The sequence below is a fragment of the Helicoverpa armigera genome, chromosome 17 (genome assembly GCF_030705265.1).
Source record: "Helicoverpa armigera isolate CAAS_96S chromosome 17, ASM3070526v1, whole genome shotgun sequence".
Lineage (NCBI taxonomy): Eukaryota > Metazoa > Arthropoda > Insecta > Lepidoptera > Noctuidae > Helicoverpa > Helicoverpa armigera.
The window spans coordinates 2,178,699-2,322,877 of NC_087136.1; the positions used below are offsets into that span (position 1 = coordinate 2,178,699).

At 35.7% G+C, this 144,179-nt stretch overlaps 7 protein-coding genes and 1 long non-coding RNA gene across 21 annotated transcripts; 2 read left to right on the forward strand and 6 right to left on the reverse strand.

Moving 5' to 3' along the window:
• The first annotated feature begins 707 nt into the window (after positions 1 to 707).
• Positions 708 to 13,995, forward strand: LOC126055738 (protein groucho). Of its 12 annotated transcripts, none has more exons than XM_064038821.1 (18): positions 708 to 1,128; positions 1,270 to 1,367; positions 1,491 to 1,554; positions 2,271 to 2,315; positions 2,406 to 2,543; positions 3,575 to 3,607; positions 5,566 to 5,700; positions 6,160 to 6,288; positions 6,696 to 6,833; positions 7,346 to 7,399; positions 7,893 to 8,012; positions 8,212 to 8,492; positions 8,738 to 8,999; positions 9,423 to 9,602; positions 10,075 to 10,153; positions 10,894 to 11,058; positions 11,412 to 11,611; positions 12,014 to 13,995. In XM_064038821.1, the coding sequence occupies exons 1-18, from the start codon at positions 1,087 to 1,089 to the stop codon at positions 12,119 to 12,121; spliced, it is 2,271 nt and encodes a 756-aa protein (XP_063894891.1). In that variant the 5' UTR covers positions 708 to 1,086; the 3' UTR covers positions 12,122 to 13,995. The 12 variants fall into 12 exon arrangements, with proteins under 12 accessions (XP_063894891.1, XP_063894895.1, XP_063894896.1 ...); XM_064038825.1 differs by having other exon boundaries at positions 6,696 to 6,818; XM_064038826.1 differs by having other exon boundaries at positions 6,696 to 6,806.
• Positions 13,996 to 17,146: 3,151 nt separating this feature from the next.
• LOC126055880 (uncharacterized) lies at positions 17,147 to 21,425 on the reverse strand. Of its 2 annotated transcripts, none has more exons than XM_049846726.2 (2): positions 20,861 to 21,425; positions 17,147 to 18,699 (listed from the first exon to the last, which is right to left on the reverse strand). In XM_049846726.2, the coding sequence occupies exons 1-2, from the start codon at positions 21,323 to 21,325 to the stop codon at positions 17,695 to 17,697; spliced, it is 1,470 nt and encodes a 489-aa protein (XP_049702683.2). In that variant the 5' UTR covers positions 21,326 to 21,425; the 3' UTR covers positions 17,147 to 17,694. The 2 variants fall into 2 exon arrangements, with proteins under 2 accessions (XP_049702683.2, XP_049702684.2); XM_049846727.2 differs by lacking the exon at positions 20,861 to 21,425 and adding an exon at positions 19,647 to 20,247.
• A 474-nt stretch (positions 21,426 to 21,899) lies between these two features.
• On the forward strand, positions 21,900 to 30,832 carry LOC110370381 (conserved oligomeric Golgi complex subunit 1). Its single transcript, XM_064038909.1, has 13 exons — positions 21,900 to 22,226; positions 22,445 to 22,612; positions 22,924 to 23,072; positions 23,373 to 23,527; positions 23,964 to 24,192; positions 24,585 to 24,717; positions 24,891 to 25,063; positions 25,194 to 25,493; positions 27,763 to 28,006; positions 28,309 to 28,654; positions 28,730 to 29,170; positions 29,394 to 29,576; positions 30,440 to 30,832. Exons 1-13 carry the CDS (start codon positions 22,090 to 22,092, stop codon positions 30,593 to 30,595), a joined length of 2,814 nt encoding a protein of 937 aa, XP_063894979.1. The 5' UTR covers positions 21,900 to 22,089; the 3' UTR covers positions 30,596 to 30,832.
• Positions 30,833 to 31,638: 806 nt separating this feature from the next.
• LOC110370421 (acanthoscurrin-2) lies at positions 31,639 to 77,571 on the reverse strand. Of its 2 annotated transcripts, none has more exons than XM_064038911.1 (4): positions 77,079 to 77,571; positions 35,266 to 35,629; positions 34,819 to 34,902; positions 31,639 to 32,006 (listed from the first exon to the last, which is right to left on the reverse strand). In XM_064038911.1, the coding sequence occupies exons 1-4, from the start codon at positions 77,541 to 77,543 to the stop codon at positions 31,732 to 31,734; spliced, it is 1,188 nt and encodes a 395-aa protein (XP_063894981.1). In that variant the 5' UTR covers positions 77,544 to 77,571; the 3' UTR covers positions 31,639 to 31,731. The 2 variants fall into 2 exon arrangements, with proteins under 2 accessions (XP_063894981.1, XP_021181884.3); XM_021326209.3 differs by lacking the exon at positions 77,079 to 77,571 and adding an exon at positions 38,348 to 38,490.
• LOC110370419 (soluble scavenger receptor cysteine-rich domain-containing protein SSC5D) lies at positions 63,840 to 65,787 on the reverse strand. The gene is made up of 2 exons (XM_049846607.2): positions 65,251 to 65,787; positions 63,840 to 64,403 (listed from the first exon to the last, which is right to left on the reverse strand). The coding sequence occupies exons 1-2, from the start codon at positions 65,704 to 65,706 to the stop codon at positions 63,840 to 63,842; spliced, it is 1,020 nt and encodes a 339-aa protein (XP_049702564.2). The 5' UTR covers positions 65,707 to 65,787.
• Positions 77,572 to 84,886: 7,315 nt separating the features above from the next.
• On the reverse strand, positions 84,887 to 88,679 carry LOC110370346 (mucin-2). The gene is made up of 2 exons (XM_064038910.1): positions 88,178 to 88,679; positions 84,887 to 87,702 (listed from the first exon to the last, which is right to left on the reverse strand). The coding sequence occupies exons 1-2, from the start codon at positions 88,583 to 88,585 to the stop codon at positions 85,168 to 85,170; spliced, it is 2,943 nt and encodes a 980-aa protein (XP_063894980.1). The 5' UTR covers positions 88,586 to 88,679; the 3' UTR covers positions 84,887 to 85,167.
• An 11,072-nt stretch (positions 88,680 to 99,751) lies between these two features.
• LOC110370405 (uncharacterized) lies at positions 99,752 to 103,767 on the reverse strand. The gene is made up of 4 exons (XM_021326194.3): positions 103,236 to 103,767; positions 101,896 to 102,450; positions 100,947 to 101,513; positions 99,752 to 100,181 (listed from the first exon to the last, which is right to left on the reverse strand). The coding sequence occupies exons 1-4, from the start codon at positions 103,698 to 103,700 to the stop codon at positions 100,083 to 100,085; spliced, it is 1,686 nt and encodes a 561-aa protein (XP_021181869.3). The 5' UTR covers positions 103,701 to 103,767; the 3' UTR covers positions 99,752 to 100,082.
• A 32,398-nt stretch (positions 103,768 to 136,165) lies between these two features.
• On the reverse strand, positions 136,166 to 136,870 carry LOC135118006 (uncharacterized). Its single transcript, XR_010277298.1, has 2 exons — positions 136,801 to 136,870; positions 136,166 to 136,445 (listed from the first exon to the last, which is right to left on the reverse strand). It is a non-coding gene; the product is annotated as an uncharacterized LOC135118006 (long non-coding RNA).
• Between the last annotated feature and the right edge of the window lie 7,309 nt (positions 136,871 to 144,179).

The following is a 144,179-nucleotide window of genomic DNA, read 5'->3' on the forward strand; positions in this document are numbered from 1 at the left end:
AATACATGGAAGACGAATTATAGATTTTAGTTTTTTTATAAATCAATTACTTATAATTGATAAACATGGTGAAAAGTTTGGTTGTCGATTAAATAATTTAAAAATTGTAAACGATTACTTGTTTATTGTAACTCAATCGATCTATTCTAGGTTATAAAATTCATCGGTACAAATAATATTTCATAAACTATAAAAACAATAAATTATTTCGGAAAAAAGTGGCAAAGTCTCAAGTTTGTTTGTGCCGCGTGGCGGTCCGCAGGTGTGCGTTGCGTATTTCACTAGACGCACACATGCGCAAGTGCTGCCGGCTATCGTCTAATTTACCTACAACTGAGCAATTCGATTTTGTAATAGCGCTCTTAAGATATTATATAAATGTGCATTGTACACTGTATATTTCGTGACAAAGTATTATTTTAGTGCATTGATGAATATTCTATTTATTAAGCATTGAATAATATTATTTGTCAAGTATAGTTTTAAAATTCAATACTCTTGCCTCCGTCCTCCGTGGAATCCATTTTGTAATCTATTTTAGATCCGTGGTTACGGATGTGAGAGTTGCCAGCCTTAAAATGGCTCATTATGAATTAACAACTGATATTCTCGGTGTACTGATCAGCTTACAGAAGTTTTGGATTCATAAACCAGCAATGTATATCGTACAATATGACGATGTATAGCCTTATCGAGAATGCCATTCTTGTGATGAATGATGATGGATGACATGACAGCCGAACAAAAATTACGGCGTGGATTTATGGTTAAAAATTTGCGAAAATCTGTTGACTGTTTCTCGAAATAAATGTTAGATTACAGATAGCTGCGTTATTTGCATGGTGATTGATAATTGTACTTAAAAGTTTTTAATGTCAATATAATGACCGATAATTCAAAAGTTTCGAGGCAAAGTTTGTGCATATCATTGTCGTTAGCGCGTAAGTCGGGCTCTTCGGTGTTTGGTGTGTTATAGCAGTGGTGGACGGTGTTATAGGAGATGGTGCCGATGGTGTTAGCAAACGGATCGAAAGAGAACTATATTTGATTGTGTATACTGAGGTTTTGCAGTAGATTATTGTTAAGATGTATCCAACTGCTACGCGGCACCCGGCGGCCGCGGTAAGGGTTTGTATTGTTTTTCTATCTTTCGCTGGCTATCAACTGTCACTTCTTCTATCATTGAAGAAACAGAAATCATTATTTACAAGTTGCTTTTTGGAGTAGATTCTGCTTAGACCCCTTTATTGTTTGTTACTGTTTGTTCAGGGACCTCAGCCACCTGCAGGACCTATAAAATTTACAATAGCTGACACACTAGAGAGAATTAAAGAGGAATTCAACTTTTTACAAGCCCAATATCACACGTAAGTACTAATACACACAGTTGTTCCTTATTTATCCTATCCTTCTATTCTAATTTGATCTGTTTTGGTACAAATATAATCATTATCTTATCTTAAGATTAAGTTACAATTGCTTGTTTACAGTTTGAAATTGGAATGTGAGAAACTGGCCAGTGAGAAGACGGAAATGCAGAGGCATTATGTTATGGTAATTAAACTTTTATGTAGCCAAAGATAAAGAAAGTTTATTTGTTAACAAATATCAGTGTTAAATCAGAAATAAACAGTGATAGGAGAGTAACCAAGATAATGATTAAACAAATATTGAATGTTTGGTCTAGATAACAATGTAGGCTAACTTTAGTTGTTCACAAACAGCAATTATTGAACATGTTGCGAAATTAATGTCAATATAAAAACTTTGTCACTGATAAACATTATTACTTTATTGTTATAACCCAAAGTATTTTGTTAGCTTGGATTATTTTACAACTTTAGACTTGACCTTTATTTTGGCTGCAATACAAACTCTTAGACTTTCCAATATGCAAATGGATGCCTTTATTTAGCACATTACTGCCAACTTTTAAGTCCTGTCTACAATTCACTATCCTTTTTGGTTATAACCATTTATTTATATCATTTTTGCATCTTTTGTGGTTTGACCTGAATTCCTTAATAACACTTTATTATGAAATGGATATGCTGTGTTACTTTACATATTTAAAAAAAAAACAATTTGCATGAATAACACAAACACAGGTGTCAAAATGTGTGTCAATTTCAAATGTTTTTTGTCTTACATGTTTTATTAAAAAAAAATTAAGTCTAGTTTTATGTTTGATCTTTTAATAATTATAGCTAATCTTACTATTTATATTCTTATTTAAATTATATTCAGTAATCATTTATCCTTTCTTACAGTATTATGAAATGTCATATGGTCTTAATGTGGAGATGCATAAACAGGTAAATATTCTAATAAAGAAAAAAGCAAAACATATAACCTTTTTAATGAACAACCTTTTTAATATTTTAAACAAATATTAATATTTACAGACAGAAATAGCAAAGAGACTGAGTGCTATAATAGGGCAGGTGCTCCCGTTCTTGGCACAGGAGCATCAGCAACAAGTGGCTTCTGCCGTGGAGAGAGCTAAGCAAGTCACCATGTCAGAACTCAACGCTATCATTGGGGTAAGTTACCTCATGCGCAACCGTAGACACTTTTACAAAATAAAAATGCAATTTATTTACAATTATTTATTCATCTAAAAGCTTGTATAGTGTTATGAATAATGTCATTAATTTAGCCCATTAATTATTTTGCTTATTTATTTTATTTTTTACTTTTAATGAAACTCGGATTAAGTTGTTATCCACACATAAAAATATATTTATCAATCTGAATATATGCTATGGATCCGTTTTTAATTATGCCAACATGTGATAACTATGTCAATAACAATGATTTTTAGGTAAACAGCTTGATTTTACTTATCACTATTACTAGTAAACAAGAAAGTGTTGGTTACTGATATAAGATATAAGTGACCTCTTGGATAAATAAGTCATTTATTTAATATTACCTGGGATAAGCACTACTTATAGAAGATGACTGCAGTAGGTATCTGTGAAATGAATAGATAATAGGATTCGGCTATGCTTATAACCTGTTAGCAAATGAGTGCAAAAGTGATTTGCATCTGTTAAGATGAATCTGATGTTAGAACTGCAAATCTATTTGTTTCCGGCAGATTTAATTACCATAGAAAACCGTGTCTATTGCTATCTTGTTTAAATGCTATAGGCATAGGTGATGACACTTATTTTGTTTTTAAATGTTGATTTGCTATGCAGACATAAAACATTTACATTGATGCAATTGAATGAGCCTCTAAGACCTAATAACTACCTTCACCACATTATGCAGAGTTATCAGCGTTACACAACTTCTATAAAGTTAATAAAATATAATATCTTTATTTGCATCAAACATGGTATAAAATGATTGTCATGGTGTAATATCAGTTAAGCGCCAAGGAATAAGAACAAAGATTTTAGGTCAGTTTCATTTCTATGAAAATAAAAATAGGTACTTTATAGGTAGTCAATATTTTACTGGTAGAATTAAAAATAGTTTTATCAACATAGTGAAGAAATGTAGCAGGAAACTAAGCAAGATTAGGTTGTTATGACAGCATATATATTGTGAACGTTGTCCGCAGCAACAACAACAGCAGGGTCTGCAGCAACTGCTTGTAAGTCCAGACATACCGTGCTTGGTTCATTGATATATGTTGTGATTAACATTTTGCATTACTTTATGTTGCCACTTTGATTTCATTTTGTCGATCACTTCACGTTAGCTTTTGCATTCTCATCTCATTCTCACCTGTTGCGCTGTAGTTTGTAGTTGTATTTATTGCCATTTGGATCACGTGTTTTTAGTAGAAGTTAGTTTTTATAGTTTAGTTAAAAATAATATCATAATATGAATATCATGCATATTGATTTTTAAAGAAGTTATCATTTTTTATACTTTTCAATTTTGTCTGAATATTCTAGGCTGTTCATTGAAAATGTTCTCATACTTGACATTCTAATTGTAACTAATACAGGATACATGGGAGGATGCATGGTTTATATAAATGGTTACAAATCACACTCAGCAATTGCATTTGTCGATGATCTGGTGGTTTCCATATGGTCCACATCCTTTAATAAACCTTGAATTAATTGAAGGAGAAAAAAGCGATTTACCTCAAACAATTTCGAAACATGATATCGCTATATTTTTTATAAAAAAAAAAGTAATAACAAAAAAAACAATTGCCATTGCAATTGTTTTATACCAGTTTAGAGAATGCACAAGCAAGCAGAAGTAGTAGCAGACATTTAACACAAAATTTATAAAAAATAAAAACTAATTGGATATTAATGTTATATATTAAGTATTAATCACACTCCTAACTTCACGTTTTCATTGTATGCAAGCACAAGTTGTAGCTGTTGCATCTAACTGCAAATAATTAGTGCTTTATATTGTGTACGCCATATTGTTATTATGTCTCATTAAAATGACCAATGAGACTTACGTATCGCTAGTAAATCATTCCAGTTATTTTGTTATCAATATTATTTAATGAATCTGCATTATTTTAGTAACAAACCAAGCTACATTTTGTTATATACCTATCTTATTAATCTCCTAATTTGACCATTAAAATTATACCCTTGAGGGAGTTTGCAAATTAAAATTAGCGCATTCAAGTATAATTACTGTGTACTAAATTAATCAATTAGCTAGCATTAATTATTTTATTGGTAGTTTTTAATTAATTTCATGCGCACGCTTGTATTAATTAATTGGAAATACTTGTGTCTAAAATAAAATTTTAGATAATGTGTTCTACTAGATTCTTGCTTCATGTTTGTGTTAACATATCTATTTTTAGTGTTCTGCATAATTATACGATTATTTTACAGTCGTTTGCGTTCGTAACATAATTAATTATAGCTGCAAATTAGACAATGTAGATACCTATGTACGTCAGGAAATTCAGGCAAAAACTAAAGACATACATAGATAGGAAAGTAGAAACATTCTGTTTCGGCTCAAATTTCTTAATTCTCGAACTAGTAAAGAACGATCGCGGAGTCATTAATCATTTTAATATTTAACAAATAGTTGAGATATGAATCACAGAAACGTCATGGGTATCATTTGTTTATACATCACATATTATCTTAACGCATGATATCATTGGGGAAATTTTAATGACATGAGACTTGACTTTTATAAGGCTAGTCTCTTATAAGTCTCACTCCTATAGGTTAAGTTCAAAATATATTCCAAACATTATTCTTAATTGTTCGTAGCAGTAATTACCAAAGGAAGACTTAATTAATTTCCAACCATCAAGAGTAGTTGGTACTTATAAGTACCAGCTATAAAAAAATCGCCCCCCCAAATACTTATTGTTGCTACCAAAGTACCATCTCATAAGACTTAACAACACAATAAAATATAGCAATAATAATAGATAAGTAATATTCAAGTCCCACTTTAAATTAAGGTGTATAAAAGAATCGGTTAATGCTTTTGATTTGATCTGATGACTAATTAAGTTACGAAAATAACATTGCGACCAAATTGGTCATGTGTCCCACTGAATACATAGACATACCGCATGCTAATACAAACGCGTTGGTGTAGCAGCAGATCCACGCGAGCGCGGGCCTGTCGCACGGCGTGGGCGGCGCGCAGGCGCTGCTGGGCGCCGGCGGCCTGCTGTTCGCGCCCGGCGCCGCGCCCCCGCCGCCGCCGCATCTACCTCCCCCCGCACACAAGGTAATATTACCACGACTACAAAATACTTAGTTACCCGATATTGTCATGACCATACACCTACTTAGGTCTCCCGACTTTACTTAATATATTTATTTGGCATCAAATTAAATGATCCCATAATGCAATAGCATCATCTCCCGAGCCTTTTCCCAACTATGCTGGGGACGGCTTCCAATCTAACCAGATGCAGCTGTGTGCCAGTGTTAAACAAGGAGCGACTGCCTTATCTGACCTCCTCAACCCAGTAATCCGGGTAATCCAATAACCCTTGGTTAAACTGGTGTCGGATTACTGGCTTCTAACTACCCGTAACGACTGCAAAGGATGTTCAATGACAGCCGGGGCCTACAGGTTAACGTGCCCTCCGAAACATAGTGACAGAAAACACAAAAATTTACAATCCCTAGTCTTTAAAATTAGGGCTGTTGCTGTAATTGTAATGTAAATGGTTCCTCTCAGGTGGAGCTCCCCCCTCCCGCGGACATAAAGCCCCCCGTGCTGCCGGGCGGGCCGGCGCCGCCGCCGCTGCTGCCGGGGCAGCCGCCGCCTAGAGACGACGACCGGCTCGGTCCTAGGGGGCATCCACAGGTACACAGCATTAATTAATGTATTAGCGTAGTTGTATGTTCTTCTTCTTAAAAGTACTTAGAAGTGTTCCTTACATTTTGAAGACTCAGATTGATTTTCTTACAGCTATACATATTATTGTTCCGATTTGCATCAGTATTTTGTTTTATATTCTTCATAAAAGATTTGCAATCACCTTTAAAGACCCGATTAACATATAAGATTTCAAATTGCTTCGAGAAAGTTATATTTAAAACAAACTTATACAACGTACCTAAATGTTTTATAAAAATAACAAACATCTCATCACATCTTCTAACTAAAAAATATGAGGATTGCTTAAGGTTTAGGGGTTAAGCCCGACTATTCTGTAGAAGGGCCTTTATGTAGCATTTATTACCAATATTGACATAAACTGTCAACCCCAGTTTTCCCCCAAGCCGCGTCGCTCGGTGTCCCCGCACGAGCGCGAGCAGAAGTACCGGCCGCGCTCGCCCGAGCCCGAGGCCCTCGACGTCAAGCGCAGGAAGGAGGAGAAGGTACTGGGCCATGTGAGTCTATGTAGTGTATGTGTCGCTTCTGTTATCGTAAGCTTTTTGTATTAGTTCACTTTACGTGTGTTAGATTGAGGCGGGTTTTGCTGGACTGACAAAATTTAGGAAGGACTTCTTGAATTGGCGTGTGGTTAAATAAAAAAAAAATATAGCGGTGAAACTAGTTAAAGCAATACATGGCCATTTCTATTCTAATGGCCGCAAATAGCAATGCCAAGTCATTTATTTATCTAACCAACCACAAGAAATATTTTTCTTATTATAGGCATTATGACTTACGCAATGTTTAATGTAAGGTTTTCCTCAATAAAATATGAATTTTAGAATAAAAAATAATTTACAAACAACTTATCGTAATAATTCAGCAAAGCCCGCCTGTTCGGACCGCTTGTTTGTTCAGATGCTTTGTTCATACATTGCTGATAATAATGGCTGTGACAATACTTGTAAATTAATATCATTGCTGGTTTCTCAACGCTAACTCTAATTAATATTCGTATTAATTGTTTTAATTACATTTCTAGGACAGCGACGCCGAAAAAAGTGATCAAGATCTTGTTGTTGATGTGGCAAACGAGGTAAGGTGGTACCAATCGTGTATTCTGTTACTGTACGGAGGAATTCAAGGATATTTTTATTTTTTAGATGTTTTTTCCTGTTTTCGTGTGCAGTGCATTGTGGCTAATGATACGTTATTTAATTACGAGGCACGTTTGTTACGTTGAGAGTTGTACTTTTATGTCTGAAATGTAGGTTGTTTAATATAAAACATTACATTTGGATTTGGAGATTTATCACGCCAATATTTTGAGTCATAATGTAACTGCGACTACAGTAGTCGGTAGACTACAAACCGGAAATTGAACCCTGTATAGGACAGTGGTTTGTAAATCTCGTCGAGCCAATTCTTTTCAAGTTCATTTTTACATGAAACTTATCAGTAACACTTCAATTTAAGCTTTGCAAAAAAGGGATATTAGGGTCTTCTAACGGTATCTTATGATTGAGTTAGATTAAATTTAATACTTACATATTTTAAAATCAATTCCTTATGAAATATCCTTACATCAGGAGGAGAGAGGGTCACCCAGTGTCCGCACGGAGGGAGGAGAGAGGACAGAGAACGGGCCGCGACCTCCTTCGAGATCAGGCTCGTCCTCCAGTCGGTCCACGCCCAAGAGTTCCAAAGACGTGAGTTGGTTACTTTTGTTCTCTTGTCATTTCTTTTTTCATTATAAGTTTTAGAATCAGAATTTTCCTCATCAGACTTTTTGATCTCTTGGACTTGATATCAGTGTTTTATTTTTCTCTGAAAACAAATCGATCACCGATTATCGGATGCATCGCACATGTACCTATATTAACCCCCATAAATATTGTTATTTACCAGGAAAAGCCAGGCACACCGGGCAGCACAGCGGGCTGCACGGGTGGAACGGGCGGGAAGCCTCGAGCCGGGACGCCGACCGGGCGCTACGCCCTCCCCTACGCCTACCGCGCCCCGCACGCGCCGCTCTACGACCCGCGCGCCAACGGCATCGCGCCTGCCAAGCCGTTAGTATTACACGTACACTGTGTCTTACTGCACTACCCACCTGCTGCCTACGCCTACCGCGCCCCGCACGCGCCGCTCTACGACCCGCGCGCCAACGGCATCGCGCCTGCCAAGCCGTTAGTATTACACGTACACTGTGTCTTACTGCACTACCCACCTGCTGCCTACGCCTACCGAGCTATTAGGGAACAGAATGATTAGCGGGATCAAAAGCTGTCGTGTTCCATCGTAGGCCTTTTATGTACCAGGGCCGCGGTAACTCTTTCGAACAATCCCGCAGCCCCGGCAGGAACATACATTAGCTGACAGATTGTTTTGGTTTCTTTCCCAACTTAACTGAAACATTTTTTTATATCCACAGAGCATATTCATACCACTCATGCGGCGGTCCCCTGCAGCCGGTGGGCTTCCCGGCGGACGCGCTGGGCGGCGCGGGCGTGCCGCGGGCTGCTCGCGCCGTGGCCGCCTTACCGCACGGCGAGGTCGTCTGCGCAGTCGCGCTGTCACTGTCGGGGGCCTCGCGACACGCCTACACCGGCGGCAAGGGATGCGTCAAACTATGGGATATATCCAATCCAGGCTCACCTGCGGCGTTAGAACCCTTGTCGCAGCTTGATTGTTTGGTAAGTTATATCATGCATAGGTTGGCTGAAAAATGTTATTTTACAAGTAAATTTTTTTTTTAATAGGTAATTAGAATGACCTATGTCATAAATAATATCAAAACTTCTACATTAAATAATAATTTGTAATTTATAATTTTGTAATTATTAATAAAGTGGCTACTCGACTGAGCCTTAATTATTGAATCAACCCAAAAAAGATTACTAACGTATATAATATTTTCTTCTTCTTCGTATATAATATGTCCGGATTGGTGGACACGGTCGAAGGATCGGGAAGAGTGGAAGCGAGATGGGGAGGCCTTTGCCCAGCAGTGGGACACTACAGGCTAGATATAATATAATATAATAATAATATTTTCTAAAATCCTCCACCTGGGGGGAGACGGAATTTAATTAATTTACCTTATTTTGTTCTTCCAGCAACGCGACAACTACATTCGTTCGGTGAAGCTGCTGCCGGACGGGCGGACGCTGATCGTGGGCGGCGAGGCGTCCAACCTGTCCATCTGGGACCTGGCGTCGCCCACACCCCGCATGCGGGCCGAGCTCACCTCCTCCGCGCCCGCCTGCTACGCGCTCGCCATCAGCCCCGACTCTAAGGTAACGTGTAGTAGACCACGCTATAATAAGCCGGTAAATCCCCTCTTTGGGGAGTGACTCGGGAGGAGTCATGGCACTCTCACTTTCCGCGTAACGCAAGCCTTTGGGAGGAACTTGCATCGAATCGGACGAGAAGTGACGCCTGTCACAACTCTGTGGGTAGTCCGGAGGACACGGTGGAGTACACATTCCAGGTGTGCCCTGCCTGAGAGGGGTACACGCCGTGTCCTCGTAGTCGCAATTGAAGGTGGCGACCTCTCCCGCCCGGCCCTAGTTTAAGACATGGTCCGGAGCGAAAAAGAATAGGATGCCGTTTCCAAATCCATCCTAACGTTGTATTGTTTTGTATATTGCGTCATGCAACTTTATTCGTTTGTATTTTTTATTCTGCCATAATCTACTTATCATTCCAAGTTTGCATGAAATGGAAAGGTTTCAACAGGTGATATTTAAGATGAAATTAATTCAACAGGTGTGCTTCAGCTGTTGTTCAGACGGCAACATAGCGGTGTGGGATCTTCAGAACCAAACATTAGTTAGGCAATTCCAAGGTATGATACATATTTTTTTATAAGAGTTTAATTTTTTGTGTAATATAAGTAATTTCTCATTTTAAGATTTATTTTGAATTTACGTTAATATTTGTACGCCTTCACGGCAAAACAATGCACTTCGTTTAATGATAAGATCCTCATGAAATATAAGTAGCGGCATATAAGTTTAGCGCTGAGCGATACGTGGAGGGGATTACTGCGCATGTGTACTGTCGCGCACACAATACATTTATTAGCAAAATAACGTTTATGACATTATTTTAATGTAAAGCCTAAAAAAAGGTCTAGTTCTAAACGAAATGCTTACAGTTAACCTAACCTAAAAAGAGTTTAACAAGTTTTGTGGAAAACAAAGTCAATTGACGTTGGAAACCATTTTCTTTGCTTGTCTTTTCAAAACAGGATCACTTTTAAGTCACTACACAACAGAAACAAATTTATTTTTAACAAACAAAATTCAAACTTTAACAAACAAAAAACAACAACAACAAAAATTAACAGCAATAACAAAACACTTTATGACGCGATTGTACACGAGAAGTGCGCGGCGATGAGCCGACTGCGAGCGGAGAGCCAAGCGGCGCTCCGCACGCTCGCCCTTCATACGCGAGCCCCCTGAGAGTACCTTAATTTTTACTTCTGCGCAATAACGGTCAGCGTTAAAGTTACGTGCCGCTAGATATACAAACATAAGAATACTTACTGCCATAGCTGTAATCTGAGTGTACATATTGCAGGTCACACGGACGGCGCGTCGTGCATCGACATCAGCGGCGACGGCACGCGGCTGTGGACGGGCGGGCTGGACAACACCGTCCGCTCGTGGGACCTGCGCGAGGGCCGCCAGCTGCACCAGCACGACTTCTCCAGCCAGATCTTCTCGCTCGGATACTGTCCCACGGGTACACTAGATATATAAGACCTTCTTGATACAACCACAACTATAACGATGCTTTGACAACTGTTTAGGACCGATGTCAATGGAGAGATACACCGACTGTTCTGTTATGCGCAACTCAAGAGGCTGCGTCAAACGATCATGTATTAATATTTTCTAGAAGTAAAAGTTTAACCTATAATCGCCTCGTATCTAGTCCGCTCTCACAAATGATTGGCACGTGAATTAGCTACTCATTACCTGCTCATTGGACACAAGTATAAAAACTGACAACTGTACACATACCTCATTACATAAAGTTCATGTAATGTCGTAAACCAATAGGTACCTAAAACATTTCCACCATTTCTCCCCCAGGTTCGTGGCTAGCAGTGGGCATGGAGAACTCTCACGTGGAGGTGCTACACGCGGGCAAGCCGGACCGCTACCAGCTGCTGCTGCACGAGTCCTGCGTGCTCTCGCTGAAGTTCGCGGCCGCCGGCAAGTGGTTCGTGTCCACGGGGAAGGACAACCTGCTCAATGCTTGGCGTACGCCTTATGGAGCTAGTATATTCCAGGTTTGTATTCTTTGACCGTATACATCCTATACTTTGTTAGAAAATATTACATAAAGACTAAAGGACTTGGCACTCAAAGAGTGAAGACAAATTCGCACTCACTCAAAGACGCACTACTTTGCTCCACAACTCTTTAGATTAGATGATATATAATCCCTAAAAACGTGCGCTGTAGAGGCGTCACTGTTTAATAATATAGAAAGCAGAATAGCGTGAACATTTTTTGAATGTTCATACTTAGTATGTCTTCTTTATATTTAGAGCGAAATTAAACATAGACTCGATAAGTTGATGTTCAGCTCATGATTCGACAGAGCATTAAACAATCTTGATACTTTCAACCAGATTAAATTCTATGAATCTTAGTGTGATTATAAACTAATATGCTTCGTTTTATTCCAGTCTAAGGAGTCATCATCGGTGCTCAGTTGTGATATATCAGCGGACGATAAGTTCATAGTGACGGGTTCAGGTGACAAGAAGGCGACAGTCTACGAAGTGATGTACTGAAGTGTCAGTGTCGGTAATCTCATAAGTTATAGGCAATAATGAACGTTGTTCGAGGTCCAGTGCGAAGTGACTGTGGTTTTATATCAAACTTTAGTTGCCTGTATTCATTGTTACGGATTTTTTTATTAAAGAAGTCATCAAATTATGGGTGTCTTATAAGGAATACGGCGAGTGACAAGATTTTTTATAGAAGGAAAAGATTTTAGTAATCTTTTGTGGTCAATAGAAACATCCTTTTATATTAGAGGTGACATTTTTTCCAAAATGTGTTATTACTACTAAAATGTGCTATAGCTATAAACTTTTGAAAAATACAGAGCAAGGCTTCAAAATAAACTCACAGACTCCGTAATGTTAGGTTAGAGTAGTAGTACTTCATGAGCCTGAGTGCTTAAATGTCGATCTGTGGCGATCTGGACAATATAACCAGTCCAGTAGTGACGGTTCCATAGCAATCAGACTGTTATCGTGAGTTCCTTGCTAAATGAATGTTCCTCTTTATAATACATGGCTGAATAAATTCGTATTATCCTTTTAGTGGAAAGCTAAAGAAAATATAACAAGTATTTGTCTATCCACGAGTCTTTTTGGAGGCGAGAAGGTTTACGAACCTTTGAATTGTCGCGAAGTAATCGATGTTATTATAAATATTATGGCAATTTTAAAATTTTGATTTAAATTAAAATTTGGATTGGAACAGCCATGTCGATCTCAAAATTTTTCACGTATTATAATTTTAATGTTACGCTGCAATGTTATTAGTATTAAAAAATCAGCGATATCGAGACTTCCAAGCATTTTATTATGTTATGTTGTTAACAATGAGTACAGCCAACTAAAGATGGTTGAATTAAGTGTAATTTTAATGTAACAAATAGATCAATGTTGCACCGTTAAACATGGATATTTTTAGTGTTATTATATATTTTTATAATGAAATAAGAAAATCATTTTATTAATTTTTCAAGTTGAATCTTGTTTCAAGAATGGTCCATTTATTACGAGTATTTATTTACTTTTCAGATTTTTAAGTTCTTTCAGACTGATATTCTGGGTATTGTGAATAGTAGTTCGTCATTTGCGTATGGTATTGTCAATTTCCAACATTATTTTAATTTGATAATAACTCGTCTAAATACGCACACGTCGGCTTTGCATTTCGTCTCTACGTGGGGTCTGTGTTGACCCCAGTCATGTTCCTAAGGTATGATAGTTAGGGCGTCAACAATGTACGAACAGTACTGACGGCCCTAACATTGGCTCCTGAATGGAGTGTTGTGTATAAATAAAAGATAGTGCCTGTTCAAACATTTCATATTGAGTAGAAAATCGTGCTTTACAACTTTAGGTGAACAAGTTTTAATCATCAAACAAAAGTTTCTATAATAATTGTTGACAATTTTAAGTGGTGATTAATGGATAAAAAGCGGTATTTGGAAGTATTTTTAAGCATTCTGTTATTATCGACGAGTTCAAAGATATTTCCATACTTTAATGCCACTGTGAACATGGAAAGGAAAATTGGGGAAATGTTTGTTAAAAATTCAGAGTTCAGACTGTTCTATAGGTTAATATGAACATTTTATTTCCAGTTTATTTTTTGCAATAATGTATTTAAAATTTTGTTTTCTATAATCTGACTGAAATTTTTATATCAAAGTATATTTTATTGTACTTAAAGTTTATACACAAATCGAATCTTTAAATATGAATTTCATTATTATAATGATCTGCAAATTGTGATATTATTTCTTCAATGACGTTTTAGTATACCGAGTATGCAAAACCAGATTGACTACAAACATTTGATTGTTATTTTTCTGCAAAATTGAATCGTATTATGTACTTTGATTATATTTATTATTTCGATAAAAGCTCATAGTTTTATTTTTTACAACCTCTCCGTGCTCGGTTCAGTCCTTCAGTCATGGACAACAGGAACTTCTATAGGTCAGGTCAGTATTGCCAGATACCTAAATTCAAACCGAAAATAAGAGGCTTATTTCAAAATCCTAAATATTATATTACATTATATAAATATACATAGGCTATCAGGGCTTTTTATTTATGTAGGCCATTTTCACGCTGATCACGCTGCTATGTAAATAATAAAAAAGCATCCACCTGGAAATTGACTAATGATTTGTAGGTGCCTAACCTAATTTGAACTCATAATATTAACAGCTGCTGGTTTTAATCGCGTTCATAGCAGATGACCTCGTGGGTAAACCCTTTAGCAAGAAAATCGATAACTCGTTATCTGACACAGATCTGTCAATATCACATTTTCAAATAATTTCAGGGGTTCTGGCGATAATATCAATGGTTCTGATGACTTGTTTTCTGTGGAGAAGGGAGTGGGTGTTAAAGCTGATTGACTCCACGTCACTTTTAATCCCGATTTCTTATTGACGCTTTGTCATTGAAAAACAATGTAGGTAAGTATGTTTATCGGGAAAACTAAATATTTGATTTCAGCAGATAACGTAGCAATCAGCCAATCGGTCGTATTGTGTTCTACCGGAATTGCGTATACGCATGGGATTGGTCATTTTCTAATTGGATTGGTATTAGCGTAATTAGCAGCCCAGCCTTATCAGGTAATATACATGTCCCGACATTATTTAAACGTGATTATTTACCTACATACCAAAAGGTAGTTAGGTACCTAGGTACTTAATTTTTATTTGAAGATCAATAGTTAACTGTTAAATCTGCTGGTACCTAAGAACAGTCCAGGGAAAAACATGCTTTTTATACCTTAATATAAATAAGGATCTTTCGATTTAGTCAAGTGTTTAATTTATTTTAACTAAGTTAAGTTTAAGTACATGGGTGTTGTGGAAAAGCTCTGCATACATCTTATCTAGATATATTTCGTAGAGAAAATACATATATATAAAAACAGGTAGATTTTATAAGCTTGCGAAACTCTAATTCGATATGCAACAATCATTAAATAACAAATATATGTACCTACTTATCAAAAACACGTTCGTATTTACAACGTTAAGTTGGGATTATTATAGTTCGGCCGCTCAGAGAATGCGTTTCTGACACATCGCGATTGAACTGACGACGTAACTTTGTAATGGCGTTGCAGTACGATAAAAATATTTTTGCTGGTTGTTTACCGTTTTAACAATTGTTGAGCATTAAAACAACATTATTATAACAATAATAATCAATGAATGTTGTAATTTTGTGCCAAATTGAGTGTCAAATAACTTGGTAAACAATATTTTTCTAAATCTATACTGCGCTATTACAAGGTTATGTCAGCGCTTTATATTTGTAGTGCTGTGCTAAAAATAACAGGCAAGTATCGTAATCTGTTCTGGTTGATGGTTCTTATACAGTTATACTTATAATATAAAATAATACGTTTTGTTTTTCTTTTTAAGAATTTGAAAATAATGGACTAGGTATAGGATAACTATTATGAAATATAAAAATAAAACTATGATCAAACTGAACGCGCGAAAGAAAGTAGCATTTTTATATTTAGGTTGAAAATGTAACCCCAAATGGCATCATGGGCCGTCATTTTGTGACGCTAAATAGTCGTTTGTTGTCGTTTCGTGCGCTAAGACTAAGTGCCCTGCCTCATTAGGACGCCAATGGCGACGTCGCCGGCTACGTATCCAAGCAGTTAGTATTGAAATGTATGGAACCTAACTCACTTGGCGACGGTTTGGCAACGTCGCCAAATTGGAGGCGTGGCCACGAGCTACAGTTCCCTAAGTGGCTTCTGGCTACCGTGGCAACTTGGCGACGTGGCCACAGTAGCCACTATAATGTACACGGTAAAGCGCACCTCCCTCACACAGTCGCCAATGTGGTCGCCAGTCAGCTTGCAATTTCTTGAGCGACGACGTAAACAATCGACTGTCGAGACGCCATGGCCACTCGACTTGGCGACATTTGGATGCCAGAAGTAGCCAGACCTGTGCCGCTGGCGACGTCGCCATGGCGTCCCAGTGAGGTAGAGCTCTAAAAACCTGATTTTGGAAGATTTTGACCGAGATATCAGGATTGATTCTGTTATTGATAATACCTAATATAATTATACACGTAGGCGAAGATGATGATGAAGACTATTCTGTACGCACATTCAATTCAATGCACTTACTTTATTGCATAGAAATACAGATTGTAACTTTGTAACAAAGAATAAATAAAACGATTTTATTATATGAATATTACCTTTTTTGGTTTCCACTTAAATAACTAAAATATAAATTTTAAATGATTCCGCCAATTTAAAACGAAAATAATCTTAAAATAATGCGGCGGTTTATTTTGGGGGAACGGTAACGAACTCAGTGTTATGTTGTGCCCATCACTAGTCCTGACTAACTGATAGGTGTCAGGAACGCATTCTCTGAACGGCCGAACTATAACTCTCTGTTTCTAGGAATCGTTAATAAGCTTTACGTAAGTAATGAAAATCGGCGATATTATATTGCGATTACATATACCTACAATGATAACATTGAACACCCGGCTTCTGCTTAGTTTCTTATATTAGGGGTCATTTATCGCACCAGGCTGGTTTTTCCTACAGAGTACTAGACATCATAAAATATGTAAGTATTTGCATGTACGAAACAATTAGTAGGCAAGTTTGTTCTTCATAAGATGGGAGGAGGATGTAAGTATTCCTAAGTATATTTTACTTATCCACTTGTCGGTTCAGAATTACGCCAACTCTTAACACTCCGGGACCACGCAACACCTTCTCGGAGCGCTGGGTCACTTCGCAATGGAAGAAGCAATTTTTTAACATGTGGAGCCACTGCATTGCCTCATACATTAGTGCATTACTGCACTGCATTACACTCCATTGCCATTGCCTCATGATAATTAGAAAAGATTGTGACAACAGGGTACCTAATTTGATTGATTTGATGGAAGTGGAACGGATGGATGATGGAAGTAAAAGGGACTGTAGGGATACTGCGTTTGCAGTGTAGGTATCAACTTCCTAATGTAGAATGAAAAACTAATAAAAAAACAAGTGTAGTCTGTAGAATTTGCTTATATTTTTACAAGAGTGCGATTGTTTTCTGGATAATTTGGCTGCAGCAATTATGTACTTAAATTATATCAATGGGCTGCCGCTTCAGACCAATTCATTACTCCATATTCTTGCAGATAGGAGGCCTTCTTCTTCTTGTCGCGTGCGTTGCTGATGCTTCTTAGCGAGTGAGCTGATGGTTTTAACTACCTAAAAAGCCTTAGTGTCAGAGTTTCCTCAATTCCAACTGACGGTCTCTAACGTAGAATTATTACAAAGACTACAAATGTACCAAGTAGCATTCGGGGATCCGGCTTTAGGTGTCCTCCTAGGCATCGGTGTTGAAACACCGCCAACTTCCCGAAATCCAGACTCCGGGCTGCTTCGTGAAAGTTAGGTGAGTAGGTAGTTAGGTACCTTTTTTTCCTAATTCTGCATAACTTACATCTATGTCAATGTCGACAAAAACTTAATTCGCTAAAACTCAGGTACTTTGTAGGAAAGTTTATGGAATAGACAAGTTTTAAAACCGATTCCCATATATTTAAGTGGATTAGGGAAGAGTGAATTTTGGTTCGGTGATTATATTTTTAACTCTTGGTACTTTGAGAGTGGGGGGCAGATCATCGTAAGTGACATCGTCAATAATAACAATAGGTTTCGCTCGTCTTCGCCCGCATTCGTAAAACAGGTAACATATAATACCTGCGACTATGAGACTAAGCGCAGCCACCATGGCTATGGTAAACGGGTTCCAAAAACCATTCTGCACCGGGCTATTATCTGGGTTTTCAGTAGAAGCTTCTGTTGTTGTTGTGGTCTCTTCTGTAGTCGATGTAGTCTTTTCTGTTGTTGTTGTTGTTGATGTCGGTTTTGTGGGCTCAGGTTCAGGTTCCGGTTCAGGTTCAGGCTCAGGTTCAGGTTCAGGTTCAGGTTCAGGTTCAGGCTCAGGCTCAGGCTCAGGTTCAGGCTCAGGTTCAGGTTCAGGCTCTGGTTCAGGCTCAGGTTCAGGTTCAGGCTCTGGTTCAGGCTCAGGTTCAGGTTCCGGTTCAGGCTCTGGTTCAGGTTCAGGCTCTGGTTCCGGTTCAGGCTCTGGTTCAGGTTCAGGCTCTGGTTCAGGTTCAGGCTCTGGTTCAGGTTCAGGCTCTGGTTCGGGCTCAGGCTCTGGTTCCGGTTCAGGCTCTGGTTCAGGCTCAGGTTCAGGTTCCGGTTCAGGCTCTGGTTCAGGTTCAGGCTCTGGTTCCGGTTCAGGCTCTGGTTCAGGTTCAGGCTCTGGTTCGGGCTCAGGTTCAGGTTCCGGTTCTGGTTCAGGTTCAGGTTCAGGCTCAGGTTCAGGCTCAGGTTCAGGCTCAGGTTCAGGCTCAGGTTCTGGTTCAGGCTCAGGTACGGGTTCAGGCTCAGGTTCAGGTTCAGGCTCTGGTTCAGGTTTAGGCTCTGGTTCAGGTTCAGATACATCGTCATAAAAAGGACATAAACTCTCATCCATATCTGGAGGTATGTAGCGGAATGAATCCACTAATACAATAGAATCTTCATGCGCCATGCCCATGATGGATACCTGTAACAAAGGAAATAGAGGTTAATTCTAATCTACTAGGTTTTGTTAACTTGTCTGAGTGGCTAGAAACCAATTTAAAGGTGTCCTCCAGATGGCCTAAAAAATAGCACTGTGGATGTATCAGAAATTTTCGGAAATTTATCATGTAGGTACCTGTGTCTATACAAAACATTTTAATATTGTTAGGTACATTACATAGATTCATACAACAGAATTTAAAAGTTAGCTCTCGAAATGATGACTTGAACTTTTTGGCGAGACCTAACTGTAGTCGATTTTATTAAAACTAGGTCACATATTTATTAGCTATGGTGCAGTGCCCAGAAAAACCGAGGTAAGTATACCGAATGTAAATTCCTTGTGATGGTACCTAGCTAATGCGATTGGTGTTAGGCCTCATTTACGGAGACGCGGGGCGTCTCGCGTCGGTTGTGGCGTGGCGTCTCGCGGCGCGTCGGACGTTTTTCCTGTTTACGGTGGGGTGGCGCGTGAAGCGGCATCATCGCACGCGTAAACACAAACTTATAGCAATATACGACCATGTTCATCGAGACGGGAAGCGTAGCGCCCGCCGCGGCGCCCGCGGCGAATCCTCTAGCTGGCGTGTAGCGATCAAATCGACTAGTTCAGATTCCGCCTCGGACATAGCTTCATCGAGAATTTCCGCTGCGTGCGCCGCCGCGATAGGCGCTGCATGGCACCGCTCAACGCAACGCGCTACGCCCCGCGTCTCCGTAAATGAGGCCTAATGTACTCAAACATTAATTCATCACTAAATAGCCAGTTTAATAACACCGTTGAACGCAGGCACTATGGATATTTACCTACTGGCAAAACTCGTAATTATCACCGTAGAACAAATGATTACTACTTTAGCTATTTAGGTATTATGGGAAGAGAGGTAATTGTTACGCGCGCTAAACTCTACAAATGTTAATAATACTCACATATCCTTCAAAAGGAGTTAAACCAGATACAGTGATCGGCATTATACTCCACTCGGTCTGAAAACCAGGCTCCTGAGGCGAATTCGAAATGAAACCTACTACTTTATCTTCAGTATCTTCATCTATTTCATTAGCGAACACCATAATCATGTCGTTGTTGTCCATTACCTTCATATGAATCTTTATTTCAATCCTACCTCCGGGGACCATGGGAAACGCAAATGAAGACACACAACTCATAGATGTTTGAGGGGTTATAAAAGAGGCACTGTGCGGATTTTGTACTGGCAATGTTAAATCTTCGTATCGTCCAATATGCCAGAACAACATGTTGTCACATTGTCCTCTGCTATTAGTAAATACATCGTTGAAATCGTCTTCTTCAAAATTGTATCTTACACAAGAATCACTGAAGGCGTAAGCCACTAAAACTAATATTATAAAAACTTTGTCTATCATTTTCTTACACAACACTTAGGACTTATAGCGAATGGTCACCAAATCTGATGTCAAGATACTCAATTATTCATTACGGATATGGATAAGATATCGTTTATTATAATAATATTAATTATACGGATATTTTCAACTGGTACCTATCTTATCTTTTTATTCCTGCTCTGCTGGAATTTACGACGGCTCTACATATTTGTCTGTAGGTAACTAGCTAGCCGCCCCGGATTCGCATGGGAGAATTTTATTTTTCTTTACTTTTTGCTACAAATAGGTATAAACCTGACAAATAAGTAGATAAACCAAGTCGGAAAGAATTGAAACAAATCCATGCGATTTTCAATTAAGTACATGCCTATGCATAAATTATGACTTGCATATTAATACTCCGTCAAGATAAAAATCGTTTCTGCAGTTATAGGTAGGTACCTAAGTAACTTTAACGCATCGATATTTTAAACTACTTGAAAGTTTTCCTTGAACAAAGACTACAAGTTTTTCTCTCACAAAATCGAACATAGCAAAATTATAAAAAAAAACGATCGTCTCATCTCGATGAGATTGCTGGATATTGTGTTATCCTGCCTACATGCCCTAACCCGCCGCTCTATGACTTTGATTTTATGTGAATTTTCTCAGCAAAGTCGATTTTCCAAGATTTTTTTCCGCAATGGGAACTAAGTCGCCGTTATTTTTCCCATTTAATATTTATAAAAAAATCTGTTAGCATTTTGTCTTTAAATTATAAAAATTGCACTTACGTAGCACAAAGAGGTTCCCGAGCTGGTCAAAGGCACTACTAATGTATGCCATCCGCTTACAAAGTCATCGGATTGTGGTGAGTTCCAAGAGGTTCCTAGTGTTGTATCAGCACCGTTTACCACGTACTGGTTCGCCAACACCGTTATTTGGTCAGAGTTGACAGCCGAGTCCATATAAATGAGCACTTCTAGTCTACCTCCATTGGTCATGGGGAACATAAATGACGATGCACATGATAAAGTTTCTGCTGGTGAAACAAACGTAGTACTGCCTTTCTCATCGGGACTGGGCAAACCAAGAGAGTCGTATGCACCAATTTTCCATGGCACATGATTCGTTGTTTCACAAAACCATGGGTTCATAAAAGATTCCTCTAAATCGCTTTCAAATGTGTATCTAACGCAAGATTCACAAAAAGCGTGCGACACTACTAAAGTAATAATTAAAAAATGTTCCCGCCTCATAATAGGTAATATTGTTTGGCATCAGAAAAGTGTTTCAAACATGTGTATGTATGCCAATAGATACAAAATCTCTATGAATTAAGCTTTAACAACTACCTACCTATCTTAATTATTTACAAGATTATCTTGGATAAGATAATATTCTTTGTAAACGAGAATGATATTTTGATAAAAGCGTAAGTTATCAATCGTGTTAGCCGTTGAAAATTTCTTTAAATTTCGTTTAATAATTGTAGAGCTCTACATAATTAGCTATATATACTCTCCCTCTCTTAACTCCTTTATAAATTCATGAAAAAAATGTTGTTGGGGGAACTTCTAAAATATGTTACTAGGGTCTCATCTAGCTTATTCACCAGTGAAAGATTTTGTTAAATCGGTTCAGTAGTTTCGGAGTCTTCAGGGTACAAACAAACAAACAAATGATTCGTTTTCATTATATCAGTATAAATTAGATTAGATTAGTAGAGATTAATCAGAACGAATTGAATGTTTTCACTTTTTTCAAATATTTTCTATATTTCCGCTAACTTGTTAACGTTTCAGAACGCAGAAACGATACGTCAAGTTTTGACAGTAGTCAATATTGACATTTGACAATAATGACAGCCGATGTGCTGGCATTTGCAAATTCTTGATTTGTTTATTGTTTACATTTTAAACACAATTATTTGCAAATTAGTTTAACTTGTGTTTTTTAAGAAAAGTTTAAGTACATTCGCTATGTATAAGAAATTGTAAGAAGGGATAAACTTCTAGTAAAAATGTCGCAACCTAACCTATTGGAGATAGTTCCTGATCAGCTCTTTCAAGCCCATTCCATCAGTGATATAGATCAGGTGCAGAAGAAACTGCAATATGAAATCGAAAGGAAGAGAGAGGAACTGCGGGCTATGGTCGGGTAAGTTCAGATAGCTTGGCATTTAATATGCCATTCCATCATTTTTTCTGTTTTGTTTTTGTTAAGGTAAACTTACAAATGCTTTTATGATTCAATAGTATTATAAACTCAGTCCAGTGATCTCGTCTCAATAAAATTTACCTTTTTTCACCACATGAGTACCTACAGATTACAACATTTCTAAACACTCATTTTATATATTTTATGTAATTTTTCAGTGAGAGATACCGAGACCTGATCCATGCCGCTGACACCATTGAGGAGATGAAGGAGACCACTGGTAGTACTCTGAACCACATCAGTGAAATGATGGCGGCCTGCAAGAATTTACATAACACACATTTGGTTGGCTTCAAGATTGATGAGAAACCTGCAAAACCTACAAGGTAAGTTATTTTGAAGATAAGAATATTAAATTACTTGCCCTAAAACCTGGATTATATCCAAATGGATGGTCAGAAATTGTAATTACGAAGGAACTTGGTGTTTTGGGCGAAAGAAATGTGTCAGTAGGCAAGTTGTTTATCATACAGAGAAACCTGTTAGGGATTAGATTTAAAAGGATTCAGGGAACAGAGTAGAGTAGGGAAGGGTTTGCAATTTATAATAGAGGTGCTACAAAAAGTTTATCCGAAAACTATTTTATGTAATTTGCAATGTTAAATAAACTTTTACAATATATTATTGTTTTGAATAGTTTTCAGTTCAACACAAACCCAGTGCACAGTTTATCAGTCCAAGTGAAGCTGTTGATGGAAATACCGGAGAAGATATGGACCAGCATTGAGTCTGAGGACTATGTGAAAGCTACACAGCTGTTTATTTTGGCTAGGCATATAAATACTGGTATGATTATATCCCATTTTACCAAAATTTACATATTACCCTATACAAACCAAATTCTTCACAGAGCTGACCAAAAGGAGCTATTTTCTAAATAACTTATAGTAGATCTAAGCTCTGGTCAATAGCTAGTTGGCTGATATGTAATCTATACTTACTAATATTATAGTGCTGAAAACTTGGTTTGTTTTCTTGAAGGCACTTGTCTCAGAAACTACTGCTCCAATCTGGAAAATTCTTTCACTTTAAAAATAAAATTATTCATTGAAGGAGGCAATTTTTATATATCTTCTTCCTCAACAGGCTTGCAGCTGCAGATCGGAGGCAAGAACGTAAAGCCCGGTATGCAGTCATTGCAGAGGCTGGTTCAACAACAGTGGAACTCCATCACTAACTTTAACCAGACCATAATAGATGTGTGCCGTCAGAAGCTGCAGGATGTTGAGATCAGTGTTGAGGTACAAATATATAAAATAATAATAGGCATTAGCCATCTTCTGGCACAGAGAAATAAAGATTGATAATCACCATACCTGCATACTTGATACTACACCATATTTGAGATGAAATTGCCTTGATGAAACTACTCGATCCCATATCGTTCATTCGTATTTGCAAATGTAACACTGCTATAAATTGGCTTAGTTTGTTTTGTTCATGCACTTGTTGAGCACACAGTTCTCAGTTCTAAACTTTGATTCCTCTAGTAAACTTCGGAGCATTAAAGTTATCTAGTAAGAACAATAGTGTTTTAGAAGTAGACTTTAAACACTTAGATAATTGCAATTAAATTGCTTAAACTTTAATCAAGTGAGGTCCCCTTTTCCTAGGCTTCATTATTCTACAATATTGATTCTACGTTAAGACAATTTAAAACCTTTCCGTAACCTCCAGGTGGCATGTTCCTGTCTGGTAAGCCTGTACCTCCTGGACTCCCAGTCCATGGTGGAACTGCTGAACACATTGATAGACCTCCACAGTAACAGCAGCCTGAAGTCCACACTACAGTTTGACTTAGCACTAATACTGGATGGCGACATCAAAGCTCAGATTAAAGACAAAATTGTGAACGGAGTCAAAATAGTTTTGAAGACTGTGGTGTTGGTGTATTCTTGTTTTGTTGGTAAGCTAATATCTGCATGTAGATGAAATTAATGTCACTAGTGGTTATTTAAAATAAATGTACCTATAGTTATAATAACATTATATGAATATGTAAAGCCCGAAGTGCGCATACACTTAGGCTTTAACCGGCTTCAGCAAGGCGTAACTGGCCATATAATACAGCTATACTTAGTTAACTTAGGTGTGTGGCTTCACTTAGGCATAGCTGCTATGATGAAGCCCACACCTACATAGTTCTTACTGAAGATAAGAGGATATAAGTAAGTTTAGCCGCGTATGGCCCGTTACATCTAGCTATAGCCGGTTAAACCTAAGTGTAAGAGTCACACTTCGTGGTTTAGCCGTAATAGATGTATCGTAATACAATTTTAATATTGCGTGTGTTTGCAGATAATGATGGTGGCGCTGTTCTGGCGAAACTACAGGACTTGTTTAGAAGAGATTCACAGCCTTTAATTGAATTAGTGAAGTTCAGTGACCCTTCGTCTTTGAAACTATTGCCACCAGCTATTTCTAATTACAGGTAATATTATACTTTATTCCGATTTGGGGCTGTGTATGTCCAGTAACACAATTCAGTTTATTTTCAGTAAAAAAAGTGAATTTTGGCAACATAGTTCCTATTGTTTTAGCTACCTATTAGATTATGACTCTAATCTAAATAAATAAACAAATAATATCCTATTGAATTACCAGGCTCTCATCAAATAAAGAAGTACAGCCACTAGCCAAGCAGGAGATAACGAAAGGAGTTCAAAATTGGAATGTGTGGGTGAAGTCGTTCATAGACACCAATGTGCAGGTTTTATTGCAAAACATCACTAGGGTCAAAGTGTTGCATGAGATTAGAGAGGAGGCTTTTAAGATTGGTAAGAGTTATCAATAAAGTTAAAAGAAAAAATTACGAAATATATGACTATAATTATGCACATCGCATGTAATAAATACCACTGATTTATTTAAAATCCATACTTAGATGACTCCATTTTCCTTTTACAGAAACCCCAGAAAATTGGTCCACAATTTGTACTTCTTTAGACATACCCGAAGTGCATGTATGGTGTCACTATTACCAGCCATTATTGACCTCTCGCGTCAAAGCAATCATAGACGGACGATGGGTCAAAGTATACGATGCTTTCAAAACACAATTGCTCATAGACTTGACAAAGGTATCTTCAGAAAGCGAGGTGGAAAAGGAGGCTGATATCAACTGGTTTGTGTGGAAGGACCTTATTGGGGAAACAGTGATTGAGTCCAGAGCTGATGTCATCAAAGTAATGAACTCGCTTATGAAAGGTCAGTATTAGATAAATTAAGATATCTAGCAAAGGCGCTATCATTATCATCTGTCTGGCCTTTTACAAAATATTTTGGGGACACCTCTAGTTTAACTCAACGTAAAAAATATTTATTCCTTTAATTCAGGCCATTAGAAAACACAATACATAAATAATGATTAACGTTAAAAAAGTGTAAACTAATACATACAAAATAAAAACAATTAAAATGTAAGTAAAATATGTTGGTCCTGGTCTCTGATCTCTCTACCATCGTGTATGAGAGTAAGGGAGTAGGGCACCTGCTTGCAAATGCTTAGGCACTACAATATGCCCTGACGACCTGGACGCCATTATTGGTATACGTTATATATAATATCCCAATTTAATTGAAGGCTATTATTATTAATAGCTATTAAAGCCCTGGCTCTATATCACTCTTGGGACATTGACCTCTTTACTGTTGCACCATTGTATACAGCAATCTCAATAATCTGAAATCTTATATAGCCAATACAGATTTTAGATATAATGTTAATTGTTTTAAGTGTCGCAATGGTATGCAATTATTGTGATGACGCATTTGTCGGTAGCCGTATCTATGTGTCAGGTATCATGCATGATATATCAGGTTGTTTTTCAATGAAACCTAATTAATTATGTTAATTAGTTTGGTTTTTCTGAATTACAGTGTTAATTAGTTTGGTTTTTCTAAAATATTTTGTAATAACTTCAATTTTCTAGAACAATAAAGTTCTATGTGTATGTTCTGGAATCTTTTGTTATTCTATGTTATTAGTAAATTAATTATCAGTTAACATCAACAAAATTATAGTTTAACTGCAGATTTCTAAAACGAATCTATCCGTTTCATTTCTATTGATGATTGATATTAACTTTATATGAATTATGTCAAGCAGCAGTCCCTAATCGCAAATCAACGGATAATCCGCAGTTAGTGGCATTATTTCTTAGAAACAACAATTGGTATTTCGTAATGGTAAATGGTGTTTGACATTAGGTATTACAACTATCCGCTATCGAATTATAAACTTTCATACAGTTCAAACAAATACGTGATAACCGACCATTTCTAAGTATAGATAAGTTCTCGCGTAAGCTGCGCAAGCGACACCGATCCATTTAACTTTATCTTGTCTATGATACGTGTAACACCAGTAGTCTAGTAATTGTTTGTCAAAAATTATCGAACAATTGTTCTACATATTTACAGGTCTTAGAGCCTGATTGTGGAATGATTTCTTGGAATTTTAAATTATCGTGTACATATCGTTTGTTTTATTGAATTACGGAATTTTCGGTCGGTTTGGTATTAAGACTCAGGGTCGTGGCCTCAGTACTTACATAACGTACAATTGGAAGACAAGAACCAATATTTTTTTTTCTAACATAAAAAAAATTACGAACTAGGCGACAATGGTAGAAAGCGAAAGAAAGAAAGGCTGGTTACACCAGCCACCACCCTAGGTTTTACCTATAATGTAGCCATTTAAAAATACCTGTCTAAAGCTACCTCTGAATAAAACATCGACATAGAAAAAGCTGGATAGGTGACGAGAGAAACATTGGGTCGGTAAATCAAAATTTTAAGTACTTTATTTGCGAAAGAAGCGATTCCGCAGTCGTGCTTTATCTGATAAGAAATCTGTGGTGTTGACGTTAGCGGTCTAAGTTAAAGGCTATATTTATCACGGAAGGAAACGTGACGCATTTGCCTGATCGAATCTCAATACTTACAGTGTCCGTCATTTCCGCTAACAATCAAAACATTCCTATTAAAAATAACCTAAACTTGAAGACCGGTATCACAATCGTGACTGATGTTAACTCGATAAAATTATAATAAAGATGATATCTGTGTTCTATCGCTGGTGTTTCATCGACATCAATGGATACGCTGGCCGCCATTCATCATGACAAGAATCTATGATCGGCGCCATCTGTGTACCTTGCTTGCCTATCGGTAATCGAGTAGATATGGATCTAGCCCTGATTATGTGGGAATGTCGGTCTACCTAAAAATGTGTATCAAGGACCAATGTTCGTGCTGTACGCATGCCATGAATGACTGACTTCTTACGCATATAAGGAAAATGAAATAGGAAAAATGACGTGATCAATAAATTGATTAGAGTTCAAATAATTATGAGATAGTATTACATTTTACTTTCGAATATCGCCAATAAATTACTGCTGACAATACACCTCGATCCCCGCTTTTTTTTCAAATTTAGAAATGTTTGCAACAAATGTCTGTCTTCTTCTAGGAATGGCTCGCCAAGACCGCGGCTACACGCCGACCCTAGAAAAGCTATGCCAAAGCTTGGACGACGAGCTTCAGAAACTTCTGGAAGACTTGCGAGTATATCTGTACAAAGATAAGAAAACTACAGCTAATAAAGATAAGCTCCTGTTTGCGTATGACGACGACGACGATATCGATCAAATCTATAGTGATAAGCATCTCATCGAGATGTATTTGAGGGATGTGTCCGATAGCAATATACAAAGGTATGTTATACGTATGTTAGGTGTAATTAGATGACGTGTTTGTAGCTTGCGGAATGTGGAAATTTTGGGTTCCTTGACTGATTAGTTGGACATGAAAATGTGGTGAAATATTTCTTGGTCATAAAAATATTCAATGTTCAACAAATAACGAATTCTGTTAATGTTACCATGCGGGGTCAAGCCTTAACCCAATACACATCTTGAAAACTATAGAACCGCTTTAGTGCTTTGAGTTCTCAGTTTCACTTGAATGAAAAGGTTTCGGTAACTCCTTTATGATGTTAAAATATTCCTATTTACAGCATGCTACAGTACATAAAGGCTTGCTTCGAAGAACCAACACTGCAATCTACAGAACTGCAAAAGAAAACAACTGCAATATACACCGCTCGCTTCACGCAAGCGATTTCCAACCTTATGCCACATTTACGCAAGTGCTATATTCCCGAAGAACGCGACTGTTTGGGGGTTATAAACGTAGATGATAATGCTTTGAAGAGATGGAATGATCTGTGCGTAGTATTGAAGGATCATTGTCAGTTCTGTTGGGGCAAATGGGTGGATTTGGTGATGGAGAAAGTCGAGGAATTGACCAAAGGTTTGCCGCAAGCGTTTACTCTGGAAGCTAATATCGACTACTTGATGATGGTAAGATGAATTCTATACTAAGTTATCTCCTGTTTTTTAGTAGTTTAACAATTGATCTTGATTTTTTTTTCATAGCAATGGGACGTAATAAAAATCACAGAAAAAGATGAAGAAGGTAATCCAATAGAGTCTACAATTAAGGTGCCAGCAGGGCCGTCACTCAAACTGCAAGAGTACTTGTACGCCATCAGCCGAATACTCGACGAAGTCGCCCCACACACCTTACCCATAGAAACACACACGTTATTCATTGAGAGAGTTACAGCTATCACTTTCGCACATTACGACAAAGTCATAAGAGAGAACGAGGCAGATATAAATCAGAGGTGTGCGCTTCAACTGTTGATGGATGTTAGACATGTGACCCTGTTGTTAGTTCCGAGAGAGAACAAGATATTTACGGAGCAGTCGACGAAGATTTGCGAGTTTGTGCGGCAGAAGATTGATCCCTTTGATTATGATGTATTCTATAAGTATATACAGACTAGTTTGAAGAGGTCTGTGCAAAGAGTTCAGGTGAGAACTATGTTTACTTCTAATCTTAATGCCGTATTATCTTGCTTTTAAGCACCATATTCTAACAATTGAACGAATTTAGAATTATATCTTCAGGAAATAATCCAGGCAATATCACTATAGAACTATGAATTAAGTTATTAATTTCTTCACTGCTTTAGGTGCTGTAAAAATGATAGTTAAATACAAGGATTAAGTCAGTAATTCAATCCTCCCTCCACAGACTCTCCTAGGCAGTTTAATCCTTCACCATGGTCAGCTAACAGCCTTCATCGGCACTAAGCCAGTGCTGTCAGGAGGTACTGGTGACAAGGCGGCCGCACTCCTGGCCTCTGGAGAGTCCCACTGGTTCTCTCTGTTACCAGTGGCGGCGCCGCCCAGCCATTTGAAGAAGCAGGATAAACCGGTGGGTAGTTTTTGTATGGTAGTGGTTAAGTTTGAGAAGTTGTAACGTTGCAAATGTCTTTATAAGTATTTATTATGGGAGCTTTGGGATAGGCAATTTATGTATGCAGCGACACCATTTTTTATTTGAGGAACGCTACCACGGTCTTTCCTGTCTGGCAATCTTGCGGCGGTTTTAAAAGGAAATTCATTATGTTTATTAAATACCTATTATGGTAGGAAAAGGCCGTCTATTCATGGTTAAATTAAAGACTAGCGTTTCATTTTAAGTTTTTCGGTTAGGAGCGTCTGCAAGCTATAAATTAAAGAAGCTTAGTTTTCAATTGTTTTAGTATAATTAATGCTTTTATCTTCTTTTTTAACTTAAATGGGTACTTAATTTTTATTATTAATTTATTGTTCAGAATGAAGATTTCTTCATACTGTGAACTGGTATGAGTGTTTTGATTTCCTTGTGATCATTCTAATTTTAGATTTTAAACTGTTAACAATTGGTCTTAGTTTCCTAGTATTTCGCATGCGTTTACTAATTTATTTAAATCAGTTATTATCTAACACTAATGATGTATTTAAACATTTGTTTAATTGTTAATGTGTTTGTGCAAATTAGGATGTTTCCGTGTTACTGTACCTAAATGTTATTTTCACACAGAGTTTTGTTTTTAGCTACATAACAATTTAATTCAGTCATCACAAGCATTAAAAAAATATTTCATCAATTTATTAACAGCATTATCCAGCAAACAAAATGATTTTAAACTACTTAAAACAATTTTTTTTACCTGTCTGTAGGAAGGTAATGTTTTTGTGTATTCTATTTTCAAAATAGGCCTGAAAATGTTTGACATATATTTTTTTTCGCAGGTTAAAAAGAAGCCGGTATCGTCAAGCCCCAACAAGTCACGTTCTGACATATCAGAACTGATGTCGAGCTCCTTGCCTATAAACTTCGCGAACGCTCGCTCAGGCGCCGCGTCATTCTTCAATTCTATATCCTCTGATTGGTTCAGTGGCTCTTAGTGTTATTTAATTCATTAATTATTTGGTTATTTATTGATTGTAATTAATTTGAATTTATTTGTAACGGTCAAAAAATATAAGGCTTCTAAATGAAAATCGAAAGTTATAGAACATGAATTGCGGTAGTTATAATTATCGTAAACCTTGACCGTTGATTAATTTAATAACAAATGTATGTATTTTCCCGAATATAAAATGATTATTCTAATACAATACAATATTACATATAAGTTATAATCTTGTCTTTCATTTCCACCATGGATATGGATATATTGCGGTGCAAGCGATTAAAGTACCTGCGTAATGACGCAAGTCACTGATTCATAAAAGGAGAATGCAACGAGCAATCAATATCATGATAATCTACGTAGATACCAAACCTGAGTATCAAGATGTACTTTGATATCTAGACTTGGGATTTTGCAGTGCAGTTGCGATAACGGTACCAGTAATAGCCAGATGCAATCAGAAATTAAAGCTACTGAATACGTAAATTATATTCTGAGATTCTAATCGCAGGGAGCCCTTAGAAGGTGGTAAAATGAGTCATATGTCATGAATTAATAGCTTAATAACTGCCTGTAGGGCTTTTATCACAACGCAATATTAAGCCCTGGCTGTAAGTAAGTTTTGAACACCCGTGTACGCAATTGGTATGTCGTCTTAAACAATATAAAGAACAACATCGCATTGCCAGGCGTTATGTTGTGTTAGAATACAGTGTAATAATATATTTTTAACTGATTTGAATGACATATAATTTGCAGTAATTAGCATAATGTTCGTATTTAGAGGCAGTGCGTGTCTTAAGCGACACAAAGTATTGCCACATTTGAGGCTCATTTGCGTTAACACTATTCAGATAACGTACCTAGCAGTTCTGGTTGTGACTGTATCTGTAGGTTGGACAGGGTTCATTTGTGGATTCTTGCTGTAATTCTTATGTTCCACAGGTTTGGAATAGGCATAGGATAGGCAAGTAATAACTGCGGCTGCAATTAGGTAGTTACAGCAAATTACAATCGCTTAATGAAGAACCAAAGTCAACTATAAATATTTTTATTAATAGACAATCAGTGCAACAATATAAATCAGATCTTAAATGTTAAATTACTTCTAAAATCTTAACTAATCAACTACGACTTCTCGTCATTCTCCTTGATTTCCCCAACTTTTCTGCCTAAGAACCTAAAGTTCTCACTGTAGCCATCGCCGTAACCGCCGAAGTAGTTACCGGCAGTGCCTGAATAAGGGCGGTCTAAGCCAGGCCGGTATTGGTTGCTGTAACCGGGTCTGTAGCTGGCCTGGTAACCACCCTGGTAGCCGCCTTGGTAGCCTGTGTTACTGCCGGAGTATCCCGGGTAGCCGGGACGCGAGTTGTAGTCAAATCCTGGCCTGTTTGGGCGGTAACCTGGTAACAAATCAGAAGATACATTGTTAGTCGGTTATAAATAACGTAAGTAACGTGTTTGCTATAATCATAGTTCCGTTATTATAAACAATTATTTCAATAAATAACAGAACAGGCTGTTATTGTCAGTTGGTAAATATAGGCTATCGATGACCGCTAAATTAATGAACATGGGGAACAGATCATAATCACCCAGATCAGATTCCTAACAACGTACAATTTATTGTTAATTGGCAATTGTATGGACGGACTTAATCGTTGTCCTATAATAATTACATAATTTGCGAAACCCCTTAATGTAAAGGGGTAGTTGTCATTATAAGTAGTTGCAAACGGGCAAGATATCATGACAACGTGCATTACTGCAGATATTCTTGAATGGGATGATGATGATGAATATTTGATTGCTACAGAAAACTTTTGTTGTATGTAGTAATAAAATCGAAGTCTCATCTCAATTGATCAGTATTTCACGAAGTATTTTGCAGATAGATATCATGTATCAAAGACCGTTGTCATTCGTCCACTTGGAAGGGGATAAGGACAGGGATCGCGTGTAGGTAGCCATTTGAGCTGCTCATTAAATCATAGGATGTTAAACTATCTACCTGATTTGTTTCATGTTATCACATAGATTTAACTAACTGTAGAGCCCATTATTTCAAATTCATGTTTTTTTAATAATTTAACCACTGAAGTGCAAACCTAAAATAGGTATAACTGAACATAATCAGGCCATCCTACTCTGACTCATACCTTTTTTTTTTTTGTCGCTGGGCTAAAAATGCTATTACGCATCCCCTTCCCGTCGGGGGACGGGAGAGGGGTATGTGGGACTCCCCGGTTAAATCGTTTCCGGTATACCCACTAAAAAGGCCCAGCGGCACTCCGACCTCGCCTGAGTGGAGGGGGTCTGGGAATCTATGGCGTCCAGTCCCCCACCGGCGATTGCCCGCCTTACGGCAGGCCCCTCATACCTCCCCCTAGTAGGGAAGGGTCCTTATAATGGCCGGAGCGCAGGGGTTGATCCTTGTGATGCAGGCGGTGGCGCCCCCGTGCCTGTCGCCCGCTGATCACCCCCCGGGGCGGATGGGGACGGACATCGTGTTTGTCGTCTTCTGCCCCTTCGTCTGCGAAGCGGCACCGCGAGAGGGTCGTTCTCCCGCATGCGCTCCGCCGCTTCCTTCTGTGACATAATGTCCTCACAGAAGGAGGCTACCGCTTCCCATGCCTTCTCACTTCCCAGCATGGCGGCAATCACGCTGGGAAGCGAGAGGTCGTTCCCGACCACTGTCATCAGGGCGCGGCGGGGTTCAGCCCACGATGAGCACACCTGAAGTGTGTGCTCTGCTGTATCCACCGTGGCTTCGCAGTGGTGACACTGTGGAGTCTCCTCCCTCCCAATCCGGTGCAGGTACGATCCGAAGCAGCCATGCCCGGACAGTACCTGCACCAGTCGCATCGAAAGGCACCCATGCCGCCGATCGAGCCATCCGTTCAGGACAGGCCCAACGGCAACCAGCGTCCAGCGCCCGTACGTTGCCGAGGCAAGGTCTTCGGCCCAGTGCAGAGTTATTGCCTCCCTTGCCTCCACCTCACGCACCTCTTCCTTTTCTATCGGGTCTGGGCGCCGGTTTAGCGCCTTCTGCGCCACCGTCCAGTCGTACACTCTGGCGAGCACCCATGCCTCGAGCTCCCAGGGAGGGGTTCCCGCCAGAACGCACGCCGCCGCGAAGCTCACCGTGCGATACGCTCTCGCCACCCGCTGTGCAATGGCCCTTTGTGGCCTGCGGATGGCAGCGGCGTTCACTCGACTGGACAATGAGTCTGCCCAGATTGGGGCCCCGTACAGTGCCATACTTTTGAGTATGCCGGCGTATAGACGCCGGCATTGGTCGCCGGGCCTCCCGATGTTTGGGAGGAGCCATGAGAGGGCGCCCGCGGTCCTCATCAGGCGCGTCGACAAGCCGCTGAAGTGTGCTCTGAAGCGCCACCTACTGTCTAGGACTATGCCCAGATATTTCATCTGAGGCTGTACCTCAATGCGGACACCCTCCACATGGATATGAGCGTCGGGCGGTTGGTGCTGCCGAGACCCATGGAAGAACACTCTGACTCATACCTACTAAAACGTTAGCACCTAACAAAGAAATGTAATTCCCACCGTCTAAAAGCCGATTGCCTTTTTTTGACGTCAAATCTCGCTGCTACAATAGAGCGTGCGAATAATTGAGTTTTTACAAGATTCACGTAAATTATTTTATTTATGTGTAAAGAGCGATGGCCGTAGTGGCCACTGACTCCTTGTATACGTGATCGTTTTCCACGAATACCTCATTAATGTTTAATATAAATGTCTTTTGTCAGTGGCATTGATGGGAATGCAAGTGCGTCCAGATTTATGTATTGATAAACCGTAACACTATAAGACGGCCATTGTTGTCTACTTATAAATGGATTCTTTTGCATTGCATATTTTATTTTTGGTATTTTCTCACGGGCATTTGGTAACTCCGAATATCTACCTATAGCAACAGCATTTGAAGGACTTGAGGCTTCACCAATCTTCACCAGCTAATTTCATATTCTTTCATAATAATGATAGGCACTTTGGACTATAGATAAGTGTCATTGGACATCATCTTCCTCAAACAGAAAGGAGACGTTTCTCAATTTGACCGTGTGTATTTTTTCTTATCTATTAAAAAACTTTTCAGCTAATCAACGATTTATCGTAACTAAACACCTTTATTTCCTACCCCTGTACTTATAGATACTGTCTATATAATAATAATCAGTAAGCCATGCGTACCACTGCCGCCGTATCCCGGATATCCTTGTCCGTAGCCGCCGAAGCTGCCCGGGTAACCGCCGCCGGCACCGTAGCCGCCTGAACCTGTCAATATATATTAGCTTGTGAGTATAAATTAATGGTTTATGGCATATCCATGAGCATATTTTGCAGAGTTTTTGTAAGTATTATACCTCCCCACTCAGAGACATTTCCTTAAGTCACTCCAAAAGGAATGTCATACAAATCCTTCAATAAGGAATGGCTTAAGTAACCATTAAATGTCTCTGAGTGGGGAGGATAGAGTATTTAATTTCAGATGCTAATTATTGTAGATTGAGGAAAGTACCTAGCTACCAATGAAATATTTAATCAATTTTTATAGTTTGCTACTTTTTATCAAAAACCACTTTAAATCTTCAAGTACCTATCTACTTATGTTAAAATATAACTTTAAAAAAAACTGACCTCCAATTCCGCCAGGGTATCCTCCCTGTCCTGGATACGATCCAAATCCAGGTGCACCAAAGCCTTGATTACCCCCATATCCTCCTCCGTAGCCAGGACTGCCTCCGTAACCACCTAAACCACCTCCGTAGCCGCCAATCCCACCTCCGTAGCTCCCTAGTCCACCGCCGTAACCCCCTGTAGAACCCCCGTAGCCATTGTTGTAGCCCCCGTACCCACCCGGGTTATACCCGGACGAGTACCCGGGTCTCAACAGTCCGTAGCCACCGGTACTCCGTCTCTGACCATCAATGATATCATTGCTTGTGTCCCCCACTTTTTGAGCGACGGTCACGGCCAAAGAACATGACAGCAAAATTATATTCTGTAAAAAATGAACAAAAAATCTCTAATTAACGTTGCGTTTAATGATCTTGATTTTTATCGGAATTATTAAGGTACTGAGTAAAAAGTTATAAAGTAATAAGTTTGGATTCGGGAAAGAGGTGTGTAGTTTAAACGTTTTTCAATCTGTAGAGGTAATCTTTGAGCACGCAGAAGCTTTGTGAGAACTATGAGTAGGTAAGTAACAACAAGTTGGAAATATTTCCCTAGGTATGTTACAACGTCATTACAAAAATAGATATTAACCCTATAATTAGCCATAGGTATACTCAATAGCTTCAGTATTGCAAACGTAACATTGCAACACAAGTTAATTCATCAGTAACAGAACAAAGGCTCATTGCTCAATGCTCGTAGCAATTTAAACTAAGCTCAACAATGCATGTCCTCACTCTCCTCTTCCTTAAGTCTTCGTGTAACTGAGGCTAAGTTTGTTTACAGATGTTCTTTGTTTTCTGCACAACATAATTGGCTCAGCTCTTTAATGGTTTTCGATGTTCCTAACTAGTAGACAATAGTTCAAACAATAGTTCCTGCTAAAGATTTGGTAACTAATGGTGCACTTAAAACGTATCGGGAGACAGACGGCTGTCTAAATTCGACTAATTTTGAGAATAACGCAAAATAGTAAGACCTACATCAAGGTACTAGTTTTACTTCTATTAATAAAAAATGCAACTGGGTTCAATAAAGTAATATTTCTTTTCATTTGAATCTTGTCCACCACGTAGATAAAGAGCATGAAAAGAATTTCCTAAAAACAAAAACGGAAATCAAGTGATTTAAACTTAAACAGACCTCTACAAAAACTAGACTCCATTTAGTTTTGTGGTCGTTGACCTTTAGTGAAGTTCATCAAAACATGAACCTGTAGGGCCTTACTACAAAAACTTTAAACCCTGTTTTACACTTGTCTAATAAAATTTTGGCTGCAAAATGAACCATATGTCAACGTCATAATTTGTCATTTTTTTAGACAGGGCATAAACTGACGTTTAAAAGTTTTTGTGGTAAGACGGGTAGTGTTCTCGCCAGAGGAAAATTGTTTATTTACTTCTCTTTTACAGTCATGGAAGCCGTTTATACCTGTACCATTGTATGAAGGGTTGTTTTCTTAGTATTTTTTAGACGAGATGATTTTTCAATGCTTAGAAAAGGCAATGTCAAAGAAAAGCTGCATTTTAAGTTTACATCAAGTGAAGAAGATTTTTTTCAAGAGGAAAATATTTTTCGTAAGTTTTCTTTTTAATTTGACTAAGAACATTTCCATTTTTCAGTTATAGCTGATAAATGGCTGATTTATCAGTAATAAGTAGATAATCTATGGATACCATTTTCCTCATTCATTGTCAATTAGAAAACTTTTTTTAACCTTCACCTATGTTTAAAGTTGATAACATTATGTGTAGGCTTTTTATCGTAAGATAAATATTCTACCTATTGACACAGTTCTGTTTTCCTTAGATAGGCGATAGCTACCTCATTGTTTCTATAGGTAGGTATGTGGTAACTACTTACACAGCTAAAGCAAATTGCTAACTCACGTTGCATTTACTAGTTAAATATCTAAGGACAATATGTAACGTAATATTTGTTGCAGAATTCATTATTTTGTTTGACATTCTCTTTAACTAGACATGCTATTTCGATTTCTAGAGCTCTGATACTCTGATTTTCATAGGGCCTTTTAAGGAGTTACCAACCATAAACATAATAATAATTATGAACATTTATTTCAGAATAAATTCCATATTTGTGTGGTGAGATTGTTTTTTTGGAAGGCAATAACCTCACATCCTTTTATTTTAATTTTTTGCTGATGTTTTCTACCTACCTACTTAACATAATTTTCACAGCTTGCCTTGTACCTTTATCGTCCAAATGGTCTAATCAGGTCGGTATATTTATTCGGGAAATAATATCCATGATATTATCATTGTTATTTAATCAAACAACAAAACTCTGAAGGTTGCTTAAATGCAAAATCGAGTCTAATAATAGAAAGATACAATCGTACAGAACTTTTCTATTAAAATTAAAAAGGCTTATCTGATGATCTTTACAAATATGCTTAGCGCCCCTTAGCGATAGGTAGGCGCCAAATAAATAGGTTGCGAGATAATAGTGTTGTAACTAGTTATCAGGAATATTTGTACCATAATAGCTTATAAGGCTCATAATAATTTAAATAACTTCAAATCAAGGAAATTCATGTTTTCAATGCCTACGTGTTATTTTGTAAAAAAACAATTGTCGGCAGATTTATCACAATCAAAAGCCTGTCCCAAACTGTGATGTATTACAATTTAATTACCAGATATTTAAAAAAGATAGCAATATCAAGATCAAACGGCCAATTCGATGGTTGATAGCATCTTAACAATCCGTTAGATTAGTTATCGTGAAAATCTAATCATTGTGATAATGGTTATCAGTGAACTGAATTAGAAACCGCTCCAATTTTGTACACGTTTTAATCGTCTAATTTGTAATTTAAATAAATAAATGTACGAAAGAGGTGTAATAAGCGAATTAAAAACTTTTTATGTATGAAAACAATTTTGAATTTGGAATGCATTTCTTTTTTTTCACTTTTTACACGAAACTTTTTTCTATTTCCCCGAGAATTAGATTTAAGTATGATAAATAATACGCTAACGATATATATTCACTTCACAATTTATAAAATATCGCTCACCAAGATATTCATGATCACTGCGGTCCACACTACACTGTGATCTGTTTAACAATGATCATGATCTGTTGATCTCAGCATTTATATTCTCACTAGTGTGTGAGGGTTTTTGTCTGATACAATGATAGATCGTCAGTCTTAATTAATGCGGTTGTAAAATTGTTTGTACACATTGTTTGGGTTCGATCTAACGGATATTACGTGCGAAATTGATAGGTTAAAGCTGCGTCTATATTTATACATACAGTATGATGGGATGCTATGTATATCGTTCTAAACAAATCAGTATTACTAACATAAATTATACTGGACAATTTATAGAATGTGACTTGTTATAAAAAAAATAACGGTGTTGAGATTCAGGTGCAGCATTGATACCAAAAAAAAATATCTATAGTTCCGCCAATGTTAAAAAAAAAACAGGCAACATTAATAAAAACTTTGCATATCACTAAGCAAACAAGAAGCTCTTGAAATAGATTATCCACGGATTAACTAAAGGTACTTCTTAATTTAATCGCATTAGATAAAGCCACTATATCAATATTTTGTTAACAAAACTAAGTATATCATTTTTCACTGGAAGCGGAATACCTTGACCGAAACAAATTCTGAGAAAACGATGCAATAAAAAATCACCTTCTGGACTTTTGAGAATAATTGTGTGATAAAAGTAACTGGCTATAAAATAATAATAGTATTTTTATATCTAATTAATCGTAGCCAATAAATAATGATAAAAAATAAACATGGACGACAACCTTTATGTTAGTTTGAGTTTATAGACACTACATATTTATGGGAGAAGTTTGAAAATAATCATCTGTTATGTAGACTATGCCTTAGTATCTTTCGCTAAAATTATTATTGAAATACGATACGAGGAAATATACAGAAAGAGTTAGGAAATTATTGGATAATTATTGGGGAAGTTATATTGTATTGTTATAGTAACATGTACGGACTAGTTAAGTATGGAATAACTGTCATTTCTGCTCTATTTTTTATAACAGATTAGATTTTGATTGTCATCGCGATACAATTTATACATGGGTTGAGATTAAGATTTTCGTATCGTGTATAGCTTTTAAATAAATAGATTTACAATAATGTTGAGGAATTATTACATCTTCCACATGTCTTTTTTTAATTTAGACACTTTTGGTTAAGGTATCACAACCTCTTTTCAAACAAATAAAATGGGAACATACTGGCAGATAAAAAAAAAAACAGCGGAACGCTATTTCGAAATTTAAAATTTTTGACAGCGCGGGCCAAAGGACGCATGATTTTCAATTGTTCAATTTGCAAATACATACAGAGGTTATTAATATTAATTTTAAATTGTTTTTTAGTGTATAATTATGTGACTTAATTATTTTACTGAAATACAAGAATGTGGAAGTTTCAATTTTATCATTTCTTTTTTTGGTAAGTGTGTTATTTTCTTCTTTACATCAGACATGGAACAATAGACTGCTTGAGGACTTACATTTCTTTCTACAGAAAGTTTTGAATACGTACGAAATAGCATTGTACAGAATATTATATGTCAGGATTATTTTGTTTGTCTATATTGTCCTGCGGATGGCCAAAGGCGGGAGGCATTTGGCAAAGTCATCCATTTTTCTCTGTCTGAAGCATGCTGACTAGAAGAAAAATGTTCAGTTGTACTTTGCACTTATAAAGATACATTGACGCATTCATATTATCGCATAGATTGTTATCACCATCTACTGATTATAATTTGTTTCAATATGGCCCATAGTACATGGCAATATGTTTAACCTAGTTATTGATATACTTGTAGGTGATGCAATGGTCACTTTTAAGGAAGCGAAAGTTAAAATGAAGATCCTTAAGGAATATAAACGGAGGACCAATAATTAAGTATCATCACGACTTATGTCCTTGAGGAATTAAACGCTGCATAGAATTTCAAATCGAATGAACCGAGGTAAGTTTTATTTATTGTCTTATCACAGGCTTCGTTAAATCAGGGATTACATTGATCCTTTGTATAAATAGGCATTTATTCACTTCTTCGCAAATGTTGAAAAATAATCCTAGGTTAGTAAGAAACTTGAAACTTGTATTTCCTCATTGTAGTTCAGCTATCGAGATAAGCATTAAGTTATATTCGACAAAATAGATGGCGTTACCTGCTACAAAGATATTAATTTCCTTGTTTTCCTAATCGAGAGATCGTCAAATAAGATTTGTTTGAATGTAATTAGGTACCTCAAAATATTCGCAACTATAACAATGGTGATTATTAAAACTACTTAAAACATGGTACTAAATAAATACTGCTACGGAAAAGCCGCTATATCTTACCCATTAAGCCCAGAGTATAGATAGACAGTCGATCAAGTAAATGCAAGGCAATAAATTCCTCTTGATTTGTATGTATCTCTTTACTGCGTCGATTTTACAGAAATATAATGTTATCTAGTATATGCTTATCTGATCGCAGACTGCAAGCAAGCTCGAGATTACCAAGCAGTCTGCCATACTCGACAAACATACTCAATATATTATTAACCCATTATGTTAATGCATTATGAGACAATGACATAATAAAATTGTGAATATCTTATTCGTCCCTTGCGCCACCAATTATCCTTGGCCGTAATGGTCACAATACTTAGACAGCTATTCATTCTGCCTTAAGCGTAACATGGGTGTTGAGTCATTTTTATTATATCCTAACATTGTCTTCCGGATTGTCTTTATATATTCGTGTATGTAACAATTAACAGTTTGTTTGAGGCCGTATGCAGATTGTCGCCAGATTGGTTACCGAATTCAGCCCAATAGGGTGCTTTGTGAATTTATCACTTGTTTTTTCTGAAGTTCTTCAGTTGGGATTAGAAAGGGATAGTCATGTAAACTGAGACAACGATAAAGCTGAAAATGTCTAAAACAGCATGATAAAGTCTAATAATTGATTTAAACTAATACACAATTGCATACATAATACCTATATTTTTCGATGATTTATTTTCATTGTTGTCACGTCAAGTGGTAAATAATTACGATGCTCTTGTCATTTCGTGAATAGATAATTTTTATTTTATTTGTTTGAATACTTAATTTGGCGTTCAAACAAAGCAATGAATAACAAAGGGTGATTTATTAAAATTTATGACAAAAACGGCGTTGATACCAAAATGTGTTTGTTTAGCATGATATTTAATTAATTATTAACAATATGGCTGTATCGTATCAAGATTATCGGTATGCTGTTAACTAAAAATAAAATGTTATTTATCATATTGCATCAGGTTACAAATAGCTATTTATAAATTTTGCCGTCAATGGTTTGATTCTTTTATTAATTGGGATGATTGGTAATAGTAAATTCAGTAATTTATGTTCGCTATTGTAGGTGAAGTATAGAGCGTGTAGCTAGCATAAGTATTTGGCTAAATTGAGTCAAGAAGTCTAGACCTGTTTTGTTATCTACGAATGTAATTTGAATCGCGGACATAATACCTACAAAAATTATGAAGTCATTTTTACAATTACGAATTTGTGTTAGGGGTTTTTACAAAAGTTATCTACATTTTATATAGCCACCTATAAAATTCAGCTTTCTCTTTAGGCACTATAAATACACTGAATAAAACTATTATTTCTTCAGTATTTAATCAAACATATTTATTGGACTTTGAAATCATGAAGGTTGTTTTTCTTTACTATTTGCGGATATTATGATAAGCTCGTGATTCGTATCTCATTATGAATAAAGGTATTGGAATTTCTACAATTAATGACGCCTATATCGTTGTACGTGGTTCCGAAGAATAAGAATAAGTATACAACAAAAAATATATTATATTTATTATCCTATTTGAATGAATACTCGGCCTACATAGTCCTAAAAATAAAGCAAGCATGATGTTATGGTGTTCTGTCACGGTTCAGAAGGTTTTGTGAGAAAAAAATGTTTCACCTTACTTGCCTCAATTGAGCCAGTCAAGGTATTTTATTACAACGAAAAAATATGTTAAAGATTTGAATACAATGTGAGCAGTTGCCAATGAGGGTTTTCGATACTTTTTCTGCCGCCAGGCGGCGCTTCGTATGCGTCAGGTCCAAACAGCTGTCAAATAGTAGGTATGGAATTGTAGGGTCCGAACTTATTGTTTATTGAAATTCTGTTATATTGGAAGTGTTATTGATTTTATTATGGACTACGGTCAGAATAAGGTTTCCGAACTAAAAATTGAGCTAAGAGAGAGGGTGCAAAAGTCACTGGTACTAAGGAAAAGCTTGTTAAAAAATTTGTTAACACAATATGATTTAGTAGTAAAACAATAATGCAGTGCTTTAATTATAAAATAAAAAAAACACTAAAATCGTTCACTATTCATAGTAAAGATAAGCACTTTGACAGTTACCTGGACCTGACGACTCGGTGCTGCCACCTCGTGGACGCCATTTTAGAAAACCCTCATTGTAAGAATTCGGGTACGTGTAGGGACGTGGAACTCAATATTAGGTTCTTACATAGCGTATACGATTTACAACCGCGAATGATATTGGTTTTAAATCATCAGGTAATAGGTACTCAATCAAAATATTCACCAAAATAAATTATTAACTTTTTTAAACCTACATAATTTAATCATAACGGGTTAAAATTAGGTCTAATTGTACAGCTGGTATCGCGTCATTCATTCATTTACAACATTTCGCGTCATTATCTTCATAATACGGCAGTTGCAGATGACCTCGTGGGTAAACCCTTTACCGAGAAAAACGATAACTCGCTATCTGACACAGATCTGGTCAATACCATTTTTAAATTACAACAAGGATTCTGGCGATAATTTAAATAATATTATGGATTACGGTCATATTTAGATTCCTTCTAAAAAATATTCACTTACATGCTTTATGCCTATTTTCCGATATGGAGCGAGCTGTAAATGAAGCTATTTCTCGTACTTTCTTAGATATTGTCAACCCAATGTTCCATAAAGGATTCTTCCAGGCATTGCCATCTCCTTGGGGGCTATTCACGACGTAATTTCTATTTTATGACATCCATTCGAAAGCTATTTTGGCTCAACGACCGCCTGACATTCTCTTATTGACTTGAAGGACCACTTTTAATCCCAACTTCCTATCAATATTACATGCTCCTTCATGAAATAAATACCTTGTACCCACACTGGACGCTAAACGTGTTTGTATTTTACTAACAAAAGCCTTTGTTTTAAGAAGAAACTTAAAATAAATCAACTTTAAAATGTACAAATGATTTTTTTCTTAAAATGTGCGATAGAGATGTCTTTAAAAGAGTAAAACAATACTGTATATCACAGAGAACGTAAGACGTGATTAACTTAAAGCAGATAACGGAACGGACAGCCAATCCGTCGTATCGTGACGTATTGTAGGCGCACGGGATTGGCCGCTGGAGCCGGGCTCCGGCCACCGGATTAGTTAGCGCAATTAGCAGCTTAGTGTTCTTATCAGGTAAAGTACCTATTCAATATTCATAGTTACTACAAACACACACCATGTTTAAATTGCACACTCCAATTTACTAAATAAGATGAATTGACTTTTACATCACTTGCAGATTAATACTAGTCGGATTTTAAGTTTCCTAAATCAATTATGAGATAGGGAAACTATCGTGAAAACAAACTGCATTGAAAACTCAGTTACAGGGAACATATTTTTTATTGTCATTAGCCATCTTTGTAAATGTATGTTTTTTGTGGTATAATAAAAAAAACTACGGATATTTTCTTAGCTCGTGGGCCCAAAGTAAAAATGCTGTTGCAATCTGTCCCCATTGTGCTTGTAAATCACTCTCTTCCTGTCGTTGCTGTAAAATAAAATAGTTTATTGCTCTCTACCCTTACCCTTTACAATTGCACAGGGAGTTTTCTTTCATCTTTAGAGGCGGAAAAATGATTCCTGTGTTCTTACCAATACATTTATTTATATTTAGCAAGTAAGACAAGAAAAAGCACAGCGTACGAACAGCTGATTATTTACATTTACGTTATCATGAAAGTTTAAATTTATTTGTACCAGAAGTTACACTAATAGAATGCGTGAATAATTTTGAATATGGCCGGCTGCAAAATATTTCTTGTTATAAAGAGGACGATAGTAAATACGTCTTGTTAAATTTCCCTTTGATATAAAAAAATGACGATTTTACAAAAATGCGGAACTCTAATTCGATAGGCCATAATTAAATAACAAACATATCAAAGACACGTTCGTATTTACAACGTTAAGTTGGGATTATTCGCATTAACTCTCTGTTTCTAGGAATCGTTAATAAGCTGTTATGGATATCGCGATTACAATTACCTATCGATGATAACATTGGATACAGGACAGTAAAATCTAGCTGTGTACACTCAAAAGTACCAATAAAACAAGTACCTACATTATAAATATATTAAAGATACCTGATACCAGTGTTGTTTCAGAACTAAGTACCGGCTTCCTAAAATAATTACTTAGATTTAGAAGTCATTAACCGCATTAATGTATCCTTTAAGGTGAAGGCCTAATAGGAGATAAGGAAAAATATCTACAATGCATCGAATTGCCTAAAACACGTAAAAATGGTCATACGACCTTGTCGATACTTTTGCGTATGTTTGATTAAAGTAGTTATTGCATAGTAACATTAAAAGTGCTCGGGTACATCTTGATAAATTATTTTTGAGAATTTTGTAATTAATTCTATTTATTTATTTGATAGATAGGAAGGATACATTTATATCTTAGATATTGGTAGATGCAAATCTGAAAGCTGTGATAGGCAAATCGAGAGGATAGATTATGTCGTGTTTGTGGATAAAGATATACTTAGTAGAGTAAACCCTATCTTCAGAAAGGTTTATCAAGAACATTGTCAACTTACTGTAGGTATAAGCGTACATATCAATAAAGAAGAGGACGAATGAAGAGAGAAAGAAAGAGAGACTTAACTAGATATGGATGGTGTTGTATGTAAGCTTGTGTAGAAGTATTTCTAGTCCACTCAGCTGCTGGTTGAGGGATGGAATGGAAGGACGAGGTGGGTATGTCACCCACCACCCACCCACCACTACAAACAAAGCATTGTTTGGCGTAGGAACTTATGAGGATTGCATAATGTATAATGTGACTGACTTGTACCTATCACTATTTCTTAAGATAATCAAATGATTCAATGTGTATCTAATAAAAAAACAAAGCCACGTGTGACATTATTTTCAACAGTCATAAAATACAGTAGGCATATTTAGTAGCTTTTTCCTTTATTTTTCACACCTAATCTATGACAGATAGATTGTATCATAATTTATTAAATTAACGTCATTATATTTTATCTCTAACTCCGCCTGACTAGTTTAGGAATCTAGTAATCACGCAAGCATGATTGGCACAGCTGACTCAAGAAATACACGTACTTTGCTGAATCACTTGCATGAACCCATTTAGTGGTACCAAATAGGTTTAAAGGCCAAACATTAGGTGCACAAGGCAGCTTTTATTGCAAGCCAATTACGTAATATACTTACAAATGTTACGTTTGTAATCGGCTTCGTTGGAGCCTTTGGAAATTGTTCTGGAGATAGGTATTTGTTGCTGTAGTTAAATTGTAGCGTCTTTTGTTATTATGAATTAATTGCTTTGTAAACAAAATTACTTTAGTTTTGTACTTTACTTTACCTCTACATTTGTTTAACTGGAAAAGTAGAGTTACTTTTTGTTAAAGAAGAAAAATACAGGAATTCTTATTTGTAGCAAAAGTGCAGTCCTTAAAGATAGGACACAATACACAGGTACAATTAATGTTTTAGTTTGACCCTGTAAATAATAATGGTTTGTTGCGCGCGCGCCACCTACCGCAGTCTGCTTGAATTGATTACGTGACGCTAGACAGGACGTGATGTTGTGGACAATATCGACTGCAAATGTTCAAAGAAAATAAACTTATTTTGCTATCGTCACGACCATTTTTCTCCACTGTTGGGCACAGGCTTCCTCTCACACTGAGAAGGATTGAGCTGTAATCACCACGCTTGCTCAATGCGGGTGATTTCAGACTTTATAGCCTAGGTTTATTCAAGACTAGCCTCTGCCCGCGACTTCGTACGCGGATCCTGTCCCTTATGCCAGCGACGGGGTTAGCAAAATCAAAGATCTGAATCGTCTGATATTGAATTTTAAGGGCCGGTGACTTGTAAACAACGGAATACGCATAGCCATTAGAAACGTTCCATATATTTAATTTTTGTACTTCAACGGCAAAAGCACAGCAGACTAAACAAAACGCTGAGAACTGAAGCGCAATAGGCGTGACCATAGGGATAAAAGTAGTGATTCTAATTAGTCCGCATTTATGTTGTGTGTGGCAAAAATATTACACGTATTATTACGTAAAAAAACATTAAATGTTACTGAGACGACAAAGTCGTGATGACTTAGTGGAAGTTGTGGTGGTTTAGTGGGTAGAGAACCAATCTCTCAAGTATGAGCGTGCGTCTTTGATTCCAGGTCTGGCAAGTACCTGCCAATGCAACTTTTCTAAGTTCGTATGTACTTTCTATGTATGTATATTTTGGATACCAATGACCGTTATTTGGAGGGGATGTTAAACTGTAGGTTCCGGCTGTCATTGAACATTCTTGGCAGTCATTATGGGTAGTCAGAAGCCAGTAAATCTGACCAGTTTTACCAAGGGGCGTAGGGTTGAGCGGTTAACCGGTTTGTGGAGGTCAGATAGGCAGTCGCTCCTTGTAAAACACTGGTACTCAGTTGCATCGTGACTGGAAGTCGACCCTAACATAATTGGGACAAAGGCACTTGAGATAATAACGACAATAATAATGAGATATAAGCACCGCAGGGCATTTGAGGCTGATGACGGGGAGTAGCGACCCCGCGAGGAATATATACTGAATTCTCCAGGAGAGTATACTGTCCCCATCTCTGGCCGGTCGGAGTGAACCATGACGGGGTAGGTCTCACGCCTCTGGCTTGGCTTGACCGTCCAGAGTGGAATCGCTAGAGCAGGGTTAGTAGCCCTGCTCGGAGGATAGGTGCCTCGTGGTAAGTGACCCACAGGGAGCGCGTAATCTGCGTTTGAAATCCGCCGAGTTATCCTCACACTTCAGCCGCTCATGTCCCTGTTGCCCTCCTAGTCTCCACCTGCCATTTTTACATGTATCTAATACATTGTCATCGGCAGGTGCCATAGTTCCCGTAGTTTCCCCATTCCTAGTCCATTAGCATCCCATCACAATAGCCCCAGTAGTATTCATCCACAGTTAGCAATGGTATAGCACAGAACCGGGGATTGACTTTTTTTTTTAACGACGTCCACCGGGGATTGTCCTTGGGTTCATTTCTATAGTGTATAAAGGGATAATCGTCGGTTTTGTGTCACCATTTCATTAAAGTTGTCTCGAAAGGGCTTCAGCATGTTGGCTTCGGCGTCACGTTTGCCTCCCGAAAATTCGGAATTCTGTAGTCCCGAGGTCTGGAAGAGACATACAAAATAATAATGATATATATATGTCACCGTAAGATTACAAACATCGTTAGATTACAATCTATCTCGAGAGATTGTAAACTGTCGAATTATTGTGAACCGTAACATCTGATTGCAATTTAACGCATTATTTTTCGCTATATTACAATCTATCGATGAGAAATTGTCAAATTGTCAACTGTCCGAAAGCTCTCCCTGATTGGTCAGTCTTTTTGTAAGATCGACCAATCACGACCAGCCGTTCTGTTGCCATGGAGTTCCCGTAGAGTTAGGAATGAATTTGTGTTTGAAGACAAACTACCTAATTGTTTTGTTTTTTTTTTTTTTATAAAAGTTTCTTATAATTTTCCAGTTTCATTTAAATAAAACTACTTTTACGGATTTTATCGCGGTCGGTTTTAAACGTCGGGATTAAATAATATAATATAACCGCGATAAAATCCGTAAAGGTAGTTTTATTTAAATGTCTAATATTCGCGTAAGTGTCAGAAATCAATATGTTTCCAATTTCAATTTGTGTTTGAAGAATAAATATTTCGTTACAATTTGTTCTCTCCATATGTCAGGAATATTAATAACATACTCGTACTAAATAATAAATCCTTGAAGAATTTTTGAAGAGCATTTATTTTATTTAACTGACACCTCTATTTCATTCCTAACTCTACGGGAACTCAATGGGAACAGAACGGATTATTGGTCGATCTTACAAAAAGACTGACTAATCAGGGAGAGCTTTCGGACAGTTGACAATTTGACAATTTCTCATCGATAGATTATAATATAGCGAAAAGTAATGCGTTAAATTGCAATCAGATGTTACGGTTCACAATAATTCGACAGTTTACAATCTCTCGAGATAGATTGTAATCTAACGATGTTTGTAATCTTACGGTGGCATATATAATGCAACAAATTCGGAGAGTGGGGGCTCGTGACGCCACGTCTAGGTATGTAAAATTTGTACTAAGGAGTGACTTAACACAAAATTCAAGCGTGTTATATCTTCGTTATTGTCTTGTTTGTGTGAGAGAGAAATGACAAAATACGTGTCCATTATTTTAGGGTTATCTAAAAGACGGACTAATTACTTTTTTTGATTCACCATACCTATTTCATATCATTCATTTCTATACATTTCAAGTGTAGTATTGCTCTTGAAGTTCCACATCAGGTGTTCCAGATCTTCGATGTTTATACGTCAACAGAGAGTGCTTATCAGATTGAACAACTTTTGCTAAAACGTCATACCTCTATATGCTATAGTCTAGCTGGGCCCCTGGAGTTCCACATCAGGTGTTTTAGATCTTCAATTTGTATAAGTCAATAGAAAGTGCTTATCAAATTGAACAACTTTTGCTAAAACGTCATACCTGTATATGGTATAGAGAAGCTGGGCTCTTGGGGTTCCACATCAGGTGTTCCAGATCTTCAAATTTATTATCTCAGCTGAAAATGCTCATCATATGAAACAATTTTTGCCATGGCACCATTTTTGTATCTCTTATAGTTTTGTTGGTCTGTTGGTGTTCTGCATCAGGTCTTCAAGTTTCGAAGATAAATTATAGCCTATTTGTTGACCAGGATTAATACTGACACAACAAAGAAAAAATCATTGAAATCGGTTCAGTAGTTCCGAAGATTAGCGTGTACAAACAAACAGACATACAGACATACAGACATACAGACAGATTTTTTTTTTTGGATTTGTGCTCCATTACTGTTTCTAAACCCCACCCAATTATTATTTTTTTAATATATTCAATGTACAGACACAGTTTTTTTACAGATTTATTATATGTATGTATGTATGTATAGATGTTTTCCTGTTTAAGATATCCTTAGAAAGTACACACAAAATTGTATATACTATCTGTACTGAAAATTTAAATCTATCTAGTCACTTGGTACCTAGATCATGGCTATAATACACATCATTATACTTACAGGTACTGTATCCGTCACTATATCTACTTAATACTACGCAAATCATGTGACATTGTGTTTAAAGGACAAAAATATCATAAATATTAATTCAATCATTTCAATACTGACGCAACAATGCCTTAATTAGGTACCTACGCAAAGATATTGACGTGCATATGAAGAAAATTCTCGGAAAATCGGATTAGATTTTTTAGGACAAACTGATTATATTTTAACCAACCAATCGCATGAATGAATTGAAATACATATTACTAAAAATAGTTTTATTATCTTTTTAACATTCCAGTATGGTAAATATGTTAATTATGATATTGTAACAGGGGATTTTTTTAATTCAAGCCTGATTAAGGTATAATAGCCTGGATTTTTCTGTATTTCAATATCAGTTATGAACTGATCTTTAACTTGTCCCATTCAAAAAGTGGGATTGGATATGAATCTCTCTTTTCATTTATAACATTTACATTGAATTTACACTAAATGCATCGCGTTGCACAACCCTCCAGCAAAGCAAACATCATTTTAGGCTTTATCATATATTCTAAACATATTGCTCAATACGCAGTTATTTTCTGAGGTCATAATAAAGTGATTTAACCGCATTGTGGTAATAAAATGCCGTAATCGGCTCTACGAGACCTCAATGTAAACTGGTAAAGCGTAGGTGGCACCGAGCGCGGTCCTTTGGGGATTCCGGACCTTTGCTCTGATATCTTTATTGGTGTTAAAAGTCGATAATAGGATAAACATACTTATAATAATTTTATACGAAGCAAGTCTTTCAAAATAATGTATTAGGTAAATTTCTTTTGGTCAATTTCAATCGCCAGATAATTTTTGGCTGAAGAATATGTTTGATGTTTTTGACAGTTTTTGTGTAGAAAAAGCTAGAACACCATATTTTTTCCTCAGATAGAAATTAACTGATGATTGAAAAATTGGGCCGTTATTGAAACAAAATTTCTAGAAACCTGCTTCAATGAGGGTTTTCTAAAATGGCAATCCACGAGGTGGCAGCACCGAGTCGTCAGGTCCAATAACTGTCAAAGTGCTTATCTTTACTATGAATAGTGAACGATTTTAGTGTTTTTTTTATTTTATAATTAAAGCACTGCATTATTGTTTTACTATTGCGGTTGAGTAAATAAAAAAAACTAAATCATATTGTGTTAACAAATTTTTCAACAAGCTTTTCCTTAGTACCAGTGACTTTTGCACCTTCTCTCTTAGCTCAATTTTTAGTTCGGAAACCTTATTCTGACCGTAGTCCATAATAAAATCAATAACACTTCCAATATAACAGAATTTCAATAAACAATAAGTTCGGCACCTACAATTCCATACTATTTGACAGCTGTTTGGACCAGACGCATACGTGGCGCCACCTGGTGGCAGAAAAAAATTCAAAAACCCTCATTATTTAAAACAAAACTGATTAGATCATTGTGTCGTATTTACGCAATTGTCACGGTGCGGTAGGTTAAACAACAATTTTGATATTCTTTGATCTTTATCAGTCAAGATCCTGATGATAACGATTTTCGATCGATGATAAAGTATTTAATGATTTAATCGTTATGATATTGCCTCAATAAACCACTTGTAATATCTAACAAGCCGTCCAGACAACAATAAAATAATGTCTCATAGTTATGGTACAAAAATCCCCGATACCCGAGGTCTTTTGCATACCTAGATGCAAAGTTTCCAATTCAATAAAATGATTAGGAGTGTGAGTATACTGTTTGTCATAGGTACAATGATAATTTTGATTTCCTTATCACGTTGCCCGCTGAACAAAATAAAATGGCTGACATTGACTTCTTCTGAGTCAATGGTTACGTATACGAATGGTCTTCAGTCTGCCTTAGGAAAGTAATGATTTTAAATTAATTTAATTTCGGTATTATTTGTCCTCTTTCTTGTGGTCAATTGATGGAAACAGTTTCAATAGTTGCGTACTTATCGGCAGGTAATTAAATTCGTTTCTATTCGTTTTTTAAATTACTCTTATTTACATGCCACTGGACCACAGTAGGTGGCAACAAAATGTTCATTCTACGATATTATTAACGACTGATTTGCCTTAGAAATAGGTAACAAAGTTGAATGGAACAGTGAGTACTGACTATAGAAAACGGAACTATTACCTGAATAGAATCCACTTAATTAGTTCCCGCGGAGGAAATGCGCCATCTACGAGCCCATTGTTCGTTTGCTCCCGTGATTTTTGCCCGGGACACTCCATGGTAGGGTTAACAAAAGTTTGGGTGAAATTTTAAGGATTTAATGGGTGCTTTGCCCCTTGTTAGACGGATTACCATTAGAGGTATGCTTTGAGTTTGGAAAATAAGTACGATTTATGATTTAGTGCGACAGCCAACGTACAAGTATTACTTTTTTTATTTAATTAGATACATAATGTATGTCCAAGAAAGATTTAGTGTGAAACTACTCTTATGAAAATGTATAAAGTGATGACGAACTGGACCCTCTATCACTTCGGGTGACGCATTGATTCTGCATCAATATGCCTATTTATAAACATTTGATATTAAAATACATTATTCATTTGTACGATGAAAAATCATAAAATAATTTGAGACTTTTCCTAAACCACATTTTACATAGTCACTAGCGTGCCAGTCTAGGTCCGGGTAGACAAAAGACGCATTTAGGTTCATCCGGGCGCTCCCGGATAAGTAAAGCAAAAAACCCGGTAATTCTGTACGTTATTACGTATTGTTCTATTTTATGAGCTAATAGTTCTTTGAAGCAAGCTTTGAAACTCGTGGCGGTGGATGTTGTTATTTTTTGCACACATTAATGCATCTTTTTCCGTTTTTTGTAGTTATTTTGGTCTATTACTTAAAGGAAAGTTCTTTCTTGTTTGTTTTACCTTGTTGATCTAAATGCGACTGGAATACCTTTGGGATTAGAGACCCTCATCTCGAACACGATGATGTGGGTTTATTTAAGTGTTTTTGAGTTATATTTAGATACTTTCCAAAAGAGGAAAACAATGAGGAATGGACGTGCAAACCAAAGTTTGTTACCTTAGAAACAATCCTTTGCCGACAATAGTTTGCAGTATATATATGGAGAGGTCCTCAATTGCTCATTTTTAAGCAACTGGATATAAGTCACAGGAAATTTTGATAAAAATAAGAAATTAGTACCTATTTCCGATGTGTGGATTGGATAGTTGCTCTTGGTAGTGAGGATAAAACAGTTATTTTTCGTTTTCCTGTTTACACATGTTTGTTTAAAAAATTGAAACTTACGCAAGTACCTACTTTGTAATCATGATTAATTAAAATATTTCGGGATTTAAATAAGAAGGTTTATCATTTTTCCAAGTAAACGTCTCATTAATCGTATAATCCATAGATATAACTATTAAATATTATTGTAATCATGTGCCTAGGCTCAGTAGGTCGATATTGTCTAGGTATGTGTTTTAAAGCTAGTACTACGTAAACTTTCCTACCTACTATCCTATGCTAAGCTCCATAGATTCAAAGAAATTCATAAAGATTATGAAGACTTTCCAAGATACATATTAAATCCCTAACATATTCAATTCCCCTGTTATTTTTGAACTTTTTAATTTGAACATATTCCTGGTAGTACCAATGTTTTGTTTTATGGCTGTCAATATTGCACTTTCACAGCGGAGTAGGTGCATAAATAGATGCCATTTTCTGGTGAAGCTGATCTCGTCAGAGGCAATGGCATTGGGGCAGGTTACGATGTGATACCACGGAAATATATCTGTATATTTGGCGTAGTTCCAATGCAAACCTAGATGGAACATTCTCAGTGGCTACCATAAGCAAAATGCTACCTTAAAGACTCAGGAAAATTATAGAACACTCTTACTTGGTCTACTTATTTGTTGAGAAATTCCTGAAGGCCAGACTCTCATTTTGTTAAAACCTCTATCTTCAAAGTTGTTCTTACATCTAAGCGGTAAACTAATAAAATGTTACAAGACAGTTAACATAAATAATGTTGAAGTAGATTCAATTATATAAATAAGTTACCCACTAAGAAGCAACTATTTAAGTCCTTGATAAAAATGGCAAAAGTTGGAAATTGCAGGTTTAAAAAAATCTAATTAAAAGCTTGCGGGCTCAGATGGCAAGTAATGTCACAACACTGACATATTGCCTCCTTAAAAATATGGAGTAAACTTAGCTATAGGTTTTAACTATAGCTTTTGTTATACCCAAGCGCCCAGAACTTTATAAGCCTGTAGGAGCCTGTTTAGTAAGTATCCGCCTTTAATGGCGGCCACTGTCAAAAGTTTTAAGTAGCGTTAATTCTTTTGAGACGTTAGATTAATGCGTCGCCTAATTAAATATTTAAAAGAAAGATATTAGGCACTGGCTGCGGAACACAGTGTTTCTCTGAATAGAAATGTCTTAATTTATTTTATGACGGGCCGACAGCCCACACTTATGACTTGAAAATAAGTACTTTTGACGTTAGGGCGTGGGTTTCTTTTGTTTCGTGTAAATGGTCGCTGTAATTTAAGAATTTCCCTACCTATTTTCCAGCTTATTATGAAGGAAAATGTTCGTATCTTTCAGTTAGTATATACCTCCAGAGGGATATAAACGTCCGTAAGGTGACCGCCATGCTCTTGTTAAGTATTTGTACTTACAAGTTTTTATAGTACCTACACGGAAAAGTAACGAATCCCTTCGAATATTGAAAAATATTATATTATAAAATTGACAAATATTATATTATTGTCCTTATTTTATGGTAACACAAAGTCCTGAGCCCCTTCTGTCTTTCGCTAAAGATGAGTCATTGAATCGAAAACGTCATTCACGCTTGCTAAGTATTTGAGTCCTGCGGCCGGAAAAACCGAGCAATGATCCAAATATAGTAATTTCTGGTCACAATTAAATTAATAGCTAATACCTAATTAATTAAAAGGTGACCGGAAACGGCTAATTATGGATACTGAATAATATCTAATCTTATTTGAAACATGATTTTAATCAGCTCTATCTAACGCATTTTTTTCGGTTAAACATACCTACAAGCTTTGATATGAGACAGGCTTTAAGGATTATTTTATCGGCTACCTTTTTGTATAAACACATATTAATATAATAAATTACCACGCTTCAGATAATATGGTGTGTTAAAGTTTAGGTGTGCCTATTGTTGGGTAGGTAAACTAATGTGGTGTTAATTCGATTGTCCATTCTGATAAATGTTTTAGGTAATATTTAAAATCTTCCGAGTTATACTTTAAATTGTTCAACATCTCAGCCTGCTTGATTTTTGGCCGCAATCAATAGCAAAGTCGTGTATAAAAGCGTGAGTTGGTAAACCATTTCATTATGTATAAAAAAACAATACCTCTGTCAGCGCTCCTCTAAATATATTAAAGTAAAACGCATCTCCAACTCCGTATAACAAACAAAGCGTCCTAAGTGGGTGCTTAATTAAGAAATGCTGAAGTGTTTTGATGGTGGCACATTAATTTTATCTTGTTTTTCTGCTTTCGCGACCAATTATCTTGGCGAGTTCGTGGGGAGTCTTCGCTAGGAGTTTTAATTTTATTCTCTTGCCCCAATTATATTTAGCTCTGCGATCAACATTCATAACTACTAATATCTCAGAACTCGAATCTGACGTCTTGTATTATTTATTTCAGTGGTCCATTTATGGGGTATCATGTACCAGTTCATAAGTGATTTTCTACCAGTGAACGGAAACACTATTCATGTACAGAATAGTGTAACATAACTTATCACTTAGATGTTGGCTACAGCTCAGCATGGGGTTTTCATATAAAGCGCTATATCGATAATGATTTTAAGGGAATAGCTCATACTTAGGAAACTGGTCTTAGGTTAGGTAGGAATCGTAACTAAAATATTAATATCTGCATAATAGTCAGAATAAGTAGAATCGGACCCCAGAATCCTTACAACCATGATCCTCGAAAACTACTAATACTAAGGCAAAGAATAATATAAGATGTTTAGTCTGACATGATTTTTTAGGAGGTCTTACAAAGATCACGCCCACTGAGTATCAATCAAGATAAGGATAAAATAAAATTGCTGACAAAATATTCTAATTGAATAACCATAGTAACCAATCTCGATAACAAGTCACAATATCAGATTTCAGTGGTAGAATCTCGCCGCTTATTTTGTGGTCGGCCTCCTCGCTTTCTTCGCCAATGCTCCCAATTTCCCTTTGTCCCAAGTTACGTATACCGTAAAAAACCTCTGCGGAAGAAATTTTCTTAATACTTGACGTTCTAAGCGTTAATTAAGTGAAGAAGGAATATGAAAAAAGTCCGTGATATTTTTGCTTTGCAATTTACTTTGTCAAAATTTAATTTGGTTTGGTAACCATGGAAAGTAAATTATTTACATTATACTTACTTATAAATAATTCCCATTATACTTAGGTACTTTTTTACGTGTCCTGTGTGTCACAAATCACTACAAAGTCTTTATTAAATGAAAGACAATGACACGAAGATAAACAACTCTGCAGTTTGTTGAGCTTTCGTAGATATGTAGTCTAGGTATGTAATGTTTCGTAGGTATGTAAGTCTGTAAAATTTTGTTAGCCCAAACAACGGTAGGTTTTTCAATATAATTTATTATGGATTAACAATTTATAATAATTATAATGAAATGTATGTGTAATCCATTACATAACAGCGGCTGTTTTAAGTAAAGCAATCCTAACGAGGTCATCGACATCAACCTTGACGATCATAGTAGAAGGAAACGCGATATTTTAATGCTGCCTTCCCGGGCGTATATTATGTTTCTAACATAATGTACAGTATATTCCTCTCCAATGTTGTGGAGCTTCGGGCGATATATAAATATTGAGAAAATGTTCTTAATACATCGACTTCTCGGTTTATAAAGTAAAAAACTTCAATTCTGGAAGATAATTCTCTTATAGATATAATCTATCCTACTTGTAAAAATAATTCAAAGGTAAGTCTGAAAAAGGCAAACCTGAATAGTCTGAAGGCACCATACATCATTTTGTTCTTATCTACATAAGTTCTGCATTGTGCTAGCAGTCAAATGCTGTAGATATGTACTTGAATTAAAAGCACAAAAATAAAACACTGAAAATGTAAGTATTAGTGTGATATGTAGTAACTATTATAGTAATCTGTGGTGATACCCAAATGAATGCAAAACGCGTCTAATAGGACCGACGCGACGTTCGCGTCATCCACGTCGTCTAACTACCGTCGTCCACAACTTAATTACTAATCGTGCAATTAATAACAGACAGGCTGTGTTTAAGTAACGTAAAACCCAATTAGCAATGTCGGACCATGCAACAACCATGAACCCAATGCGTCATAATCACCATACATCAGCCGTCTAGGTGACCAACGTTATGACGAGATGATGGCCACTACAGTGGATACAGAAAAACCCAATGCCCTGTGTTCTTGACACAAATATTCGTAAGGCATAATAAGACGTAAGAGCTGACAAGACAAGGCTCTCGTATGAATTTACAATGGGTCGTGACGTCATTGGTTATGACAGATGAAAAGAATTGCCAGGGGTAGACTTTGCAGACGGTGTAAGTAGGCGAAGCAATTATTTTTAACAAACAAACCGATGCCATAATAGAGGCCTATTATGAAAAAAATACGGAAAAGCCTTGGAATTGCAAAGGAAATTCTTGTTATCATTAAGTTTATTCAGATTTTGGTTTAAGAAGTAAAGTTGGTAAGAAAAGGGTTGGTGTGCGCAAATATGTACAACCCACGTTAACCTAGGTAGTATAGTAGACTAGTTATATTCTAACAGACATTTTACTAATCCTCATTAAAAATTACTTCGAAATGTTTGGTTTAATTAAAACAAGCAACACTGTTCTGCATTGTCGTATATTTCATTTAAGGGAGAAAAAAATGAATGAAATGAATGAATATTCATTTTTTTGTAAAAGACAAACACAAGACAATAAAAATAACTTTGCTACAAATCATTACTTTTTTCATAAGCTATGAGATATAAGTATAAGACTATGCTTAGCACTATTTCTATTTATCTACCTTTCATACCAGCGAAGTGCTTCAGTATAATTCACATAAATGTTACTTAAATACATATTATCCGTATTTTTAGATATTTATCAAATAATCGGTGGGTGTTTTGACCTTACTGTACGAACATCCCATAAAGGTATTATGCTAATACGCAAAATACTATTATTTTTGCTTTGAAGAATTTTTTGCAAGGCCATTAAGGTAATCGAATGAAGGATATAGTTAAGGTCTAACTTCGGCCTTTACACCCACGCCTTGACCATACGAATACTGAATTATAAAGACGTATTAGGATATGACAAGAGAATACCTATTCTAAAGAAGTGGAATTGAAAATTATCATAAACATTATACCTACCTACTAGCTTTTGTCCGTAGCTTCTTTGTACGTATTGCAACTTCGTTTTTCGCACAGGATCATATTTTCATTCACCTTTTCTTTGCGGCTACGTACTCTGAGGTACGTTTATAGTCGCCAGTCAAAGACTATAAAACCACTTGACTGCGCATACAGTGCCCCGACGCTCGCCAAAAGTTAGTGATTTTGCGCGTACTATAAGGCTACGATCAGTACGATCCTTTAGTAGCGACCAAGTCTATGACCTGCAAACACGCTAAATTAGTAGTTAGTTGTCTGGACGAACTTTGTACTTACCGCCTTACAAAAAACACATAGCCATTAGCGCCACCCATCGGATCAAACAGGAAAAATATTCTTATCCAAAAAATCTAATCTTCCTAGACTAACTAGAGTAAATAGATCTATACCTAATTAAATAGTAATCCGAGTAGCATCTTAGTAGGAAGTTGACCAAATCAAACAAGACAGGTACCAACACAATGGACATTGGACCAGTGTACAAACCACAGAGGTCCATTAACCGTGTGTTTGGCATACGGCTCTTGGTCGGCACATTATGTAGTTGTACACATGCGGATGCCATTGTTAGTTATTCATCCCTTATCTTTGTTGATATTGAACTGCTTAGCAGATTCTTCAGTCAAAATTTTGATAATTCAATATTTCTTTAAAAAACATAAGCACTCTATAGTCACTCTAAAGAGATATTCGATTAATGTAAAGCTAAAAGTTATACGAGTTTTAATTATGAGTATAAATTACAAGCTACTTGCGCAGATCATCAACTGCTGTCCATCATTGGCACCCCAGTATTAGCAGTCTGCCCTAAAATCAGATTGCAATGGTAAATCATTTGCAAACAATATGATTTATTATTGAATCGCAGAAAAGGATAAAAACGTTTTTAAAAGAAAAAAATAGCCGAAAGCCACATACACTTCAATCTCAGTTGGATATCAATCGTATGTCGCTTAAGCAAAATTAGCAGAATCGAGCCCCTGGTTGATGATAAATCTACAAACACTGTGTAACATTAAATTGTGTACCACTAAGATTTTCTTCCTTTTCCTTCTTCTACTTACACACAGACATACCTACATATTTTTAGTTAATTCAAGACATCGTCTCCGGTATCATAAGTGCCATTTCAAGAAGTAGGAACCAATTCACGAGCTTTTATTAGTCTGTCCTTGTGAGGTACGTGTTCCATTTTTTGTTTATTTGTAAAAAAATATACGAAACGAGCATTTCGAGTCACGTAACAAATTTGATTTCATATAATGACAAGGATTTGAGAAGCATGTGAAAAAAATGTGTCGGAAGTTTGTAATTTTGGCTCGTTTAATATTAGATGCTTATTAGTTGATTAAATTTTATAAAATGTGTAGATAGGTGGTGTTATAAAACCTATTGTTTCGTGATTGTGTTTGACAGAGTTATAATGTACGGATGAACTCTATGTACGTAGTAGAAACAAGCATATTGTTAAAGCTTAAAAATCAGAATAACATTATAAGTTACTTTTTATTCGGGTTTGGAACGCAGTTCCCCCAGGCAGGTATAATAGCTGGTGGAAGATATAATAGAATATGACCAATCAATAAAGATAAGACCAATACATAAGAGAGGCATTATAAAAAATGGTGAAGACTCTATAATTGCTGCTCTTAAGTCAGAAGCTAAAAATTATATAATGTATTTATATTATGCATATTTTGTACCCGTAAACGTAAACCCGTTGTAAACGTAGTGTTTATTTTATATCGACTTCATAATTCCCTCTTGCTAACGCTTATCATTAACAGTTATGATAGCTGTTATCACTGTTACATGACATCTCATAATTTTATTATGATCTATTTTCAGTTCAGAAAATATTAGTATTGAGTAAAATAAAAATACTGTTAACAGGAGTTATAATTTTAGCTTCTTATATTTACATTTGGTATATACATTTGATATTTACAAATAACAACAAATACAATATTTTGTGTTGACTTAAAAATATTGAATTGATACAATAAAATTGAATTAAATCTAAATTACAGTTCAGTTTCATCGCAAGGATTATAAAATATAAAAATTACAACATGTTTGTATTTTATTAAGGAATAAAGAATATTAATAGTCGATTACTGTACCTATAGTTTATATATTGTGTTAGTTATATAAAAATACATTGATCCTCCATTTATAGGTTTAAAAGATTAATCTTATCAAATGAAAAGTGAATAAACAGTTAGATACGTTCGCTAACGTTCTAAAAAATGGTATACACATACTTTATTCTTACAAAAACACAAGTACTTTTTCTTAAAAAAGAAAATTAGTATTAAATCAATTTAAAATAAATAAAAATTAACAAATATGTACAAGTACCTAATACTAAAACAGCCATTGCAAAAGATCCCGTACACAATGTACTGAGGATTCAGGTACAGTTGTATTATCTAGTTAAGATAATAAACCTACGAATACATCCAATTATCACAATGTTTACAATATTTTTGGATTTACCTGCTCTTACAGTAATCTGTAAGACATAAATCTTTCAGTATCTACATTATTTAATATACATATATACAAGTTCCTTAGTTTCTTAGTTACACATCAGCAAGTAGCAACAATCTCATTTTACTTCCATTGCATAAGGTTTCTGAGATCGACCATTCTAACCTATGTTACCCTACGATTTAAGTGAAATTGGGACGTTAGTTAGCTAGTAGTAGGTACAGTTATATATATTTCATATATTACATATATTTTGCTATCAAACTGTTTTGATAGCAAAACTGCACACACTGTGAAACTGCCCATTTGCTGACAATTTGTTTCAATACCCTACTCATAAATATATGACATGCCGATAAGTTGTACTTAAATTGTCTTAAACCTTTTATTATGATAATATTGATCAATATTAAATCGACTGATTGCTTTGATGACGTTATTTCCGTTACAGAATGTATCTATAATATACCTACATATGTATATAAAAATAAACACCCCTAATAAAACAGTATTTGGTTCGTGATATAGAATGACGTTAATTCCGCGACAGGTACCAGCGTTGAAGTAAAAAAAAGCACAGCACTTTGTGAAACTATGATATGAAAAATTTAAAAATACTTTTGATATGATCTTAGAGCTACTATAATTTTAAACGCCTAATACGATAATAATTCTTTGGTATAATTTTAATAAAATAATAATGTAGTGTACAATAATTTAATTAGACATAGTTAATCTCATAGATTTCTATTACAGGATTTAACTTTGAAACAAATATTAAGGTATGTATGCGCTACTTCTAGAATAAGGATTTGTGTTCACATCAGGTATTACATTTCTAACTCTCGGTACTCTGTAAGTGCTGGGCAGATCTTCGTAATTGAGATCGTCAATAATTACTGCTGCAGCTGCAGCTTTAGCTCTTCTTCGTCCAATTTCGTAGAAAATATAACATATTATAACTAAAGCTATCAGTGAGAGTACAACCACCATTGTAATTGTAAATGGATTCCAAAACCCTCTGGATACTACTGGTATGCTTGGGTTTTCCGTAGTAACTGGGTCTGGCGTGGTGGTAGGATCAAGTGTGGTTGGGTCTTGAGTAGCGGCTGGATCTTGGGTAGTAGTTGGCCCCGAAGTTGTAGTTGGATCTGGAGTAGTAGCAAGGTCGTCAGTAGCGGTTGGATCTGGAGTAGTGGTAGGGTCCAATGTTGTTGGATCGGATGTCGCTGTTGGGTCGGGAGTAGAGGTTGGATCAGGAGCAGTAGTGGGGTCAGGTGTTGTAGTAGGATCGGGTACTATAGTTGGATCGGATGTTGTAGTAGGATCGGGTGCTATAGTTGGATCGGATGTTGTAGTAGGATCGGGTGCTATAGTTGGATCGGGTGTTGTAGTTGGATCGGGTGTTGTAGTTGGATCGGGTGTTGTAGTTGGATCGGGTGTTGTAGTTGGATCGGGTGTTGTAGTTGGATCGGGTGTTGTGGTAGGATCGGCCGTTGTAGTAGGATCTGGTGTAGTAGTTGGATCAGGTGTTGTAGTTGGATCCGGAGTAGTGGTAGGATCTGGTGTTGTAGTTGGATCCGGAGTAGTGGTAGGATCTGGTGTTGTAGTTGGATCCGGAGTAGTGGTTGGATCCGGAGTAGTGGTTGGATCCGGGTAGTGGTGGATCCGGAGTAGTGGTTGGATCCGGGTAGTGGTTGGATCCGGAGTAGTGGTAGGATCCGGTTGTGGTTGGATCAGGTGTTGTAGTTGGATCTGGTAGTGGTTGGATCCGGAGTAGTGGTGGTGGATCTGGTGTGTGTAGTTGGATCAGGTGTGTAGTTGGATCCGGAGTAGTGGTTGGATCCGGTAGTAGGATCTGTAGTTGGATTGGAGTTGGATCTGTAGTTGGATCAGGTGTAGTGGTTGGATCCGGAGTAGTGGTAGGATCTGGTGTTGTAGTTGGATCAGGTGTTGTGGTTGGATCCGGAGTAGTGGTAGGATCTGGTGTTGTAGTTGGATCAGGTGTAGTGGTTGGATCCGGAGTAGTGGTAGGATCTGGTGTAGTAGTTGGATCAGGTGTTGTAGTTGGATCCGGAGTAGTGGTAGGATCTGGTGTTGTAGTTGGATCCGGAGTAGTGGTAGGATCTGGTGTTGTAGTTGGATCCGGAGTAGTGGTAGGATCTGGTGTAGTGGTTGGATCCGGAGTAGTGGTTGGATCCGGAGTAGTGGTTGGATCCGGAGTAGTGGTAGGATCCGGAGTAGTGGTTGGATCCGGAGTAGTGGTTGGATCCGGAGTAGTGGTAGGATCTGGTGTTGTAGTTGGATCAGGTGTTGTAGTTGGATCTGGAGTAGTGGTTGGATCCGGAGTAGTGGTAGGATCTGGTGTTGTAGTTGGATCAGGTGTTGTAGTTGGATCTGGAGGATGGAGTAGTGGTAGGATCAGGTGTAGTGGTCGGATCGGGTAGTGGTTGGATCCGGAGTAGTGGTTGGATCCGGAGTAGTGGTTGGATCTGGTGTTGTAGTTGGATCCGGAGTAGTGGTTGGATCCGGAGGTGGTGGTTGGATCTGGTGTTGTGTTGGATCTGGGTGTAGTTGGATCATGGGGATTGGATCCAGTAGTGGTTGGATCAGGTGTAGTGGTCGGATCCGGAGTAGTGGTTGGATCCGGAGTAGTGGTTGGATCAGGTGTAGTGGTTGGATCTGGTGTTGTAGTTGGATCCGGAAGTGTTGGATCCGGAGTAGTGGTGGATCTGGTGTAGTTGTTGGATCAGGAATGGATCCTGGAGTAGTGGTGGATCTGGTGTTGTTGGATCTGGAAGGGTGTTGGATCTGGTGTGGTTGGATCTGGTGTAGTTGGATCTGGTGTAGTTGGATCGGATTGGTTGTGGTTGGATCCGGTAGTAGGATCAGGTGTTGTAGTTGGATCTGGTGTAGTTGTTGGATCAGGTGTAGTGGTTGGATCCGGTAGTAGGTGTTGTAGTTGGATCTGGTGTTGTAGTTGGATCTGGTGTAGTGGTTGGATCAGGTGTAGTGGTTGGATCAGTGGTGGATCTGTAGTTGGATGGTAGTTGGATCTGGTGTAGTGGTTGGATCAGGTGGTGGTGGATCTGTAGTGGTGGATCAGTGGTTGGATCGGTGGTAGGATCTGGTGTAGTGGATCTGGATCTGGTGTAGTTGTCGGATCTGGTGTTGTAGTTGGATCTGGTGTAGTAGTTGGATCCGGAGTAGTGCTAGGATCTGGTGTTGTAGTTGGATCTGGTGTAGTTGTCGGATCTGGTGTTGTAGTTGGATCTGGTGTAGTAGTTGGATCCGGAGTAGTGGTAGGATCTGGTGTTGTAGTTGGATCTGGTGTTGTAGTTGGATCTGGTGTAGTTGTCGGATCTGGTGTTGTAGTTGGATCTGATGTAGTAGTTGGATCCGGAGTAGTGGTAGGATCTGGTGTTGTAGTTGGATCTGGTGTAGTTGTCGGATCTGGTGTTGTAGTTGGATCTGGTGTAGTTGTCGGATCTAGTGTTGTAGTTGGATCTGGTGTTGTAGTTGGATCTGGTTTGTCGTCATAGAGAGGACATAAACTTTCATCCATACCCGGAGGTATGTAGCGGAATGAGTCCACTAAAACAATAGAATCTGGATGCGCCATGCCCATGATGGATACCTGAAACAAAAAAAAAAGAAGTTTGTTGTGTGTTTGTCTTATAACGTAAAAGTTGATCTTTTGAATGTAGGTGCATCTGTCGAATCAGAATAACACCATTAATATCCTTCAATTAGTCTTAGATTTGTATTTCGCAACACAGTAGTTTCCAACGTGTGAAATTCATTTATTCATTCGTTCTTTTATTAAACTGTCAAAAACGGTTACTATCCATGCAATATATGTATGAAAACGCGTTGTTTACATCAAACTGTATACTTATTTTGGCTTATATTATTATAAAAAAAAAAACCATTGATTATTCCATCAAACAGATTAATGAAAATGAGGTTATATATAAGTAGAATAAATGAATGATCTAGTCAACTACTCTATTGTTGCAAAAGAAAATGCAAGGGAACATGTTTATGTTGCATCCAATATATCCATAGCATCCAATTCAGCCTTTGTTGCTTTAGTACATACGTAGTTTTACAAATACATATCTGATAACAGCATCATCATAGGTTTTCATCAGTAAATAGAATGTCTTGGGACACAGAGGTACAATTTGCATTTATTAAAATGATTGCGACGGCTGCCAACGCATGAACTTGTTATCGCTGATATGAGTGGCATTTTTTATTATCACTTATGATAAAAAAATGATACCATCAAAGGAAAAAAAATAGTGCATAAAACGTCGAATTTGACCCTGAATAACACATTTAGTCTTAAATCTGGAAGAATAATTATAATTTCTTTATAACCTTGCTCTTAGCAGTTTGATTATGTCACACTGCTGTTGTTTATCAATAATGAAATCAACATTTACGGTAAACAACCTAAACATAATCATGATACTCACGTAGCCGTCATAAGGAGTCAAACCACTCACAGCCATGGTCAATGTCCTCCACTGGCTCTGAAAGCCAGGTTCTTGCGGCGAATTCGAAACCATACCTACTACTTTATCTCCATCGTCTTCATCTACTTCCATGGCAAAACCCATGATCACATCCTGCATGTCCGTTACCTCCATATAAATCCTTATGTCAATCCTGCCTCCGGGGACCATGGGAAAAATGAATGATGACACACAACTGCTGCCTGTTTTAGGAGCAATAAAAGAGGTACTGCTTGGATGTTGCCCAGTTAAGGTCAAATCTTCGTATCGTCCCATTTCCCAGAACAACGAGCCGATACACTGCCCTCTACTGGTAAACCGATCGTAGAAGTCGCCTTCTTCAAACGTATACCTCATACAGGAATCGCTGATGGCGTAAGGCACTAAAACTATTATTACAAACACTTTGTCAATCATTTTGTCTTACGACAAGTAGCACTTACACCGAATGGCAACCAAATCTCTATAATTCAAATTTCTCATTTGACTCAAATACGTATCTTAATTATTCATAATGGATATGGATAAGATAGCATTTTTTAATAGCTAAACGATAATTTTGTACGCAAGTGTTTATCTTGACATTCCTATTGTATGAACCCAAATATCCGACGGGTTTGTTTACATTATGGAATCATCATCATCAGCCTATCGCAGTCCACTGCTCGACATAGGCCTCTCCAAGTGCACGCTACTGAGATCGATTTTCGGAATGACTTTTAAATATTCTAAGTTCCAGTGCATAGAATGTAAATATATTCTCCCTGAACGTTATAGGTAATATCATAATGATATTGTTTAGTTTTAAAATAATTATTTAACTCTGCATCCCGCTTTTACACCTACGTCCCTGAGGAATTAACTCCCGCAAGCTGGGTAAAAAATAGCATTTGCCCTTTTTCAGGTTTTAAATCGGTTCAGTAGTTTTAGTGTAAAAGCATGGTAGACAGATAGTTTGACGGCCACAGAGGTTGACGGGGCCCACCTTTGAACATCTGGCGGGCCAATACCTGTCGGGGGTGCGGAAGAATGCTTTGGCTATACCCGTGCCCTCGACAATAGGTAAGAGAAGGGAGCACTGGGTGGGTTTTCAGCCGGTAAGAGTCCGGCACACCCCCTCTACCGACCCCAGGTGGAGGGACGTCCATGAGGATTTTCCCCCTGCCAAAAAAAAAAATGGTAGACAGACAGTTACGTCCAAACCCTCTCCAAATCCTTACTAATATTATATTTTTTACTTGGACAGTATTACCTACTACGCAAAAACATACGTAACTATTGCTCCAAAGATCGTAAATTATTTCTGACAAAATCTTCTAAACTAAGTATTTTTTGTTTTCATCTTATTAAAAAAAAAAAACAAACAAACAGTACAATAAAGTTTATTTATATTGCTCAGCTCACTTTAAAAAATGATAATATTTTAATGCATACGATGATAAAATTCGATAATACTAAATTAATAAATAGGTACCTAATAAGAATATAAGTGGCAGTTGTAAAATAATACAATTAATTTACAGAAATAAGTAAAAGTATAAGAAGTCTGGTGTATTTTTGAGGTGATTTTACCCATGTTTATTTAATTTACCACCGACCCTCACTGAGCTGGCTACAAGACTTCCCTCACTGAATAACAGGAGAACTACCTCATATGGACACTAGACATCTCATTGATTGTTCAGCAACATCGGACAAACCTACAAGTCTGGTTATCAATAGGATGTAAAGCCGGAACATCATTATACCTAATATTGAAATATTGCAAATTGCAATATGCCTTGTAACGTTTCCAGACGCAGTCTGTGTTAAAGATAAACTCTTTTTGTGAGTCACCGATAAACTTCTGTTTGAATTCACTGAGGCCCAAACCACCGACGACATAGTATATACGTTCGTTATTATAAAAACAACTGTTTTCTTTAAAACTTGAACGTAAAAATCACAGTAAACAGTGGTTTTCAGAAAAGAAAACGTTTCTGTTGTCCGTGAATTTTTGCCTCTATGTATTAACTACTTAGTTGTTAATTTTAATTAGACTGTAGGTACTACATTATATTGGCCTGGGATTTTAAAGTAAAACCGTATAGTGTAAATTGACTGCAACATGCTTGTATTAAGATATGAGTAAAAGATTATTTTTCAATATTATTTCTAGTATATCAGTTTATACGTAAGTACGCGAAAAGTCAGTACTAGGTCATATTATAAACGAAGGTTTGATATCACATTTAGGTGCTATTTATAAATTGTGCAGTACTTTAAAATACATCGGGGTCGCATCTTGATCATAAACAACATTGATATTTTTTCTGTCTTATAATTTAATTCTTGCATCTTTTCTGAAACTGTTATATCTCGGTGAAGTATTTCCACATGTGATGCCTTACTAAAACATTCGTTTATTTGGAAATTCAATGTTATACCTAAAAACGTGCCGAGTCTCCTAGTTATCAGCCAAGATATAAGGTGAAATTTATCGGTAACCGGTATAACTAGGCCTTAGTGTTATATCTACAATTCATTTGTTTGTAAGGTTGTTTTGAAAAGAAAATGAATTAATATTGATTACTAAATGGTAAATTACCTGATTGGGTTTAACTAACAACTCTGCTACATATGTAGATGCTGCCTAGGATATCATTTTGAAAGCCTGAAGTAACCTTCTCAGGAAGTAGGTGAAACCGCTTGGAGCAACTGTATGTTAAGTTTCATTTTACCAGGAAAATAATCTAAGAATAGCTAGTGTGTATCATTTTCGATTTTATCGATTTTTATTTACGTTATAATAACTTTGTTGATTAAAAATATTTTTATTTCCTACACAAAACTCCATTTATATTGAAATGTATTTTTAAAATATTATCTGATAATCAGTTAAAATCCGCGAGATAACAGTTAAATCAATGTTAAAATTAATTAATAGATGACTATAATGTGATAAACAGTCAGTATCTTGAGTGCATTAAACTTGTTTTTGACTTTTAATTAATAACAATTTAAATATTGATAGCTAAACAACACACAGTCACCTTTATTACGGTATACTAGATGTTTCCCAAGATTTCAGCCAAATGCTGAGGAAACTTCTTCGTGCACATGGATACAAATAGGCTTGCAATAGTCGTCAATTAACCTATCTAAGGTTCCTATATCGGGTGTGTCGTTCACAATCACATTAAATGAAATGTGTTAATATACTGGTTAATATAATGTCGATTAACACAAAGAAAAAAGAAAAATACGTAAAAAAAAAGAATTTTTCAAACAAAGTTAATACAATAAAATGTGCGAAAACGTAAGGAATTCGAAAACTACTAGACCGATATTTGCGATAGCAGTGTGTCTGAGCCATTCCACCAAAATCTATGAGTTTGAACGCAGCATGGCGCCTAATTATTAATTATATTGTTTTTGTTTGTTGCACTGCAATTATATGTAAGTAAAATATAACGTTAAATGCTATATCTTATCATTTTTGTGACAGATAAATCGGATTCTTTGCGATTTCAATTAAATCATTCTTGCATAATACGTTTGTAGAAAAATGATTAATTTTATCAACAACTTAGTGCGAAAATAATAAGAATATTATATCGCACTGCTACAGTTGTTCGTAGAAAAGATCATTGTTGTCATGAGGATCAGGTAATCTGTAAAGACGTATTTTATGACAAACAATTATATCCAACAAAAATATGTAACATACATATGTAGAGCAGGCAAACATTGGTACCGGTAATAGTTACAAGCACTTTGGTAGTCAGAAGTGCATTCAAGGGTTTGGAAAGCGATACCAAATAGTCCGAGTCTCATGAAACTACACACTGTTATACATATAGCCAATATTTCAGTTTGGAACGGATGCGAGACATTAACAGTTGAAGATCTCTGGAAATGTATAAAAGCATTAGGTATATTATATTACTTAGTTTTTACTAGCTTGTCCTGAGTTTAGTTGGACCCAAAGACTTCACTGGTTAAGAGGTTTTAAAGCATACCTGTAGGGAGTAAGACCTTTAGGACACCATCAGACACGGAAGAGTTTCGTATCATATCTAGGACTCATTTACGCATTTGAAACTCATGATGGCGACCACATTAGCGGGCAAAAATATCGGTCGATTGAATAAAAAAAATCATGCCTGAGAAACATTAGAAAATGGACAGAAATCTCGAATGTTTGCCTTGCCATGGATACCAAAAAATATGAGGACCTGACTGCCAACCTTCGCTAAAGAGCTTCAGATAGGCTCCTTGAGAAGAATACAAGTTAAATCAGTCATTGATAATCCAGGATAGGAGGGGACCATATGGTCCAGGAATGCTTATCGTGACTAAAATATTACTTGCATGGCACACAAATTTTGTAGGCAAATAGGATCTCATTCATAGTCCGACAACTTGTTGATATAGATAGATATTGGAACTTATCTTTGTCCTTGAACTTGAAATTTTAAGTATAGCCCATATGGATTTGACTCCCAATTTAAAGACACTGTAGACCAAAAAGTTAGTACTGTTTAGGTAGATCGCTATCAAGTGATTGTGATTCTTCTGAGCTTTATAGCTAAACATGCCTTCAAAACTCTTTCAATGAAAAGTTTCTAAGCAACAGCTTTGTTCGCTTATTCACTACACGGCTATTGAATAACTATACTGTATACTCAACCATTTCGTCATTGGATTACTGAGCAATCTGTGCTTTATTAGCATATTAATCCCCCTATCATATTATAATAATTGTTAATAATATACTTACCGTTAGAATTTTCTGCATTATCATCTTTATCAAAGGCCTGTAAGCCTTGCATTAATCATCAGTGATAACTATAAATTAGTTTGGGACTTGATGTGTTCCGTTTCCCTATTACATAACATTTCATAACACAACCTGTTTATCTGTTTGAAATATCATAAATAAGGTTCTTGTTTTTTTAGTAGGATGACATTAAGTGCCACACTACACCGCTCCCGCTGTGGAGGCAGCGTGGGGAAGTGTCAGCCTCTTACTGACCAAAAACCTTTGTTCCTTCTGGAGCCCTTAATGTACTTGAGCCGCGGAAACTCTTTCGAACAAATAAACTTTCGGCTTCGGCGATGATTTCGGTGCGCCACTGAAATCGATCTGTCATCTTTTAGGAGACAAGACGGAAGGACACAGTCAGCCTCCCAAAACTCACGGCCCACAGAGTTGTCTTCCAAGTTCACTAGGAGGATGAGAGGTACGAACTCTTAATCTCTCCGCCGCCTCCTTCGCTCGCTCGATTGCTTCGTAGAAGGAGGTGTCCGCACTCCATTCCCTCTCGCTCCTGACCAAGGCTTAAACAACGGCCGTGCGCAAAAGGGTCACCCACACGAGGCAGTCTCCCGGGCAGGGCATACCCCGAACGTGTGCTCTACCATGTCCTGTGGACTATCCGCGCAGTGGTGACACCCTGGTGCCACTGTATGTATTTCGCAATAATTGTGTCCTATTAAATATACACTCAACTGTCTCTGAATTATAATCTGAAGTATTGTACTTTCTCGATAAACCATTTAATGAGCTTTTTAGGGCATTCGAATATTTTCCTACCTAACCTATGTATATACCTATACCTACCATAGTTTTGCATTTTCGGGGGTCAAGAAGTTCACGGGACAAAATACAAAAATAATATAGCTAAAATAGGTAATACTATTGTATTATTACAAGTTACATTACAGGGTTAGCGCACATTAACGCAATTGTAGAAAAATACGTTTTTCTACGATTTAGTCTCAGTAAGGAATATAAACAAAAAATAATAAATTGACTCATCTACTAGGAGGTTATCAAGTTAAGAAGATTAGTGCGCTAATTTAGCGATAAGTCGGTTTGCAAATCACAGATCTTTAAATTGCAGCTAAAGCAGAGATTAATTTTACGACATTCAATTTGCTTTCGACTAACTTTTTTCTCGGTGTGCCCAAGCCGGCTGTGCAGAAAGAATATTATAAAAATAAACTTACGTAGCACAAAGCAGTTCCCGCGCTGCTCAATGGCACAACCAAAGTATGCCACCCACTTGTGAAGTCACCGGATTGAGGCGAGTTCCAAGAGGTCCCTAGTGTTGTATCAGCACCGTTTGCCACGTACTGGTTCGCCAACACCGTAATTTGGTCAGAGGTGACAGCTGACTCCATATAAATGAGCACTTCTAGTCTACCTCCATTGGTCATGGGGAACATGAATGACGATGCACAAGATAAAGTTTCTGCCGGCGAAATAAACGTAGTACTACGTTCCTCATCAGGACTGGGCAAACCAATAGAGTCGTATGTACCAATTTCCCATGGTACATGGTTCATTTGTTCACAAAACCACGGATTCATAAAGGATTCTTCTATATCACTTTCGAATGTATATCTAACACATGATTCACTGAGGACGTGCGACACTACCAAAATAATAAATAAAAAATGTTCTCGCCTCATATCTTCGGCAACAAAAAAGCGTTTGAAACATGTATGTATGCCAATAGACACAAAATCTCTATGATTTAAGCTTTACGTTATAATCAAATACCTATCTTAATTATTCACAATATTATCGAGGATAAGATAGTATTCTTTGTAAACGAGAATAATCAATTGATAATTTATTCGTAGCCGATATAAAAATCGTAAATACTTTGATGTCACTCTTGTCTTCCTAATTTAACTACAATTGTGCGAGGGTTTGGCTATGAATTTATTTGCCTTTTGCAAAAAAAATTGTTACGAATATGATGTAAAAATGCTCATGAACGAACTTGGGTTTTCACCATGTCAGTTCAATATGTCAGCATTCTCCTACAGACCTACTTGAGTGAGATGACTGGAAACTCTTTAATCATAATAGGTAACTAAAATAAATCTACTGGAACATCTGGGGATGTGGTACAGCACTATCAAACTCATAGATCAGCAAGACTTAAAAATATTTAGGATTGTCAACAAATGAAACACACAGTCTGCAAACTATATTGCAAAATGATTAAGAATTAATAATGGCGTCCAAGGCCGAGCTAATATAAAGAGATGAGTCAGCTGCGCAGGACATAAAGTACACAAGCATTTGTGTAGAAACAGATCATCATCCTAATGCCATTTTATTTGGGGTCGGCGCAGTATGTTTTCTCCTTCCATACTTGTGCAAAAACAGATACACTCTCTATAGAAAAAGAGAGTGTTCTACACTCTCATAGTCCAATGGAACGGCAATCCGACACGATCGGAGAGAGATCAGGCGCAGGACCATCAGTGCACGGCTATATCAATCACCAACTTGTACCCTACGGGCTGCTTTGTGAAAGTTTCTAAAACCCACTAAGCTATTTCGACTCGAGAATCGAAACCAAGACATCATGCTCAGTAGTCGCGTGTGCGACCACTAGACGAACAAGGCTAACTGTAGTAGCAGGCGCGTCGAGAAAAACAATAAAAAACCGGCCAAGTGCGAGTCGGACTCGTGCACGAAGGGTTCCGTAAATTACAGTTAAATCAACCTATCTCAAAAACTATAAGAGATACTTTGATCAAACCAAAAATCGTTGAAAGAGTTAATTAGCATGCATCACCTCTATTTTTTTTAGAATTTTAAACCCCGTAGTTATAAAAATAGAGGGGGGGGGACATACTTTTTACGACTTTGAGAGCTGATATCTCAAAAACCGTTCACTTTAAGAAAAATGTTTTTTAGAAAACTTTATATCATTTTAAAAGACCTTTCCATTGATACCCCACACGGGTATGTACATCGAAAAAAAAAATTTCATCCCTCAGTTACATGTATGGGGGGCCCCACCCCCAATTCTTTTTTTTACTATTTAGTGTCATATTTTTGTAGCGGTTCATACAACACATATTCCCATCAAATTTCATCACTGTAGTACTTATAGTTTCCGAGTAAATCGGCTGTGACAGACGGACAGACGGACAGACGGACAGACGGACATGACGAAACTATAAGGGTTCCGTTTTTGCCATTTTGGCTACGGAACCCTAAAAAGGCATTTATCATCTTAATAGCTTAGAAGCATTCAAGTCGGTTTGACCACAGAAGTCAGAGATGATGTTACCACCGCTTATTCTATCGAGTTACGAATAACATTAGATTTTCGATGTACCTAACCATAAAACTGAGAGAAATGCAAGCATAATTTACGCATGGAAAGGCAAACGAATTGGTTCTGTGTATATACTTAATCAGTGACTGGTATTCATTATGAAAGAACTGGGAAACCGGCATATGTAAACGAAAACAACACCGTTGCTTAAAGTATTTATAAGTCACAAGATGTGTGTAATGACCAGCAGCGGTGGAATTTCGGAAAGATTAAGGTAGGTCAGGCGCCGCGCGCCGCCGTCTTGGTTGAACGGTAAGCGCCAGAACGCTCAGTTATGAGTACTAGAAGAAGTTTGGGTTCCTTGAGACATCTGACGATTTTTGGATTTACAAATAATGGGCGAGTTGTACAGAAGGCTATAATAAACTAGGAATTTTGTCTACTTTTTCATTTTGATCACCACGTGACAATCATAATCATTGCTTAGTTGAAAGTTGCAGTAAAGACGTCACAATGTATGCAGTAATACACATAAACTTCGTTTTAAAACAAGGATAGTAAGCATAAAAAAAAAATGGAAATCAACAAACAAACACAAATAGCATTACTTTTTAATTTGATTCGATTATTTGCACAATATTGGATTAAGTCGTTACTTTATCTAAATTACGTTTCTTTAGGGTCCGTGAGTCTGCTAGTAATGACATCATCAGTTTTGATCATTGTTGTTATCATTCTGTACTCTGATTAGTTAAGATTTTGAGTCAATCAGATCCTATTCGTAGAACAAAATGATAAGTAGGTGGGGTCCTAGCAGAACGCACTGGAGTCTAACAGCTTTTTCACACTAGCGGATCTTCCGAGTAGAAATACGGACCGACATTGCCGATTCATACTGCCCGGTACAAACATGACCTTAAAAACCGCATGACACCGGCGCCCGTACGAACCAAGCTTAGCGGAGTCCCGCGGAAAAATCGAGCGGAAAATACGCTCGCAAAGTCCACTAGTGTGAAAAGGCTTTTATTTAGCAACGCGTATAAGTTTCATAAAATATAAGATTAATTTTGTTTACACTATTTACTTCGAGTTAAAGTATATAACTATATGTACCTATCTAAGCTAAACAGTTTGTTTATTTTGTCGAACGCGCTGATTTCGCTGATTTTGCACTAAGTCATTTTAAAATCTTTAGCAGCCATTAGAGTTAGTTATTTCAATAAAATTTTATCTGTGTCTTATAGTTCCTATTGGGTTGGATATCCTTTTTTGTGAATTAAAACCTTAAGGAAGTAAAAAGATTTACAAAAGTGGGTTTAAAATACTTAAGTATAAAATAAATAAACAAAAGTAAGTATTTAGTCTTGTAGGTACTTCGATTGGTTTCGGTGTTTACCTAACTGCCTTATTGCTGTAACGCAAGCTTAAATAGGTATGTGTTTACTACTTTATTTGTCTTATTTGTTTGTTATTGATTGCGTAGCAATTATTTGTTGTGATTATGGCGATGCAGAATAAATGAGGACGAATGTATCGTTTTTTCGTTTTCATTATTAATTTAAATTAGATAGATTAGCTGGATCAATGTTTTTATTAATTGTTTCTACTATTTGTCTAGTTGAATAATTTCATTCAGATGTTTCAATACTATCCTGGGATGATTTTCCAGCTGTTTGAAATGAATCTGGTTATGGTGATTGTTACATCGTGATTTGTTAAAATCTACTAGAGGACGAATTGCGGCTTTTGTATTTTCTGATGGGTTTGTTCAGTTTATAACGTAGCTTTTTAAAGAAAATAACTTTAGTTTTTAGATGTATTATAAGTAAAACTGTGAAAGTAAGTCGAGATTATAATTTTTTGTTTTAATTAAGTTACTAATAAGTTAATCCCACCAAAAACATTAAATGTAAAAAAAAGCCAATCCTCTACGCAATTCCTCCACCGTAAAAAGTTTTGAGATCGCATAGAAGCCAAGTCCTGTTCAACTTTATTTGTAAATAAATCAATATTTTGTGACTATATCAATAGTTTTGTTCACATTACAATAATATTGACTTGGCCATGAGCACAATAAACTACAAATATACAGCATATCTTGGAGAGGTGAAAGTCAAACATGAAGTTTAATATCACAGAATTAAATACTTTTAGTTTATTCAATTGTTACTAAATGACCGACAGCGAGTATCATCCAACATCAATGAACTGCACATGTACTATGGCGCTTGTTTAGTCCATGGTGATCTCAAATTCCAATCGGTCCATAATCAGTCCAATCGTAAAATCATGTCCATATAGAATATATCAATTCAATGGTATTTACACATTATTTCAAGGACCGACTTCTAACTTGTACTCATGGCCAAGACAATATTATTGTAATGTGAACAAAACTATTGATATAGTCACAAAATATTGATTTATTTACAAATAAAGTTGAACAGGACTTGGCTTCTATGCGATCTCAAAACTTTTTACGGTGGAGGAATTGCGTAGAGGATTGGCTTTTTTTTACATTTAATGTTTTTGGTGGGATCTAATTTATTTTTTGTAGGTCTCTTTCTTCTCTAAGTATATAACAAAGTAAATTAACTTACATGCAACTAACTAAATATATAACAAACTAAATATGTACACCTAAAGCAGCACGTAAACAACATTTTTTAAATAAACTTTAAAAAATCGAAATTGACGAATTTTTGAATCGAATATTTTTAGAAAAGAGATTTATTTCAGAAGTAGATGGCGCTATCACATGAAATTATTTGATTTTTTAAAGTACTACTTATACTAAGCTATGTAACGAAACCATAGCGCGATTTAGACCAGAACAACGCCATCTATCGAGCGAGCATGCAGTATTTATCGCACTGCATTAATATGAAAGATTTTATCATTATTCATTTAATTTTAAACTAGCTTTTTTTATTCATATGTATGTATATTTAACACATAATAACAATATACCACACTACGTAACAATAAAACAAATACATTTGTACATAAATAAATAACAAAGTTATGAATGCAGTCAAAATTCATACACAATGTTCTTGAAAAACCGCAAATATAAATTTGTTTCCTATTTTTTTATTAAGTTTTAAGGTTTTTATAATTTTCCCTTTATATGTAGCTAATAACCTATCTTGGTGCCAAATTTGAAGGTTCTGAGTTTGCTAGAAGTACCTTAGACTTTTGATGATCGGTCAGTGAGTGAGTCAGTGACAAAATGGTGTAACTTTGATCGCTCATAACTCGTAAACTATTTATTCAAATGTCTTGTAATTTTGAGACTGAGCTTGTTCTAACACTTGCTCTTGGTCATCGAAAACCTAAAGTCCTAGCTTTGTTCACATGGAAGATACAGGGGGCTGAAATAGCCGCGAAACGCTTCGAGAAAAGATAGTACGGCCGTGCCCGCTTTGCTCGAGTCTTGGCTGGGGCACTGCCGTGCCCTCAGATCAGGCAGATACAATTATGTTACAAAAAGCGTTAGCAACCTAACGCTTTTTGCGCGGAGTTCAGTGTCTAAGTTACTAAAATGAAAATATAATTTAAGAATACAATCCGATATAGGTACGTTTTAATAAAAAAAAACACTATATACTAAGTAGGTACATCTTAGTAATTTATTTTGAGAGTTATGGAGTTAGTTAGTTATCGTAACTAACATAAATGGAAATGGTGTTGAAAAAAGCATAATAAACAACTCACATAACACAAAGAGGTTCCCGAGCTGCCCACGTCGGCTACCAACGTATGCCAACCGTTGACATAATTGTCAGCAAGCGGAGAATTTCCAGCTGATCCAACAGTGCTGTGAACACCACCTTCCACGAACTCATTCGCTAACACTGTTATTTGGTCAGTATTCGCTACAGAGTCCATATAAATCCGCACTTCAACTCTGCCACCATTCGTCATAGGAAACTTCATAGTAGACGCACATGTAAACGTATCTGATGGAGTAATAAATGTACTACTTCGTTCATCTTGTCCAGACAAATTAATGTTGTCATAAGTCCCGACTTTCCACGTCTCATGTTCCATGTCCTCACAAAACCACGGTTGCATAAAGAACTCATCAATATCACTTTCAAACGTGTGACTAACACAAGATTCACTGAAAGCATGTGAGACCATTAAAATTATTATTAATAAAACTAGTTTTCGTGCCATCGTTTGACACCTATAGAGTTTCGAACATGTATGTTTGCCATTAGACATAAAATCTCTATGATTGAAGCTTTGCGTTTGTAATCAAATACCTATCTCAATTAATGATATTATCGTGGATAAGATATTGTTGGCGCAAGAATTCGTTGCTTTTCTTGTCCACACATGTTTAACATGAGATATAACATGGTTTTGGCTGTCATTTAATCTAAAATAATAAACATAAATGTTTTTAATTAGCAAACCCATAAAAAAATTACAACTTTTTGGTAAGAAGAAAATTCGATTACGTCAATTGGTACATCATTTGGTATTTAAGATAATTTTTATGATCATTCGAGTTACTTGTCTCTATACTATATTCAGTCTCACAATTCATTATTGTCCTTTCCTGGTTAATATTAAGACTTACAAAATACTTTAAGCCTAAAAATTGTTGTTATAAAAAAGTGATATTGAGACTCTATTTTATTATGTAAAATATAGATCTCGGTTCTTGAAGTAGGTAGGATTATTGATGCTCAGCAGTTGCTATGATAATAATCAATCAATAATTGTTTTAGGCTTGTGTTTAAACACCACCCAAAAAAGTACCTATTTTACTACCAAAAAAAATCTAAACGGTTACCAAAATGGATAAATCCCACCAAAAACATTAAATGTAAAAAAAGCCAATCCTCTACGCAATTCCTCCACCGTAAAAAGTTTTGAGATCGCATAGAAGCCAAGTCCTGTTCAACTTTATTTGTAATAATAAATCAATATTTTGTGACCATATCAATAATTTCGTTCACTTTACAATAATATTGACTTGGCCATGAGCACAATAAACTACAAATATAATACAGCATATCTTGGAGAGGTGAAAGTCAATCATGAAGTTTAATATCACAGAATTAAATACTTTTAGTTTTTTCAATTGTTACTAAATGACCGACAGTCAGTATCATCCAAAATCATGAACTGCACATTTACTATGGCGCATGTTTGGTCCATGGTGATCTCAAATTCCAATCAGTCCAATCGTAAAATCATGTCCATATAGAATGTATCAATTCAATGGTATTTACACATTATTTCAGGGAGCGACTATTAACTTGTGCTCATGGCCAAGACAATATTATTGTAATGTGAACAAAACTATTGATATAGTCACAATATATTGATTTATTATTACAAATAAAGTTGAACAGGACTTGGCTTCCATGCGATCTCAAAACTTTTTACGGTGGAGGAATTGCGTAGAGGATTGGCTTTTTTTACATTTAATGTTTTTGGTGGGATCTAATTTATTTTTTGTAGGTCTCCTTCTTCTCTAAGTATATAACAAATTAAATTAACTTACATGCAACTAACTAAATATATAACAAACAAACTAAATATGTAGACCTAAACTAGCACGTAAACAACATTTTTTTAAAATAAATTAAACAATTTCGAAATTGTCGAATTTTTTAATCGAATATCTTTTAGAATAAAAGAGATTTATTTCAGAGGTAGATGGCGCTATCACATGAAATTGTTTTTTTTTTTTTTAACTAAAAACCGTAGCGCGATTTAGACCAGGACAACGCCATCTCTCGAGCGAGCATGCAGTATTTATCGCACTGCATTAATATGAAAGATTTTATCATTATTCATTTTATTTTAACCTAGCTTTTTTATTCATATGTATGTATATTTAATACATAATAACAATATACCACACTACGTAACAATAAAACAAATAGTAACATTTTGTACATAAATAAATAACAAAGTTATCAATGCAGTCAAAATTCATACACAATGTTCTTGAAAAACCGCAAATATAAATTTGTTTCCTATTTTTTTATTAAGTTTTAAGGTTTTTATAATTTTCCCTTTATATGTAGCTATCAATAACCTATCTTGGTGCCAAATTTGAAGGTTCTAAGTTTGCTAGAAGTACCTTAGACTTTTGATGATCGGTCAGTGAGTGAGTCAGTGACAAAATAGTGTAACTTTGATCGCTCATAACTCGTAAACTATTTATTCAAATTTCTTGTAATTTTGGGACTGAGCTTGTTCTAATACTTACTCTTGGTCATCGAAAACCTAATCTCCTAGCTTTGTTCACATGGAAGATACAGGGGGCTGAAATAGCCGCGAAACGCTTCGAGAAAAGATGGTACGGCCGTGCCCGCTTTGCTCGAGTCTTGGCTGGGGCACTGCCGTGCCCTCAGATGGTCACCAAATAACGTTTCCAAAAATATTATTCAATAAAACCATTTTTTCGTATAATTGACTACTAAAAAAATATATGGACGGCTTTAAAATACACTTTAGACCAAATATTATATATTGTCACTACTTAGATGTTACCAATTATGTAATACCATGACTCCTAATTTGGCCATTTTTGTTAGACTAAAAAAGCTAACGATCGCTAGAATATTTCCCAAATACCAATTAATATACTGGGGTTCCCAAACGTACGTCGCTTATTTATTGTTATATGAATTTGTGTGTAACTCAGTACGTTTAAAAAGTAAGCACGCAACATGCAGCAAGCATGGCTTCTGTCACGGCTCCGGCGCTGCGTGGCTCCGGCGGTCCCATGCGAGCTTATCGTCGCAGATGGTTTTCACGCTCACCACCGCAGCTTCGGCTTGCTGGCCGGCTCCGCCGGCCAGCCTCAGCCGCAGCGGCGAGCCTTAAAACTACCTGCGCCTCGCAGGCCGCCTCGCCCCTCCGCGCCTACGCAGTTTTGAATTGCACTCTAGGGGTAGGGCAGACAAGACTACGTGGAGTCGGCTTAGTTTTTATTTTCTTTGTTATTTTGTATGTATGTATAGTAAGTTAAGTTTAAATATTATAATAATATAGTATTGTATTTATTGTTATGAAAGCATATGTATTAGTTTATAAGTATTTTTTATATTTTTGTATTGAATTGTTATGGGCCTTAGTTGCCTGAAATAAAGGAATAAATAAATAAATAAATAAATTTGCAGCGATTCGTTTTCGTCACTAACTTTGATTTTTGGTAATATTAATCTTTTAGTTGGATAGAATTTGGTGACCATTAATCCATTTTGGGAACCAAAAATAATATTTGTGCGAGATTTGCGATTTTTCTGATGTTATTTTATTTTTTTTGGATCATAATATTATATACTTTAGTGCCCTTTTATTAAAGTCAATTTATTTTTTTTGGAGTTGTTTATTTTATTTGGTGCCTCAGCTTAGATTCTTAAAAATATTTTTGGTGATCGCCTAAATTATACCCATTGTTTTAACAATAACGGATGCAATATAAAACTATGTAGGTGTTTACAGGCACGACTATATCATCACTACTTGCGGATATTCACTAATTATATTATTTTATGAGTAAAATAAATAAATAGCTGGTTGTATGGTGAGTTGCAACATTTTGATGAATAACTCATATTAACGATATGACCAATGGGCAGAGCAAGTAAACGTCCGGTTATGGTTTGGTTATCGTTATAGTTAAATGGTGCAACTGCGTCTTAAGATCCTATGAATCTTAATATGAATTTAAGGTTTGGGAAACTTTCTATTATTTTGATTAATGAATTAACGTTATTAAATCTCGCCAATGTGCTATAGTTTGATTGAATTTCACGATGAAAAGGTTGCACTAGATATTTTTAAGAATGGATGCGGAGAGATCATCTTGATGTTTACAGGTTTCTATTCTAGCGTGGAGTATTTCCCTCTGAACACCAAGTTAAAGATAGTGTAGGGACTAGCAATTTTATTATTTATATTTATGTTTAATTATTATTTTATTCATAAAACAAATTGATTTCAGTTTTTTCAGAATACTGTGCTATTGTGATTTAGAACTTGAATTGTGGCAGTTTTTTTAAATGATTTCAAGCATTTACACTTGCGACTTTTCAGCGTAGTTTTCTGGGCGGATCCTTTGAGCGGTTAGAAATTAATTGACAACTTTGTTCGCTTAAACAAAAGAAGTCATAATCCGCTGGTGCGAAAGCGCTGTTATTCACTATCACTGTTATTCATTTAATGCAATCCCTTTCGTAACGTTTCAAAGAATTCAAAAAAAATCTTAAGTAAGAATCAATAAACACAAAAGCAAAAGTATGAACTAATCATCATAGAATCGATAAAATAAACTAACAAACAAGTTTAAAAATGTTTTACAAATTGATTGCGTTATTGATGATATGTACAATTACACTTGATTAGTCATTACTTTATCTCTATTTTATTTCATTTGGGTCCGTGAGGCGCCATGTAATAGCACGGTTATACTTCTTACTTATTGTATTCTTTTTATATTACGTGTATTCAGATAAACCCAGATGGCAGCTCTGAAGTGCATAAAACATTTTGTATTTTCGGGGTTAAATATTATAAATGAAATTGTTATCCAATAATTAAATTGTGATAGACAGCTGTGTTGCAAGGAAGTTTGTTCATCACCACAATTCGAGTGCTTTTGGGGGTGTTGTCTGTTTCTTATTTTCACGTGAAAAAGTGAAATTCTATTTAGCCTGGTTTCAATGATTATAATTTGACTGTACTGCAATAAATTTATTTTCCTATCGATTTTAATTACCTATAAAATCAACCAAATAAATTATTCACTAAGAATATATGAACATTTCAGGATTTATTGATTTATAAATATAATTTTCCTATGTTAGTAGTAAGAGGGATTTTGTTATAAAGAGTTTGTGTGCGATCAATTTATTTATCCAACTTTTACCGATGTCAACTGTTGTCTTTATATGGTGAGCTTGGTGGGCTCATACTATGAGCATATGTTAGTGAATATTATTTTATATCGAATAACTGACGTAGTGTACTGTATGCGCACATTTCGTCAATAAAATGTCCAATGTTACGTTGTTTGCAGCCATAAGACGTCACTGCTGGATGAGGCATCTCCCAATGTTTGCCTGTAATACGCGTCATCGAAATCGAAAAAGAAAATGATTTTTTTTTCGTGAAAGTTTCATGTGCATTATTGGGCTATAGAATTTTAACAATGCGCTGCTTTTAAGAACCAAATGAATTGTAGATACCTAATAAAAAATTGATGAAAGTGAATTTAAGAAGACTAAAAAAATTGTCTACTTATGGCCGTGTTTTGGTCGCACTGTCTTGACCTATTATATAAATAAAATAGTTCTTATTCATGCAAGCACAAAACGAGAGTGAATGTTGCTGACTTTCATTTTTAAACTCTTCTTCTTCTCTTTCCTGGCTCTTCCCATTTTTATTTGGGGTCGGCGCAATATGTCTTCCATACGCTTCCATTCCTCCTTGTCACTCGTCATACTGGCACTCACTCCCATCTTCATTTTTAATTGCTCTCGTTACTTTTAAAATAAAACTTGAAAATTATTATTTTGCAGTTTGTCATATGCCTCCTTAAAATACCTATCTTCCTATGTATGTATAAAAGGCAAGAATTGGTAGCAAATCATGAATTTTGATGAAAATCTACCTATGTATCTGTAAAAAGGTAAGAATCGGTAGCAAAGCATGAATTTTGATGAAAATCTTTATAATTGATGCATAATAAATTAAGCGAAAACATTTTATCTTATCTAAATCTGAAACAAACGTATTTTTTTCTTCATTCGATTAATAATAGATTAGCAATATTTGTTTGGTATGTGTTTTGATGTCATTGTTATTTAGGAACATTTCAAACCGCTTTGAAGAGGTGGTAATATGGAGTTGCAACATAAGGTGGAACTCGTAGTGGCACTGGTAACAGTTTCTTCAGTTGATTACTGAAACATTAGCAATATTTGTTTCGTATATATATAGACGGCTGGCAGGAGCTGGATGCGAGTAGCCGAAAATCGATCTCAGTGGCGTGCACTTGGAGAGGCCTATGTCCAGCAGTGGACTGCGATAGGCTGATGATGATGATGATGATGATATATATATGCGTTACCTTCATTGTAACTTAGGTATATTTAAGAACGCGTAAGTCAGCGGATTGAGCATAAAACTCGTCAGCGGATTGAGGAACTCATTCGATAAATAAAAGATTAGCAATATTTGTATGGTATGCATTGCTTACACTGTAATTTAGGTACATTTTGACGTGTTGAAGTGATGGCGGTGTGGAGTTACGAGAGCGCATGGAGTATAAATGAGTAACTCTGAAAGTGGCACTGGTAACAGTTGCAGTGATCAAGTTCTAAGTATGAATGTAGAGAAATATAAGAACAGGAGAAGGATATTAAGGAAACAATGGATTGATTGTGTGAAATAAGATAAGTATATGGTAGGTATGGCATGTAGTGTTATTTAATTGTGAAAATACGTTAGATCGGACTGGATGAAAAGGACATGCTGCGCCAACCCCAAGTAATACATTGGAATAAGGGCAGGAGAATTGATGTTGATAATTACATTTGGAAACGGGTTATAGTTACAACTTGTGTGATTTTGCTTTACCAGCACTATGTAAAATAAATGAAAGGTCGTAGACAGACTGTTATCCACACAGAAATTATATTAATGCGGAATAATTTTCCGGTTACTAGTAGGTATCTATTAATTAATAAAATTAAATTTTTCCCTTGTTAGATAGTAATATAAAAAAAATATCCTAGCAATCAGTTGTAGAAGTGCGCAATGACTAATTGATTGTTAATGGCAAGTTCTGTATTTTTTCATTAATGTAAACATTCACATCGGATATAAAAACAATATTATTCACTGTAAATAAATAGGTGTCTGTGAAAACTTAAGTAGGCGTCTGATAAATATGCTCCCTAAGATATATATGCCTGATAAGGTAAGAAGGGTCTCTAAGTCATAAATTATGCCATTGATAAACTAAGCGCCTGTTACTAATGTTCATTGATATAACAAGTGTACAGGAATACAAATGTAGGTATTATGTTGTTATTACGGACACTATTTAAACAAGCTTTTCATGACTAACGATGGATGTCTTTATCGAATCCATCCGTAGATTTGCAATTAGAGATCGCATTTTGACACTGGCTCCATTTAAATTATGTTTTTCAACCGACACAATTAGATAATTGCAAATCGATGATGTGATGCTCTTCACGTTATTATAATAGGCATTCAATCTTTAATACATGGAATGCTATAATTTGTTATAAACGATAAATTACCTCTTATCGAAGTATCCGTTCCTGAAATAAAATTGGGTAAGTTCGAGAATCTTTGATCGGGATTTGAAAGTAAAGAAAGATTTCAACTTACTGAACTAATTTATTAAATCTACGTATTTACAATAATATGTTCTGCATGAGGTACATATATAGGAATATTATATAATAATTATTAGGACAACGATTTCCTATTGCAAAACGTGGGAAAATCCCATACAGACATTAAACACAAATTAAGACTTTAAATACGTATGCTTTTACAAATCTTTTACATTAATACGAGGTTTTTTTTTTAAGGTAATGTAGGTAAATCATTTATTTGCTTGAAATATGGTGTTACATAAGGTGTTAACAATTATGTAAGTTGTAGTGTACAAAATATATTTCACCCTTATTACGGGTATGCAAATTTCATGCCACAGATTTAAAAAGAAACACAAATAATTGAAGGTACATTGCCAGACACGTGTAACTTAAACAGTCAATCAGCAATCTACTTAAACACTTGTAGCGATATCATATGTGGTTGGGCTAAATTGAAAACAAGTGTTGCAAGCACCAAAATACCAAGCACCAAAACTAACAACAATCCCTCCAAAAACGGAGCCCAAAGTAATAACTGTTATAGTAAAAGGAGTTAGCCCTGTATCTTCTAATTCTGGAGTTTCTGTAGCCTCAGTTTGGATTGTTGTTGCATCGGTAGACACTACTGTTTCAGTGTCCGTTTCAGTAATTGTGGATTCTGTCGTGGTGGGCACAGTTACAGTAGTTGACTCTGTGGTAGTTGACTCTGTCGTGGTGGGCACAGTTACAGTGGTTGACTCCGTGGTAGTTGACTCTGTCGTGGTGGGCACAGTTACAGTGGTTGACTCCGTGGTAGTTGACTCTGTCGTGGTGGGCACAGTTACAGTGGTTGACTCCGTGGTAGTTGACTCTGTCGTGGTGGGCACAGTTACAGTGGTTGACTCCGTGGTAGTTGACTCTGTCGTGGTGGGCACAGTTACAGTGGTTGATTCTGTCGTGGTGGGCACAGTTACAGTGGTTGACTCCGTGGTAGTTGACTCTGTCGTGGTGGGCACAGTTACAGTGGTTGACTCTGTGGTAGTAGATTCTGTCGTGGTGGGTACAGTCACAGTGGTTGACTCTGTGGTAGTCTTTGTCGTGGTGGGCACAGTTACAGTGGTTGACTCTGTGGTAGTAGATTCTGTCGTGGTGGGTACAGTCACAGTGGTTGACTCTGTGGTAGTTGACTCTGTCGTGGTGGGCACAGTTACAGTGGTTGACTCTGTGGTAGTAGATTCTGTCGTGGTGGGTACAGTCACAGTGGTTGACTCTGTGGTAGTCGATTCAGTCGTGGTGGGTATTGTTACAGTGGTTGACTCTGTGGTAGTCGATTCTGTCGTAGTGGGCAAAGTCACAGTGGTTGACTCTGTGGTAGTCGATTCAGTCGTGGTGGGTATTGTTACAGTGGTTGACTCTGTGGTAGTCGATTCTGTCGTAGTGGGCAAAGTTACAGTGGTTGACTCTGTGGTAGTCGATTCTGTCGTAGTGGGCAAAGTTACAGTGGTTGACTCTGTGGTAGTCGATTCAGTCGTGGTGGGTATTGTGACAGTGGTTGACTCTGTGGTAGTCGATTCTGTCGTAGTGGGCAAAGTTACAGTGGTTGACTCTGTCGTGGTGGGCACAGTCACAGTGGTTGACTCTGTGGTAGTAGATTCTGTCGTGGTGGGTACAGTCACAGTGGTTGACTCTGTGGTAGTAGATTCTGTCGTGGTGGGTACAGTCACAGTGGTTGACTCTGTGGTAGTTGACTCTGTCGTGGTGGGCACAGTCACAGTGGTTGACTCTGTGGTAGTTGACTCTGTTGTGGTGGGCACAGTCACAGTGGTTGACTCTGTGGTAGTTGATTCTGTCGTGGTGGGTACAGTCACAGTGGTTGACTCTGTGGTAGTAGATTCTGTCGTGGTGGGTACAGTCACAGTGGTTGACTCTGTGGTAGTAGATTCTGTCGTGGTGGGTACAGTCACAGTGGTTGACTCTGTGGTAGTCGATTCAGTCGTGGTGGGTATTGTTACAGTGGTTGACTCTGTGGTAGTCGATTCTGTCGTGGTGGGCACAGTCACAGTGGTTGACTCTGTCGTGGTGGGCACAGTCACAGTGGTTGACTCTGTGGTAGTTGACTCTGTTGTGGTGGGCACAGTTACAGTGGTTGACTCTGTGGTAGTTGACTCTGTCGTGGTGGGCACAGTCACAGTGGTTGACTCTGTGGTAGTAGATTCTGTCGTGGTGGGCACAGTCACAGTGGTTGACTCTGTGGTAGTTGATTCTGTGGTAGTAGGCACAGTCACTGTGGTTGACTCTGTGGTAGTAGATTCTGTCGTGGTGGGCACAGTCACAGTGGTTGACTCTGTGGTAGTAGATTCTGTCGTAGTGGGCACAGTTACAGTGGTTGACTCTGTGGTAGTTGATTCTGTCGTGGTGGGTACAGTCACAGTGGTTGACTCTGTGGTAGTAGATTCTGTCGTGGTAGGCACAGTCACAGTGGTTGACTCTGTGGTAGTAGGCACAGTCACAGTGGTTGACTCTGTCGTGGTGGGCACAGTCACAGTGGTTGACTCTGTGGTAGTTGATTCTGTGGTAGTAGGCACAGTCACAGTGGTTGACTCTGTGGTAGTAGATTCTGTCGTGGTGGGTACAGTCACAGTGGTTGACTCTGTGGTAGTAGATTCTGTCGTGGTGGGTACAGTCAAAGTGGTTGACTCTGTGGTAGTAGATTCTGTCGTGGTGGGTACAGTTACAGTGGTTGACTCTGTGGTAGAGTCTGTCCCGTCAGGATCAGTTGATTCTCTTATGTTTGTGTTTGTTAATGTTCTAGATGGCCTTGCAGCTGCTAGGTATAATAAAGGTGACAAAGTAAAAACCGGTACGTCGTCTTTGCTGTTCCTTTTATGTTCAAGTGCATCTTTTGATATCATGTATACTGAGTGAACGATTACGCTAGATGCTTGTGAAATACTGCCAAGTAGAACAACCTGGAATTAAAAGAAACAAACAATTTATTTAAATTCTATACTTGTCTTACTTTGTTTACCTTTAGTTGCTTTATCTATAAATGTAAAACTTATACGTAGTATATTACTGCCACTATAATGAACTACTAATACTATAATGAAAAACAAGCAGTAGGATTAAGAGCACGCGTACACTACAAACCTTTCGTCGGCCGATAAATAAGTATGAAGAGGAATGTTATCAAATGATGTCCTATGCTATGGTTACAACATTGCTTTATTTAATAGATGGGAGTTGCCAATGTGAGTGTGGGAAATCGAGGTATTACCAATCCTGGGTTGCAGATTCAAAATTCAAGATCTATCTTTTAAAATGAATGTCAATATTTCAATTAAATAACTCTAATCTATTGTTAAAAAAAGAGCTTACGTCAAAGGTTTTATTTAAACTAGGCAAATTGTTTAGCAATGTAAAGTCAGAAAAGTAACTACTTACATAGCCAATATTTTCTTTAACATCAATTTTAAGTGTATGAAATCCATTGTAATATTTTCTGTCTTTAGCGATAATGTCCGCTCTTCCTGCTAATTCTTCATTTTCACCAAATTCTTTATACACTAATAGAGACACACTATCATTTGTTGAAGCTGACTGCGTACCTATTTCAGCTACCAATTCTCCAGTTGGTATTGACAGCTTATCAGTTGCTATGCAACTAATTTTTTCACTGGGAGTCAACACCATTGCACTGATTTTGTCATTTCCATAACCTTGTATCCAAGCAGATGTATTACCGCACACTCCATTGCTTTCATTTAAATTAAACTCTAAATACTGTTTTATTTCAGTTCCAACACTTAATTGGTATACACATAAAAATATAAATAAATGTCGAATAAGCATTTTGCTCACTTACGACTAACAAATGAACGCCATGGCCCATTATTCTAATTATTTCTGGCAATCGGGACTATCCATATCTTAATCGAAATGCGACAATTGACTGATAATAGAAATAAATACTTTTGGCGGCTGATCTTTGAATGAATTCTGAATAATTTTGTAAAGCGGAGTTTATAAGTAGTGATCAATGTAGTGCTATATTAATCTATTATCTTTTTTAAAATGAATCTTTATTAATATCGAGATTGATTATGAAGTCAATGATTATGAAGTCTTTAAATCTTTACCTTCGAAACATTCCTGATTGAGGGGTACACAAGAAAAGTTCCATATAAAGGTGAAAACCTAAGTCGTCATATCACTAATTTGACAAAAACTGAAATGTAGGAATATTAATGTGAAAGGGATTTGAAGGTATATTTTTTTTGTCTTTCAACATATCATTTATATTTTTAAATATTAGATTATAAAAAAAAAACATTTAAAAATATAAAAAATATTTTAATTTATTATTTATTAGTTCTTTTGTTCTATAAAATTTTGGACCCGAGAGGAAGAAACGTCCTATTAATAGTTAATTGGTACCTGTTAGAGGTTTGGTTCCCTGCTCCAATTAATAACTGTTGGCATATTGCATGATGAACTCGCCTTAACTTTAATACCTTCACGAGATAAAGACGATCTGATAGCATGTTTCCGTCAAAAATAAATTGTTACTAAAACTGATAACAGATCCTGATTTAATCGTAATTACAGAAATGTTGCCTGTTTTTGAGTACTAAGATATTTAATGGAAAATACTAAGTATCTTATTATGATAAACAATTTAATTATAGACAATAGATAAAAACTGTGTTCATTCGTTTCACAACGTAACACAACAAGCTAACTTATGAATTTGATTCATAGCGTAAAATATTTTATGTTAGTTGGTATCTGAAGATTATTTTTGGAGTTTCTCTTCACGTAGGTGCAAAAATGAAAATTCAAATATATAAAATAATAGAAAATGGCAATATATTCAAATACCATCGAATGCTTTCACAGCAAAACGGTGAATACGACACTCCGGGGACGCGTCACAACTTTTTAAATAAATATAGGCGAATAAATAATACCGATGTCAGCCGATGCTTGGGGAGTTGAAGGGAATATTTCATATCTGTTTCATTTAAATAATACCGCAAAATGTCCACCGTAGATATTATTTAAGTGAAAATAGTGATAGTAGCAGCCAAAAAAGCAAAAAATATATACTGCTAAAGACCATCACAGATTATGAACATTTGACTAAAGATAGAAAGATTATGTAGAAAGGGAGTGAAGAAAAAGTAAAACAATAGAAAATTATCAGTAAAGTGTTGTTTAAGTTAGAGGAGGCTGTATTATTTGTAAAAAAATCACATTGTATTTCAGTTTTAAAACTTTATTTAGAAACTAGAATTTTCCACAACTTTCAGTTATATTTATTCGTTGGCAATAAAAATGTTGCATGCAAACATTATCATTTATATTACCAATGATTTGTGTGAAAAGAATTTACTAAAATAACGCATGATTTTATCTATTAATACTATCAACGCTTGATCTTCACTTTGTCATCAACTACTTTAAAAACAACTTCATTGAACTAGAAAAAATTGTGTTACCTTATTAATAGATTTGATTATTCATTAATAGACTTGCGTTAGAAAATCCGCCATAGTTCAGGTTGTGTTTGGTTACATTGTTTATGTTAAGTACCTTAATAATATGTATGTCTATTGCTACTTGCTACGGTTTTGTAGTTACAAAAGTTTATGTACTAAAATCACATCTGCTTGAAAAAGAAACTGTTTTGTTCCGTTTGCGTCCTTAGTTTCCAATAAAATCAACAGTTGCAATTAGGAACCGCATCCTCGCCTTTTACTTTTAACACTCTATAACGTACATTAACCAATGCCTAATTATTTTATCAGGCGCTTATTATAGTTAATAGAGGAGATATATGAGTTGCTATATTAGAATTGATAGGCGTTTCGATTTTGTATTGGTGCAAAATAAAGGCCTTGCATGATTTTGTTACAAATAAATATTAACTTTCAACGAGGAATTAATATTATTTTCATTTGACAGTCAGTTATTTTATTGAAAACTCCTTGTTTCAGTTTTCGTGAAGTTTTAAATGATATTAGTATCTCTGAGGTCTCAACTTAACTTACTCAAATTTGGAAACCACACGTCCCCTTCTAAATTTTAGCTTTGATTTGAACTTTTATTTAATAGAAATCATCTTCGAATTTAAACAAGCATTATTACCTTTTCCTATAAATTTTTAATACTCAGAGCATTTTCAAAGATAAATCAGTACAGTTGACGAACTGTTGCTAGGTTTTACGAGTCAGCAACCACAATCAAAGATAACATACTAATAACATTGCTGAATGCATTTGATTAAGATAAGATTAACTAATAATTTAATAACTGCATTACGTATTTGATTTCTTCAGCAGATACATTTCTAGATAAGCTTTGTTGCTTTATAAGTAGTAGCAATAAAATACATTACAATTATTATAATTAGTTATTTTTCGTTTCTAAGTAATTATCACAGGCAATCTCCAAAATTCTCATTCTTAAAAAAATTACAGTTCTTCATTTTGTTTCTATTTTATTACAGAGTAATCGTCACCATAAGCGTCGCTGATGATATTTTTTTTTTCTACAAGCGTTACCTGTATGCATACCTAATCGTAATAATTATATTATTGGTTAATCATCAATGCAATTTGATGTAGGTAAGATTATTTGAAAGCATTTATAATCATCAATCACTTATATCGACTTAGTACTTCAGACTTAAATTACTACCTACTAATAAGCTTATCAGTTCATATCGACCAATTTCTTGAAATGCCTGGGTGTGACCGCAATGACAGTAAATTCTACCACACTTACACTCAGGTCCAATAAATCCAGGTTAGTAAAAGTATAATCAACTGTAAGCAGTATAATTTTTTTATCATATAATATTTTGTAACCGACCTCATCCTCATCCTGCTATTTATTAGGCACGTTGGCTTTGTTATGGCTATTAAAAAAAAATCTGGTTTAATTTCAGTGCTCTCGAGTGTATTTACCGCAGCCTGCTTGGCGGCGTGTTGACAAGAACTTGCTTGCGTCACTCGCCTTATCATAATTAAAGATATATTTTTTAGGTAAAAAACAAAGTACCTACGTCTAATTTATTATTGTAATGGAAATTAGGTATTAACTTGACGAGGGATGGAAAAACCTGACAAGTTTGCTGCTGATAAGGAATAATTAACAGGCTCGTGTGATTCGACATGCTTATGTGTAATTTAATGAAATTGTAATAAAGATTTTGTATTCTGACAAGTATCAATCTTTCTCAACAACATTTATTGATTACTGCCAAAGCAAGCAGCAGTCCTGGACGAGATTTGATATTGCCGAGTGATTTCTATTCTGATCTTCTTTAAATTATTTTATGAAGTTTGTTGTCCCTAACGCAGTGTCCACAATAGAGTCTCGTAACATTAAGTAACAAGTGAGTCTGTCTGCACAACCTACGTACGAGGTTAAACAAATGTTATCTGCGCAGTTTAACGATGTAGACGAGAAAGTATCGTTATCGTTGATCGTAAATCGCACGGAACGATCGTCCGATACGTAACGATCGCGTTGGAATGGATTCCGTTTTGCATTGATCGCCCCAGTACACTGCATATTGTTACGCCTTTTTATATACGAGCTGTGGCGGCGTGAACTAGGCAATATGTGTTGCGCAATATTATTAAATGTTGTAAGTATGTTAAGTTACACGAAACAGGCGCGCATTGCACAGCCCTTTTTCAGGATTCCTATTACCACACAAAATAAAATTATTCGAGCTCTTGTTATCAGCAAACAAATAAACTGAATCACACAAAGGCTTCTCAATAAAGGTGATGTAAAAGTGTCATGAAGAATCCAAAATACACTATATAGGATCCTATTTGCTTTTCGGGAAGTCGGTGAAAAAAAAATTGAGATCGAGAACATGGGGATGGGGACTAATCCATTTTATACACACAATTTTTTTTATTGATTTTTTAATGTACATTTTAGAATTAATTTTTTTTTAAATAATAATGTACCTACAGGTTTTAAATTGTAAATAAATTAAAACAAAAAGGATAAAAAAACCTCACTGCAATTTATGTCTACTAATAGAAAGGAATTGCCTAAAATAATTGTGCAATATAAAATTGTATCGTGTTCATGCTTCCTTAGTTGTAAATAGGAATTGGTCGAGCTGATTGGTATTGGAAAAATGGGAGTTGCATTTAAATGAGATAACTTTACAGTTCATTGGCAAAATAATTTGCATTCGAAATATTTTTGATTAACTAACTCATTTTAATAAAAGTCTAGATTTATATTTGTACTGTAGCAAAAATCAAAGTGAGTGATTTTTGCTTTGATAAGAGTAGTATTTTTACCTTGAACAGCTGAAGACAATAAGTAATTTGAGCAAACTGGTATATTAAACTGTAAAAGTAGGCGGTAGAATACATAACACAACGATATATTTACTTTCACTTGATTTATTGGAATATGCGTATTTTCCGGAAGTTATCGTAATAGGTATTAGCCGAGTGATCGATTTCAATAAAATTTTCGCCTTGTCTGCAAATGACAGAAGGTCCTAACCAAACAGTTTGATCTATTGGTCGCCCGGGCCCTTAGACGAATCGATAGAAATCTAATTTGTCAAATCAATCCATTATTAGGTACCAACCCACAACATAATCTAGACACACGGCAGTGTGTCAGCCAAGTTCGAGCAAAAAAAGCGACACACCGGCCGTGGGTTATATTACACGAACCATTTCGGGCCAAATTCGACCCCCCTGTAACTCAAAATCTATTTTATTTACGCATATCAAATTTCTAGTATCTGTTGAGACCCCCTCACTTATCTAAAATACAAAATTTCATTAATATACCTATTGTAGGTCTTGAGATATTGACGTCAGAAAATCGCTATTTTTACTATACACTCACTGACTGACTGACTGACTGACTGACTGACTGACTCACTCATCAAAAACCTAGACCACTTCCAATGGTCGTATTGACTTGAAATTTGGCATGGAGGTAGGTCTTTATGTCAAGGTAAAGGGAAAAATCTGAAAATGGCCAAGTGTGAGTCGGTTTCAAAATAATGAAGGTGTTTTATACCCGGTGTAAATTTATACCCCTAAGGAACTAATGGTCGTATTGACTTGAAATTTGGCATGGAGGTAGGTCTTTATGTCAAGGTAAAGGGAAAAATCTGAAAATGGCCAAGTGTGAATCGGTTTCAAAATAATGAAGGTGTTTTATACCCGGTGTAAATTTATACCCCTAAGGAACTAATGGTCGTATTGACTTGAAATTTGGCATGGAGGTAGGTCTTTATGTCAAGGTAAAGGGAAAAATCTGAAAATGGCCAAGTGTGAATCGGTTTCAAAATAATGAAGGTGTTTTATACCCGGTGTAAATTTATACCCCTAAGGAACTAAAACGAACTAAATTTATTTATATTTATATAATATATCTTCGAATGGTACAAAGGTTTGTATTTAGTCAAAGTAAAGTAAAAATCTGAAAACGGCCAAGTGTGAATCACTTTCGAAAATAACGAATGTGTAACTTTGATCCACGAACATAATATATGATAACATGTCATGTCAGTCAGTTGGTAAATCTAGTCCATTTAGTTAATCTAGTTCATTTCTTTGTAAGAAACATAGTGCATATTAAAAATCTAAAAATAGTATAAATGAGACATTTCTTTAACTAACTTCATCATAAGAAAAAATAAAATAAACAACCTTACAAAAATAAATGAAATCCCACCCAAAACAAAAATGTGAAAGACTGCCAAGTTCGATAATATGGGAATGCTTCGCCTATAAAAGAAGTGAGATCTGAATAAGTACCAAGTTCCATACACATACCTCAGGTAAAAATAGTTACTTTTTAATGATGATTACTTGGCAAGTTTCAATAGAAAATTAAATACTTGATTCATTGCGTTTAGTAGGTTTATAACAAGGTGTATGAAAACTTGCCAAGTAACATCATTAAAAAGTAACTATTTTTAACTGAGGTATGTGTATGGAACTTGGTACTTATTCAGATCTCACTTCTTTTATAGGCGAAGCATTCCCATATTATCGAACTTGGCAGTCTTTCACATTTTTGTTTTGGGTGGGATATCAATTTACTTAAAATAATAGTTTTTTGCCATAACTGATTCGCAATTATATTTCAAATTGTCTTCATGACCTAGATGTTGTAAAGAATGAGTATAAGGTATTGATTAAATAAAGCATATTTTGAACTATTTTTTGAATTCAGGGTGTGTTTTCAGCAACAAAGCTCCTGAAACCACTCACTTTTGTAAAATAGATTTTTCAGCAAACAAACAAAGCAGACCGACAACAAACAACTATTACTTAGATTCTTAGAAGCAACTACGTTTCGACCGCTCACTATTTGTGGTAACACAAAACCAATATAAACTGTTACAGTTAGGTGCAAACTAAAGTGTAACACCTGACGTGGAAGTTCAGCCGACGTTGACGCCCACCCTCCTCGAATTAGAATTAGAATAGAGCTTGATTGGCGGTGCTGAGTTCTCAGGCAAACTTCTCTGCGTTTCCAACTTCATAGATTGATTATATAGACGGCAAGGATTACATGCCTCGTGCTTGTCTTGCAGGTGCCTCATCGCTGACACCAAGCTTTGTTGATAAACTTGATGGATAGCATCGTCATTAACATATTTTCATATTATCTTAAACAGTTACTTTAGTGGCGTGTTTAATGTTATCATATATTATTAAATCAACTTATAGTACCTACTTGCAGTGCAGGAGTAATGATAAAAAAATAGATACTTTTATTAGGACTCAGTTGACTGAAGTTTCAAAGATAGACATCGTTTAAATAAACGAGTACACTCTCGCGTCGAAATGAGCCTAGTTAAAAGGTAACTATGTCACACATAGTACCAATACAACGGTGTTACATTTTCAGGTCAAGTCAAAGACGTTGGGAATTGTATTAAATTTCATTGTATTTCCGCATTGCGGTGTACTATGTCCCCTAAACAGTAACACAAAGGCTGTCACAATGTGCTCTTTGTGTCTAAACGAAAGAATTGGACTTTCCGCCTGAGAGGATCTGAAAGCCATCCAATATTAAAGTGTCGTTTAACATTACGGATTTATAAGTCACTGTGTTATTTTCTAGTAGGTAGGTTTCTTTGTTGTAAGCAGCATATTGTAGGTATGTAATAATAACCGTGCTGATGGAATCATTGATACCGAGCCAATACCTGTGTGGTGACAATACATAGATTATAAAAAAGTTGTGATATGCAAGAATGGCAGCGAGGTACATAATAAGCCAGTCTTGGATAAAATAGTATATTGTTCAGGACATCCTAGTTTTGAGCCTTTTTCTAAGTAGTTAGTTTTTGGTATGTAATAGAGAAAAAAATCATAGGATTTTGATACTCTGCTATATTTGCTAAAATTAATTTTGTTGCATATCAATACCTAAAGCAAATGCATCAACGTTATTAATGATAGAGGTACATGTTATTCTTCGGATAAACATCTTACATGAAAAAAAGATAAGATCTACATACATTAATTACATTAACATAATTAAATTACTTCATTTTATAGATTTTGATCAACTCGATGACAAGTTGCCAATAACATCAGATAACAGATTTTTTGAAAACTTTACTACATATTTTTTAATAATTAAAAATTAAACACATCATGGAAAACAGAAACTAAAGTTATTTAATTAAAATATATCACTTACACAGACAATGTACCTCTGTAGTATACTGCCCTGTAGTTCCTGAAAATAGATAGTGAAGCTAAAAAAAATTGTGGGATCTCAGAAACTTACTAATCACCTTAGCTTTCCCTAGAGTGTCGTAAGCGCAGACTCAGGCATTGTATATTGCTTATACACTATGTATCTATGCCACAACGGCACTAGCTCGGCTATACGTGTACTTTAACATTTATTTACAGATCCTTTGTAAAATTAATTATTTCCTAACTGAAATTATCAATTTATTCCTTAAAAAAATCTAGAGTTGGGATTGATCAGCATGTCGGGCACTGTGAGTGGAGTGATGACTTGCGCAAGACGGCTGGCAGGAGCTGGATGTGAGAAGCCGAAAATCGATCTCATTGGCGTGCACTTGGAGAGGCCTATGTCCAGCAGTAGACTGTGATAGGCTGATGATGATCAGTATGTTAATAATTTTGAAAACCTAACACATTTTCATGAAATTCGAAATAGATCCAGTAGGGAAGCAAAAAATTATAGGTTTTTTGTATCGCAACATTTACTGGTAGGTACTGAAAAAAAATTGAAAAAATTGGGTAATAAATAGTTCATGTATAAGGCGACCAAATATTTACTGAAAAACTTCAGAATCGCATGACTGAAAGGAAGTTCTACGTGCTATTTAGTCATAAATAAACATATCATTAAACAAATATTTATACTGTGCTATTTGGTAATTTGATGTCGTACGAGTTTGTTATAAAAGACGCATTTTTTAGGTATCTGATAAGAATAGGCAGGTAGGTATGCTTAGTTAGTATTATCTTTATGGATTAACTATTTCTTAGAATTCTATTATCGAATCACAATTTAGACGTTGTATGACTGGCGATTAGGGTCTTTGCGTGTGTATCAAATAATGATAAGTTATGTTCGTATACTGTGCGCAAAGTTTGAGTCTCAATCATTTGTGCTAAGTAATATTATTAAAGATATGTCGCGATGAGCTAGTTCATCCTTCATTCATCATCAATAACGTTCTGTGGGGCTGAGTATATAATTTCTGTATTTACCTTTTTCATGATAAATAAATAAAAACCCCTGCTAAAAGCGACAATCAAAGAGATTATATCAACTTAGTACCTAACTTGATTATGATTATTTATAATCCTCACAAATATTTTTGGTCGTCACTGCATTTTTAGACAAGCGATTTTAGAACATGTATTTGTCAAAGCATATAAGCAAAAAATTACAACAAAGAGTTTGAATGTAAGAGGGGGATGGGACTAGTTTTGTAATCTAATCATATTAGATTGTGTTCAGCAATTGCGACAGCCAATCAGAAACTGTAGGAGGAAGCAGTAGGTAGTCCTACAGCCTATCTTTGTACGTATATTACGTGTATGATTGTCAACACGTTTTAGGACACAATCATGAAAATTACCGGCTTTAAACCAATTCTTAGATTCTCATGATAACAATGTTCGTTGCTCTGGGTAGATAAAGTTATCTGTGAGTTTTTTGCGCAATTGTTTCTAGCTAAAGTTTATTCTAATAGTTTAGATATTTGTTTTTATAATTAATCAACATTATACGATTTGTTGCGCTTTCACCGTCACCGTGCGCAAATGTTAAGAAAGTAGCCAATAGCAGTTTCCAGGGCGTGGTATATACTTGTCTCCATATTATTTATAACAAAAATAGGTATGATATAATTCTCCTACAATACAAAGTCCGAGTAACATGCATTGCACCAAATGACTACCTGTTATATTTTATCAATGCTGCATAATCATCAAAGTGCATCAAAATTAATCGATTAAAATCTACAAAATACCTTATCCGTTACTAAGAAAAGTGTCCCATGACGTAATCAGTGCGTAAATCAAGCTGGGGTGACAGGTTATTGCCTGTGCGCAGTTAACGCTTGCGTCCCCAAATCCGTATGAATTTATTACTCCCTCCAGTGCAAATGTTGGCAGGGCTAACTTGTTTGTGCGGGACATCATTGTCTTGCTATTTCCATGAAGAAAGGTTAGTTAATAAGAGAAAACTTGAGGTCAGGTTGCGCAAATCCAAGAATAAGGTATAATTTGATTGTAATTGCTTCTTAAATCGTGTTTTTATTCACTCCTTGATTTGCCTGAGATGTTAAAAGGTAAAAGATGGTTGGTTAATTTATCAATATGTTAAAAATTGTGTTCAATGTTATTGTATCCGTTTTTAATTACGGGAAGGGAATTCTTTATATCATACGCATTTTCAGGACAATATTTTACCTACATATCGTAAAAATTATGTGATAACGATATGAAGAAAGTCCCTAAAATACGGAATGTGACCTTTATCGAGGTAAAGTCATCATATATCTTATATCTTACAACTGATATATCATTGCATGAAGAGATAAATGCCTAAGTTTAACCCCCAAAACGCATCTTTTATCTTTTCACGCTCCGTATGAGTCGTTCAATAAGAGCCACTTGTCATGATTTTGCAGAATGTCTCCTAGATAGTGTACGATAGATTTCCAATCTTATGTGTAAAGATATAGAGTTCCTTTTCGGGTCATTTATAAGATATAGATTCATGACACCTATTCAATGTTATTGACAGTATCTTGAACATTGAAGTTATAGTAAAATTGTTTGTAGGTTTTAAAGAATCTAAATTAAAATTGAAAACTGAATTCTATGCAAGTTATTGATGGCATCCAAGAGATTCATCAATAGTAAACGAAAAAAATATATCTGTGTTTTTTTATAGAAGAATTTTTATAGACCTAATTAACTCAAAACATTAGTTACAGTTTAAAAAAATCCTATTATAATTTTGGGTGGAACATCCATTCCTGTAGGGCACAGCACTGTACCTAGCTTTAAGCCTAATTGTAAGACCTACTCTATACATTGTGGAATGCAAATAAATAATATGTATATATGAATATGGGTGCACATAAAGGAGTGTTTTTGTTACTTCGTTTTGACCAAGTTACTTCTTTTTTCATCATATTTAAGCTATCAATGAAAAATGAAAATACTTTTACGGATATGATTTATTAAAAAACATTAATTTAACTTTGAAAATATCTGAATAGAGTGGAAATGAGAATAAAAACTGAAATTTAAGAACCTAAGAAATAAGTTTCCTTACATTGAGCAAAATATAATTGTTGATTTTTACATAATTTTATTAATAATTGATATATAAACAGTTTTTGATAACATAGATACAATAAAACTAATCAGATTAATTTATATTTGGATCAGGTTCCTCAAATTTAACGTCATTTTGTTGAAAGTAAAATCCACATTTATTTAACCAAAAATTTTTATTTCAATATTTGTACATTAAAAATATTAACATATTATATATTTCTCCTTCTTCGTAGTACTATGGGCGGGGTTACAGCTCACCATTTACGAGCTCTTTTGACGCCCATTTTAACCGACAGCCTTAGAAAGAGATCATCAATTTAAAACAACTAAACATCTCGATTATCCTAGTTTGAATAGTTAGGGTACTCCATTACCAATATAAATTTCAGTTCCATTACTTAAAATATTTCTAGCTTAAACTTAGTGGAGTCAGCCTTACTTTCAACAATATGACGGCAGATAATACTTTAGCCGAAACTTCATCTTCAATAAATTTCACAGGGGTATGCCGAGTCAGGGGGAGTGTAGCTGAACGAGTCAATTAGAATTAGAGACTCTTCTGCTGTAGAACCGATCAGGGTAATCTGAAACAAATAGAAGGTATGTTAATTTATTATTTTGGCTTAACAATTGCATTTAACTCGCAGGGAAAAATACAGTTTATAATTGCACTTCTCACTTCTAGTAAAAAAAAAGTAACACTTCTAGTAAAGTAAAAATTCTTTTACTTTTGGAAAGCTACATTATCTCATGGAAAGCAAGATAGGTTATTTTATCCGGGTACAGGAAGAAGTTCCCCCAGGACGCGGGTGACAACAGCTGGTAAATAATATACAATGAATGATACCGTAACAATATTGTAAACAGTAAAACGAAATAGCTACCATTTACAAAATTACATGATTATGATACTATACTGAGAACTGATATTTATCTGATTATGAATAATTATTATATCCATGATAGGCAGCAATAAGCAGGCGTAATGTTACAGTATCTACATAAAGGATCTAAGAATTGATCGACGTTTGCTTTTAATTATTTACTAATCGTCTTAAGAAACCGACCAATTGCGAGTTATACTAGTTGATTGTAACGAGCAATAAGTCACCTTTGTTAGGTATTTGTCAATTCCTTTAATATTTATTTAATATTTTGTTATATGGTGCATTGGTGCCCATAACATATCGTATGTGAAAATTTCAGCTGTCTAATTATCACGGTTGATGAGACGCAGCCAGTCTGACTGTCACCAGAACTAGGGTTGTCTTTTTATAACACACTAATGAAAAACAATTTTGAAAAATAACCTAATAATAATTACGAAAGATTGCATTTTCTCTACTTACATAGCCATCGAAGATTGAGAAGTCATTGACAGTAACTTCCAAGGAGTTCCATCCTTCCACGAAATTAGAATTACTGGCGTAATACATTTGGAATCCAGCCACCGTATCCACTCCACCAGGAACGACTTTTTTAGCCAAAACAATTACGTAATCTAGTTCTGAGGCCGATTTCAAGTAAGCATTTACTTTTACTACACCACCTGGTATCATTCTGAAGACAAATGAAGATACGCAACTAGACGTTTCGTTAGGAGAAATAAAAGTGTTGCTCTCAGGGTTTAAAGTTTCGACAGTCAGAGAATGGTAATCTCCCAAGTGCCATGAAGCATATCCATTGCATAATACATTATTGGTATCAAACGAATTCTCGAAGTTGTTTTCGAAATTGTATGTGACGCATTCTTTGCCTGTTCCTATAGGAGCAATCGTCACTGGTGTAGATGTCGTAGTCTCAAAAATGTCGTCTTCATATATTTTACATTCATCTCTTGCAATAGATGGCGAAATATATCTGAAGGAATCAACCAAGACTATAGAATCTTCAGATGCCAATCCAAGGAAGGATACCTAAAAAATAAAATTTTATATTAATACTATAAAGGAAATAATATAATTAGTTGTATTGATAGAATGTGCTAGTTATTTATATAAAACTAGTAGTTCAATGAAGAATAATAATTATTAAGTTTTGCCAAGTTGTTGTTAAACATTCCCTGATAATTTTATTTAATCAAAATCTTGATATTAAAATCGATAATATCAAGATTTAAAGATCAAACTTGATACCAAGCTATTAAAATTCCACGACGGTTTTATGACAAGCTGCTTGGTGGAAATCTCCATACTAGAATCAATGTTTTTGAGTTGATTTAGTTATCGTGGTATACTATTATTATGCTGCTTCTCAACATCTTCCATTTACACCAGTTACATTAAAAGTTAAACTTACGTATGCTTTGAATGTGCCGACTCCCAATAGTTGAATTTTCAATGATTGCCAACCGTCGGTATAGGCTCCATCTAATGGTGTGAGCACTGAACTACCAATCACAACATCGTTGGCTTCGTCTTCAATTTTACTCACGAGTACAGCTATTTGGTCACTGTTAGACCCTGACTCCATATATACGTTAACTTCTACAATACCGCCTGCTGTTACTTCGAATGGGAATGAGGAAATACAACTGATTTCAGCTTGTGGCGTAATGAACTTAAGGCTCTCTGAACTTGGTTGTTCGATGGGCAAAGTACTGTACTTGTTTAAATCCCATTGCGTGAACCCTGTACATAATCCTCTGTCACTGTTGAATAGGACGTCAAATTCTGTTTCGAAATTGTACGAAACGCAGGGTTCAGATTCTGTCTGTTCTGGCGTTTCTATGGGACTGCTGGTCACAAAGTCCCCATCGTAGACGTGGCAGTCTTCGTCGAATGATGGCGGGATGTATCGGAATGAGTCGATTATGACTTTGGAACCTGGTGACGCCACTCCAAGGAAACTCACCTGAAAGAAGTTATACATTCGTGATTAAAGTTACTACCCTTATTTGGACTCGAGAAGTAAGTTTATATAAGAATGTAAACCTGAATATGAACTTATATGACTTTACATAAGAATGATTAAGCATATTTAATAAGCAATTTTATTTTACTTTTTTGTTATATACGGTCATGTTTTCGTAGATGAAAGAATGTATTTGGTTTCTTTCTTTCTTCATATGCGGAAAACTAGTTTTTTGTTTTTCCCTTCGTTTAATGAATAAATAGCTGATAAGTTTCGTTTTTCATAGTTTTATATCAAATATCTTTATGAATCTATCAAAATAAATGGATGTACATAGAGCGATATTTTCAACTTTTGTTGAGGTTTTAATTTCGAAATATCAAGGTAGGTATTTAATTCCCTCGACCTTAGGATGTGACACGATGAAAGTACACCTAACACTTACCTACAAGGATTATACGTATTTTATGATAACGAAATATATTTATATTTTTTACTGATTAAGATAACAATTATTAATTTAGGGCTTATTCTCTTAAGATTGGGTAGAAGTGTGCAAAACCCATTTTTAATCTTTTAATCTACTTTAACAAAGACCAATAAAACATTTTACCTGTGGACTGCATATTTGTCAATTTTATATAAGGGTTATATTATATTCAATTAAACTGAATTTAATTAATAGAAACAAATTACACATTACCAACTAATCTATTTCTATTCAAATTGAAATTCGTTTATCAGTGAATGTGAAAACTGAAAAGAATTATAAAAGCCAAACTTACGTATCCACTAAATATTCCGGTCCCGAACAAATCTATTCTTAGTACGTGCCATCCATCAAAGTAATCTTTCTTCAAGGGCGTCAAAATAGAGGTTCCTGTGACAACATTGTTGCCACTCTTCGCGACTTCGTTAGCAAGCACCACGATTTGGTCCCGAGTCGATGTGGACTCCATGTAAACATACACCTCCAGAATGCCAGACGACTTCATCTCGAACCCGTACGAAGACACACAACTCAGGTTCTCATCAGGAGTTATAAACAAATCAGTGTCGTGGTGCGGACTCTGCAGTTCCAGGGAACTATAGTTACCCAATCTCCAGGTAGCCATTCCAGCACACAAAGTATTGCCATTATTGAAACTGTCATAAAAATTAGATCCGAAATCGTAAGTAACGCAATTTTCACATTTTATTGCCGAAATTGCTAACAGCAAACTGAATATTAATTTAACGTATTCCACCATGTCTGACACTTACACACAACTGATGTTTTCAAGTGTCTTGTACATGTGGTAATTATATGAATATTAAAGTTATCGTGGATAAGATTATATTATTATACGTATCCGGCATATTGATAAACTGCAATTGTTTTCTTTTTATCTTTGACTAGTAGTTTGCTCGACGGATTTGATTGCCATTTCGGCATCGTGTTTAAAATATATGTGTATTTTGTTTTACTGTAGTAGAAACTAAAATAAATTAAATTCTTTAAAGTAATGTCTCATTTCATAGTCCATGTCAGATGTAAGATAATGTTACAGAATAAAAAAAAGTAAGGTTAAGTTTACAGTCAGCCGACAGTTGACTCGGTGATTGGAGAAAACAATATTTTTTTAGTAAAATCAGTCAATATTTGTAATCGGTCTGATACCGGCAAAATACCTGATCGCTGTTAGGTATGTGCACGCTCCCATACACCTTCGTACTTATCAAGTGCCCGATCAAACAGTCAGCGAGTCTGCATGCGCGAGTACTCTAACCTATATTACTTCAATTATTATAAACTATAACTCCAACACGTTGTTTCAATAGATGGACAGACATCGAACGAATTTTCATTAACATTTATCAAAAATATGCAAATTATTATCTTTTGTTGATATTTATTTCAGAACAATTATAATTTGCAGGAAGCGACTACCTGATTTTAATCGATATTTTCTGCGAAAGGTCTGGGAAAGCCAATATTGTTTGTATTTTGACGGATTTCTGGTACCTACGATGCATTCAGGTTTTTCCTTTTCGAGTTGCGCGAATTGTTTTTGAGGAAAAATGTCAGGTCAGTTTTCTATAGAAGTTTTACAGCAGAACTCTATGTTTCTAAAAGTAGACTGGTTTTGAATAGTCGGAAGCTTGCGTAGAATCACGTAGTGCCAGATTTTTAAACTTCGTTATGTATTTATTTACGTGTGTCTAGTTCAAAGTCTTTATTTTGGTTTTTCAAGTGTCTTTTAAGAGACAGATTTCGCGTTGAATTGGTCCTTAACATCTATTTTAATTTTCTAATCAAAGATTTAAGAATACACATGTATATTCTCTCGTCTCCTAGGAATATGAGCCAACCTACTTAACTAAATACATCAGTGGGGCAATTTATTTCAGGTTTAATTAGATTTAGGTAATCTCAAATAGACGGTCAATACACTGGTGCACTACATTTTACCACAATCTTTTTATGATAGTGTCTACAATAGATAAATAAACATGTTTGAAGGTTACTTCCATTAGCATTTGTAACGGTCAAATACTATTGCTGATTTTTATCGCCAAGCATTATAAATAAAAGAAAATAAGTAGGCAGGTACGTCCGCAATAAAAATAATGATTTTATAGTTATTCTACATTTCGTAGAATTTGACGTCGTTTTATTTAGTTCAATACTCTTTATCTTTTTGTGAATAGAACAATAACACTAAAAATATTCATTGATATCAAGTTAACGCACACTATTACTGCAAACAATAGTAGTAGTGTTTTATAGATTGCTGTTAGAAATTGTTATATGTGTGGACTGTATAAAACGGTATGTAGACGGTATAAAGTCTATGGATTGTTATTTCTTTGACCCCATTCCGTAAGGGCATGTAGCTACCCAGCATACTTTCACAATAATAGCACATGACCGAGTGTGTAATTTTGAGCGAAAATCCATAAATCACCGAGGGGTTTGTTTGAGAGGTAATCCGATGAATTCCGAGCGTGTCAGGCGGCCGGATGTAGGTGGCGCCCGCGCGTGGCGTCACCAACACTTCCGGTGGCGTGCCGAAGCCTTCGCTCTACCTATTTTGTTAGCCTATTTTCAAACAGTTTATCTAGAAGGGATGCATATAATATTTTTATAACCGTTATCACATATTACTGAATGAGTTTCCTTGCACGAATGAATGTCACAATTCAAACGTCATTCGATTCGGCGCTTTTTGGGAGTTATAAATAACACCATAAACTATATGAAAGACCCCATTTGCCTGTAGGTTGTAAAATTATTATTGGAATGTGATTAGAAAAAAAGATAGTATTGCGTCAGACCCTACGACGACGACGTACGACTCAAGAACACAGATTTAGGTGAGTTACTAAGTATTGTACAATTCAGTATGATCGCGGGTTATAATGAGATTTATATTTTTTATTACAGGGTTATATTTTTTTTATATCAATACATGTTTGGATGTACGTCATACAACTTTAACGATAGCAATAGAATTCTAATACAATCAATAAAACTATATAGACTTTAGTTATGAATCAACTTTCGTTATGCTAGAATTACGACATGTAGGTACGAATTAATCTATTGCTGGTTATCAAAGTATAGAATATGTAGAGTGTACGGTACATAGGTACATAGGTGAATTAAAAATACCTATCAATTAACCATCTGAATCTTTATGTATTTAATGAAAGTTGAACATTATTTTATTTGCATTTTATGGTCACTAATCGAGTTTTACATATAATTTCTCACGCAGATATTATGTAGGTAGGTACCTAAAAGAGATTTTGGAGCATTTCTGTTGTCCATGTGTGTATTCATTCACTTAGGACTTGAGTTTGAAACTCGGGGAAAAGCTTGTTTAAAGCAATAATTATTATTAATTTTATTTTTAGCTATATGCTAAGTTTACTCAAATTAGCTGAGTAATACGGAATATTTTTGCACTAGTCACAAAAACATATCTATACCATTTATCACTGATTATAAAGTAGCATCAATCATTTAAATTAGGCATAAGATTAATATTTTCAAATAGGTAATTGTAGTTTTCAAACCGCTTTTAAATACATTATGATCTACGAGTTTACCTGACTCCGGACGACGAAGGTGTTAACTATTTGCATATTTAAAGCCCTTAAGTTCTTTGATAATCGTTCAAAAACTTCTGATGCATCAAGAAGCTGAAGTTCTGCATATTAAAACTTGTTTCACATTTATGAACTTGAGGTGTTTTTAGTATTTCTACACCACTGGACTCCGAAGCAAGATGGTTTAGGTAGGTGTGTGTCATTGTGTCACATGGGCTGGGGTTTATTGACGTTTATCGTATTCGATAGTTATCACAACGCTACGTTTCTTAATTGTAGGTAACTATTGAGTTAGGCGACAAGAGTGCGAGAAAATGGAGTATCGTTAGGTGAAAGGGATTCAGGTTTGAAGGTTAGGAAAGACTGGTAGTTTTCAACCTGTCCCAGTTATTAAGCATTTGTCAGTGACCGTATTTTTGCTGACAAGGTGACATACCAGAGATGTGAAAAGTCCCTGCTTAATAGTATTCCTAAAAGATTAGATTTAATTTCAATTAATTGTTTGTATTGACGCAACGCAATCAATTAAATCTTTGATAATCATACTATCGTTCAATCTTGATTCGTTTTGAAGATTGCATAATTTAGATCGATGATAAGATTAGGCTTGAGACCAGTAGCCGTCATAGAAACGATGGTCTAGGAGATATCGTTAGTATGTTATATCCAAAACAGAAGCTATTATAGGAATTTATCTTCTTCCCAACAAAAACAAATAGGAAGTTGTAAAGAAACGACGTTTTTGAGGCTGTCACGTGTAATTTCGGTTTTCGAAAAGTGCTGTTTTCAGCCTTTTTTCTTTTTATTTTTGACTTTAATTAAATTATCAATCGTTTTATTTATCGACTTTTACATAAAGTGTTAACATATTGTATCCAAGGGATTTAAAAAACTGGCCGAAGTTATCGTAGAGAGAGATGTAGACATACACAAAGTGATAGTATTTATGATAATTATGTATTAATTATCATAAATACTATCACTTTGTGTAAATAGTAGTAAATGTAACCGCAACTCGGGCTCCCAAGATACAGGCCTAGCCTAGTTTGGGGACCGCCGATCCAAGAAAGCAATGTCTGCTACTACAATATAGTTACACCTAACAAATGTACCTTACTTAATTTTAAGGCAAACAAACTGTATGTAACTGTGGATAAATAAAATTTTTATTATTTAAAAAAAAAAAAAAAAAAAATTAGCTACTAATTGATATCGGTGTTTGGTAAATACGCATGGGTATTATTTTTGCTTGTTGCTAAGCGTATTACGTATTTGATTACCGAAATCTTAGTTTCATGTGATACGACGCACATCTTCACAGTCACTATCTTCGTCCCTTATTTATATCTTAATTCCATGTATTTCTTTTAGGTGTAAGGGAAGTTTCCATTCCACATGGCACGAACGCAAATTAATCCCGACTCGAATCGATAACGGTCACAGCAAGGCGCGATATAAATCTTTCCTTATGCATTGCAGTACCTACGATGCAATTGGTCCGAGTCTTTTCGGATTAAGCAGAAATCAATAATCAGGTGATGCATTGTGTGTTGTTCTTTTCCAATCAAATGCGCAACTAACGTATTTTACCTACCTACTATTTAACGCTCATAAAATAGCGATTAGTCATTGAGCCCGTTGATAAGATCTTTTTTGATAACTATTGACTTCGAAGATACATTGATAAAACTAGGTTCCCAGTAATCGAATAAATCTTGAAGGAAAAGTCGATTTACTTATAATTTGTTGTTTATAATCGCAGTAATCGGTATTATAATGAAACATTATCGATTTGTTCTATCGGGCTATGGTCTGGAAACCTAGAATCATAATATGAACATGGTACTATGAATTGAAGTTTGTAGACAAAAATTGCATAAACATAAAAACGAATTCAGTAATATCTGATATCCTACTTAATAAATAATTATAATAAAAGTCCTATTACTTTAAGTTGGACTTAAAATGCTAGTGCGCTTAATCTTTGGGGAAAATAAACAGATAGATTCTTGTCTCAATAGTTCCACACGTGCTTACCAAATTTAATCCTTGTGATGATAGATGTAGTTTTGTAGGTAGAGTCACAATGATAGCGGACCTCTAAATGCCCAAGGCAAAATACTCAAACATTTTTATACAAGAATATTTACCCATTTTCCCACAGACTCACAGACCTAATAATAATTATGTAAAAATATCAGCTAGCCAACTATCTCGAGACGAAAACAACGCAAGTGAGCAATACAAATAAATAGGTTCATGAATAATGCGATCTCCGAGGTAAGGTGTTTGCCTTGCTGACGACACTCGTTCCATTTGGGCACACTCGCCGCAGACTTAAACTCTCATTGTGGTAATAGCACATAGTTTATATAGTGAGTCCGACCGAACGGCGTAATGTCTTATAATATTTCATAGGAATTGCCGTCGGTAAGGTACGAGCGCCTTTTTGTGATTTCAACGATTTGCAGGTAAGCTAATTTAGTAAAGCGGTCGTTTGGAACAAATACTGTATGAGGTGGTTAATATTCATAGAATTGTTAATTTTATACGCCATAAAATTCGAACTTTTGTAGTACTCTCGTGCACAAAAATCAACTGCGAATCTCTTTGTTTGTATCATGATGTTTGTTGTTGATCGTGACAATGTTTCTCATGAAATAACTACATAAATTGTAATCGTTCCGTGAAATACATATCTATTATTCAATTTTAATCATAAGAACCGGATGACTAGGTCTTTATTTGTGAAAGTGATTTTAATTTAGCCTTGATCAAAAATTGATAGTGGATTCGCGATATAACCTATCAATCCATCTTGATCTGCAACTTCAAGGTTTTTGTTTTCAAAAGGATACCTACCCAGGGTAACCATATGTAAATACATAAGTATAATATCGGGTGTGTCGTTCACAATCACATTAAATGAAATGCGTACTGGTTAATATATGTCGATTAATACAAACAAAAAAGAAAAATACGTAAAAATAAAAAAAAAGATTTTTTCTAAACAAAATAAATAGAATAAAAATGTGTGAAAATTAGAACACCATATAAAAGACAGTCATTACAAACAACTGAAATTCTCCCTTGAAAACTGACATCTGTCAATTGGTCAAAACATTTGATACTCCTAACTTTATCTCTGCTTTACACACGATGTTGTAAATTATAAAAACGAAAAATTACTCCTGTGGTTAAACCACTGAATGGATTAGGTTATCTAGACACACGGCAGTGTGTCCGCCAAGTTCGAGCAAAAAAAGCGACACACCGGCCGTGGGTTATATTACACGAACCATTTCGGGCCAAATTCGACCCCCCTGTAACTCAAAATCTATTTTATTTACGCATATCAAATTTCTAGTATCTGTTGAGACCCCCTAACTTATCTAAAATACAAAATTTCATTAATGTACCTATTGTAGGTCTTGAGATATTGACGTCAGAAAATCGCTATTTTTTTTACTATACACTCACTGACTGACTCACTCATCAAAAACCTAGACCACTTCCAGTGGTCGTATTGACTTGAAATTTGGCATGGAGGTAGGTCTTTATGTCAAGGTAAAGGGAAAAATCTGAAAATGGCCAAGTGTGAGTCGGTTTCAAAATAATGAAGGTGTTTTATACCCGGTGTAAATTTATACCCCTAAGGAACTAAAACGAACTAAATTTATCTATATTTATATAATATATCTTCGAATGGTACAAAGGTTTGTATTTAGTCAAAGTAAAGTAAAAATCTGAAAACGGCCAAGTGTGAATCACTTTTGAAAATAACGAATGTGTAACTTTGATCCACGAACATAATATATGATAACATGTCATGTCAGTCAGTTGGTAAATCTAGTCCATTTAGTTAATCTAGTTCATTTCTTTGTAAGAAACATAGTGCATATTAAAAAATCTAAAAGATAGTATAAATGAGACATTTCTTTAACTAACTTCATCATAAGAAAAAAATAAAATGAACAACCTTACAAAATAAATGAAATCCCACCCAAAACAAAAATGTGAAAGACTGCCAAGTTCGATAATATGGGAATGCTTCGCCTATAGAAGTGAGATCTGAATAAGTACCAAGTTCCATACACATACCTCAATTAAAAATAGTTACTTTTTAATGATGTTACTTGGCAAGTTTTAATAGAAAATTAAATACTTGATTCATTGCGTTTAGTAGATTTATAACAAGGTGTATGAAAACTTGCCATGTAACATCATTAAAAAGTAACTATTTTTAACTGAGGTATGTGTATGGAACTTGGTACTTATTCAGATCTCACTTCTTTTATAGGCGAAGCATTCCCATATTATCGAACTTGGCAGTCTTTCACATTTTTGTTTTGGGTGGGATTTTTTTTACAATTCGTCATAGAATATCATATAGTATATGCGATAGGATTTAATGTGATTGTGAACGACACACCTGATATAATATGTGAAGGTATATAGAGACATTGATTTGAAAGCACCTCGTCACCGCTGCCGTGTCGTACTGTGCATTTGTGCAACACCTGATTGGTCCGATTAGTCCGGGCCACAATTATGGTCACTTGTCATTGCACGCAGTTCGATTGAAGTGGTCACCAAATTACTATGCTTTCTGAAGACCACTGAAATTATTCACCATTAAGGCAAAGGTCATATATTAGAATTAACTAAGTACTAGGTAGTTGCAGCGGAAATGGATTAGGATTAAAATATTTACGTGTTATAAATAATGAATATAATGATGCTTTAATAAGACTGATAATGAATTAAAGTAAAGATTATTCATTATATCCAACCCAGATTAGAAAATTATGTTTTGTTTTCAATCATAAAAGTATCAGTATCTTAATACCTGTCTTCCGTTGTCTTTGTCTTGTCGGTCTTGTCATTATTATTATTTTATTTTTATAGATAAATATTCAGTTAACTTTTTCAGTCTTAACGATTGTCAATTATTTAAATATTAAAGCTGAAATAACAAAAGCTGTTCTTCCATAACACTGATAAAAATAGATAACGAGAGTATCAGAGATGTCTATTTTTTACTAATAACACAGGTTACAGAACATATATTCGCACTTAACTTATGCTATACTCGAGCATACACAGTTTTATATCTTCTCAGATTCAGCTTGATTAAATTTTGTCGTCCACAGCGAAAAAACAGAACTGTCGTATATTTCACGTTTAAATATCTCTCGAAACCCGTAACAAATTGATCAGGGGAGACAATTCTATCAACATCACGTTGGGAACCGTTGAAAGTTTACGATGGACAGGTAATGTCGTTACGTCAATACTATAAATCCGTTTTAACACAGGTGAGCCTCTTGCCATATTAAAATGTAAATCACACGGACGATTAAATTTCAGGGTTGGAGAAGCTCCATAAGGGTTCCGAGTTAGAAGAGGTAGCGTTTTAACTGTGCATCATTTTATGACGAATTTTATTGTTGCGTTTGATTTTTCAGTCAGTCAAAGAGGCACCGATTAATTTGTAAGTATATTAACTCCTAAAACCTATGGGCACACAGGTACAAATATGAGTTCGATAAGGTTATAAATATTCTTAAAATCGGCACTTTTTGAATTGCCTGGTAGTTAACGACGCGACCGTTGTGCTACTGTTTTAGTTGTCTTTTTTTGTTATATTTCATTAGCAATAATTTACTTCTTCAGTCAATTTTTCTTCCAATCCTTTTAAGTACCTACTTAAAAGTTTGTTTGATAATAGAATAATTCTTAAGTAAATGTAAATATAACATGTTAACTCCAAAAGTAGGTATACAAAATAAATGATTATATTATTATTCATCGTCAGCCAACCTACAACATCGCTGCCACTCATAACTTAACCAGTCTGCTACACTAGTTGGCTCATCTTGCTCGGCCCGGGGCGGCGTGAATGCCTCTTCCAAACAAATTGCGTTAACTGTTGCTGACCCAATGAAACATCCTCGTGTAGGTCCGTGTTTATCCTCCATCTTAACTTTGTCTGTACGTGCCGCACCGCTAACTTAGCACAGATTACTTACAACTTGCGTCTTTGGTACTAGTTCAAATTCTGCTCCTATTGAACGCTGTACATAATATATAATATACTCGAACGTTTTATTTTAAACTTTTTATGTGCTACTCCACAATTTTATCAGTTAAAAGTCTTGGTTTAAAATAGTCTTAATTTTCCTGCATTATATTTAAATCAGCTTTGGTAGTTTCAGCCTATTAAATCTTTGAATGATAACCATCAAATGAATAATAAATTCACTAATACAAATATTAACGCCCCAATAAATATTTAATACAAAAGATTGGGAGCAGACAGTCTTTGGCCCTATAATATAACAAGACAATAATCTGATGATAAAAATACTGTAACAAAGTAGTATCTCACTAATCAAAACACGAAAAGAACATTAAAATCGTTATCATTTTATAGATAAGAACTTCATAAAGAGATTTGTTGTATCTTTAGTCAAATAGGGCGAAAGTCTGAGACATCATTTATCAATTATAATGTCTTCGACTATATTTAGAACTGCTACACTATATCATGATCGTTTTTGGGGTTATTATCTAATCATTACTACCTATACGAAAAAAAAAAAATTGCCGCTGCATTTTACCAAGTACCGGATCGTTTGGTATACTATCGACAACAATGATACGCAAATGTCTTGATTCTCTGCATTATAGGTACTTAAATAATTAAATATTCCTTTTCAACCGAGTCATAAGAATTTATAAGAAACTCTTGTTTTGTTAATGTTTCTGATAAGAGCCTATTTATTTTTATAGGTTTGTAAAAAAATTAAAACAATAAACATGAAATCTACACTTGATGTCAAAAGCGGCTCGTATAAAATGCTCTTTCAAGCTCCGCCAGTCATAATTTGAGATAAATAAATATCTTTAAAGAATCTCAAAGTAAAGTTTGACTGACACTTCAACTGATAATACTCTTCCACGTTATCTCAGAAGCAGTCCAAAAAATTACACCTTAATAATTCATACTGCCGACTGTTTGTTGTCAATCTTTGTTTCGTATCTCGGGAACGGCAAGAGACAGCTGTCGTTTGCAGCCGCCCTTATCGCGCTTTGTTTGCGCACTTTCTGCGACGTTAGGGGGGATGCACACGAACGTTAGGCAGTCTTATTAAAAATTAAGCTGCATTTCTTTTAAACTTTTACGAGCGTAATTTTACATTCTTGTGTAATTACATTACGTTCTCTACGTGAAAATATCAATGTTTGAGTGTAAAACAGTATTTAACGTAAAAAACTACAACAGGATTAAAATCTCCAAAAATCTTACCAAATGTAAAAACTCCCTAAAAAATTACAATATTTACGAAACTTCTTTCAAAATTTCTTTTAGATCTAATCGGACTCGGACAAGGCTGCTAATAGACTTAAATTTTATTTCCCTTTATTTTTCCAAGTGTTCAGTCCGCTCCAGTAGATATCTTGATAAAGTTTCTTCAGTTTCTTTAAGTGACGTCGCATTGAAATTCTGTGCGGAGCTTATATTCATTGAACTGACTCCGCAATCTTGTTTCTTTAACATGAGTTTCAAAGAGGTTGCTACGGACGCTGCGTGGGATACAATACTTGTTGTTCCGACTCTGTTCACTTCGTGCTTAGATAAAATGTCGAGATTTTTCTAGATTCTAACTGCGATCTGTAATAAAATTTTTGTTTTCTGCGAATTATAAACAGTTTTGTAGTTTTCATAGCTTCTTAGAAGCTTCTGGAAGACACATTTGGGTCTACATGAAAACTTGTTATGTAGGTACACTTTTCATGCTAAATAATAAACCTGACTACGCCGAAAACCACTACTCTGGGCAGGGATTTAATTTATAAGATGACCTTTTTGTTTTAATGCTTTTAGTGAGTGTCGCGTGCCCCCGAACTCCTGGGGACACCTGTTGTTCACTGTAATTTCTTAATAGCCCATTACTGAGGATAAGTACTTGCTTTGTGTATTTTTTTAAAATGTCTTATGTTTTGTGATGATTTAATGACAGAACCTTCAGACGCAGATACAAGTGCACCTTTGTTGTTCGTGATGCTATTATATCAGATCAAAGTTTTTAAATTAAATAACAAAAATTGTAATTTCTGGAGGTGATGTATGTCAAAACATGAATCACGTGAGATAAGTTTTGTCAAACGATTAATATTGCCTGGAAAAGTTCACACAGCTACGGTAACTTTTAAGTCCTTTATTTAAGTTACCTTTTATATGTTTATTTAGAAATTTTTGTTTCAAAGATTGGTATAGAGAGTATTGTTGTATTCAAAATAAATTGTGCTTTATTATAATAGGTATTTTTTTTACAAAATCAAAACTATGGCTACGTTTATGTAAATGCTTTATTATTTTGACCCATTTGAACCCCAAATAGTAAAAAACCTACCAAAAAGCATCCCATTCCGACCACAAGTACATCCGCCAATAACTCAAGTATATTTTCTCAAAACACATCATCTAAAAGCTGGTAACATTTATCAAATATTATTGGCTTAGTCGGCAAACATTCCGCACGTGTTATCTTTGTAGCGTCGTAACAAATTTGCGGTGTTAATGCGTTTGCTGTGTAAACTGCGCGCGGCCGACATTAGCCACGTCAAGCTGCTATAACATCTGAACGGGTCCTAGCGATATATCAAATGTATTGACAATCAACTTAGAGATACCCGCTATTGGGTTCTAGGAAGCTTTCAGACATTTTTCCTGGTTTTCCAGGTGAAGAATAGTTTGATTTTCTCAACTTTTATAAAATCCTTTGTGACTTATTTAAGAAATGTCATAGTAATGAACGAGGTACTGCCATAATTTATTAGTTTTTGACGTTCAAGGAAAAGTAATGTCAAAGAAACTTGGATATTGCTATACAAAGAAGTTAAAAGATCGAAAACCCTTAGTTCGCTTTGCCTGAAAACAAATTACTCAAAACAATTGGGTCTCTATAAACAACATAAATCGTCCCAAGTTCCCAACGTCTACAAATTACGAAAGAAGTCAATAAAAGAAAGAGTAAGAAGCGAATCAAATGAGCGATTAGACCCTTTAAAATTCAGCTCAACCCCGAAAACTCCCGAAAAATCTCTCAAACAATTGTGAAGCCGTTACAAATAATCCGAATGTAACCGAAGATTATTTTAAATCGACATTAAGAAAAGTTGGCGTAATAAAAATCGCTTTATCCCGTTTAATACGTCGGCCAGAGGATTAATGACTGTCCAAGTTTCTCCTTAGACGTAAAAAAACGTACAGACAAAACTTTGTCTCCTTAATAATTTATTGTGGGGTCCCAAAGCCTTGGCCTTTTTTACTCCCTCCTTCTAATTGTTACATGAAATGGAACGGTGCTTTTTTATTTCTTTCCCTGTAGGTGACATTTAAGGTGCTGTGGCTGAAAGATTAATGGGAGGACCTTTCGGTGTCATGGTTTTCTGTTTTAATTGGTGGGTTTCTATGGATAATCTCAACTTTGAAGTGGGACAATTTAAGAGAATTGGCGGTTTGATTACTTGATAATGGATTTGATGATTCGGTTCGTATTTTAAATTTTTTTGACGTTTCCCCATTTTTATAATTTTCTTTCGCTTCACCATTTTCAAAGGCTTCTCTTCGCAAGCCAAAAATATTTTGTGTGTAAGTTTGAATGCTGCAATAGCTGGAATTATCTCTATGAAAGCGTCTCTAGACTTTTATGTTGACTGTAGCCAGAACCTACGTATACTCATGAATGTAAAATACATTCTATTAAACAACTTACAAACTCAAATCTCCATACTGTGCTCAACAGTATTCCTAACTAACATAATAATAATAATAGCAAAAAGTTTGAAACATCGCTGGCATTAGAACAACACAAAGTTAAATAAAAACTAACACTGCGAGACGCACCCTGTATACGTTGTTAACTGGAAGGTGCATACTTTGAGAAACTTACTTCATACTAAAATTGAAACAGATACTATCAATTTTACCTTAATTGTAGAACTTATTAAGCCCTAATCGTGTAGGTTTAACATACCACGATAATGTAGATTCCATAAGTGAATCTACATAATTGTCCTAGAATATTCTCTTAATAGATTTTTTCAAAAGTTCTTAAATGTGCTAGTGGGTCTAACTATCACGTTAAAGTTAGTCAGTGAATTTGGTCTGAGCCTAGTTTAATTACATTTTCGAACCTAAACCAGCAAGATCTGAACTTGACAAATAATTTTGAGTATTATTTTGTACAGAATACAGCAGAACTACCCTTTAACGGACTATTATAAACTAGAAGAAGTTTAGAGAAACAATAGCGAACAAATTTCGTCGGATCTAATATTAAACGTGGCGTGGAAAATATTCGCGTGTATTTATAACTGTCAGTTGAACAGGGTTCAGTGCACTTTATTGTGAAAGTCGTGGTGTTTAGGACGATATTTGGCAACGTTAACTTCTTTTTAAATAGGTACGTATGTGAATATGAATTTGGAAGTTTGGAATATTGGTAGTTAATAGGTTGCTACGTATTTAAGGCCTATTTATTATACACTCCTAAGTTTTACTCATTCACTTTTTGAACTTTTATTCGACTTACGGAAGGTATTTACGTAATTATTACGGTATCTTACACGTGTAAAGTCTGATGACACATAAAATAGATCATTAGTCTATTATGTACAACTATTAAAAATAGGTACAGGTTTTAATAAATAAGTAAATATTTTTATACAACAGTAAATGAAAAAATACGTCTTACACCTACCACTGTATTCGGTCTACTGTATTTGGACCTCAAAAAGGTGTTCGCCTCCTCATGAATAAGATATAGGTTGTCAAACTTTAGGATTTCATATTTCATTGAACTGTTGTACCGAGGAGAAACGTCGTATTTGATTATGTTTGCGTCTTTGTTCTTCAAGTTTATATTCTGGCATGCTTTTATGGACTTTGTAACTTTATTTGAAGTTGCACATGTTCTTTGTATACCCACATCATTCGTTACAGGAGGGTGGGGGTCCTAAGATAGTTTGCAAATATTTATATTTTCAAACAAGTTGAGACACGGTGTAGGCGATTATTTTCAAGGAAAAATAAAATAACATAAACACCTAAGTTCATGTAATTTAATTAGTTAGGTATTAATAATAAGTCATCCTCATTATCACTTGGATTTAGAATTTTAGGATATTCGCAAAAAGATGTGGGGATGAGAGGCAGGAGTAGAATCTTGCATGAACGTATTATTACGTTTGCTAAAACGGTTAAACTGCTTCTACCGATCTATTAACGTCGCACCATTTCTGAATAAAATGAGGGCTTAACGTATATTTTTCGCATACGATGATATATGAAACAAGAATAAATATCACGTATGGAAATGAGGCAGCTATAGATTGATATACCAATATTCTTCATCCCGTCATTCAACATAATTTCACGGTAACTTTTTAGCTCGGGCCTCCTATTTTACACCAGAGGGAGAAAATTGGGCAGCAACGTAACAAATCGCCTAATATACAGAGCAACACGCAGCCGGCTAAACAATGTAGGTCTCGGGTAACAGAGAACTTACAAATGGAGTGATAATATCGTTCTTGCATTTGCGTTGGGTCGTCTTAGGTACGTAGTATGGTTATTCAAACAAGGCGTTTTAGAACCAGTCGTAGGTGCTTTGAAACATTTCGTATGTGTTCCGAAGAAGAGAGTTCTTATTTAGTTCTTATACTGTAGGCGGTATTATTTCATAGATAATTTGAATAACTATTCTCATATTTCTTGGCTTCTGTGTACTCCATTTTTAATAATCGGTGATATGCACGAATGTACATTATTACACAGTACATTACTCCTCAAAATTGTAGTTTGATGTTGAATAATTGACTAGTGATTGGTATAAATGTGCCGCCATATTGCTCAGCCGATTTGCGGTATCTATAGGTTTATGCTGGTCACAAACGGGTCCATTGTGTGAAAGATAAAATTTTATGGACTGCAATTATGTTTACGCAATGATTTTCATTCAACTCATTTATTCCTCTTCATTTTGGGCAACTGTTAAAAGCATAGGTATTTAAATTGTGGTTCTATAGACATATTATACTTCAAATATTTTCGCCCATATTGGAAATTTTAGAAGTAATTCAAGCATTTATCTACAGCTAAAACATGAGTAATCGACGCTGCTATTTTCACCCCGGTTCAATTTCCAGTCAGCAACCCCTCAATTACATTTGCAACTGAAAGGCTTCAAACCACGTAGAACTCGCCATAATCGAGGGACGTGATCCCTAAACACAAAACAGTACTACACGTTACAATATTCTAAGAAAATGATGCGTGAAAACATGGTTTAATGCACCGCGCCCAACATGATGGATCTAATAAAAGTTGGCCACCCTACGTGACTCCATTATGGACAAGTAAATAGACTTAACAGTAGCGTAACTTTGAAAAATGATCGTTTTGGGAAATATATGACTTTGACGTTTAGATTAATTGTAGTTATTATTCGTATGTGTGCATATGCTGATGTATAAATATAACTAAGATAATTTAGTATGATCGTATTTGCTCGACGCTTCATTTCCTCATTTTCTAGTGATCAGTAAAAAAGTTCAGAACACAAAGTTGCTCTTTTACTATACCGAGCAACTTGCTATGCTAGTAATCGAGTTGGATTACTGCTAATCATTTTACCGTGGTTAAAGGCTGTATACAAACGGACCTTTTATAACGAGTTTAAGCTTATTTTCCAAAACAGGGCTCGTTGTTTTTGTTATTCTACAACGACATTTAAGATGCACGATGTGATGGATTGACGTCATTTTGATATTGCTTTGAATATTAATAGTTTTACGCCGTCTGCATTTATGTGAAAGTTATTCCAACTATGTACAGCGCAAATGATAGAACGCTTTTGTTTCTCCTTTTAACTTTAGGGACCACTTTAGAATATTTGTGAATAATTAATAATAGTTTTAATAGAACAGAAAACAAATGATGGAGTCAGGCAACGGCTGAAATTAGGTATGTATCAGGATCTAAAGTTGTTTTTCCGTTACACAAGACAGTTGTAGAAAACCTAAAGTTAAATAAGAAAGGTGCTAAATTAAGCGGTTACCTTTTATTTGTGCATGATATACGGTGTAAGTTAGTTAGTTGGTCCTTGTCCAGACTTGCGAGAGTCGACGTCAGCGAGTCAGGAAGTTGTGCGACTTGCACCGTCTGACGTCGCCCTCTCGTGTTCTGCGGTGCACGAGTCGTGGACTAGATGCATTCGATTATGCGCTAAAATAGTACTCGATACAATCGTGTAAAGCGAATATCGAACTTTGATATTTTTTTAGGAATCTACTCTTGTTTCATACTATTATGAAAGTTATTTTTACGAGTCAATGATACAATATTAGTAGAATTTATTTGCTTTATCTGTGCTAATAAAGGCCTTATTTATTCATTAGGTGAGATCATTAATAGTGCTGCTATCTTTATTAAACTCAACGAATTACTGAGAAACAGGTGTAAATATAAAACGTCTGTAGTTATTCAATTGAGAGCTCGCAGCTAAAAAGCGTGAAGAGGTATGCAAGTGAAAAGATTCGTCACTTACTTCGCCGCGTGATCATTTACTGAAAGAATGAATTGTGTGAAGATGTAATCGATTAGCGACACCTTCAGATTTTGAAAATTTAACAATACTTTGAAGTGTTATGCCAGGAAGTCTTTGTGCCACTTTCAGCGATTGAAATCATTAAAGTGAGTAACTTAATGTTTCGGAACATTTATAAATGCGTCACGTAATATTTAATTACCTGAGCTGAGCACCTCAATTCGTGTACCGAGTGTTTCTTCAGCAAAACTTTATTATGTCTTAACTAGCGCTCCAACTCTTATTACTTAGTTATGCCTAAAACTTGCGCCGTCTAAACTATGGCTTGTCTTGTTATAATAAACAAATTTTAATTAAAACCATTTTGCGTGTTGCTTCTTTGTTATGAACATGTAGGGAAATGTTGTTTTAAGGAATGTTTGCCTGGTTTTCCCACTTTATTATTTTAGTCTGAAAGTTCTAGGTCTTTGTTATTTCGTGGTTTAGTGTTCATTTCTTTTACAGGAAAATTGTTAAAATTACAGTAAAAATGTTACATACATCTTCGTGCGCAAAATTAGTCGATATACTGCTATTAAGATTAGACTATGATTTAATTTCATAATTATGTTCTCATTAGCCCATTTCTTCTGGCGACCGCCATCCATAAAGTCGTAAACACCCACTCCACATCTCATCTCAAATTATAGTGTTAAAAATATGATCTAGCGCATAGAATGTAATTAAAACAGTCATAACGCCCATAATATCTTGTCCTACTTCCTTTATTGGACCGTTAAAGCAAATTTTCAGTGGCCGTTAAATATTTTTTATTCGTCCATTGTCTAGTTTAATTAACACCATCGTTATTTTTCGACGTAATTCAGTTCTTAATTATATTGCGTTTGTTTTATTATATACGGAGAGTTTTTGGTTACTGACATAAATTGCTTTGGTAATTGCTAGTGTCATTTTATATTTCAATTGATTTATATGATCTTTGCAGGAATATAGCAAGGGTAGTTTCTAATTATTTTGGGCCCTTTAATGTTAAGTGGCGTCTTGTTAGAATGGTAGTTTTTTTTTGTCTAGATGACCAGTAGTCTAATAAATAGAATAATGTTATTGGTGAAGTATGCAAAAAAGATAATATTCATAACACAAACAAAAACGTATATAAAGGATGCTTTAATTTTGATGCAACCGGCCGTACATATTGGGGAAAAAAGAAATATGTGAATAGAGGAAAATAAATACTACTTTTCGTAACGATTGCAAAGATCGAAAGGACCACGCTTCGTGAACCACCAGAAATTTATCATTTTACGGTTGAAGTAATCGGAATCACATATCAAATAAGAAAATAAGGATTTATACTTATGTAAAAGAAAAGCTATGTCTAAATTGTTGATAGGTTCCAAGAAGTTTAGTTTACTAATATTATGAATTTGATTTGTTATTAATTTCTTTAGTGCTATCAACAGGACAGAGTCCCAAGTTTAGATTGGTATTAATATTTCTTACACATATTTAATGAAGGACTAAATAGTGTGCTCCTAAACTAAGGTTTTGGTCACACAAAGGCATGAATACCAGTTATGGTAAATCGTACGAGAATTTAAGGAGCTTGTAGGTTTTTTCTTAACTCGTAAAACTTTCCGCTTCGTGTAGTGGATGCGGAAATCTAAAAACGATATCCGTGTGAAGTTGCCGGCAAAAACTAGACCGACATGAGTCTCTACTTCATAATTTCCTGCTTTATTAGGCTATGTATTCACTGCGTTAGCAATATACATACTTTTTACTTGTAATGTCATGTTATTAAGTTGTCAATAACGGCTGATGCAGATTCCACATCTTAAATGGTTATGTCGCAGGAGATGTTGGTCGTTGTTAAATTGATTAAGTGTTATTTAAAACTAAAGTTGCTTCTATAGGATAATAATTTAAGAAACTGCACATAGAGAACAAAATGACCAGATAGTGGAGTAGAGTGTATATCCTACTTCCTACTTATATTATAAATGTGAAAGTTTGTGAGAATGTATGGATGTATGTTTGTTATTCAATCACGCAAAAACGGCTGGACCGATTTGATTGAAATTTGGTATGTAGATAGGTGATACCCTGGATTAACACATAGGCTACTTTTTATCAACACACCACGCGGGCGGAGCCCCTGGCGGAAGCTAGTTTAAATTAATTTTTTAAAGTACCGTTGTATGAAAAACTGAAATACTTTTTTACTCATAAATAACTGTGTAAGATCGTAACATTTTACACAGTATTGCTCATCTAGTGGAAACGAAGCTTAGTAAGTTTATTTTCTTAACACATCGTATCCGCGGGCCGCAAGTGCAAGTTTATCGTTAATACTCCAGATTTTATAGTCGATAATAAATCCAGCGAACTGTTGGAGTTAATGAAATTTCATTAAACTTACCGACTGCCACGGATTGCTTGCTATAGCTTTAAAGATAAAATGTTCATTAATTATAACCGTTCCTAGAAAATTTGCTAAAAAGTAATGAAGAGCAGTGGTCTGCTTTAGCCAATGGATTCAAAGAAAGGCTTATTACTTTCCAGTTTTATATCGGATGTAAACACGCAACGGTCAAATACTTCTTCATACGTATTTGCATCAAATAAAATATTTCAACATTGGATTTTAATACTATATTTCTATGATATGGTTTCCAAGAAGATTTTTTGAATCTGTATACCTACTAGTGTCCTCAAACATGTTAGTTTGCAGGCATACCTACGCAGATCTCCGGTATGTAACGTAATTACGCTTATTAATTCATAGTGCGATGTTCCTGGGCAGCCTGTTTGTAATCCCTTAGTTGCCAGTAGCTTCTTACGACGCCCTTGGGGAGTGACCAACTTGTCTAATCTGTGACCGGTTACCACTTACAAATAGCATACATTAATATTACGCATGTTTCAATGAAGATAAGTTTATAGGCATGTAAGTCTGCAACAACAATAGATATTATTTAATTAGTTATTCACACTTCGAGATTAAACCACAGCCATCTAGGGTATCATTTAGCACCACAAGTTAGTATATTGATTAAATATAAAGTATTTAATTTAAATATTATTTTAAGAAATTTTAACTCACGTAAATATTTCATTTACGTAGGTTAGGATTACAAAATCTTTTTACTCCAACTGTGGACACGAATGTTACCTGGCTCCAAAACAAAACAAAAACAACACAGGTACAAAAAAATAACACATCCAGAGGACGACATAACGAATTTAGGTACAAATAAAACTAACATCCCAACTTTCCTTACATAAGAAATTTAATGAAACAAAGGATTTTCTTTCGTCCGGTGAATTATTATCGAATAAAATACTGGCGACAGCTAAGAAAAGTTACACCCCGTAAAGGGGACCGTCCGACCAAGGGACACCGTCGCCGACGGACGTCACATGAGATTTTATTACACGAAATACAAAGGACTCGCCGTCACGACATCCTTGTGGCCATATACAAACAAAAAATTGCACCGTTAAGAGAAATGTGACTGACATAAATCGCAAGAAGTTATTTTTGTTAGTTCGTAACCATATACTGGCCAGGGGATGCCTTGAGCCGTCCTGAGATTTGTTTAATCTCGGGCTCAGTTGGGATGACGATTTTGTATGAGAATATGACGTTGCTTTTTTGTTTTACTTGCTTCTACTATGTTACATTTCTATGCGTTTCAGTAACAATTCAAGGACAGTCTTAAATAAATCAAATATTAATAAGGTTTTATATAGTAAGGCCTTTTAATAGCATGTAATAAAAATATCGGAATCAAAAACATCAAGGAAATTCCACTCGTAGTTCAATTATGATCAAAAGCTTAAAAATCAAAGACTACGAACTTATAAATTAATCCCAGGAATTCCATTTAGATAAGTTCTCTTTTCACTCAACGTTTTTCTTCCTGTGCCAGTTAAAATGGAAATTACGAGTACATCCATTAAAGCAAGATTTATAGCACAATGATTACCTTTAAAAGGTACTTTACTATGCACTCTACGCGTACGTCGAGCCATTTCAATAGCACATTTATCTATGCCTGAGGGAAATCTGTTCCAGATGTGATATGTCAAAGCAAGGATTTCATGCCTTGTTTTATAAATATAGGGTTGGATATAGAAAACTATTAATAAGCATGCATATACCATAATATGGGCCAATTAACTCGTGCAGCGTTGCTAACTGAAGTGACAATGCTTCTGCAATACTTTAGTTCTGCAAATGCTTCTGCGAATGGGCTTAAATGTCGATAAATTAAGTGAATTTCGAATCGTCGTCGAATCGTATGTGTTGCATTTTTATGTTTTTTTTTTTTTATTAATCGTAGGGTAACCCTATTCTGTGTTGTCATAAGTATTATAAAAATATAATCAAATGTCGTCAAACTCTATTAAGATAAATCTTCAATGATTTCTGGTAATCTTTTAACGATTATTGAATTTGTTAGCACGTCAGTTGCACGTCATTGGCAATTAGATGCGTGAAGTGTGGCTTAATGACGTCACAACCAATCATTCTTATCACGAAGGAGGAATAACCTTCCTTGCGCTTATCTCGATATTCATTTTAAGATGTATCTATTAATAGGTAATTAATAATAAATAGGGAACAAATAATTTCCCATGCCTACATATCTACAGGTTCGAACGATTTTTAATCCAGAATGCTTAGGATCGCAGCTTGACATACGTTTGATGACAGGCTATAGATAACCCCTATATCAATGCTGCATTTTATCGCTTTTTGAATTTCAATAGCATATATTTGAAATTTAGCTAGGTACTATTGAATATTGTTTGTATTATTAATTCCACCGCTGTTCTCAGCATTTTCCCGTAGAATACTAAACGGTATCATCGGCAGCAGGCACTCAGGTGTGCCAGTGTCCACTGCACTGGCATAATCTCCTAATTGCCTCTTACGGGAACTAATGGTCAATTGCTAGTCCGCATGATGCAGTACTGGCCCTAATCTTTAAACGGGCTCCGGCGAAACGTATTTTTGGCCTTACCAAAGCAATAAATAGTGGGTTAGCTATTGCTAAATGCGCTATTGTTTCTGCTAGCATTCATAAAACAGATTTAGTCAGTGGATATTGAGCGGCTAAATATTTTAGTGCAAGCTTTTGTGAAATCGTCTTGCCTGCCAATGTATTATTATCTCCGCATTTGATAAGTTCCTTTAAATCTCATGTAGGTAAAAATCCATAACGCACTGCGAATCTATAGTCCTAGAAGCAACATATTTTTTCCATATTAAAGAAATAGGTACCTACTTACTTTCCCTATTTATAAATATTTTTCTCCATTCTTATTCAATATGGCAACGTTTCTCTGCTAAAAAAGAAAAGTATCTACATAGTCTAGTATTTACGTGTGAGAGAATGTCAAACTAGTTGGTACAAATCTTAAAGGCGCCGGCAGACTTTCAGTACTGAGAACTTAAAGTCTAGTGTGCAACGGAGCGAGCGCTAGTACATTGATGTAACTCGTGTGGACCGCACTTATGTAAACTTATGTACTAGGGGATTTTCTTTATTGTAAAAAAATATATTTGAAAGTTGAGGCTGTAGAAAATATTTTTGCGTTGGTTTGAGACTTATGTATTTGAACACTGTCATGGTCGTGAATGTTAATGTCGTTTATTTCAGTTCCGCCTCGCATCGAAGTGTAGGTTTCTTTTATTGTAATCACATCTAACATTTCTTCTTATTTATGATTTAAATCTAAATACGGTAAATGTAAATACGGTACTATTGATATTAGGATGTCCAGTGGTGGAGACTTTTCGGTGCAACTTATGAAGCGCCTTGAAAATTGAAAACTTTATTCCAAACAGCTTTCTACTCTCAAATATATCTTGTATCAGATCTAGTTTTGTTGAAGCAAATACGCTCTAAGCCTCATGGTGAAAATTAACAGTATCTTACACCCGTTGACTATTCAATATTTAGAACAAATAGTTCATTTGATAGTTGCAATTCTATTAGCAATTCCACAGGAAGCTGACTCCAAGTAACGTCTTACGCAAATTTAATATCAAACTGTCTGTTGAATTAAGGAGTATTCATATTCAAATTATTTCAAGGCTTCCCAGTTAGACGTAGGTGTCTGTTACGGCGTCTTAAGACATCTAAGACCCGAGAGAATATCGGTAGAGGGAAATGTAGACAGGTTTGTTTTGGTGACATTATTGAAAACAACTAGGAAATAGTTGTGCAATATAAATAAAGTTCTCGTACGCTGATTTATGGGTTTTATAATAGATTGGGGTGGCTAGTAGGAGTGTTTTTTGAACATTAACTTCTTGGAATAACAAGTTGATGTGATAATAGGAAGTCCTGATTAATAAGCACTGATTAATAATCAGTTAAGCTGAAGAAATTCAATAGGTCTTAGAAAATTACACAAATACTTTAAGAAGTAAGTATGGTGGCAATTCTTATTATATTTCCAATTAACCTTAGTAGGTACGGAATACCTTTAATATTAGTTATGACATTTGATATCGTCCTTTCAGAACTATGGCAAGTTTATTGAGAGTAACACGAGATTATAAGAACAGTCGTTTTATTGAATTTCAATGTTTCGTTAATTAATTTCAAGGTTCTGGGCATGTTACCATTAATTATGAATGTGACCTTTTAGGTGTCTAGCCGTATAATAACTTAATCGATGCCCGTTGTTGAAATTACAGGGTTGTTACTTAATATGGTTATCATGAGTTTGTGTTCAATACCTACAGAATATGATACGATCCGCATATTGTATTTCTGAGTCTAATATTCTATATTTTTCCTGCCATTTAACGTAATTTGGAAATATGCTTGCGGTTTAAGAATTCAAATTATACCATAACTCACAAAACACAGCCGTTTCTTTCAGAAAAATAAATAATATAGTCTTTTGTCTCACACAAAAGAAATGTTTAAATCCAATGTTGATGGCATCTGCAAGAGCACCCTTATCTTCGATTTTTTATGAGAATGCTTTCAAAATCTTTAAACCAATTGGAAAAACAGGTAGCTATTAATAATAAAATAATATATCCAAGTCAAATCTTCTTATCTCGAATTGAAAATCATTGGTTGCGTTGAATCCAAGTCGATCCTATGCAAGGGGAAGCCGGAATCCGATTTTAACTAAATTGAGTTTTATAAGATTTCTATTTTTAGTCGGGATGTGATTTTATTTTCATTTTGAGTTTACTGTATGATTTTAGTTGTTATGCATATTTGAAGCAGCAAAGATAAAAGTGATATCGTTTATTGAGACTACTTGTGTTGTCTGACAAAAACAATTAGGGAAAAAGGACTTAAAAAAATATATGCACGCCAAATAAGTCCAGTTCATCATTATGCCAGACGGCTAGCTCTTAACGCTGGTGGTAGAACATTTTTTAGAACATATTCTGTTGAAAAGTTTTTTGATTTTGATAAAAAAATAGGCAATGAGTGAATTTATCAAGTTAATAGATATCCAAAACGTGGGTATCAATCCATCGGCACAAGATAATCCAGGCTTAATAAGCCAAATATAGCAAATAACGCAAATTACCAACAGGCCAGTATTGCTCGGCAATAACATTAATTGATTCCCATGCAGTGCACCTGATGCCTCTGCGCTTAATTACTCTCTATATTGTTAATAGACCTGTTGTTATTGTAATTGTAAGGTTACGCCGGACTTTTATATCTCATCAAATAATCTACGAACGAAGGTATTTTTACTATAAGGAACTTACGGAATATACATATGTACATAAAGTACGTGTAAAAGTAACAATCATAGGTAATAACTGATCTACTGGCCATGAAAATATCTTGTCATATGTTTTACTAATTAGTGTAGGTAAATTGATTTCAGCAAAAAAAAAACTAATTTTTGTTTACTCACTCATGATACATTTTAAGTTCGGTTAAAGTTTTTAAAGGGTCATTAGAAGTCTCTTGTAATAATAAAATTTGAAATAATTTCAAGTGAACTTAGCGAAAATTTTGAAGGGCTGTGTACAACTATCAGTGGTTCATCAAACATTCAGTTTTAACAGACGTTAATGACCGTTTTGTGAGCACATGTAGTTAACTAAGCTTAATTAAGTGAGGCTGCGCCCTAACGGCTCATTGTTGTGGCTCTCGTAGCATCCTCGAATAACTACTTAATGAGATATATGTATAGCCCTTATGTGGTACACATTGCCGCGCAAAATGGAAAATATGAAACCTTACAGGCCGTACTAAATTTAAATTATGTGCACCACGGTTTTCGCCGTAAAATGTTATTGAAATACACCACTGAAGAATGAAAAACGAAGTAAAGTTGGCAAGATTGCATATAGATTTCTAGACTTTTAGCTTCACTCTTTCTTTTGTTTCTTTACATTAGAATTACTTAACTCAAGTGTTTCAATTGCTTCTTAAATCTTTGCAGATATCGAGATCGTAATTCTACTATCGAAAAATGTGAAACAAATGAACGCAATATCAACAGTCAAAAAACTTAAAACCCCGCCTTAAAACTCCGAAAAAGAAAATTGCCAATACAATCCCGCATAAAATACCACAACGTATGCAAAATTCTTTGAAAACTTTTATGTATGCAAACATGTGGCTAAACTCTTGGCAAGAGGGGTGAATAAAACCTAATCGACGAAGCCAATATTAAGTTTAGTTCGAAAATCTAATTGATTTTATTGCAGGTCCCCCCTATATTTGCATGAGGGGAATAAAATTATGTTTGTGATCGAATTTTGAGAGATGGAATAGCGATGGCAAAATTAGGGATGTAGAATTAAATAAATTGAAAATGTGGTTAGATATAAGTCTCCATTAAAGTCACTAGTCTAGTAGCTAAAGAAAAGTTTTGGTGATTTTCATTTTCTGTAGGAGTGAATTTATCGAATTCTAATAGATGTTAGAAATAACCACTTTTTATTCCAATTTCACCATCAATAATAAGCATTAATTACTGATGCGTATAATTGTTCAAACCCCCCGGCAGTGTGTGAAGCGCGGTACTTGTTTTACTGATATTAAATTTTCGCGATAACGTTGTCGGCTCGCTGGCCTATTAAAGAAGAATTGTTGGCAGTCGGGTGAATTTATTTCCAGGTGTTTATAGACTAAGGATCCCTGAAGATAGCTTTTAATTAAATTTAAATGTAAGTCTATTGTTACACGTGGCTTGATAAGGCAGGTTTTTGGGAGAGTTTTGAAGAACGGCTGGGTCATGAGTGATATTCGTGCATGCGAGTATGTTCGTGTGAGTTAATTCTTTACATGTATGTGTGTTTTGTGGTTTTCCGTTATGTAGTACTTGGTTAGTCAAGTGGAGTAGTAAAGAGAAGTTATGGTGGAAGGTGTAAAGTTAATTAACTGTTGGTACTTATGTGAAGTTGGATACGATATATTGTGCGTTTAAAGACACGAGTATGTTTATACCAAGAACATGATAGGAAAGGATAACCCTGCTTCTGTAAATAAATAACAAACCTTTAAACCCGTTTTGATTATAACTCATTTATTTTATGAACAAAAGAAATGTTTTAGTTACTAGAAAATTCTTAACAAAAAGAAATCGCTATTTTAGTTATTTGCAACCCGTTTGTTATAGAATCAAACAACGACGCTTGGGAATTGAAGTATTCTACAAACTAGGGTGTGGAATAAATTCTAGATAAAATTTGGCTAGACACTGTGACAGGTGAACGCGATTTTAGATTCGACGAGCACCCGCGGGACACTGCGAGATTGTGATATTTATAGCGAATAAATATCATGAGTGCTATGAAAATACTATACTTGTCCTTTTTATTTTTATTTTCAAAGGATTGGCTATTAGTTTATAGCAATTAGACACACGAAACTGCTACTCTTTTAATAATCCGGTGAACCAGTATTTGACAATTAGGTGCCCACAAATAATAATTTGAATCTTAAAGCATCAAAATAAAACAGGCTTTGACCAAAAGATGGCCTTCAAGTAAATAACACAATTGTTTATTGTATGTATAAGATTGCTAAGCATATGCAACATCATTCATTCAAGTCGGCTTAAAATAATGATGATGATGAATGAAAATGTTCTCTTTCTTGTTTTCATTTATTAAGTGATTGATGTATTTCAAATGGAAACATTCATCAATTCTAAAATCCGTCACCTATACAACAAATGACGTGCCCCCACCACCACATAACCGCGAATTGTCAAGTATAAATGGCAGCCAATCAAATGAATAGCCCCCAAAGCGATGTTATTGCATTTCATTTGGCTAAAGCTAAACGTAACATCTGAGCCTGTATTAACACTTAAGATGAACAACAAATGTTATATTAATCTCAGTTTGATAAGTACTCCACAGTATGAAGGAGTTGCTACAAAGCGTTTCGGCTTGATGGTTTTCGTTTGAAATTACAATTATTTGATTGTTTCTGTACTGTTTTTGTGAAAGAATTTTTACGATGCCTATTTTTTGTTGTTTGTAAAAGACAGCTAAACACTCCTTTTCTAGTCAAATATTATACTGTTGAAAAATTGAAGCTAATTTGTACAAACATGAAACAAAACTTACAGAAGGATTCGCAGTTTAAGGTAAGGTTATCATACCCACCCTCGATAAATATCTTTCGCTCCGATTATAGTATGGCTAGTTTTGCCCATAGGCATGCAGAACTTGCACTAGAAGATAAGCGGCTTACTCCGTGATTATAGTTACTAGGTCAACAATATTAACATATTAATGTTCAGCCCAGGAAAACAGTGCTCTGACTTAAATTCCCCCGGGAGGGAAAATGCGTGGAACGGCGTCGGTTTTGTACCTACACGTACGATAACGTGCATATATTGAAGAGTCAGGTTAGTAGTGAAAATAATTACTGACGACCATTATGACGACTGCTAGTTAAACAGGATAGTACTTTATCCAAGAACATGGTACCTAACTGCTGTGCTGCGATTGGTCGACAGACTATATGAGAATACGTAGAACATATGATAATTTTATAGTAAATGTACCTACCTATAAAAAAATCTTTTTCTCGGAAACAGAACTTTACAGTAAAATAAATTAACGATAAAAGAGGACACAAAATATATTAAACATGCGAGTGTTCACGAATAACTGACAATTAATATTTTAACATGAAACAAATGAATTCTCTGAACGACCATCAAAATCAATTCGACAAATCCCAGACGTCTGAAATAAAGCGGTTATTGAAATTAATCGCGTTAATTGCATACCGACTATTTATTAAAAACGAATTAATTAAATACTACATGAACAATAATCGTAATTAATAAAGATATTTAATTCAGTAATCCGTTTTCCAATAATAACTTTACAAGCGGGCAATTCACACTAATTCTGAAATTGATTTATTTTGGGTTAAAAGCTTAAATCCGATATTTACTATTTTATTTAAAATTGCTTAGTGTGTTTTGTAAAGGGAAAATAGGTTTGTATTTCGGTAGTTGGTACTATTATTTGTCTATGCTCTTCTAACACTGCTACATAATGCGTTGTTCAGAGTTATCCCATTCTGAATATCCGCCAAACTCTAAAATACACCCTACAAATTAAACTCCAGGCCATAAATCTGAAAACCGATACATGTTCAGTAAAACTGTGGCATTACGCTCGATCTAGGAGACACGTAGAAAACTTGCACTCAAGTATGGTAATAAAACAGGCTTGTCTCTAATATTGCCCATTACTTGCCAGCGCTTAATTTATGCCGTTGCTAAGTCATAAGGTAGCGCGAGGCAGGGGACGGATGTTGAGTTACTGGATGCGGCATGTAATGACAGCTCAATTTATGTTGCCATCAATCAACTTAGACGTACGCTATTACATGTATGTTGAGGCCTATGTTGTGATGAATAAATTTATAGTAATATAATAATTAATGGTCTGACAAGACAGGAATTTGTATCAATATTTCATTTAATTCGATTTTTTTTCTCATCATTTATCTATATCGTATTGCTGTTTATGTATTGCTATTTTGATAAGTTATGTAGATGCCAAAGATGTACATTTTGAAACTGCACTTAAATACTATTTACTTCATGTACCCAATAATTACCTACATACTACGTTCCCTTCTACTCAGAATTCACTCCACATGTATATCTATTAGGTGCATACGTTACTCGTTAAACACATTTGGACTGAACATTGCAGCAGACGACTTGCACGTAATTTTGTGAATAAACTTTTTAATGTTATAAAAACATCTAGTCTTTTCTAGTATCACGATATCATTTCCCCGAGACTTGCCAACGAGAAGGGAAACTTGACGATTTATTATCATACTGCTTTCTAAAAGTTTTATCTTAAACGCTAGGCGGCGTTAGCTAACGCATCTTGTGTTATACAGTTTAGTTTTAATCTCACCACCCTTATGCTCTTGTATTTTTCATTATACATGATCCAGTTTGCGAAGTTTTCAGAAGAAATTTTATTTAAGAATTTCTAATGAGAACAAAGCTGTTCTTATAAAGTAGATTTTTAACCTAGTACATTATTGCTACTGTTGAAACAGTATTTTTAGACTGTCAAAAATACTTATTAAAAGGTGTTAAAAGTGATATTACACGTTTTTCAAACACGAAATCACTGCTGAAAGACTTACGTAAGTAATGATCTTAAGAGACAAATGGATCAGAGAATATAATAATAAACAGTTCATAAATTGTCTCTGAAGCACCGTCTTCCCAACCTTGAACTCCGGCACTAAATAAACAACTGACAAACAGACACCTAAGATATGAAGACACATCTCCAAACTTGGCACTGAAGTAACGTGTTCGCGCCCGAGGTGAATGTTCACGTCATGGAGAACAAAATCACTCTCGGACATGTCTTAACGCAAAATATCCCAAGAAACTTGCGAACCAAAATGCGGATGATCGGGGAAGGGAAACGTTACTAAATTAGCATCACATCAGGCGTAGGAGGTACATGTCCATTTTTTTTCAGTTAAATCACCAATCAAATCAAATCATTTATTTCATGTAGGCCTTTACAAGCACTTATGAACGTCAAAATTATAAATAAGTTTGATTCTAGTTGCCCATTCCAAAAGTAGCTTCCTATTGAGAAGAACGGGCAAGAAACTCCATGGTTACTCTTTTTAAATCAATCAAAGATTGGTCTTGATTTGACAACACCTCGTTTGTTCTACTAACTGATCCTTTTGATCATGCCTACCGTACACTACTTGACTTACAAAAAGGCAGTTGACCTACCATTTGGCGTCTCCGCTCACCTTTCCTTCATCGTGGTTGACGCAAACTTTGACGTGACAGTTACGTTACCCGTGATTGCTACGTAACGCCTTTGCGTATGAAAAGCCGTTAACAATCACAGAATAAATATTTTCAAATGAGGTTTGTATATCTATATCTACAGCTCAATACAATATGGTATACCTAAATGAGCTACCCTGTTGTTTATCTTAGCTTATTGTTCCTTTAAAAATCCTATTAGTGAAATGTTATGGTACCTTTATATAAGTACCTATTTTACAATTCATCGTATTTTGATTTCTCCTGTAGTTGCATGTCCAAACAAAACCTGCTTAGTACTATTCTTTGGAAGCAATACAGACATTTAGGTACTCCGCAAGGAAAATTAAACTCGAAACTACTAGAATATATGCACGTATATAATATATAGTGTTTACATGCAAATTAGAATTAATTCTAATTGTCTGATCTTATTTTAGTTTTATTTGTCACGATGATGCATGCACAACAGACTGCTGAAACCACCACAAGAAAATTAAATCCATCGTCCACAACACAACTTTTATTAAACGTCAGTTCGCAATAATTGATAAATAAATAGTTAGATACAAACAATTTTTTTCATTAGGGTTTTTGTCGACAAGGGCCGCGGTGTACGACCATCAGGAACCTGTTGGAGCATTTCATGCAGCTCTCGTTCCCGTACGTCATCCCATTGTTGGCGCACACTGGTCTGTATTCTAGCGAGCACGCACACTTCGGAAACAGAGCGTCACCCACTGCCAAGAACAACGCAGCGCACACAAATATTACAGCCTTCATGTCACCCAACTGAAAAAGTTTTGAAGACATTTGATTGAAGTTTTTTAATACCTGAATATGTTAAAACATAGCAGTGCAGTTTTCCATGACCACTTTATAAGAGTATTGTATTTATTAATATATTTACTCATGTTTTTTTAGTGCTAAGCTAGTTTTTTTAATAAGTTTTTTTTTATAATCTTATTGTTTTGCTACTTACCTAGTCTAAGCACTAACAAAATGAGGTATTGGTAGTTGGTATGCGGATAAGTTTTAGAAGAAAATATGAGAAAGGTTTAATCTCTAATCACAATATTAATTAAATACGATTTGTTTTAGATAATGGAAATTAATTGATAAGGGTACCTACATAGCCAAAGGTAAATTGAATAGTCTGGCTAATCTTGCTTATTTAAATTGCTTTGCTGTATGCATGGGATGGTACATAACGTATATTAATTATTTAATGAAAACTCATGCATGTACACATGAAACGAATTCAAGTAAACTCGAGTTCAAGTCTTTCAAACGAGTGTTCTTTGCATTGCAATTTGTCGTCGCAGTCCTTTTTCGGGCATGGTTGCTGGAACGACTCCGGTCGAGGTTTTCACAATTGTCAGTGCCTGATAGCCAATGACAATCAAATCTTCTTATATCTACCACTGCTAAAACAACACCACACAGATACATAAACAAAAAAAAAAACAACATTTAAGAAAACCTTTTGTAAAACATAAGAATGCCATTATGTGATGAAACCATGTAGAAGCTGTGATAGTCACCATCAAATTAAAAAAAACACCCAATAGAATTTACATTGCATTAATTTTCTTGTAATTAGCTATTAAAAGCCAATGTTTTAACAGCGTGTCAAATTGTGATTGCTTATCAGTTGCCTAGAACAACCGAACCCACAGTTTACATTTTATTTAGCGACAGTTTGTAAGGTAGATCATATGTTTCCTATATTTTCATCATCATTCATATTCATCATATATTTCTCAGTTTCCTGATATGAAAACCATAGTTACCATAGTTTACCTTGCGTTGGTGTTTGCAGTGGTAAGCACGGAAGGATTTAAAATTCAATGTTTATGCCCGGAGGTGTACAGTCCAGTTTGTGCTATAAATGGAGTTACGTACAGCAACAGACTGTGCATGGTGTGCCAAGACCACGCTATGATCATCGACCACACGGGACCATGTCACGAAAAACTCGCGATGAACGCAGCAGTAGAGGAAAGATCTTGAAGCGAACTTCAATTAAAGCTGAGTTATAGGTATATGTTGGAATTTTATTTAGTTACTACTATAAGATTAATAGCTGTTTCCCTTCACACTCGTCGTGAGGAACTACCTATACCTGGATAAAAAGCAGAGAGAGAAAAAAAGTCGTGGTGGCCTAGTGGGTAAAGAACCAACCTCCCAAATGTGAGTGATGATTTGTTCAAATCATTTAATATTAAAAGTGACATAAGCCCTAGTGGGGCAATTACTTGCGAATTTGGCTTCTGAACTTAAATGTGGTGGAGTATAATCATTCTCCATTTCAGTTTTTGAACGCTTGGAACTCATTCGAATTATTTACAAAATATTTATTTGCCATCTTTTTTATCAGGTACGAAAACCTGTATTGGCGCTGTCTAGAGCCACCACTATTTTGTTTAATGGGCTAAAAACATTGCATGAGTCCGGTTGTGTAAATCAGTTACTACGTAGTTTACGTGTTTTAATCTAGACTGAATCAATAGTTTAATTGACGTTGTAATTAAATAATTGAGAAGAATACTACCGGTATAATATTTAGGTAAATGTTTACTTTACTGTGTAACTGTGTGTGTACTGTGTACTCTTTAGCAAGAACTAGTTAATAAAGTTAGAAGATATTGTCGACGAACAAGTGAGGTTAAAAAAAAAACTCATACAGATGAATTTATATGATTGTATCTAGAAGAAGATATTCATTTACCAACTCCTATAATAAGAGGCGGTCGTTCCCTACATTCGCCATGGTAAGCTAAACGCGGGGCGACTTTGCTGCATCTCATTTCACATTCGGTCTTGTAGGTAATACCGTTGACACCGCACACTGGGCCGGTCCGGAATTTACAGAGGCATTCTTCACTTGCCGGGGCCGCCCATGTTGACAGAGCGCATAATAAAGCTACACATAAGAATAAGGTCTTCATATCAGGCAACTGAAACAAACTGTTTAAAGAAATAAAGTATATTAGTGAAGGTGCATGTAGGTATAGATGTTTGTTGGTTTTTCTTTCACGCAACGCAACGGGATGAATTCTATTGAAATTGACAGTAGCATAGCTTATACTAGCCTGTTTTATTGCAATTTCACCCGCGTCCCGTGGGCACAACAGTGATAGAATTTTTCAAACCGGTTCAGATGTTTCGGAGCGTTTAGTGTACAAACAAGCAAACTAAAAATGTTTTGTCTTTATTACATTCGTACAGATATCCGAATAACATAGAGGCTATAACTTATCTATAAGCGGGCAGCCTAGGAGCAACTGCCATTGCTTTTCAAGAACATTTGGAAATCACTTACATAGCTGAATACCTCAGTGGTTTAGATATTGTATCTGCTAGTTAAGGAATAAAAAAACGTTGCACATTTTTTAACTTATCGCTTAATTAAATACAATAATTGTTGTGATAGATCTGATTCGATACGCAATTATTGGCTTGATGTTCGGACACAATTGGAAACAAAAAGTAAATTAACTATATTATTGTGGCTGTGTGCGGTGTGCACATGTGTGATGAATGCTTGTAAACGCATCCACGATATAGGAGAAATTCTTAGTGTAAGGCAACGTCTTTTCTTTGTTATTATATGAGATTGTGTCTAAAATATATTTTTTTCTAACTTTCAATAAACTGATCTACTTCCACAATTTAAAACATATAGGTTTAGGGGCCGTCTCTTGTAACTTTTTATACTGAGAATTATTATTAAATTTCCATTTTTAACCCTCTGACATCGGATCCTTTTCAGTTGCAATACCGTTTGATGCTATCATTTCCGTGAATAAGACATTGAAAATAAAATAAATATCGAAATCCGTTGAAAAATGTTCGCATTACTTAACAACGGACAAACAAACTCACAAAGAATTCAAAAGATAAAGTTACCGCTTTGGTTATAAAAGAGAGCTAAAAATATAACGATGTCTTTGACTTAGTGTTGCCCTTTGACGCTTGTTACAAGTTTCTCCTTGTTACGCTAACTGTAGGAAAAAGTTTTGTGACAGCTAATACGTCTCTGGGGATTTGATATCCTTTGTGATGTACTCCACTGGAGTTTAGATTACGGCTCGGCTTCAGTACTTAGTTCATCATTACGCAGACTCCGGGCGTGAACAGTCTAACCCGCTGCATTTGAAGAGAAAGAAAGTATCAAGTCAATACGTATAAAATAACCCTGAAATAAATAATAATCTGATTACACTGTACGTTCTTGTTTTATACATAATTTGGACTTAACATTTAATCAGATTTAAAAAATAGAAATAGCTATGATTTTATTATTTTGAACATGACATTGTTTTTATTAATAAAATATTAACATTATATAGGTACTAGCTTTTGCCCGCAACTTCGTTCGCGTGGAATAGTGACTACCAGCAGATTTTTGATTTGACCAATAGATGGCGCTATATGTCCGGAATAATTTTTTTTTTTTTGTAATAAAAACTATCCTATGTCCTTTCTCAAGTTTCAAACTATGTCTGTACCAAATTTCACACAAATCGGTTCAGTAGTTTAGGCGTGAAGAAAAGACAGACAGACAGAGTTACTTTCGCATTTATAAAATTAGTTTGGATTATTACTATTGTTTTATCGAACTATTGTGATCGACGAGCTTATTGTATGTAGGTAGGTACATAATATGTGGGTACAGGTACTGAACATTATCCGACAATGACATTTGGAGCTTCTGTCACAAGTATTGTATGCTATTCACGGAGTAAGGAAAGGTAAAAGGAGATCCTACAAGGCAGGTAGGCTAGGCGCTTTCTTCTAGGTCAAATAGGATGGGCATGACCAAAACGATCAGTTACGAGAGAATTAATGAGGCTTTTGGCTTCTTTAAAATATCCGTCAACGATTTTTAGTTTTACAAAAAATGGGTGCATTCCAATGAAGGCGGAAACAGTAACGTTCCTCGTCCCTCTAAGTTTCCCCCGTTTCCTAGGAGAGTTTTTGTTATGACATCTCTACAAGTCATTTTGTTCTCCATGTTGCTATTGGATTTGATACCCTTTGTGATGTTCCGTCTAGCTTTGTCACAGACGCCTAACACGCAGCCTAGTGCCTACTCCTGTCTAATTGAACATTGCTGATAGACTTGATACCGATACCTTGATAATGTCGTATTGTTACCTTCCATCTTGATTTCAGCACGCCTCTAGAACCGTCTGAAATATAAGGTGGTAATTTTGATTATAACATTCTATGAAAAATTGGAATAGGAGTGAGTCTACCTAGATAAAATCGGTATACGTAATGTCTGTTACTTTTGTTCTCAACAGTACAAAAGTAATTTTTGATAAATAATGAGCTGGAAGACTGTCGAAAACACTTTCAGAGTTATAAATGTAAGGTAATATTATGAAATATTTAAAACCTACCACCTAAACAGCTAAGTGTCGAGTTTTCATAATCTGATTTCCTTTAATGTCACGAGTAATGTTAATAATATTTACCCTCCATCTCGTTTTATTTGGATGTTTCGGAATATTTTATGAATTAGGTTACTTTGACAAAATTTAACATGGAAAACGTTTTAACATTTGAGTGTATATAAAGGCTCATCTTATATTATTTATCAATCAAGGATTCTTAATGCACAGTACCATCATCATCTTCTCAAAACATGTACTATCGAACAATGACATGAATTTTTCCATTCTTCGAAAGAAAAAGAAAACAATGAAGACTCAGGAATTTTAACTTTATTGTACTTAATTGTCTCTACGAAAACATTAAAATCATTGATGGAACATACTTCTCGATTTATAAACACGTATTACCTTCAGTGTCTATTCAATACACACAGGTTAGTTGATAATTAAGAAGTAAACGAAAAGTCAAAACACTGGTTATCAAAATAACTTCTGAAAATAAAAATAAACAGATTCGTTAGTGCCGTTAGCAAGGGTAGGTTGATAAATAATCGCGGTGATCCAACACGAACGTTGTAAATTGTTCCAACGATGGCTGCTTAAGATAAATCAAGTTCCATGTAATCTTGAGGTTGTGGCCCCTAAAATAGTGAAAAAGGGATACAATGATTTATTTTTATTGTAAAAGAGCTATTCGTGAACTACATGCGACTTGTGAAAATAATCTAGTAACTAATGTTTCAAAAAATAAAATAGTATAACGTATTTCTAGTAATACTGTATTCCAGCAGGCTACAGTAATCTATACATATAATAAATCTGTAGAAAAGTAATTTTTGTACATTGAAGAAATTGACAAAAAAAATAGCCAGCAAGTTAAAGGATAACTAACAAAACCCATTTCCATCATTTTTGTCATTTTTGTCTGTTTATCTGTTTGTTCGTTCGGGATTCACGTAAAATCTACGAATCCAATGCAGACAATGCTTATATACAAAAATTCTACGTAACTTGGGGTATTACTTAGTTTTTGTTTCATCGAAATCGATTCACTCTATCAAAAGATATGATTAATTTTGTGAATTCAAAATGTAAAATATTACGACACGCAATCTGTTTGTCAAAACTGTACATTTGAATGTTGTACTTATATTAGTTGATCGGTCTATTATTAACCTTTACACAGAAAATCACACCCTCATAAGTAACTTTGGAAGAAAAAAAAAATATGAAAATTTTGTTTAGCCAAGGTTAAAGTAGCTCCATCTGTGGTAATCTGTGGTAAATAAAATACATCAAATTTGTCAAAGGAGTGAGGTGGTAAATGACAATAAATTACAATACATTCTTTATAGAGGATTATTATTTCAACAGATGGAGTTGTGTATTTTCCGTAATTCACCATATTTTAACACGTAGTGTAATTTTTCGATAGACATTTCAATAGTGTTTGTCAGTTTGCCGTGCCACATCAAAATCCAATTATAATTATTACCTTGATGAAAGGAAAATTAATAGTTCTCAGCCAAATTTAAAACGGTGCCATCTAAATTATTTTTGAACATTATGTCAAAATGATGACTTTAGTGGAACAATTAATTATCATTTAAAGTTACAGATGGAGTTCATATCAGGATTTTGTCATAAACATAGTTTAGCTTATCTTCCACTAATGTGGTGGCCTTAAAACAAATTACTTTGAGTGAGTAGTATTAAGTAGACCTTAATTATTTTTTCTGATGCAAAATACGAGTATGTAAACTTAATCCTAGAAGAAAGGAGGATCTGTCTCTCGCAAGCGCTGCTAAGCGTGAGGTAGGTAGGTAATGTAGGATTCTATAGCTTTAAAACAAGCCCAGATACAAAGTGCAGATAAGAAATGGGAGCTTTCTCGATTTAATACCATACACACGTAAAATGCTTTATGCGTCTGAAAACGTACAAATTGCGTGTCGCATACCAGAGACATGCTTACTTTCAACTTCTGATCGCAAATACACTGGTCACGATTACGAACAGTCTCAGTAAGACCCGAGCCAAGTCTAAAAAAACACCTTTTATATAAAAATACGTTTGATGTCATTCAATCACAAAGACAGAAATTTTCTCTGTTGCAAATCCTATCCACCTATATTTATATCCTAATCCAGCATGCATTGCAGGTGTGCATTGCACAAAAACCAATGGTATCCTATTCGAGAAGTCAAAGAGTCGACCTGCCAACGTCAGCTTCTGCGCTAAGCAAGTGTTCTTAATAGTACCATCAGAATTACATTCATCGTTGAATGAGGTGAATAAATTTTCAGAAACCACAATAACAGTAGGAGCCAAAGCATATGATCGCTTTATAGAGCTCTGATTGGCCCCAGGTGACCAAGTCAGGTCTGATTTGTTCGTTCATCAGATCTTTGAAAGTGTGTCGGTGGATACTTACTGTCGTCCTGTGTGACACAAAATATGGTATATAAACGTCCTCCGCAAGAGCGAAATTTTTCCCGGTGTGCGGTAGTGACGCACAGTATACAACACTTATGTTTCTTTCGATTTGCTGGCTCCACCAAGAAATGACAAATTGCAAGCGTACATTTTGAAAATCTTGGCAAAACTGCAGGTTTCAAGTACGAACACATGAAGTGGATTCTCACAGATACGTACATTTTGCCTATTCGTGAACTAATGCAAACATTTCGGTGGAGTCCCGGCTTAGGCCTCCCCCACATTAGGCGTGCGCGATCCTCGGGCGTGTGAGTAGCGCGGGCGCCGCGCGTGCGTCGCGAGCGCGTTGCGTGAGCGTCGCGTTTTGCTGCCCTGCGGCATTTGCAGCGCTCTCGCGGCGCACGCGCCGCTCTCCTGACGTTTAACTGCTAAGGCGTTAAGCGGGCGGCGGGGATAGCGGGCGAAGGGTAAGAACGCAACTCGAGCGCCGCGTGCTCGCCGCGAGCGCGTCGCTTGCACTCTTCACACATGCCGCAGGGCAGCAAAACGCGACGTTCATGCAGCGTGCTCGCGACGCCCGCGCTACTCACACGCCCGATGATCGCGCACGCCTAATGTGGGGTCAGCCTTACCATAGTGAGTAAGTGCACAGAAAATCCCCGTCATACAAGTGTTTCTCCCCAGTAGTGAAACTATCCTACCCTATGCGCCTGCTGATGATGATGACTCATTTTATCATCCATCCAGCTATTCCCCAACTATGTTGGTGTTGGCTTCCAGTCACCGAATCTGTTTGAGTACCAATATTTTGCTTGGAGCGACTACCTATCTACCTATCTTCAATCCAGTCACAAGCCGATATCCATGGTAAGACTGACAGACTTTCTGGCTTCTGATTAGTCGCAGCAGCTGCAGAAAATGTACAAATGACAGCTTTGTCAGACTTAAAGCATATAGACATAGATTATAACTGGTTCCTGTGAAAATTACTTACGCATCATACGTAATAATTTTCCAAATTGGCTGACTAGATCCAGAGATATTCACAACGTCACAAACTTTACTTCTTTTGTTTAGATAAATGGTCACATCCACAACACAACCTTGATCAATGAATCTATGCGACTGCTAAGTGCTAATCCTAATTATACTGTCACGTGAAAGAATGCACCTACGGGATAAGTAGTATTTTGACTATTCTATATTGCCCACGCAGACGAAGTTGCGGGCAACAGCTAGTAGAAAATATTAGATAGGTAGTATAATCATTTTTAATTTACATTCAGTCATCAAGCTTCATAGTATTATTAAGGTTAGTAAACTCTGTATACAAGTCTACTTATCATGGATGGTGCATACCTGCTCTGCAACAGTATCAAAAACCTACATTACACAACCGAAATTAAATGAGTTTACAGAAAGCCACAACGCAGTTTTCATGGCCACACTATAAGGATGTATGTGAAATCGATTCTTTTGCTCGCTGATCCAGAAGTAAGGGATCAGCTGTATTTTGTTTAACATCCCAACCTTAAGCCGGGATATACCGCTCCCTTTAGTTTGTATCTATGGGATTTATTATTTACTAGCTGTTGCCCGCAACTTCGTCTGCGTGGGCAATATAGAATAGTCAAAATACTACTTATCCCGTAGGTGCATTCTTTCACGTGACAGTATAATTAGGATTAGCATTTAGCAGTCGCATAGATTCATTGATCAAGGTTGTGTTGTGGATGTGACCATTTATCTAAACAAAAGAAGTAAAGTTTGTGACGTTGTGAATATCTCTGGATCTAGTCAGCCAATTTGGAAAATTATTACGTATGATGCGTAAGTAATTTTCACAGGAACCAGTTATAATCTATGTCTATATGCTTTAAGTCTGACAAAGCTGTCATTTGTACATTTTCTGCAGCTGCTGCGACTAATCAGAAGCCAGAAAGTCTGTCAGTCTTACCATGGATATCGGCTTGTGACTGGATTGAAGATAGGTAGATAGGTAGTCGCTCCAAGCAAAATATTGGTACTCAAACAGATTCGGTGACTGGAAGCCAACACCAACATAGTTGGGGAATAGCTGGATGGATGATAAAATGAGTCATCATCATCAGCAGGCGCATAGGGTAGGATAGTTTCACTACTGGGGAGAAACACTTGTATGACGGGGATTTTCTGTGCACTTACTCACTATGGTAAGGCTGACCCCACATTAGGCGTGCGCGATCATCGGGCGTGTGAGTAGCGCGGGCGTCGCGAGCACGCTGCATGAACGTCGCGTTTTGCTGCCCTGCGGCATGTGTGAAGAGTGCAAGCGACGCGCTCGCGGCGAGCACGCGGCGCTCGAGTTGCGTTCTTACCCCTTCGCCCGCTATCCCCGCCGCCCGCTTAACGCCTTAGCAGTTAAACGTCAAGGAGAGCGGCGCGTGCGCGCCGCGAGAGCGCTGCAAATGCCGCAGGGCAGCAAAACGCGACGCTCACGCAACGCGCTCGCGACGCACGCGCGGCGCCCGCGCTACTCACACGCCCGAGGATCGCGCACGCCTAATGTGGTGGAGGCCTAAGCCGGGACTCCACCGAAATGTTTGCATTAGTTCACGAATAGGCAAAATGTACGTATCTGTGAGAATCCACTTCATGTGTTCGTACTTGAAACCTGCAGTTTTGCCAAGATTTTCAAAATGTACGCTTGCAATTTGTCATGTCTTGGTGGAGCCAGCAAATCGAAAGAAACATAAGTGTTGTATACTGTGCGTCACTACCGCACACCGGGAAAAATTTCGCTCTTGCGGAGGACGTTTATATACCATATTTTGTGTCACACAGGACGACAGTAAGTATCCACCGACACACTTTCAAAGATCTG

Bases quoted from the DNA above. Each gene is read 5' to 3' on its own strand.
- LOC110370421 (XM_064038911.1), bottom strand. From the start codon at position 77,543: ATGGCACGAAAACTAGTTTTATTAATAATAATTTTAATGGTCTCACAT. The intron at 35,630-77,078 runs GTGAGTTGTTTA...CATTTTTTACAG, and splicing joins CGGGAACCTCTTTGTGTTAT to AATATAATTTTGCTGTCATG. The intron at 32,007-34,818 runs GTACGCATGGCT...ATTTGTTACCAG, and splicing joins TCCGGGATACGGCGGCAGTG to GTTACCGCCCAAACAGGCCA.
- LOC110370381 (XM_064038909.1), top strand. From the start codon at position 22,090: ATGTCGCAACCTAACCTATTGGAGATAGTTCCTGATCAGCTCTTTCAA. The intron at 28,007-28,308 runs GTATGTTATACG...TCCTATTTACAG, and splicing joins TCCGATAGCAATATACAAAG to CATGCTACAGTACATAAAGG. The intron at 29,171-29,393 runs GTGAGAACTATG...CTCCCTCCACAG, and splicing joins GGTCTGTGCAAAGAGTTCAG to ACTCTCCTAGGCAGTTTAAT.
- LOC110370419 (XM_049846607.2), bottom strand. From the start codon at position 65,706: ATGATTGACAAAGTGTTTGTAATAATAGTTTTAGTGCCTTACGCCATC. The intron at 64,404-65,250 runs GTGAGTATCATG...TTTTTGTTTCAG, and splicing joins TGACTCCTTATGACGGCTAC to GTATCCATCATGGGCATGGC.
- LOC126055738 (XM_064038821.1), top strand. From the start codon at position 1,087: ATGTATCCAACTGCTACGCGGCACCCGGCGGCCGCGGTAAGG. The intron at 7,400-7,892 runs GTAAGGTGGTAC...TCCTTACATCAG, and splicing joins TTGTTGATGTGGCAAACGAG to GAGGAGAGAGGGTCACCCAG. The intron at 11,059-11,411 runs GTACACTAGATA...TTTCTCCCCCAG, and splicing joins GCTCGGATACTGTCCCACGG to GTTCGTGGCTAGCAGTGGGC.
- LOC126055880 (XM_049846726.2), bottom strand. From the start codon at position 21,325: ATGAGGCGGGAACATTTTTTAATTATTACTTTAGTAGTGTCGCACGCT. The intron at 18,700-20,860 runs GTAAGTGCAATT...CCTTTGTTACAG, and splicing joins CGGGAACCTCTTTGTGCTAC to GTATCCATCATGGGCATGGC.
- LOC110370405 (XM_021326194.3), bottom strand. From the start codon at position 103,700: ATGGTGGAATACGTTAAATTAATATTCAGTTTGCTGTTAGCAATTTCG. The intron at 101,514-101,895 runs GTAAGTTTAACT...TTTATTTTTTAG, and splicing joins TCGGCACATTCAAAGCATAC to GTATCCTTCCTTGGATTGGC. The intron at 100,182-100,946 runs GTAAGTAGAGAA...TATTTGTTTCAG, and splicing joins TCTCAATCTTCGATGGCTAT to ATTACCCTGATCGGTTCTAC.
- LOC110370346 (XM_064038910.1), bottom strand. From the start codon at position 88,585: ATGCTTATTCGACATTTATTTATATTTTTATGTGTATACCAATTAAGT. The intron at 87,703-88,177 runs GTAAGTAGTTAC...TTTTAATTCCAG, and splicing joins TTAAAGAAAATATTGGCTAT to GTTGTTCTACTTGGCAGTAT.